The 114,181-nt window shown below is 42.2% G+C and overlaps 3 protein-coding genes across 4 annotated transcripts; all 3 read left to right on the plus strand.

Annotated features, from left to right (window-relative positions):
- The first annotated feature begins 19,964 nt into the window (after positions 1-19,964).
- GTPBP10 (GTP binding protein 10) lies at positions 19,965-41,647 on the plus strand. 2 transcript variants are annotated; one of them, XR_009555883.1, is made up of 11 exons: positions 20,043-20,164; positions 25,370-25,563; positions 25,658-25,749; positions 26,857-27,001; positions 29,559-29,632; positions 30,849-30,901; positions 35,531-35,638; positions 37,578-37,655; positions 39,097-39,220; positions 41,035-41,443; positions 41,492-41,647. XR_009555883.1 is itself a non-coding variant. In XM_060248472.1 (10 exons), exons 1-10 carry the CDS (start codon positions 20,132-20,134, stop codon positions 41,220-41,222), a joined length of 1,089 nt encoding a protein of 362 aa, XP_060104455.1. In that variant the 5' UTR covers positions 19,965-20,131; the 3' UTR covers positions 41,223-41,647. The 2 variants fall into 2 exon arrangements, 1 of the variants encoding a protein (XP_060104455.1); XM_060248472.1 differs by having other exon boundaries at positions 19,965-20,164; positions 41,035-41,647.
- Positions 41,648-43,521: 1,874 nt separating this feature from the next.
- CLDN12 (claudin 12) lies at positions 43,522-50,649 on the plus strand. Its single transcript, XM_060248473.1, has 3 exons — positions 43,522-43,685; positions 46,999-47,057; positions 48,427-50,649. Exon 3 carries the CDS (start codon positions 48,449-48,451, stop codon positions 49,184-49,186), a length of 738 nt encoding a protein of 245 aa, XP_060104456.1. The 5' UTR covers positions 43,522-43,685; positions 46,999-47,057; positions 48,427-48,448; the 3' UTR covers positions 49,187-50,649.
- Positions 50,650-56,275: 5,626 nt separating this feature from the next.
- On the plus strand, positions 56,276-100,667 carry LOC132578453 (pituitary tumor-transforming gene 1 protein-interacting protein-like). Its single transcript, XM_060248479.1, has 7 exons — positions 56,276-56,595; positions 58,136-58,188; positions 62,347-62,455; positions 72,087-72,201; positions 82,162-82,230; positions 84,715-84,761; positions 99,333-100,667. The coding sequence occupies exons 1-7, from the start codon at positions 56,454-56,456 to the stop codon at positions 99,380-99,382; spliced, it is 585 nt and encodes a 194-aa protein (XP_060104462.1). The 5' UTR covers positions 56,276-56,453; the 3' UTR covers positions 99,383-100,667.
- The last annotated feature ends 13,514 nt before the right edge of the window (positions 100,668-114,181 follow it).

Below are 114,181 nucleotides of genomic sequence, written 5' to 3' on the forward strand. Positions count from 1 at the left end.
AATGTGTGAGCTGGCAGGGTATAAGATCAGTGTTACAATAGATTTGATACATTGCATAGATTTCCAATAACTATACTTATTGAACTACTATTTCAGTTACCACATTAAGAAGCAGGCAAAGGAAAAACATTTTTATTCACATTATTTATAGTCTGCCTTTTTCATTGGGACTTAAGGTGGATTACACATAATGAGCCAGTACAATCAACAAAATGGTATAATCAGTAACCAATGCATTAGGATAAAGGGGAGAAGAAAAAAATTAAGACACGTGAAGAAGCAAGTCATGACAATGCAGTTGAATTTGTTTGGCAGGTTAAAGTTTGTCTCAATTCTTATACAAAGACTTCTATGAAAGCTTTGTCTTGAAAGAAATCCAGATGCTATAATCTGCAATAGTATACTCACTTCTAATTAGCTAAGGCAGTAAGGTTGTGGACCAGAACTAGCAAAACAAAGGGAAGGCCATCCAATGATCCATGGCTGGTGGATCATTGAGGAAAGGTGTTGTGCATCCACCTCCAAGAAGATGAGGTCACCAGAGGACATGCCAAGTTCAAAGTCAACCCATGTAGAGGCCTCAGAGTGGGAAGGCAGGAGGTTGAATCTTCACCCTGGTCCACTTCCTCCCATAAAGAGACTCATCTCTGAGCTAGCTCCATGGAAACAGGAGTATCACTAACCATGTTCTCTTTGGCTCTGCCCTGGAGTAGTTTAAATAGCTCTTCACAGTCCCTGCAAGTCCTTCCCCCTTCCTCTGGTTTGTGGAGAGCCAGCCAATCTTGGGCATTGCCTCTCATCCCTCAGATAGGCTCGATAATGATCTCCCCATTGTGGCCAATTTCGTTCTGGCCTCTTCCATGCTTGATCCCATCAGGCCATGATTCGGATGCAGAGGCATGGCTTTTGTTTCAAACCAACAGAAGAGCTTGAAGCCACACTGTTGCCAGCTTGCCATCAGTGTTGACCACCCTAAGGAAGCCTGGTTCTACAGTTGCACCAACCACCAGCCTTGCCTCTGGAGCCATAGGTAAGTTCCACATCCCTTTCTGGTGCCTGTTGAGGGGCTGCAGCCCCATCCTTCTGCTCCACCCTTTTAGTGGTTGCACAACCAGCATTAGAGACTCCAAGAGGCTCTGGCCAGATTGGTTGTCCACTGGTGGATAGGTAGGGTATAGCATTCCATGCTTGTAGTGTGCTTTGATAGTTGGCATTGTATTGGGACCTGGGATACCCAGGTTCAAATCTCTGCCGTGGAAGCTCACTGGTTCACCATAGGTCATTCACTCTCTTTCAGCCTAACCTACTTCACAGGGTTGTTATGAAGATAAAATGGAGGAGGGCAGAATGTTGTAAGCTTCTTTCGGTCTCCCTAGGGAGAAAAGTGGATTGTAAGTAGCTAACAGATTGTAATATTAATTTTGGGGCTATCAAAAAAGCTCAAGGAAACTTTTTTTTTTACCAATATGTAGATTTCAGTTTTAACAATTCTCACAGTGCTTTGGTATATAAAACTTCATGTGAGTTACGAAGACCAAGGACTGCTCTACACTGTATCACTTCAGAAAGCAGGTGAAGGAGGCAATTTTTTAATGTTCAGCCATGTGAAAGACTCCCTGCAAGAGTGAATCTAATACAAGAAGAAACTAATAGTGCAGCCCATTTCTGATTATGCTAATGTTCCATTTATGTGAAGCTTTTGGTGTAAATAAGCATTAAAAATACATTCCCTCCACCTGCAGTCTGAAGTGATACTTCTGTGGACCACCAACTTGCATATTTCTATCTTGGGTACATACGAATGATTCGAGTAAGTGACGTGAGCCTCCTCAAAGTTCTGTGAATCCACTCAGATGTCCAGCTATTTCTACCAACAAGTAATATCCACTCAATTCTCACCTAACAGTTAAGTGAACGTGCACTATATTATATTAAATGTACTGGAACATTTTGTTATTTAATGAAATAACACTTACCTGTAAACCATTACATTACCATCAGACCTCTTTACATCCTTGGCCCCCGTTAACGTCATGAATAAGAATGCTGTTACGTCTATAGCCATGTATATTAGTTCTATATTCCCTAGGAGTCCCGTGGCACAGAGTGGTAAAGCTGCAGTATTGCAGTCCTAAGCTCTGCTCACAACTTGAGTTCGATCCCGGTGGAAACTGGGTTCAGGAAGCCGGCTCAAGGCTGACTCAGCCTTCCATCCTTCCGAGGTTGGTAAAATGAGTACCTAGCTTGCTGGGGGGAAAGTGTAGATGACTGGGGAAGGGAATGGCAAACCACCCCGTAAAAAGTCTGCCGTGAAAACATCGTGATGCAACGTCACCCCAGAGTCGAAAATGACTGGTGCTTGCACCTTTACCTTTATGTATTCTCTTGGAGCAAGTCTCGCAGTTTATGCTATTGTAAGTGGTTGGGATCTAGGTTCCCCTTGCAGCAGCATGGGAGGGGGAGCAAAACAGTACAGTGACAGATACTCCCTTAAGCTGTCTAACGAAGGGAACTGACTCTCAAAAGCTTACACCCCAAAACTCTTGTCGGTCTCTAAGATGCTGCTCAAATTTCACTGTTCTACTGCAGACGAGCACAGGTACCCTCTGAAACGACTCCCTCAGTGTCTGTCCTCTCTGCTCAGTCACAGCACCACCTACAAAGACACCCACTGTGAAAAAAGGCCTGTCTTCACTAGAGTTTTGGTGATTTAAATTGGTCAGATCCTGTTTTTCTAATATTTTTATTTTGACATGGTTTTCTTTGAAAATCACCTTAAACAGATGATGGAGACTACAGTACATAGATATAGCCAATAAAGCCACAAAGCTTTCCACCCCACATTCCGGTTTCAGTCCCTGCTCACAAATTATAGTGAACACACTTACATCTTTCAAGTACATGTATACATCTGTAAGAAAGATGTAAAATGAAAGATGGTGGAAAGATGAAAGGTTCAAAAGGAACAGGTTTTCTTTGCAGCTTCCTGAGACTGGTCAAATCCCCTATGACTGTACTGTTGGGTTTCTTGCTTCTACTCTGGCTGGAACAGCACATGACTGTCTTCATCTTGGAAAGGACTGAGCAAATGACTTCTTTGAAACCAAGTAAGCTATGCCTTTCATGGTTTAAAATCTGGCATGAAGTAGCTTAAAGCTCTTGCATTTTTTATCATTTTTGTTACAGATAGAAGTTGTTCTGCTCTTTGTTTTGTAATGGCATATAAATTCTGATTCCTTTTATAATCCAATTTAACTCTTTAATTATAATAATGTGCCTGGGATTTTTCACACATTACCTCTCCAAATATACTACTTTGTCATGTTACCAGCATAGTACCCAGATAATCCAATTGGGTGGGATACGTTCTTTTTTAGAGGAAAATTCAAGAGATTCTCCAAAGACCGTTGAATGAATAATCTGGAGTGATGGCAATTTCTATAAATTTTAGACCCTTTGGGAGGTCTGCAAGAAAACTGAGAGAGTGACCCAAGGGCAGGAGTAGCTTTTAATGAATCCTGTCTTCCACATCCCCATATTAGTCATGCAGTGAAAGCACTAATGTAAACAAGATGATGGTGGGAATTTCACAATAGCATCGTAAAAAGTGATTCATGTTCCGCTGTATTACCAAATATTCTACACAGCAGTGTGCATGTCACACATTTGTATTGGTTTCTGTGTGCGGAGAATAAGTATTTTCAAGTGAGTGGGATGGAGGCCACAGACAGGAAAGAATAGATGTGACAAGAACAAGCACACAACAGGCACCTCCATGGAGAGGCCGAGTGCACAGGAAGGAAGAGTGATGCAACAGACACCAAAACTGGAACCCCTTTCCTGGAAGATGCAGAGTCTATATCAAGAAGTCTACCCTTTCAAGCATCTTGCTGGCGATAATTGTAAATGAAAAAGAGGAGAGGCAGCTGGACCAGAACCCAGATCTCCCACTCTAGTGAGCAGCACAATATTTTGGAAAAGGAGATCATCAATTTGGCTTCCACCCTGTGGTGTTTCCTCCTCCCTCCTTCACCCCCCCACAGCCTCGCGCCCCCCCCCCGTGCAGTCCCGCTGCCTCCTCCTGTTTTCCTCTCTGTTTCCTCCTCCTCCTTCAAACCCCCATGCCAACCTCACAGCCTCCTCCTCCCCCACATTGCCTCCTCTCTCCTTTGCCACCCCCCCACGCAGCCTCAGTGCCTCCTCCTGCCCCTGTTTTCACCATTTTAAGGCTGGAGAAGGGGCCGTGAAGCGCCTCCCAGGTCGACACCCCCCCCCGTCGATCAGCTGGAAAACCTCAGCAGCAGCCAGCAGTGCTGCCCTTGCCTCTTTCCCCAGCCTTAACATGGTGAAAACGGTGAAGAGAGGTGCTGTGGGGGGGGGGGAGGCTGCAGGGGGGCAGTGAGGCTGCATGGCCGATTTCAAACAGGCCACGGCCCGGTACCAGTCCCTGGCCCCCTGGTTGGGGACCCCTGATTTAGACTAATATAGAATAATTTCTATATGGAGCCATAGCTTGGTGGAACAGCACAAGAGGATTCCCAGTCAGGCAATGGGTACAGTCTCCCAGCAGAACAGGTCTAAAAGAGCCAGACATGCCTGTGCATGTGCACATGAACACGTTCACACATAAACCACTGCAGCGCATTAGTTGGAGTTATTGGCCCATGGACCAATGGCTGGCTCCTACATGACTCAGGATGCCTGATGCTGTCTTATACTGAATCAGACCGTTGATCCACTGAGGTTAGTGTTGTCTACTCAGACTGGCAGCAGCATTCCATTGTCTCAGGTGGAGGTCATTCACATCACATGCCAGCCACCTGATCATTTTAACTAGAGATTCCAGAGTTTGAATCTAGGAGTTTCTGCATGCCAAGCAGAAGCTCTACCACTGACCCAGAACCTCCCCTAGCCTTGCCCCCCATAAACTACCCTAACCTTCACTTTTATTTTGCCAGCATACCCTCTGAGTGCACACCATGGTGGCAATGTTGTTTGGTTCAAGATAACAGACTTAACTGGGGAGGGAGGACTGAAGAAGACACTGTTGCAATTTCTTTGTGGCCCCTAGCTAGTACCCCAGTGTCAAAAATATAAGCACTCACCTCTACTGGGATTGTGGTAGAAAATGTTTGCTCCCCTTGTAATATTTTTTGTATTTTTATGTGCATGTGTGTATGCACCTTGAAGTCATGGTGACCTCTGGTGACTGAACGTTACTGGGGGCATGGAGGGTATTCAGAGAGGTGGCTGAATAAAGCCTGCCTCTGCCTCCAGCTCTAGTACTTAAAGAAGGTCTCCCCTCCATGTGTTTGCCAGAGCTGACCCTGCTTAGCTTCCAAGATCTGATGAGATCAGGATTGTGTGGGCCAGGCTTTTTTTGAGCAGGAACGCAGTCCTGGCTGACTTGGTGTAAAGGGGTGTGGCCTAATATGCAAATGATTCCTGCTGGGCTTTTCATACAAAAAACCCTGCGTGAAACAATGGTGACACCAGGGGGTGTGGCTTAATATGCAAATGAGTTCCTGCTGGGCATTTTCTACAAAAAAAGTCCTGGTGTGGGCTATCCAGGTCACGGTGCTCCCCTTCCAATACTGAAGACATAAGAGGCAAGTAACACAGGACTAGTCCAATCACCATAAGAAGACAGAGACACAGCCAAAACAATCACAACTTCTGTTGAATTGTATCTATTTTGGAAAGAGTTCCAAAACCATCACAGTAGAATGGGGGTTTGTTCATGCAAGGGTTCTGTGCCACTAAAAGCTGCATGATAAACAAAACTAAAATATTCAGCTTTCCCTATCACTCTACCCTTCTGCTATTGATAGTTGTTTATGTAAGGTTTTTGCCTGTCAAGCAGTTTTCAAAGGCACAGTAAACCTTCATGAGCTTGGCAACTTCATACTGGAACAGCTGGATCACACTGGTCACTGCTGCTGCAGGCTTCATTTGTGGTCTGCATGGTACTGGGTGGAAGCTTCATCTATGAGTGCTGAAGGGATGACAAAATGCCTGTGTGGAGACAAGAGAGACAGAGTTAAAGCAATGCATTATGGGAAGCAGCTGTAGCAGAGAGTTACTGAGAATGAATGACTGAGAGAGGCTGCCTTCACCTGGATGCCTTTCCATTCTTGGTGCTTCAGCCAGGCTCCCTTCTCCCATCTTCCTTAGAGAATTGCACCAGAACTTCGTCTCTGCTGTTTCTTTCTTCCATGCATCATGGCTGTGTGGATCCTGCAAAATTTGACCAGTATTACAATGAATTGAGTAGCTGCTCGGTGTTCACAACAACAACAACAAAAGATGGCTGTTCCCATTATTGACTTCCCCAATGCCTGCCATGAGCTCATGATGCTGAAGCCAACAAGTCCCCTCCCCCAGTTCTTCCCTACACATTGCCTAACTGTCCTATGATATCTTCATGGGATTCTCTGCTACTGCATTTTGAGTAGTGGAGGATTGTTAAGCTAGTACATAATTTTCCCAAATGGGGGTGGGGGATTCTGGGGCAATATACAGCTGAGTCCCTTGCATCCCCTGACATGCTCTGGGGGAGGGATGAAGGATGCTCAGGAAGAGTCTCCTTTGAAGACTGCAGAGTCACTGCCTCATTTGCTTACCTGTTCCAAAGATCTTGTCCTTGTCAGTCCATTTGCAAGAATGGGGTCAAGATTTGTAGTTTTTGTGGCTGGAGTCTTGAGAAGGGATCTGTAATGGTTCTAAGAACACAAGCATTATTTGTCTTCCCTTTCTCCTGTGTGGTTCAGCTTTGATTAATGATGGGGATGCACAGAGACATGGTAGAATGGCTCCTGTTCTGCTTGTTGAGTTGGGAGTAGTAAAAGGTAAAGGTAAGGCAGCTGATTTTCTGTCAAACAAGATGGGCCATTAGGCAGGTTACTTTAACCATATTTAAGTACTGCAGAATTGGCAGCATTTCACACAAACACAATCTCACACAACCCCAATGGGAATTCTAGTTTGTGCATATAGAGAGAGATAAGACCTGTTGCCCCCCAAGTTGGAATGAAGAGGCTGACAATGTATGTTTGGTAAAATGGGCCACTTTATTGAATATAACCATCATGTAACTAGCACGGCAAGGGTTACCAGAAGCCGGACAAGCCCCGGGGTCATCCCATGACCCTTCCTTGTCCAGGTGTGAGCGAGCCACCCTGCCCCTGACATGAGCTACAGATTTGCTCATGGCAGGCCAGCCAGGCCAGATCATCCTACCCCACACTGGCATAATCACCCAGGAAGAGCCAGTCTTGTGGGGAAGGATCACACGATTGGCATTATGCAATATTGAGCCATGCAGCCCATCTGCTTCTCCTGCCAATCGCTTGCACTCAACTGGTGCGGTGCCCTGGATGCTCACCTGGGCTTCCGTAACCCCTTGCTCATTCTGCCAACACTTAACAAACTACTACCATCTGTCCCTCTCTAACAAGCAGTACAAGGTAGGCAAAAAACACCTCACCACAAGCCAATCAGATGGGAGTGAAAAAATTCCTACCTGGCCCCTAATAAGGCAACCGGTTAAACCTGTACTGCTGCAGGGTGGGTGGATGGGCCAAGAGCCACAAAACAACTGCGTGGCTCGGGGCGGGGGCAGGACTCTTATAGTCCCGACACTCCGCCCCCTGAGGAAGTCCTGGATGCCCGGGAAGACATCGCAGCCTCCTCCTCCAAGGAGGCAACTGCGGCCCCCCACAGCCTACGGCCGCTGTTGCAGCACGGCTGGATATGGGCCGAATTGCTGCTGGTTGTTGATCAGTGCAGAATAATTTAAAGAATGAGAAAATCAGTCCATCAATGATTATAAATCATCAGGGTTGGAGGAGTATATAATGCCTACTAAGCAGCCCACACTTTTCATTCTTTCTCACGATGCTCCCTATTTCCATTCATTCTTCCTCTAATGCCACTGTAGTGACAATGTTGTAGTACTTACAATGAGTGATTGTTATGTTGTGATAATCACATAACTATACTGTAGTAACTCCACTGCACTGATACAACTTCCAGTTGTACAGAAACAGAATTTTGTACCAATCTGATTTTTTTTACTTCTGTCTCTTAACCCACTTCCCACCACCACCACCACCACCACCACACACAAACAACTGTCTCTTCCTGCATTTCCTGTCTGCACCTTCCTTTCCTTGTGACACTCCACTTATGGAATGGTTCAGTTCCTGGCTCCTTCTGTTGATATATCCAGGGCTTTTTTTGTAGGAAAAAGCCTAGCAGGAACTCATTTGCGTATTAGGCCACACACCCCTGATGTCACCATTATTTCACACAGGGCTTTTTTGTAGAAAATGCCCAGTAGGGATTCATTTGCATATTAGGCTACACACGCCTGATGCCACCATTGTTTCACACAGGGCTTTTTTGTAGAAAAAGCCCAATAGGGACTAATTTGAATATTAGGCCACACCCCCAATGCCAAGCTAGTCAGAACTACATTCCTGTGTGTTCCTGCTAAAAAAAAATTGCCTGGGTGTATCTCAAGGGAAAGAAGCAATTCCTCAGTGATAGAACACACACTTTGCCTGAAGAAGGTTAATTCTCTGGTATCTTCTGGTAAGAGAGACCTCAGGTGGCAGATAACCTTTCTTTGGCCAAGATCCCAGAGTGCAGCCATTGTTAGAGCAGACAACACTGCGACAGTATAGCTCCCTGCACCATGGCTTCCACATAGCAGACTCACAAATTCTGCATAAGGCACTTCATATCATGTTCATATTCTTGATAAAGTCACCTGCTATCACACGGTTAACAGTTTCTTCTCCTCACTTTCCCTTGCATATCTACTCCTTGTAGAGGATTGCCAGTTCTGGATGGGTAAATGCCTGGAAATTTGGAGCATGGGAGGGCAGGGTTTGGGGAGGGAGTTCACTGGGGTATAATACCATAGATTCCATCCTTCATAGTTGCCATTTTTCCTGTGGAACAGATCTCTGTAGTCTGGAGATCAGCTGTAATTCTGGAAGAGCTCCAGAGCCCACCTGGAGGTTTGCAACCCTACTTCTATTTATTTATGGTAATACTATAGAAATAGCAGTAATAGAGGTGTAACATGCTCTGGGAGAGGAATGCAATTCTCAGTTGTTTCTCTTGACTTTAACTGGCTTTTTAAAAAACTGTCCAGGATAAATGCTTCACTGGTACTTATGAAGCCATCTTAGATCAACAGTTCTATGATCTGCTGTGACTGCCAGCATCTCTCCAGAGGTTCTTTTCAGCCATCTTTTTAAATGGAGAGGCTGGCAACCAAAACTGGAACTTGCTATGTGTAAAATACCATTGAACTATGGCCCTGCCTTCGTGTATGTTTTTCAGGTAAAATAAAGTGGAGAAGTCAAGCAGTTACCCCCTTTTCCCATAGTCAGGGTTCCAAAAGCAACTGTAGGTACCCAATCAAAGATTCCCTGTGGGACCTACTCACACCACCCATGCCAAATACAGCATGATATCTTAAAAGTCTCATTACTTTTCTGACCCCCTTGGCTCCCAAGGAAATCAGGCCTCTGTAGTTTTGTCTCCCCCACTTCCCCGCCACCCCGCCTAGCATTAATATCCAGTTTATCACTCCACCCCACCCCCCAGTATAACAAAAGTTTAACTAATCATGGAACTCAGGTCAGTGTCCTAAGTACAGTTTTGTAGAAGTACACTTCATTTAAGTATGTGAACTTACTATCATGTGTAACTGTAATATAGTCAGAACTGGTAGGTCAGTGTTTCAGTATCCTTGTCTGTGGGCATGGACCTTGTCTGTGGGCATTACTTATTTAATATGATCATGCTCCATAGTGGAAAACAAATTGCACTCGTGATTTTTTTTTTTTAAAGAGCTAATATCCATAAAATAGTATGAAGGACCTCAGCCTTTTCATTTAACCACAATAGGGAATGAAGTTAAAGCGCCCAGCAGACATTCTGTTGTAATTTCTTCTCTGTTTTTCAAACGCCAGTTTAAAAAAAATGGTTTGGCCCAGCTTATTATTTTGATGATACACCCTTTACTGTTGTAGGTAATGGTATGGTGCCTCTGAAGATGGAAGTTTCAGTTCTTCACTGTAACAATATTAGTTAAATCAAAAGTAGTACTTACTGAATATTCAGGATTAGCTAGCTTTTTTATTTAATCATGCCCAATCCCTCTCTTTAGTACAACCTCAGTCAAAGATTGCTTTTATCCATGCAGCTCCCATTATGCCCAGTGCAGTCCATTTGGTCACCAAAGAGGATCCCTTCCTTCCCTTTTCACCAGAGGAAAATCTGATTGGATGCCACCCTCAGAATACATTGTCACAGTAATCCTCACAACAGCGCCATCAGGTTGGGCCAGTACTGCTATCCTCCAATTACAGATGGGAAAAGGTAGGTGCTGAAAATGTAGTTCATTGCTTAAGACCATCTTTTGAGTTCTTGGCTGATGATGGGTGGGGGGAGGATGGATATGAAACTTGTTACATGCTTACAGTCACTATGCTGTGTAAAGGACCTGGTATAGGGGTCCTTTGGAAAATCTCAGAAGACATCATTTTAAAAAACTTTTGGAACTTAATAATTTTGGTATTTAGATGGCAGTTATTCAGTACACACATGATGTGGGGAAACCGTGAATACTGAATCCCTTTGACCCAAAGCAACATTTACTTAACATGAGCACTGTAGATTTCACTTCTACCAAGTTACTGTATTCCTAAATTCTTTGTTATTTGTTGTTAACAGTGGCAGCAGAAAGTACAGCTTATACCTGTGCAATATTACTTGGAAATTTACATCTTACATCTGCCATAGAACACAGTTGCCACAGGGAGAAGTGCTTTCCACAAAAAGTACAGATGTGAGTGTGCAAATCCTTGTTTACAAGCAAGCAATATGATCAAACATCAAAAGTGATGGAATGAAATGGAAGCATGAAAGACTCCTTTTTAAAAAATACTGTTATAGAAAATCAGCTGCATTAAAAATACTTACTGAGATATGGCTGGAGGCTATAGACTTTGTCCCAGGAATCTATGTTGATTCACTCACCACGTGGAGAAAGACAGAAAGTCTTGAGCTGTCTCCTAAGGACCAAAAGTCTGAAGCTGTTGGTGGCTGCTGCTGCTGCTTTAAAGGCAGAGAAAGACACTGATAACAGCATTATCTCTTCCAAGTGGAGAGCAGAGGGGCTATAAATCTCATAACTCCGCCTCTGTCCACATCACTTTCTGAGTCAATCTGCTAAGCTGCCTGCATCCCTGTTCCATTGCCCTATTGATACTGCAGCCCTAGGAAGCTATTCTATGCACATTTACATGGGAGTAAGTCCCCCTTGAATTCAGTAGGTCTGATTTCTGACTCACTATGCTTAGATCGATGCTGCATGCATGTTGTTGAGTTCCACAGGAGCCTGACAAATTATAACCTGATTGATGCTGATGAGTCTTTGTATTAAATTAAATACCATTATCATGAATAGAGGGAACAATATTTATTTGGCCCTGATGAAGAGCCGGTTACTGGCTTGAAAAGCATATGGCCCTTAATTCTCTAATAAGGAGTTGCCAAGTGCTTGTATGGGTTTGTTTCTGCAGTTCTACAAATACACCATCCCAAGGGAGCCTCTAGAACAAAAGAGATTTAAAAAACCCAACACATTGAAATATTTGCAACAAACCAGCAACAATTAACAGGGGTGTCAAACATGCAACCCAGGCATTGAATCAGGCCCCCGAGCAACTGGCTGTCATCTGCTTCCTTCTCCCGCTCTCTTGCTTCCTTCTGTGTAACAGCTTGCTTTGCAAGGATTGTTCAATTGCACAGGAGCTAAAGAGCAAAGCCTCTATTTTTTCCATTGGCTGATGCTCTTCCCTTGGGGAGGAAAGGGGGGAGGCAGAGCTTGCTTTGCCAGGCTCTCTTAATCTCACAGCAGAGCTACTGAGCCAAGCCTATCTTCCTCCTATTGGCTGAGGCTCCTCCCCCTCCTGGTCCCCTAGGGAAGGAAGAAAAGAGCCAGAGCTTCCTTTGCCCAGTTCCCTGGATCTCATAGGAGAAATACAAAGAAAACACCTTTAAGACCAATGAGTGCTAATGTATTAAGCATGTATAAGTTTTTTTTTAAATTGTGTCTGTCTGTCCTTTATAAAGATTATATCTCTGCTACCTAATCTCAAATAGGAACACACACATGGCCCAGCCTGACAAGGTCTCATCTATGTTAGATCCAGACCTCATAACAAATAAGTTTGACACCCCTGGTTTATAATGTTTATAAACAGGGCTTTTTTTGTAGCAGGATCTCATTTGCATATTAGGCCACACACCCCTGATGTAGCCAATCCTCCTGGAGCTTACAGTAGGTCCTGTACTAAGAGCCCTGTAAGCTCTTGGAGGATTGGCTACATCAGGAGGTGTAGCCTAATATGCAAAGGAGTTCCTGCTACAAAAAAAGGAAACCAAAGGTTTATAAAGGAAACCAAAGAATTCAGGATTAACAGCTAGATCCTTTCCATACGGATCTTTCAGTGCTGATGTTGCTTTGTATTAGTAGAAAGTGGAATGGTGATGGTTCCATGTGCCACTTAATTTAGCACAACATTTCCATCATGAATCTGCAATATTCGCACAGTAAAGTCAAAAGTAGGTGGCACCATAGTGTACTAGCCCTCTATACTCTCAGCAGCAAATTAGCAGAGGAGGGTGTTACCCAAGACACCGTATTGGGGGAAAGTTGCTGAGCCCCCAATCCACCACTACTTCTTGAAATATGAAAATGGCACCATTCTGGTTAATGTCAGGCAGATTCATCCTGCCCTGCTTGTTTCTGTGACATTCTGGTCAATTTTATTTATCTTAGCTGAGCTCTTCGTCTCCCCCTACCCACCCAGTGATCTATCAGAGATGCTACTTCAGGGTTGCCTGCCAATTGAATGTATGAGAGAGAGAAAAATTAAGAACACATCCTCACATCCCCTGAGTGTAACAAACTGTTTTGAAGGTTTGGGATCCCACAAGTTGCTCTTTTTAAAAAAAAAATCTGCAAGTCACACTATTTTACTCTTGTGCTATGTCAACATTGAAAATGTTTTGTTTTTAATTCCACACTTCAAAGCAAAATAAATGCATGGGCTTCTCCTCCTTTATTGCTGAGCTTGTTTCCTTTTTACAGATTGCAGCTCTTTAAAAAAAATGGTGAAAGGACAGGATTGCAGATTGTTTTAAAGGAGCACTGTACCCAAGAGATGGTGGGAGATTACCAACCACCTCGGTCAGTCTTCTCCCCATAAGGCATAAATTGCACTATGACAAGCCGTACTGGGCAATTTAGCCCTGCAATACTATTTGAAATCAGAGTCAAAACTATTGTCACAAATTGCTCACAAAAGATAGAGAGACAGCACAGAAGACACAGGGTGCTATCACCCAACAACTGTTTGCAAGTTTATTTTCCTGTTCTTACACAGTAAAAAGCCAGTTGCCATGCGTGTTATTTAGTGCATGTGAATGCACCCAGAGATTATAATGGTTTGGCAGCAACATCAATTGGATTCTCTGTAGTAAGGATGAGAACAAATTCCAGACAAGATAGCTGGTGTAGAAACAATCTGACTTGGACAATGCCCTCCCACCCCCCGCCACTTCTTCTCACTCTCCATAATAGTTAGGTCTTCAGCCAAAGCAAAATAACAAGGAAGATCCAGAATTCAGAGAGCAATTTGTTTATTTAGATTTTTTATTCTGCCTTTCCAGAGTTGCATGCTTCACACTTACAGGATACCTGGTTTAGTCCACAATATCTCCAGTTTAAAAAAAAATCTCAGATGCCAAGACTGGGAGAAACATCTGTCCAAGAATATAGCATTAACTGGCTTGGTAGGCGATGGTACCATATGTTCTTCACACAGTTTACACATTCATCCCATGCAATATTTCTTGATGTTGTGGCTCATCTTTGATGTTTCCTGATAAAGGAAAACTGAAAATCTTAAGAGGGGAAATATCTTCATAGGTTATTCTATTGTTTACAGTCCTAACCAAGCATTGTCAATGCACATGGGGTGGGGCAGAAATTTCTTGTAGCCCTGGCAAACACCCTCCTTCCTTGGTAGCTAAGTGCTGCTCTTGCATGATGCATCTTTGGCCCCAGCTATTTTTTAAATCAACTACCTTATTATTTTAAATTATACTTATAACCAGGGCTTTTTTTGTAGAAAAAGCCCAGTATTTGCGTATTAGGCCACATCCCCTGATATCACCATTACTTCACAAAAGGCTTTTTTGTAGAAAAAGCCCAGCAGGAGCTTATTTGCATTTTAGGCCACACCTCCTCACAGCAAGTCAGATGGAACTGTGCTCCTACTCAAGAAAAGCATGCAAGTAACAACTCAGCTTGCTGAGGGTAAAGTGTAGATGAGTGGGGAAGGCAATGGCAACTCACCCAGTAAAAGTCTGCCAAGAAAATGTCCTGATGTGACATCACCCATGGGATGGTAACGACCTGTGCTTGCATGGGGGACTACCTGTACTTTTAACAATCTGGTTAATGTAGCTAATTCCACCTAATTCATTTGAATGTCAATAGTATTTATAGGCATTTTCAAAGACTGTTTGATTTTATACCTACAATGTTTGGTAATTACTTACTAAATGTTTAGTAGACAATAATTTAACTTCTGCTTAAGGGAAAACATTTGTAAATGCAGGCACTGTATCTTTTGTTTTCAAAGTGTATATTTAAGTTGTTATGGACACTGCAGCAAAACAGAGATTTGCCTCCTGCATTTTATAGTGCTGTTTCCTTAGCAGGTGGAGAGAGGCTTTGAAAAACAAACTTTGTCCTGGCTTTTTGTTTGTGAGTCAAGGTTTTGTGCTTAAGTGACTATCTTAGTGTGTCTAACAAGGAAGCATGCATAGTGTGTTTAGATGTTAATTATAATGGTGTCATTGTAGAAGTGGAGGGGGCTCAGACAGGAAATTGGCATCTTTATGGTGAAAAACCTAGTCACTGAGCAGCTGTGAAAGGGGGGGACTCCATAAACAGTCATCTTGGTGTGGGAGGCTAAAGAGTCTCTAGCATATGCCAAGCCAATAAGCACTTCCTCTATCTCAGTTCCACTTGGTCAGGTTAAGATATTTATAATCCTTATGTATATGTGCTATCTAATTCGATATATAAAAGCACACTAATGGCTTTACATCAATTTCCAATTATTTTACATATTTCCTGCCATATTTTTTAAAAAATATATATTTCAAGGCCATGCCTGTTCTGGATCTTACCAGAGCTTGCCTTTAACTGGTGTGGTATTGATTCACATTTATACATGTGAGGTTTTCTGCCTCAGGACATATTTCAGCTTCAGCATGCATGGCCCTCATTGTTAAGAGACAGAGGTCATTTAATCAGATGAGGTTTGCTAACCTCCAGGTGGGACCTGCAGTTCTCCTGGAACTATAACTGATCTCTAGACTATAGCGATCAGTTTCCCTGAAGGAAATGGAAGCTTTGGAGGGTAGTCTTTTCGGGCATCATATATCCCTGTTTACTTCCTTTCACTATCCACAAATCTCCAGAAATTTCCTAAACTTTAGTTAGCGACATTACATAGGATGCAGAGGAATATAAATCCATCAGGCTCAACTGAACTTCTCAAAGGGTTAAAAAGGAGCTTAAACATCTACATTATATGCAATCATCACTCACAAACCTGAAAGTCAGACAGAGTTCGACATTAGGTTTATTGTCCAGCAAACAACTACCCTCAGTCATAAACCTCATTACACATAATCCTTTAAGTAAAAGGAATGGTAAAGGTTATGTATCATGTAAAAGTCATTATGGATTCAGTTGTTCATTTTAGATTTAGGGTTTAAATACTTCTTTTTCATATATAGATGTAGTCCATGGAAAATACCAGTTAATTTATTTTCTCTTTTTAAATCAGTATATTTTATCAGATTCTGCCAGTGTGGAGTTCCATTACAGCATACAGATCAACAGGATGTTATACCTGAAAAAATTACCCTCCAAAGCTGCCATTTCCTCCAGGGAAGCTGATTGCTGTAGTCTAGAGATCAGTTATAGTTCCAGAAGAATTTCAGATTCTCTTTGAAGGTTAGCAACCATCCTCTGATGAAGTTATTTAAGTTTAACTCACCAAGAGAAATATATGAAACCTACATGCAGACTTTCCTTCCTTCCTGTTCTTCTACAACAGAGAAACTGCACAGAAAATCTAAAAACAGGACTGTCTTTCTCTGCGTGTTCCTGTGTGGTGGGTTTGGCTTTCTCAGCACAGCCTACTGACTTGTCCCTTCTTAACATCCTGGGCTTGAGCTTTCTTTCTCTGGCTGTTCCATGATTGCAGAAAAGCCTCCTATTAGAGTGCGGGGGATTTCTTATTCTCCTGACTTTGCAGTAAAACTGAAAACAGATCTATTCCACAGAGCACTAAGGCAATCGAAGTTTTGGTCAAATGGAAAAAGTGTACAGGATGTAGTAGTTTTTAATTTTTTTAGTTTTTAATTTTCTTTTAATTCACTTTATTGTTGTAATGTTTTTAATTATAGTATCTAAATGCCACAAAATCAAGCTATTTACAGTCAAAATAGGGCTCCTCAAGTATGTAAAAACACACAAAAATCAACAAAAAGAAAATGAGGGGAAACCTCATGGAATGCTGAGAGCAGCTGAATATCAGTTAGAGGAGGCAAAGGACTGAGAAATAATTCTTTCCTTAAGCCTCTGAGAGCTCAAAGGAGCCTGGACAGGAGATCTGAAGGGGTGGTTGGGAGGGGTTTCCCTATTCTCTCTCCTCCCATCTTGTTGTTCCTCATGGGTCTTTCTGGTGTATTGAGATTATAGGCATAGGGTGGTCAAACCATACACTGAAGGATAAATGGATACAAATCTGACATCAAGAACTGCAAGACTCAGAAACCTGTAGAACACTTCAACTTTCCAGGACATTCAGTGGGCGACCTCAGAGTACTTGTTTTATTGCAAAGGAACTTCAAGAAGAATAGAAAGGAAAATTGCTGAGTTACAAGTTATTCTAACACTCAGAACAATGGAACCCCCAGGACTTAAAAGAGATATTTTTCTTATCTCACTACATATGCTAATGTCATTCAGTCCTTACATCTCACCAGCCCAGAAGGGCTATGCATCCTCTTTATTTTATGTCTTATTTGGAATAGTAGATTGGAATTTAATAAATAGTAGAATGTAATGTAAATTGGATTGTTAGATTGGAATGCATTTCTCTGGTTTGGGAATAGAGGAGTCACACTGCACAGCTAATCACACCACCTCAAAGAAGAGGATGCTGTACTGTTGCCTCCACGCCTGAGAGGAGATGGTCACAGCAGTCTTTGTTAGTTAATCTTCAGCATTCCACAATTAAGAAGAGTACATCTGTCCATCAATCTCTGGTTTTGATATATTTATTTCCTTCACTAAGTTTTCCTGCTGAATTAAACCCAAATACTGACCATATAAACAAAGCTTGTTATTCCTGTTTGGTTCTTGCATCTGTTAAACACCTTCATTGTGCTGTATGCTAATTTGTTGCTTTCCCTCTGCATATGTGTATGGACTGGTAATTTCCATTTCAATGTATTGAGCGCTTTCATCAGCGCTGCCTTCGCACCATCCTCAACATCCACTGGAGTGACTTTGTGACCAACACTGAAGTCCTCAAGCGGGCAGAGGTTACCAGCATCGAGGCACTGCTGTTGAAGACGCAGCTGCGCTGGGCAGGGCATATTTCTAGGATGGAAAACCACCGCCTTCCCAAGATTGCCCTGTATGGCGAACTCTCCACCGGCCATCGAAATAGAGGGGCACCAAAGAAGAGGTACAAGGACTCCTTGAAGAAATCCCTTAGCACCTGTCACATCAACCATCACCAGTGGTCTGACCTAGCCTCAGATCGCAAAGCATGGAGGCACACCATCCACCAGGCTGTCTCTTCCTTTGAGAACGCACGCATAGCTGGTCTTGAGGACAAAAGGAGATTGAGGAAGAATCGCACTGCTACAGCACCAACCCCAAATCAGACTTTTCCCTGCAGCTACTGTGGCCGGACCTGCCTGTCCCGCATTGGTCTTGTCAGCCACCAGCGAGCCTGCAGCAAACGTGGACTATTGCACCCTTCTTAAATCTTCGTTCGCGAAGCCAAGCCGAGAGAGAGAGTATCTGAAGTGTGCATGCACAGCAAAACTTATACTTCGAATAAAAATGTGTTGGTCATAAAGGTGCTATTGGAGCTGAACTTTGTTCTGCTGTTTCAGATCAACACAGCTACCCACCTGAATCTGGTTTTGAACATGATCTTCCCAGAAAGATCATGGCAAAGGAGACCTTTGATTGAGGCCCTGGAGAGCTGCTGCAAGTCTGTGTAGACAATATGGACCTTGATGGTCCAAATGGCTGATTTGGTTTGGTATAAGGCAGCTTCCTCTTTTTTCTGTGTCCTGAGTATTGTAAGGGCTATACTTACTAACACCCACAAAAATTAAATAAATTAAATTATTTAATTGCATATTTTCCAAGAAACTCAGGGCAACAGACATGGTTATCCCTTCATCCTCTGCCCAACAACACTGTGAGGTAGGTTAGGTTGAGGGTGAATGGCTTGACCAAAGTCACTAAAGGAGCTTTAAGGAATGTATTTGTATAGGCTGATGGTCCCCCGTTCGTAACCCAACCCTGTAACCACAACAAATTGGCTCATTTAATACTTTGCATGCAGTGCCTACTGAGAATTCAATGCACTTCTATAGCCAGTTGGAAGGAATCAACAGCCACAACTTTTTAGTATATCCCGTAATTACATTCTCCAACATTTAAGATCTGGGCTGCAGCAGATATTGAGCTGGATTAGGGAGACCTGAGTTCAAGACCTTGCTCAGCAATGATGACACTCAGTGGATGAGTTTGAGCTAGTCGCTCTAAGCGAACCTGACCTATTCCCCAATGAAGAAAACGCGAGAGGGATACGGTTGCCAACAAGACTGGAAAAACTTCTCCTGTTCCTTTAATAAGAGGCTTGGGACTTTTCTGTATCCCCCCCCCCCCCCATCCGATTCTGGTCCCATACTGTTTCGGTTTAACCCATTTCCGAATGCATTTTATATCATTTTTCGGCTTGTCTGAAAATGGGCTGCTGAAGCTTTTCACGGCATTAAATTAAACTCCATCCAAACCACTGTCCCTGACTCTCCCTTGCCGACACGATGAGAAAAACGGCGAGGAAAGGACCACAAGAGCGAGACGCTCCAGGGCCGAAATGACTGAACCGCCGCTGGTTCAATTGTAGTTGAGCCTTGTGTATAAAGGGTGAGGGCGTCTCCTATAAATACGGAGTACCAGAGAGGCGCCAAAGCGGGCAGCCGGTTGGGAACTACATTTCCTCCAGGCAAGTTGCACACTCTACGTTTTAGACTGTAGTGCAATAGCCGTGTTGTCGCGAAAACAAAGAAGTGAGCTTTAGAAACAGGCAGGTTTACTCTGGCGCAGGTTAGAGCGGGAAACAGCAGGCATAAAGCGACCCCCTCCCAAGGGTGACCAAACTTGCTTAACGGAAGAGCCACACAGAATAAACATCAGACGTTTGCGAGCCATGAGGGGGGGGAGGGAGGGAGGAAAATGGAGGAGAGATTGGTGGAAAGAAAGCAACTTCAACTTTAAATGCATTCTTCAGGCTGCTGGCTGGCTTGGAGAAGTGATTTAAAGAAACATCCCTTCTCCAAACTGGCTGGCAGGGCGGTGGGGGCTTTGAGAGTCACACAATCTGTGTGAAAGAGCCACAAGTGGCTCCCGAGCTGCAGTTCGGCCACCCCCTGCTCTAGTCCTAAGCTAGAGCTCGCTTTCTCTTGGCGGCGTCCCCATACCCCAGCTGCTGCCGCCTCGCTCCGAACCTCACATTCAAGCCACAACAACCCACAACTCCACCGCCCTCCTCTCCAGCCTCCCGCCTCCGAATGGGCGGCCTCATGGCGTCATTAGTCTGCGCGTCTTCCTTCTGCGCTTTTCTTGCACGTGGTTGAACTTGCGCCTTTTAGCGTCTTGAAGACCGTGACCGGCTCTTCGCTCCCGTCTCCCCCTTTGTTCCTCTACATGGTGTGGGTTACCCGAGTCCTTCTCCGGAAGGTTAGTGTGTCTTCAGCCTCCTCGTGCGGCATCGGAATGGGGAGTTTGTGCACTCAGTGCAAAGAGTATGTTGTGTCAGGGAGCCATACTAAGCAAATCTGCTGAGAAGTACTGCTCCCATTTATTCAGTGGGGCTTACTCCCAGGAGAATGTTTTTAAGATTGCAACGTCAGTGAAACGGGTGTTATATTGGTTTAGGGGCGTTTTCGTCGGCTCAGTAGAAGAATTGCTGGTTTTGTGAATGTTTACCCAGAAACAGGCTGTGCTGATTCCAGTGATACTGAGCGTCATGTAAGTGTGCATAAGATCCTAGTTCGAAAGTACAGTCTTCAAAACACATTTCTGCGAGTAAGCCCCAATTGGTAGAACTGCTTAGGTTGGCATTTTCACTGGCTATTTTGGCCTTGTCTTATATGTTCAGTACTTTTATGTTTAAGCAAGGAGTCTATGTTGTCTGTTAAATCATTTATTATTGACTTTATTTATATCCCCCTTTCTTCCCAATAGAGACCCAAAGCTGCTTACATCATTCTGCTCTCCTCCATTTTATCCTCACAGCAACGGCCACTCAGCAAGTTTCCATGGCAGAGTGTGGATTTGACCCTGGATTTCCCAGATCCTAGTATGACACTTAAATCACTGTACTGCTTTGGCTCTCTAAATACATACTATTCTCTCTCACACAGAGTAAACACAGGATGGTAAATGCAACTAACTTTGAACATATGAAGCTGTCTTATACTGAATCAAATCAAAGTCAGTATTGTCTTCTCAGACTGGCAGCGGCTCTCCAGGGTCTCAAGCTGAGGTTTTTCCACACCTATTTGCCTGGATCCTTTTTTGGAGATGCCAGGGATTGAACCTGGGACCTTCTGCTTCCCAAGCAGATGCTCTACCACTGAGCCACCGTCCCTCCCCTGACTTTAAAACTTCAGCAGCAGAAAAACAATACAGTAATTGATTACTGTAAGTTTAAAACTTTTAGAGAGAGACGGCCCACAGTACACAACCTATGAGAGACAGAAATGGTACACAACAATGAGGGACAGACTCCTCTAGTGGCAGCCAGTTCCATAGCTGGGAGCATATACAGCCAGGGCTGCGTGAACTGCACTGGCTGCCAGTTACATACCGGGTCCGATACAAAGTGCTGGTTATCACCTTTAAAGCCCTATATGGCCGAGGACCTGCCTACCTGAGGGACCGTCTCTTCCCATATGAGCCCCAAAGAGCACTGAGGTCAGCAGGGAAGAACACGCTGACTATCCCTGGGCCAAAGGAGGCAAAATTACAGAGTACACGGGCACGGGCCTTCTCTGTTATAGCCCCGTGCCTTTGGAATCAACTTCCGGAGGAGGTACGGGCCCTGCGGAATTTGGACCAATTCCGCAGGGCCTGTAAGACCATCCTTTTCAAGCAGGCTTTTGTAGACGTTGATAGGATGGCTGTTTAATCCACCAATGATTTATCTAGTGACCCCTGCCATAATATAAGTGTACAGAATAACATCAGGAAGATCACCGCCGTTTAAATTATGGAATGACCCAGACATTCGAACTGGTTTTAGATTGTTGTTTTAAATTAATGTATAATTTCAATGTTGTTTTAAATCACCTTATATTGTATATTCTATATTGTATAATTTTATTGAACTGTTGTTAGCCGCCCTGAGCCTGCCTAGGCGGGGAGGGCGGGATATAAATAAAATTTATTATTATTATTATTATAGCTTCAGAGTTATTTCTGAAAAATCCCCATTATAATAATCTCTTAAACAGAGGGACAGAAAGTGTTGGGAGGAAGGTTATACAGGGAGAGGTGTTCCTTAAAGAATATGGACTGTGTAAGGCTTTAACAGCTAAAACCAGCATCTTAAATTGGGTCTAGAAATGTGCAGCAAGTACAGCAGCTTTAGGACCGATGTAATATCCTGGAGGTGCTTTCAGCCTGTCTGAAGTTTCAGGTGGGCAAATACCCTTGCTCGGAAGCTCAGTAACCCTTTATTACATTTCAGCTGTGAGCCAGTGTGGTATGAAGTTGGATTTGGTTTGAACATGTCTGGGTTTAAATCCTTGCCTAAAGAATGGCCTTGTACCTGTTGCTCCCACTCAGCCAATCTACTTTACAGGTTCAGAGATAATCTGGATCGACTCCATGTATGCCACTGTTTGTTTCTTGGAGGAAAAGTGGAATGTAATATAAACCGTTGTATTTTTTTTCTGGAATGCCCCTGAGCTTTTAAGAGCTTCATGAGAAGCAGATATTAGAAATATTTAGGTTTACTGTACGTTCCCACTGGAAAAGGCTGAACATGTTGCAATTCCTTCTTGTTAAGTTGTTAAAAAGTTTCATAGTTTTCATACACACACACCGAAGAATCTGAAGAAGTGTGAATGAATACAAAAGCTTATACACAGAATTAAACTTTGTTGGTCTTAAAGGTGCCACTGGATTCAAGCTTTGTTTTAGAGCCAGTTTGGTGTAGTGGTTAAGTGTGCGGACTCTTATCTGGGAGAAACGGGTTTGATTCCCCACTTGCAGCTGCTGGAATGGCCTTGGGTCAGCCATAGTTCTCATAGGAGTTGTCCTTGAAAGGGCAACTGCTGTAAGAACCCCCTCAGCCACACCCACCTCACAGGGTGTCTGTTATAGGGGGAGAAGATATAGGAGATTGTAAGCTGCTCTGAGTCTCTGATTCAGAGAGAAGGGCGGGGTATAAATCTGCAATTCTTCTACTTCTTTTACGTTATTGAAATCAATGGTTATTTTTTTAGAGATATTGAAAACAAATATAAGTTGAATTACAAATAATGAGCTTATCCTGAACTACCAGTGAGAACAGTAATGTCTTTGGTTTACATATTCTGAATGATCCTAAAAACACTTGGTGGATGCCAGAAGAGGTGTCAGTGGTGCCATGGCACAGACCCCTGCTCTAACCACTACACTAGCTTCATATAATTTGAATAAAACATAAGTCCAGAGACACTTTAAAGACTTCAGACAAAAGAAGGCAAGGCCAAATTCTGATGCTGCAGTGAGAATGTGAAAATTTACCCTATGTTTTTGGCATAGTTTCATCTGGAAATCTGAAATGTGATATAGAAGGAACATTAATAATATAAAGTGTTAATATTAAAGCAGTCAGCATACAAAATATTAACACATTTAGAAGAAACAAAAAGAAATGAACACAAATGAAAATTTTACATATATTAAAAAATTCCAGTGACTACAAATATTGAATTGCTGCCAATAAAACATGTACACCCTAGCAAAGCAATATAGAACTTTGTCTATTTAAACATGTGATTGAGATTAAAAGTCCCTAGTATAAAATATCACATGATGGTTCTAATTGTGTGTATGCACACACACACACACACACAATAGAAGTGACCTCTAAATATGTTTCTCTCCAGTGCTTTCCCCGTAGCTGCTGAACGCTCAGAGGAAAGAAAGCAGAATGCAGCAGGTCTTTTTAGAATTCCTTTCCAAGATGACAATAGAACATTGAGCAATGGCATTGGTACCTAGAGTGCTTAAATGGAGCTTATACTGTTAGTTTGTTAAATTTTTAATAATGATAAAGTAGCTTGGACTACTTGCAAAACTTGCCGTGTTTGATCTAGGAATTCAGTTTATTGTAATCAACTTGAGCTTACTTCAGTTTTATTATTTGAGCATTTGTGAATGGTTTGCATTTTTGAAGCTATATAGATAAACTTGAGCAGCAGTCAGGGAATGCGTGTAAGTGTTAATATTGGTGGTCTGGAGGCCCTTTCAGGCAATTTTTGTATTGTTTTTCTCAATATCCCCACTCCTGTTTATTAACCACATACAATTTGGACAGATTGGGTTGGATCCAGACTAAATTTCCCACTAACAAAAGGAGAGGACTAATTTCCGCCATTTCCTCCTTCCTTCGGTAGTTCCTCAATCTCCATCTCATGCCGTTCCTGAAAGATCCCTGTTGAACATATGAACATATGAAGCTGCCTTATACTGAATCAGACCCTTGGTCCATCAAAGTCAGTATTGTCTTCTCAGACTGGCAGCGGCTCTCCAGGGTCTCAAGCTGAGGTTTTTCACACCTATTTGCCTGGACCCTTTTTTTTTTTGGAGATGCCGGGGATTGAACCTGGGACCTTCTGCTTCCCAAGCAGATGCTCTACCACTGAGCCACCGTCCCTCCCTCCTGTTCCCTAGGAGAAACATTTCAGAGGGCTGTGAGGAGACAGGAAAGTTCTGTTCCACTGACAGAAATGCCTTCTGTTAGCAGAAGGTTCAGTGTGGATCCAACCCCCTTAAGTGTTACATTGCAATGAACCATTGTATTTACTCCTATATAAATGAATGGTTGTATTTATTAATGTGAAGAAAAGTGAAGGACTGTACTTGACAAGAATATTGAAGCAAGGGCAATACTTGCACTCCATCCTGACTGACAGCTGGTGCTCTGGCCTGACTGACAGGCTCCCTGTGGGCTTTACATCCGTGGTGTGGTCCTTGCAGTTAACAAGCCCACCTTCTACAGCAACCAAACTTGTTTAATGTAAGAGCCACATAGAATAAACATCAGATATTTGAGAGCCACAGGACATGAACGTCAGATATTTGAAAGTCAGAAGGAAGGAAGGAATGATTGAAAGAAGGGTGGAAAGAAAGCAATAGATGGGGGAGGGAGGAGGAGTTTGAAAGAAAGCAACTTTAAATATATTCTCCAAGTTGCCAGCTGACTTGGCTTGGCGAAGTGGTTTAAAGAGAGAAATTACTTTTCCAAGTTGGCTGACAGGGCAGTGGGGACCTCGAGGGTCATACAGTATGCGTGAAAGAGCCACAAGTGGCTCCTGAGCCACAGTTTGGCCACCTCTCCTCTACAGATTCCCCATCCATCAGATAATTTTCTAATAAATTTTTATTTATTTATCTGGGATTTATATCCCGCCCTTCCCATCGAGTGGCTCAGGGCGGCTTACAACATATATAAAACTAACATAAAAGTATAAAATTACACTTTAAATTAACAATTCACAATATATAATTAAAATAAAACATTTGTTATAACTATACATAATTAAAACAGCCAGCAGTCGTAAAGCTACACTCCATTCAGCTTCAGGTAAAAATTCAGTATACAATATACAGCATTCGGTAGTCGGTAAATGTGAAACAGCAGTATTAAATACGGTGTTCTTTTGACAGTATGGCAGATTTATGGATGACCTAAGGATCTATGTAAAAGGAGGAACTGGTGGAATGGGCCATCCTCGATTAGGTGGAGAAGGAGGACATGGTGGTGATGTCTGGTTGGTAGCCCAAGAAAAACTTACATTGAGAAGACTGAAAAGTCAGTTTCCTAAGAAACGGTTTGTGGCAGGAGTAGGGACCAACAGCAGGTGAGTACTTTCTGTTGTCTGGGGACAAAGAGTGGGGTACCTCTTCCTATTCCATAAAACATTTGTACTTTTTTCTCTTTTTCACTCCCCAAAGAATTTTTGCTCTGAAAGGTGCAAAAGGAAAAGATTGTGAAGTAAACGTGCCATCAGGAATATCTGTTGTTGCAGATGATGGGAAATTGTTAGGTATGGATCTTTGATTTTTTAAAAAAGTTTATATTATTATAATAAACTAGTGTGATGCCTAAATGCCTTTTGGTATATCTTTTCTTGTTATACGCTGCCATTGGCTTTTAGGATGAGGTTGTTAACTGATAGTTAAGATCCGAGGAACAACTCTGAATTAGAACATCATGCCCTGCATCCTGTTTTTTACAGTGGACAACCAGATGCTTCTAGAAAGCTCAAATGTCTTTTCCTACTATTATCTCCCTCCAGCAACTGATATTCAGAACACAGAAGTTTAATCAGTTATCATGTTGATAAATAATCCTCCATGAATGTGTCTAGATCTGTTTTAAAGCCATCCAAGCAAGTAGCCAGACGGTGAGTTCCATAGGCTAATATAGAGTTCCATGAAGGAAGTATTTCCAGTTGAACGCCCAGAGAATAATATCTGTTGATTAACAGATGATGACTTTGCCTTGACTGATTCGTGTTCTTCTGTAATCTCTGTAGCCTGTCCTGTGCATTTACTTTGAGTAAGTCTTATTGTATATAATAAGGCTTACTCATGAGTAGCTTGCACACATCATTGCAGCCGTATCAGTAATGAACTATTTATTTTAATCATTTTTATCCCACTAATTCCACCAAAGGTGCTCAAGATGGCTTATGGCCAATTCATATCAACAATTAAAAATATTAAAATAGCCATACAATAGATCTTGCTCTACAGCAACATAAATAATAGCAACTGGTTTAGCAGAATAATAACTGCAGCAAAATAAAATTTAAAATAAATTTGGTCGCACTACAAAAATTAGTAGCAATGATTTGAAATAAACGAATATCAGATGGAAAGTTAAAGATATAAGGATGCTAAAAAGGTGAAGAAGTATGAAAAATGAAACAGCATGAATTAACAAACTACCATTTTGTTATTCAAATCGTTCCACAACTTTGAAGAAAACAGTTTGTAACATTAGTGAATTTCTTGTCAGAGATGGCTGCTGAGCAGTATGAAAATTCAGGATGTAGAAGAAATATCTGTTAACTTTAAAAAAAAATCTTTGCTGAAGACGTTTGTGCAAAGCCAATATTGTTTGCAAATTGTTGTGCAATGTTTTTTAGGTGAACTTAACAAACCAGGAGACAGATTATTGGTGGCACGTGGGGGTATCGGTGGCTCTTTGGTAACAAATTTCTTGCCCACCAAAGGTCAATCATTCAGCATTCATCTTGATTTGAAACTTATAGCTGATGTTGGCCTAGTTGGGTAAGTTTTTGATCTCAGTTCTGTTAAAGCCATTGTTATTTTAGATTTATAACCTTCCCTTCCTGCAGACGGGCTCAAGGTGGGTAACAACCATTACACTATTCCATTCTACTTCAAGCACAGACTTAAGTTTGTTTGTTTATTTAGGATATTTCTGTGCCACCTCTTCAGAGCCCTGATCGAGGGGCTGATGATTAAAACTACCATGATATAAAACACAAACTATTAAAAACAAAGCATTGGACAAAAGCAGTATAAAATCTTTACATAAAACAGAGGCAGACCATAAAAAGGTAGATAAGATTTTAAAAAAAACCTAATTAAATACTCAGGTAAGATATATACTTTGGCCCAGTGCCTAAATGAAAATAAAGTAGATGGCAAGCAAGCCTCAAGGAGCAAGTTGTTCCAAAAGCAAGGTGCCATCACAGGAAATACATTTTCCCAAGTTGCCACCTGCCTCCCTTCTGAAGGTGAAGGCACAGAGAATAGGGCTTCAGAGGCAGATCTTACCTGGTTTGCTGGATAGTATGGGTTGAGATGGTCCTTCCGGTACCTTTGTCCCAAGCTGCTTGAGGGTAAGAACCAGCACTCTGAATTGTGCCTGTAACCAAGCCCCTGACAGTAGCCTAGCTGACACATTTTGGATCAACTGACGTTTCTGAATCACTTTCGAAGGCAGCCTCTCATGGAGTGCATTGCAGTAATCTAACTTGTATGTGATCAGAACGTGGACCACTGTGGCTAGATCATGCTTTTCATGCTGATAAAAGGTGCAGCATGATGGTGTTCCAAGCCTCCGGGCTTCGGCCAAGATCCAGTAGAACCCTGAAGCTACAAACCTGCTCCTTCAGAACACAACCCCTTACAGTATAGGCGAGCATCACAGTCCACAAGCAGCTTCTTCATTGATCAACAGCACTTCAGGCTTGTTTGGATTGGGCTTCAGTTTTTTGGCCCCCATCTGTGTTTCATTGCCCTCCTCCAGGCATTTATTGTTTAGGTAACATTTTTCCCACAGCCAGTTCTGCTGACATTAGTGAGGCCTAGTTTTATTCCACAGCTGCTGTGGTCAGAATGTCAGGCAATAACTTGAGAGACCTGGGTTCAAATATCTGCACAATAAAACTTGCTGGGCAACCCTGGGCCAACTGCATGCAACTCAGCCTAACCTACTCAACATGGTAGTGTGAGGATAAAATTAGGAAGGGAGAACCATGTACACTTCTGTGAGCTGAATAAACACATACTAGATAGATTTAGAATTAATTCAGTTCTTTCCTAATTTTCTCTTTCTGACTAAACTTGTGAATTTGAACCCTTGTTCAGGCTTTTTGGTACAACGAATCATTTGTACTGAAATTAAAAGACAGATGTTCAAAACAGGGTAATGGAAGTATTTTAGTTTTGTAAATGACTTCCCTCGCTTAATTGTAGGTTAAATTTTAGCTTTTCCTTTGGGAAGGAAGGAGTAATTTCAAGTGAGTCATGGAACATTTAATTTCTTTTACTAGATTGTTTAGTTGTGCTCTGAAAGCTTATGCTTTGATCTCAATATAAGTTTGCTTTTGTACTTCAGTACAAAAAATCATATTGTTTATAGAAGGGTGGGGAGAATAGAGAGAACATCAGATTGAGATGCATATAGATGGATGCAGTTTGATCTTCAAAGAAAGCACACTTAGCATTGAGGTAAATAAAATTCTTCCTGAAAAAGAAAAGTAACAGTTTTGAAATGCTGCTTGTAGGTTTTCCCTACTGCAGTATTTCTGGTCCCCCTCCCAAAAGCTTCTAGTTTATTATCAAGTATTAATCTCTTCATTACATCATAAAGAAATATGCTTCCTGTGATGTCACAAAAAAGATGAGGAAGAGATTAAGAAAATTTCGGGTTGTGACATAACAACCCCCCCCCCCCAAATATGCTTCCCTTTCACCGAAGGTTTTTTTTGCTGTTCCTGTGACTTCTGTTCAGCAAGAGTTTGATTAAAATGGGGTAGTTGCTCTTTTCTACACAATATTTGGCTACTTTATCCATGACCCATGGTTCAAGAGGAGAAAGAAAATATATAATCTGATCTACCTGGTATTCTTTGGAGAACAGGCATAATGGAGTTTCATCACTCTCCCATATTGGAGCACATTTCTCCTGAGTTAAGGAGAGAATAAAGAGGAGCAAATCTATTTTTCTTGACTGCCCCCCTCCCCCCACCGCTGAACACATTGGTTGGTTTGTACTAAAGAAGTTTCTCTACATTGTAAATAGGGAATAGATAGGGAATTGCAGGACAACATACTTGGGATATTTTGCTTTATGCTGTGCAGAAAAAAAGTCTCATGTAGAAATAATGCTTATGTTTGATGTTGCACTGTGAGATAGCTGATTACCTTCTTTCTTTCACTTCCCACATTCTCTGAGAACTAACAGAACTATCGTCTTCCTTTTATTTGGATATTAATTTGAGTAGCCTAATTTTGCTAGATAATCAGTTTATTGTTCTACATACAAAATACTGTCAAGGCATTACATTGACAATTCCTACTTTTCTTCTTTCAGATTTCCAAATGCAGGAAAGTCATCTTTGCTAGCAAGTATTTCCCATGCTACCCCTCAGATTGCAGATTATGCCTGTAAGCAAGAAATTGAAAGCCTCATAGATCAATGCTTGCATTATATAACTGAAGCACAAGGAATTTTGTCGTCTTCCTCCCTACCCCACAGTTTTTTGTAATGTGGTGGGAATGAGCACTGAGATACTTGAGGCCATAGGAGGTTGACTGTTATGCTCAGCCATCCCTTTTACTGAGTAGCTTGGAATGGGGAGGGGCTGTGGCTCTATGAGAGAGTATTTGCTTTGCATGCAGAAGGTCCCAGGTTCAGTCCCTGGCATCTCCAGTTAAAAGGATCAGGTAGAAAGTGATGTGAAAGTCTTCAGCCTGAGACCCTGGAGATCCACTGCCAACTACAGCAGGTAGTACTAACTTCGATAGAAGTTTGAAAGTATTGAGGGTTGTCCATCTATCATTCCTAGGTGGTTTGTTCTCCTTCGCTGTTTGTGCCCCCTTTCAACAAACTTTGCACTTCTAGGGGACACAGATCACATATCAAAGATGCCTAGTTGGAGCTACATCATTCTGTCTCCTTGCCTGGGGAACCAGCAGTGCAAAATTTGGTTGTTAGTGGTTTGTTAAGGTGGCAACTGATGTTTCTGGCAGGGTGGATTTGATTTAAATCACTAGTCAGTAAGACTTCATTTAAATCATGGGTGATTTTTGCTGTCCTTAATATTTACAATCCACATTAAGTTTTCATTTGAGTATAATAACTTTAAAAGTTAGTTTTAGTTATATGGGTAGTTATGAAATCACTGCAAGGTGAACTATCTCCAGTTTAATAGGTTAATCATTCATATTTGGGCAACTTTTCTGCTGTACTTTATTGGAAGGATAAAAATAATCAAAAGTAATAAGCAAGAGAGCTGTGACTTGTGCTTTTCCTCAAAATCGGGTGAATCACAATTTGAAGTTGATTTGCAGATTTATAGGGCAAATAAAAAACAAAGTTTACAGTTCGGGATGTTTTAGTAAATTGTGGGTTGTGCTAAACAAGAAGCAAGTCATTGAATTGCATTGTGTGGAAAGACAAATGACTGCTTGAGTACAAAGCCTGTTCTCAAGCTTTGCGATCTGTGTGAACAGATCTTTATAGTGTCACTGCATGTCCAAAGCACAGGTGATTGCTTCTGTGTTGCTGTGCCCTAGCTCTCTTTGCAGCATAAATAGGGGTGTGGGGCATATAAAAAGAAATTTTTATAAGACACCTTTTAACTTTTTCTTCTTCCTACAGTCACAACTATAAGTCCTGAACTGGGGACAGTTATGTATGCTGATCACAAACAGGTTGGTTCCAAAAAGTAAGGCTGTATGGTGTATAAATCTCCTTTACGTTGCATTTGGAGATCCAGGTATTTATAAAACTGGTGCCAGTGTTTTGCATAAGAACTGTCAGCTCAGTCACTTCCAGGAAGCAGCTGTAACTTGTCTCATATCCTTTCCATCCCAATCTCCTTACTGTCCTTGGGCCGAAAGAAGCCCGCTTGAAATCCACCAGAGAAAGGGCTTTCTCTGTTATGGCCCCTACATGGTGGAATCAGCTGCCGGAAGAGGTGAGGGCCCTGCGGGACCTTGTCCAGTTCCGCAGGGCCTGTAAGACGACCCTCTTCCGACTAGCCTATACCTAGCTTGAGAATTTAATGCACTTGCCAGATCTCTTTTATATATATTTGGAATATTTATTAATCTTTAAGGTTTTATCTGTTTTAAATGTTTAATCCTTTACATGTTTAAATATTGTTTAATTTTTATGTCGGATCTATTATTGGAAGCCGCCCTGAGCCACTCGTGGGAAGGGCGGGATATAAATTGTAAATAAATAAATAATAAAAAAAATATACTTTCTTCAAAGTAAATAAATGCCCAAAAGTGGCTGGTTAAAGAAGCATATATATTCTGATACATAGTATTTTCCTGTTCCTTACTGGTTAGATTTTAAGTTAGCCCTTCCTAACTGGTCCCAAATTTGCAAATGACACTAAGTTCTGATCCCAGGAGGCCTGAAGGAGAATTCCACTACCAAATAGAGGGTTTTTTTTCCCTTGAGGAGGGAGTCAGAAATTGCCCAAGCTAGGGATAATTATGTCTGACTTCAATATTGAGATGTGAGTGTTGATTTTCTAACCTAGTAACTTTCTACATCAATGCACAGTTGAAAGAATGAATTTTGGTTTTTTTTTCTTTATTTGCCTTTGACAGTTATTTTTATAATTGTGATTAATAATAAAAACATCCATTCTAAACAAGTATAGTTCCATATGCTGAATACATACCTCAGTGTTGAGTAATATGAGTGATTTACAGAGGAGTAGGTAGGTGGTGAAGTTATAAGGGCCTCCCACTCTAAGAGAGTGGGGCTCACAGCCCCTGTACCTAGGATGGAACTCCTAAGCAATTACTCCAGTAGTGACTGCTATTTTAAGAGAAACAGTCACCTAGAAATCTGGTAGCAGTGGACTCACTCTGTGGCAAACCTCCAAAACCAAATTATTAGAAAGTGTACAGCCTTATGTTAAATTTCATAAGGCCTTCTTTGGTTAGCAGGACCAAGACAGATGTACCTGGGTTTTACTGATTTTTGTTTTTTTACCCAAAGAAATGACGATGTTTTTGCCTTGTATATGTGTTTTTTAAGGGCATTCATTTGGGCAATGTATCATTACAGTGCAAATTCTCTGCAGACTTATACCAGTCTAAGTCCACTGGAGTCAATGGACTTAGGCAGGAGTAACTCTAAATAGTATGGTAAAACTCTGAGGATGTTTTAATGGCTCCTGTAGTGGACAGGGTCTGCATCAGTTAACAGGCCCTGGCTCTGCCTACCCCTTCCTGATATTCTGAACTGAAGGGGCCATTCCACTCCACTGTCTCAGGGTATTGCTGTCACACTGTGCCTGTCCTGGGCTCTGGTTAGGCAGAACAACCTCCTAACCTCCCTCCCGTGTCACTAGGAACCCACCTTGGGGCTTCCTGGATACCCTTGGGGATCCCCTGGAGAGTTGACAACTGGCCATTTTGCCACTTTTTCTCCCCTCTAGGGATTCCTTGCCCCACTTCTAGTGTTTCCAAGCGGTTGGGGGAACTGTGGTACAGAGGGACTCAAGCCCTAAAAATAGCGTTTCTCCACAGTTCCCCTTCAGATTTTGTTCACTTTCAGACCTTTCTATAAATGACTAAACATAGTCTTCCAGAAAATTGTCATAAAATAGTTAATGTTTCATCCAGAAGATTATGTTTTCTAATGTGAGATCCGTACTACTAGGTTTTGATGAAGGGATCAAGGACCATGTTCATTCAGGAGTATTTCAAATATCTAATTCTATACCACCTGATCTTTACTTTGATGTGTAAAAAAAATCTATAGCTGATGCATGGGGTAATGCTAGAAATGTCAGCCTGGAGATGAAAGACTTGCGTCAAGAGGTGTCCGATGACAGCAGTGCAACAGCTGAGTTCACAGATGTGAAATGCGTAAAAAGGGCTTGGGAGATGATGCTTTAATCTTTGCCCAAATAGTAAGAAATGGGTAAAAATATAACCTTTTATCTCAGGTCAAGTTTTCCCTGGTGATGTCTCTACAGGATCAGCGTAAAATACTCTTTTAAAAAGACCATTAAGTATCCTTCCGTTAATAAAAGTATTGTAGCTAATAGTAGCCTGGTTTTTTACAGTAACATGAATAAAAATAGAATTAATGAAGACAATTTTTCATCCTCTCTTTCCCCTAAAAGTGCAGCCTTGTCAGTAGCTTTCTGCATATCAGGATTTGAGCCTTGCAGATTAATCTACAATTATTCTTCAAAGAATTAAAGAGTCTTGTGACATATGCAGTTTTAGATTCCACTGGCTTTATGTGGGAAGTTTAAAAGATCAGACCTTTAGTGTTGTTGTCACTATCATGAACAAGCAGCAAAATGAGTGTGCCTTGATACAAAATTGCACAATCCAGAGTATCCTTCAAGTCATTGGCTCATATGCACCATTGTTTCTTTTTCTTTCAATTTCACATTTGCTATGATGTGAATTGGCAAACTATGGCTGACACTTGCTGTCCAAACTTTGGTTCTGGTGGTAGGGGAGAGGCTGCTAACCATTTAATTGCCACTTTTAGCATCTTGTCAATCTGAGGTTAACACTTACTACAAAATTCAGAGAGAAGCTGTAGAAGGTGGGGTTGGAGAGATGGAAGAGAAGTACCCTGCTTTGGGAGAATGCCTGACCAGAATATGTTTAGCTTTGAATATATGCTATGCAAATTGTTTTGTAAAACATTTTGCTGTTTTATAAAACATTTTTTCCCTGTTAGAAGATCAAAGAGACTTATTTTTTCCTATCTAATAATATATTTGAAAATTAGCAATAATGTTGTTTGTGAAAATGTTCTTTAAGCAAATGTTTCATTTGTTCCCCTGTTGCTTTTTTTCCCTGAAAGGGGAACTCCTTGATTCTCAGCCATGTGTACAAATGCTTTGGTTGTGTCTACATTACCCCATAATTTGTCTGTATTGGCACAATAACCTTCTCTGTTGGTTTGCTGATATGCAGTCTACATATACAAAGAATGGCATAGGAATTATGTATAATGGAATGAGGCCTGGATTTGGTCATTCAGGAAATAAGGGGATATTCCATAGCTGGGATGAGTCTGGTGTGTATGTGGCTTGTCACTTTGAGTTGTTTAAATACAAGGCTTGTTTAAGCAAGTTACTTACCTTTCACTTTTGGAATGGGTCAGGATTAATCAATTGCATTTTTAAAGGAAAGCGGGCTGAAGTTGAATCCAACGAAGACAGAGGTCCTTTGCTTGGGTCGCGGTGCCCTGGGAAGGGAAATCCCCTTGCCGGTTCTTGACGGTGTGCAGCTTAAAGCGGCACATAAGGTCAGGAGCCTGGGGGTTCTTCTGGAGCCTTCATTATCAATGGAGGCACAGATAGCGGCCGCTGCCAAGTCCGCGTTCTTTCATCTTCGACGGGCGAAGCAGTTGGCCCCCTTCCTGGAGCGCCGTGACCTAGCAATGGTGATCCATGCTACGGTCACCTCGAGACTGGACTACTGCAACGCCCTCTACATGGGGCTGCCCTTGTGCCGAACTCGGCGGCTGCAGCTGGTGCAGAACGCGGCGGCTAGGCTGTTGCTGGGGCTCCCAAGATGGGAGCACATACAGCCGGGGCTGCGCGGGTTGCACTGGCTGCCAGTGGTATACCGAGTTCGCTACAAAGTGCTGGTTATTACCTTTAAAGCCCTATATGGCCGAGGACCTACCTACCTGAGGGACCGTCTCTCCCCACACGAGCCCCAGAGGGCACTGAGGTCATCTGGGAAAAACCAGTTGAATATCCCTGGGCCAAGGGAGGCCAGACTGAAGGCCACCCGGGATCGGGCCTTCTCTGTCACTGCTCCACTACTATGGAACCAACTTCCTGAGGAAGTGAGGGCCCTAAGATGTTTAGATCAATTTCGTAGGGCCTGTAAGACCCACCTTTTCAGGATGGCCTTCAACTAGTGACAGAATCAATGACAAAGCTAGGCATGCTGCTGGAAATGTTTTAATGTCCTATTCTTAGAAGTCTACCAAATCTAATGTTATAACGCCATGTTGTTATGTTATGTTAATTTTAATAATTTATAACTGTTTTAACCATGTTTTATAATGTAAAACCGATGTAGTGTTTATTTTATGTTGTGAGCCGCCCTGAGCCCGCTCCGGCGGGGAGGGCGGGATAGAAATAAAAAATTATTATTATTATTATTATTATTATTATTATTATTATTATTATTATTATTATTATTATTATTATTATTATTATTATTATTATTATTATTATAATTTTGATATGTTCTTGAGTGAATCAGTAAAACACAAACACATCTATTCCTGAATAAAATTTATAGTGTGGGCATTTCCCCCTCTCTTAGATCACAGTTGCTGATCTCCCAGGTTTGATTGAAGGCGCACATATGAATAAAGGAAGAGGACACAAGTTCCTGAAGCATGTGGAAAGAACAAAGCAGCTTCTCTTTGTTGTAAGAACACACGGTTGCCAGGTGTCTTTGGGGTTAGCTTGGAGATGCTCCATTTAATTTAGTTTGTCCAAAGCGGTAATGTCAGATAGCCATCATGGGGTACTACATGATAGTATAATTACAGCATGCCATGAGCTTATTGTTACTTTAAAAAAAATTCTCCCATGTGGTAATTACCAATTTAGCTTGCTGTCTCACATTCAATTATGTCTGTTTTCCTCCTACACTTTTCATATACATTGACAGTGTTTCTGTCCATCCTTCAGAACAGGCATGTAGTCTTAACTATTGTCATTTTGCTCATCTTTTACTTTGAATACTGCAGCTTCCTTTCTGATTTGCTGGTTCTGCAGTCCCTTCATCTTTGTCCAGCAGACTGTTACCAAAATGATTCATGTTTCATTGTTCTGACCATGTGACACTCCTTTGTAAGTGACTACATTAGCTATCTCTTACGTGCACACTCTGTACATCTTTGCTCTTGACCTTTACTCCTCTAGCTTCACCATTCAAAGACTTTTTGAAAGTCTTTTCCACCCTCAACATTTCTGCCCTTTCTACCTTGCTTTCAGTTTTGGCTGGAACTGCATCCGCGTACACCTACCAAATGCCACCTGTCTCCAGTCCTCTTTCAAAACCCATATTTTCCATCAGATCTTTGGCACAATTCCTGTACCCTTTGGAAACAAACCATAAGTACATGTAATTGGTATTACATTGAACAGGCTTCCTCTGTAGGTGGTTGGGTCTCCTTTGGAGGTTTTTGGAGGCTAGATGGCCATCTGATAGCAATGCTGATTCTTTGAACTTAGGCAGATCATGAGAGGGAGGGCAGGAAGAGTTACATCAGTGCTTAGTTCTTGTGGCCCTTTCTTACACACCCAAGGAAAAGCTGATCAATTTTTTCCAGGCCAGTTTGGCCAGGGATCCTTGAGGTTTTTTTTAAAAAAAAAATCATCATCTTTTGGGCATGGAGGAGGGGTCACTGAGTGACAGTACTGGGAGGAAGTATTTTTGAATTTCCTGCATTGTGCAGGGGTTGGGGCTAGATGACCCTGGAGCAATGCTCCCTCTACGCTGTGGAGTTTTGTGAACAAAAATTCTACTTCGTGAACTATTGGCATTAAAGTTGTGAGCTACTACATAAATTAGCTTGCTCTGGGGCCATCCTTCCTGAGCTAAGACAAATATGTGAACTGAAGGCCAAGAAACTGTGAGCTAGCTTACACTAACTCAGCTTAGAGGGAACACTGCCCTAGAGGTCCCAAAACTATGACTCTATTCTATATGAATTCCTATTTGTAGTCTAATTCTCTTCCCTTCTTTTGTTGTCTTCCTTATTTCCATTTCTTGGTACTGAATTCTTTAAAGCAAAGCCCTGTCATAGAACACAGGATGAGTGATCAAATTTTTACTTTGAATTATGAAGCTTTATATGGCAACTAACTTTGCACATGAAGTTGTTATCCCGGGTTTACCAGTTGAACTTACAGGGTTACCACTTTTCATCAGAAATGCTGTTCAACATCCTGTTTCAGTCAGGTCATAAGATGATTTGGAAAAAGTAGGGAATAATTTTGGGTTAAACAGGTTGTGTATCTAATAAGAGGAAATAGCACTGCTTGTGACATGATTCCAGTAAGAGCTTTTGTGAGCAAAAAAATCAAACAACATGAAGTATGCCATAGAATGGTACTATATGGATAACAGTAAAACACAGGGAGTTAAATGGTTTAATGGTTTCCATTGTTCAGGTACATTGATCAAAATTAATAGAATTGATGTTCTTTTATAAAATTACTTTCGTGCTTTAGAACGTATGTTCTTGACTGTTTTGCTAGATTTCTTTCAGCTCTGTTCATTGTCTCGATAGATTTTTTATTAGTAAAGCATAAAATATATGTAAGGACTTAACTTTAAAAAAATGTATTTTTTTCAGGTTGATGTATTTGGCTTTCAGCTTTCCCCTAAGACACCATTCAGAACAGCCTTTGAAACTATACTGCTACTAACAAAAGTAAGGTTACTGATGGTAATTTATTTATTTAGAACATATCTTGTCCTGTTTTTTTCCCCTATGAAGACCCAAATAAGCTTACAAAAGGATTTAAATAAACTGTAATGTGAACAAAAGAAAATGGTCCTCTCTATATGCAGGTCTGGGTTCTGTTGGGGTGGTTTATCAAGACTGCAGACTACAAACCAAAGGGCTGATATCTCTGGCCACGCTGAAGCCTTAAGTAATTGCAACAGTAGGGAAGAAAAGGCTCAGTTGACATCTGAAACAGTTGGGAACCATCTTCCCACAATTCTCCTCCCTTGCTGACATACAAGGAAATTTAAAGTATGAAGCATCCTAATAGTTCCATAGGAAACCTATTAAACTGCAGATTCAATGATTGCTAGCAAATGGAAGTTGTCTGGGATGTTTCAGAGTTTTAGAAGAGTCCAGGTATCTTGGGAGAGCTGATGGTGATATCTATTTAAGATCGATTCCCCCCCCTACTTCGTTTTATATCTATAGTGCAGAATCCTCAGTTTTTCATTGAAGTGAAATATCAAATCATTTTAATTCCCTACATGGAAATTTAATTCCCCCAATGGCTCCATTTTTCCAGATTGTTAGCAAAATATGCTGTGCTTAGAAAAAGTGTCTCCACAAATTCAGAACTGAGAGAATTATATTACTCAAAGTGTGCAGTATCACATTTGCAGTGGCATCTTGCCTGTATGCATATCCACTATGATGCACATACCTTATTGAAAACATTCTTTTTTAAGATAAAATCTTTGGTTTGGGGCCCTTTTTTTGTTCAGGAGGGCTTTTTAAAATTAGACAGTAGCGAAGTAATGTAACAAAATGGCTCAGAAAGATGCTTTCATATAGGGATTGTGTGTACCACTCTATAGTATATACTATCTGTTCTTGTAAGTATGATCTTACTTTGTAATTTCTGCATTGTTTTATGTGTCATGTATATGCTCATTCTTGGTTTCAGCTCTGTTTTCAGATTTCTTGCTCATTTTGAATTTCTGCAAAACCTATTGCATTGTCCCATTCCTGTTGATTTAAATTGCCTTGTGTTGAATCTTAGTGAGAAAAGCAGACTGTAGATAATGTAAATAATAAATAAATAAAAGTTTAATGTTGTTCAGTTCTTAGAGTACAGTAATGTTTGCCCTATATGCCATGTGCAATATGATTCTAAACTGCTATAACATCAAGAGTGATTAATGGACTGCTATGCACTCTAAAGAGGATGTGCAGCCCATTTATGTTGGTTATTGAGCTTCAGCAGAGTGTTGAATTAATTTGAAAATCAACGTGTGTGTTAACTTTGAACATATCCTAAGCATTACGTATTGAGTAGTAATTGTAAACTAAAAGTCTTGTAAAAGGATAAAATACTTTTTTGGAAAGCTAGTTACAATTGCAAATTGGATTTTTTTGTTGGAAGGAGTTGGAATTGTATAAAGAAGAACTTCGAGACAAATCTGCCCTTCTGGCTGTCAATAAAATGGATTTGCCGAATGCACAAAAAAACTTTAATGAGCTTATGGAACAATTACAGAGTCCTCAAGGTGAGAGAGCTTTTGTATGTTTTATTTATAATAAGATATTTACATGCCTGTGACATCATGCTGCTAAGGAGTTATCAGTATTTGTTGGAAAGATAACCATTACTCTTCGAAAGAAAAATGAACTGCGAATGTCTTATTGTAATTAATGTTGCATGTGACTAGTAGTCAATGATTAATAATGACCACTCATAGTATCCTCTGGTAATTAGCGAAGATATACATCTCCATCCCATGTACACAACTAATGCAGTTCACATAACTCAAGTAGTATACTTGTACATTCAGTACCCACTGATTGCACAATAGATGCTTTGTAGTGCTATTCTTAGCACAGTTATGTCTTTCTAAGTCCATTGAAGTCAGCAAGCACAACTCTGACTTTATGCTGTTCTACATGCAGATTCCAGTCCAGCAGGATAGGTGAATAGAAATCTCACCTTTATAATACTTCAGTTGGGTAGCCGATTTTCACTTATCCTGTGTGTATAGCTGTTTTCTCTAATGGCCTTCTTCTATAGAAAGGGAGCAGAAAAGGCTGGGGTTTTTTTTAGCACATCAACTGCAATGTGGGACTTGCAACCCTGATCTATGTCTTCTGTTAATTATCTCTAAACTTCATAAACCAGAGATGGTCAAAATGTAGTCTACAGAGTCCCCCCCTCCCCTACCAAAATTAAATACCAAACCAGTTCACGAACCAAAATTCAGCATGAACTAGGGCCAGTTCAGAGCCTCCAAACCAATGTTTGGGGAAGGTGCCTTCCCTAAACATTTACTGGACTTTTGTCCAGTTTGTCTGTTTGAGGCTATTTAAACCTAACAGCTGAGTGGCGCAGGTTCTGCAGCTGAGCTATTAAATTTAAATGTCTGCGAGCCATTTCAGCAGTTGGTTTCGCTTCCTCCTGCTTGTATGGAACATCCATATTAGGTGATCCACCTTTGCAGGCTGTAAGCCATTTCACTGGGCAGTTTTGTTCCTCTCTAGAAAATCTCAGGGAGTAAAGTCATGCATAATTCTAACATTTTAGGCAGAACCTATGTTTAACAGGATGCTTATCTTTATCAGGAGAGCCAGTTTGGTGTAGTGGTTAAGTGTGCGGACTCTTATCTGGGAGAACCGGGTTTGATTCCCCACTCCTCCACTTGCACCTGCTGGCATGGCCTTGGGTCAGCCATAGCTCTGGCAGAGGTTGTCCTTGAAAGGGCAGCTGCTGTGAGAGCCCTCTCAGCCCTACCCACCTCACAGGGTGTCTGTTGTGGGGGAGGAAGGTAAAGGAGATTGTGAGCTGCTCTGAGACTCTTTAGAGTGGAGGGCGGGATATAAATCCAATATCTTCTTCTTCTTCAGTCATACTATAAACATCTTAGTAACGTGGTGGCAACTACTGTCAAAGCAACTTTTTAAAAAATCTGCACAGCCAATCAGAATCCTTGCTCAGCAAAAGCCCAACCTGGCCCCACCTACTTTCTAAAACATGCAGCATAGTGCTTCAGGATCCATCTTCTAGTGTCCAAACAGTTCAAAACCCAATTGTTTCAACCCTCTTAGAATTAATATATTCATATAAGACTGCTATTGATGTTGCATAATTTTTTTGTCTTATATTTGAGGCATAATAAGCTTGAGCTAAGTACTACTAAATTATGGCATAACATACTGGAAAGCTCTGGTTTTAAGAGAAAGGCATGCAGTCTGTAGTTTGTGCAAATCTGTTATATTTACATCCTCTTTTTCTGTTGTGAAATTAAATTTCCAGGGAATTTTACAGCAACATTGTCCTGTGCATTTTATTTATTAACATGTATCATTTCAGATCATATGCATTCACTCCCCAAAGAGATGATTCCAGTAGACACTGTAAGGTTCAAGGAAATAATTCCTGTATCTGCACTTACTGGTGAAGGGACTGAAGACCTAATTACATGTTTACGAAAAGTACTGGATGAAGATGCTGAGAAGAACATTAAACAACTTGCTGCATTACATCTCTCAGAAATGTAGATGTTCCTTACAAGCAGAAGCTGTTGTGTGATGATTAGGTGATCCATCTTTGCAAGCCTCTCTGATTGAATACTGAATATTGTCTAGCCCTTATTTGTTCTCTGATGCCACTTTCGGCTGTACTGCTACCCAGGCATTTTAAAGGCAAAATTATGTGAATTAGCGTGTTCTTTTTTTTGTAAAATATAAAAATGCACAATATGCTAATTTGATCACTTTGAGTTAGCAAGTGTTATGCAGCTTTTCAAGCTACGCATCAGTTTTGTCAGGCAAATTACAGAATACTTTTGATAAGATGTAAATATATACATAATTGTATGTAAATATGCTGAAGATGGTTGTTAGCTGCCTGAGCCCGCTTGCGGGAAGGGCAGGGATATACGTAAATCCAATAAAATAAAGATCTCTCTCTTTATTTGTGCAAAGATTTCAGAAATGGTATTTTTGGTTTGAGAATATCAGTGAGAGTGAAGAATGTCCCTCTGAAATAATGTGGGGCAGGAATAATGACAGTTATTTAGCAATCGAATCTAAAAATTAAAATTAAATTAGGGAACACAGTGTGGAACATAAAAATGGCAAAACACCTACCCGAATGCTGCAAAATGAGCAGAGCAAAGGTGATGGGATCAAACTATACATGTGTGATACATGGGATCAAAACTATACATGTGTGATATTGCCATGCAGTGAAAACTTGACATAGCTACATTCAAATTTTCTTCAAGTCTTTTCTGCTGCTATGATTAATCTCTAAATGTCTTAAATGTGCATTCTGTGCTGAGGATAAATTGTGCTTTTTTGGAAATTGGATTGAGGCATTTCTTTGGCACTAAAATGAATGGCGAGGAATTGATATATAAAAGGAAGGTAAAGACCAAAGGGTAGAGCTAACTGCAGTTCCTCCATCTAATACTAGCCCCGTTGACCTTCTCCCACACTTAGTTTGGAGTTGATTTTATGAAAGTGGACTGAATTTGTTCTTGGGACCACTCAAGCTAATCCTTTGATCAGGATCACAACTCTCACTAGTCTACCTAGAACACATCTCAAATTGCTACTGCAATTACTAGTCATCTGTGTCACAATAAAAGAAAAATGTATAAGGTATATTGAAGCTTAACTACTATGGCAGCTATCAAAAAAACAGACAAAAGGGAAAAGATTCCACATTTTAGGGAGCAGCGCAAATGCACTCTGCTAATATGCAGGGAAAGGGAGAACTGCAGCTTAGGAACAGTCAGAAAGGATTGATATACAAAGGCAAGGAAATGATCTCTCACAAGCCATTAAGTGGTGGTGGTGGGGAGCAGTGGTTTGGATAGTATGGTTTCTAAAAGTTTTAATGGTGTAAAGTTTAAAAAGGTAAAGGTAGTCCCCTGTGCAGGCACCAGTCATTTCTGACTCTGGGGTGATGTCGCATCATGACGTTTTCACAGCAGACTTTTTATGGGGTGGTTTGCCATTCCCTTCCCCAGTCATCTACACTTCCCCACCCAACAAGCTGGGTACTCATTTTACTGACCTCGGAAAGATGGAAGGCTGAGTCAACCTTGGGCCTTCTACCTGAACCCAGCTTCTGCCGGGATCAAATGCCAGTCATGAGCAGAGAGCTTGGACTGCAGCTTTACCACTCTGTGCCACGGAGCTGCTTTGTGTAAAGTCAGTTCAATCTAAATCTGTTGAAACTGTTAGTATTAAATTGGAATGACTGCATAGGATTGCTTGGTAAATCATGCTATAAATCTGTAATATTGATGTTCTGAAGATGAACTACAACTAATGGGTCTGGTTCTTGTACATTTTCTCCTTGGTTTTAATGAACTAAAAGTGGAGTGGTGCTTTATTAAGATGTAGTCGTGTCTTCAAGAAATTACCTATCAAGTGAGAGCAGGCATCCATTTTTAAAGCATCTATCATTTATCTGTAGAAAGAGCCCAGCAGGAACTCATTTGCATATTAGGCAATGCCCCCTGACCCCAAGCCAGCGGAACTGCGTCCCTGCTCAAAAAAAAGCCGTGTGTGGGTGTAGAAATATTTGCATGCGTCTGAGTTATCAAATCCTCATATCGCATCTTTTGCATTGCACATTATGTGTAAAGTAAAATATGGGAGATGGGCAGGATTTGGTAATTTAGGTGCATACGCATGAATTATCTCTCTTCAATATACTATGCAGCAACGGCAGAAAAAAATTAAGAGATCAAGTAGGACCAGGATTAGGAGGACGTTGCGTCCTAAATTTCAGGTACTGATAGAGGATCCTGGGAGTTGTAGTCGTTAAAGCGAGAGGAAAGGCGCTCGTTGCAAGGCGGAGACTACAATCCCAGGAGCCCGTGTGGGTAAATGTGGGGAAAATAATAACTTCCTGAAAAACGCAGGACTAGAAGGCGCTGCGGTGAAGGGAAAGTGGAAAACCATAGTCGGTGTTTGTAAAGCAGGCGCCCCGCGCGTGGGCTGTGGGTGAGTATGGAAAAATGGATGTTCCTGCTTTGTGGCCCATTATTCTTCGTTCTATGGTTTCGGCGGCTTTGATTGTAATCATGGCTTGCTTAAGACTTCTCCGATCGGAGTAGGTTTCTCTAGAGGTAAATTGCATTGGAAGCTTAGGGATTTTATTAACCAGTGCGGTGATGGATACTTCGTCAGGGTAGGGTTGCCAATCCCTAGGTGGCGGCAGGGGATCCCCCGGTTTGGAGCCCCCCCCCCTGCTTCAGGGTCGTCAGAAAGCGGGGGGAGGGAGGGGAGGGAAATGTCTGCTGGGAACTCTGTTATTCCCTATGGGGATTTATTCCCATAGAAAATGACAGAGAATTGATCCGATCTGGGGCTCTGGTGCGAAGGGGGCTGTTTTTTAAGGTAGAGGCACCAAATTTTCAGCACAGCATCTAGTGCCTCTCCCCAAAATACCCCCGAGCTTCAAAACGATTGGACCAGGGGGTGCAATTCTATGAGCCCCAAAAGAAGGTGCCCCTATCCTTCATTATTTCCTATGGAAGGAAGGCATTGAAAAGGTGTGCTGTCCCTTTAAATGTGATGGCCAGAACTCCCTTTGGAGTTCAATTATGCTTGTCACAGCCTTGATCTTGGCTCCACCCCTAATGTCTCCTGGCTCCACCCCCAAAGTCTCCAGATATTTCTTAAATTGGACTTGGCAACCCTACGTCAGGGTCAGCAACTAGATATCGAAGATATTTGGAACATTCTAATGTCCTGGCATTAAAAACCTGTTGGGGGCTGTTTCTTCCCTTCTCTTTAGTGCCTTTTATGTTTCAATGGTATGGTGGAGGTTCTGCGGTGATTCATAATCTCACCCACACAGTACAGACCTTGTTCCTTGATTGCTCCGGCTACTTACTCGTCGTTAGTAACGCCAGCAAACTGGCTGTGAGCTTCTTTCCAACTCACCTTTAAGATGTGTTAAGAAGTACCTGATCTAATTTTTACCGTTGTTGCCTGGGCCTTTTTGAGTGCTGCTATATTTGAAAAGGAGGGTCCGAGGAGACTAGGTAATGAATAAAGAAGGTGCTTATTCTGCATAAGCATTCTGTGTGGGTTTTTTTTTCTTTCCAAGTTTCAGCCTATTTACTTTTTTAAAAATTGCCTTGGTTTGGTGAAAGGTGATTTCCAGTGGAAACACATGTTAATAAAATCATCCTTATTTCTCACTAATATATAGCAGTGACCTGTAAAAACAACTGTTTTGGGGAACCGCTCAAAAGGCTGCTAAAGGAGGAGTTCTCTTTGCTTTTACAGTCAGTCTGTCCTAAACTTGTGATTCCACCATAGGAAAGACCCAAGACTGTGTTTACATTGCCCATGTTCCCTGCACAGAGAATGGAACCAAAAGAGTATATGGGTTCATCAAGTAAGAGTTGTATTGCCCTATTTGTTCGATTTACAGTTAGCTGAACTGGAATTGAGGGGAAAGTGAGGTTCTACCTCACAAGTCCTTGAGAGTTTCATACCATGCGAGTGGGCCTTGTCCAGTGACCAGCACTACACACCTAGGCCACAGTTTTCCCAGGTAGAGGCTGTCAGCAGCGGAGAGAGGGAAATCTTAAGACTAAGGAGCAGTTAAAGGTAGATTTGTTGTTGGATGGGAAGGAGATAGGGCTACCAACTCCAAGTTAGGAAATTCCTAGACATTTGGGGGGCTGGAGACTGGGAAGGATGTGGTTTGAGGAGAGGAGGGACCTCAGAGGGATATAATGCTATAGAGTCCACCCTCCAAAGCAGTAATTTTCTCCACGGGAACTAGCATTATCAACCTCCAGGTGGGGGTTGGAGATCTCCTGCTTTTACAGATGCTATTCAGATGACAGAAACCAGTTGCCCTGGAGAATATGGCTGCATTGGACGGTAGATTCTATGGCATTATACCCTGTTGAGGTTGCTTTTCTCCCAAGACTTCACCTCCAAATCTCCATGAATTTTCCAACCTGGGCTCCAACTGTAAGGGGAAACTGATCTCTATACTGGGGAGAACTGCTGTGATGCCAGGAGAGCCCCAAGCTTCACCTGAAGGTTGGTAACCGTAGAAGAAGAAAAGGCAGCAGGGAAAAGGGGAGAGGCTATGGGGGTTTTCAGGAATGGGAAATAGGGGAGAGGAGATACCTCCCACAAGTCCTTGTAGGTCCCCGCTTGTTAATCTCTATGTTAAACTTTATAAAACAGTGGCTAGTTATATTTGAAAGATATGACTTTTCTAGATATTTTCCATATGTTTCATGACTTGATTATATATGCATGCTTAACAATGGTGAAATTCAGCAGGGAAAGGGATTGCAGCTTTGTCTCAGTTGTAGAGTGCATGTTTTATATACACATGGTCTCAGGCAAAATCTTTAGCATCTCCAGATAAAGGGTGGCAGGCCTTGCCTGCAACAGAAACAGATGGTAGAATTCTGAGCTGACTGAATGAGCTGTACCACTGCAGATGGGCTGGTCATATTATTAGTGCTTCCCCATGTAACCTCTCCAAATAAAAATATCACAGCAGAGAGAGATGCTCTAGTCTAGGTCCTAGGTGCTAGTTTTCCACTTTAAATGAAACATTAAAGTACAGGATTTTTTTAAAAAACAGTAATCTCTCATTTATATTCTGAGGTGTTTAATCTGAATCTGTTTAACATCTCAATGCTGTTGTATTCTTTTGCATGTGTAACATGTCTCAGGTAACTGGTGCCAGGAAAGACCCTTTGGAAAGCCACTGTTAGATGGTATAAAGTAGCTTCATATGTCCCTGTATTAATCACAATACATATGAAGAGCTAGGCATTGGTATGAAAAATTGTGAAATGGATTTCTTTTTTGAAACTCTGCAGTTTGGTGTAGAGCCAGTTTGGTGTAGTGGTTAAGTGTGTGGACTTTTATCTGGGAGAACCAGGTTTGATTCCCCACTCCTCCACTTGCACCTGCTGGAATGGCCTTGGGTCAGCCATAGCTCTGGCAGAGGTTGTCCTTGAAAGGTCAGCTGCTGTGAGAGTCCTCTCAGCCCCATCCACCTCACAGGGTGTCTGTTGTGGGGGAGGAAGATAAAGGAGATTGTGAGCCGCTCTGAGACTCTTGAGTGGAGGGCGGAATATAAATCCAATGTCTTCTTCAGTCACTGAAAAAGCCTACCTGTTGGAGACTGTGACAACAAAAGTAAGTTTTGGCTACTTCATTAAAATGTTGAATGTTAACAGCGTAGAATAAAATGTTTAGAATTAAATATGAATGAATGACTCAAAACATGGCACAACTCCAAATGTTATTATTTTTTTCTCCTTAGATCTATTAGAATTTTTCTCTTACAAGTAGTAGTTGTTCGTGACTTGATTACCCTGTTTGGTAAGTTTGCATTCTCATTTTTTGGGGGAAAAGTAGGTTATTGCACAAAGTAACAAACAGTAGAAAATGCATCTAATGTGACTGTCAAAAGTTGGAAATGTATTATGAACTTTAGATGAAAAGCAGATGCTCTAGTGCTTACAGATACATTGTAAAGTTTAATGCAATCTTTACTTTAGGAAATATGAAAAACATTTGTCAGGAGAGTGAGCTTTTGATGGTCTAAAATAATAATTTACCTGAGTTGAAGTATCTGACTGGAATATAAGTATGCCATACTGGAGGAGCTGTTTTGCTGTTGTGGTGAAGTTTTAGATTGTTTTTTTAGATCTATAAATTGGTTTGAGTCTTGCTTTGCAGATGAAAAATAATATATATATTTTAAAAATACATTCAATATTGCTTTAACATGTACAGTAAAACCCATTTCCACATCACCATGCAAGTTCCGGTTGTTGACATCCAAAACTCTTAAGTTTATAAGAACAACAACAACAAAATAATCTCTTTGCTAATAAGATTGGTGTGGGAAGTGGCAGATAGACTCTCACAGTGTAATAGTTTAAGAAGGTTTTTATTATTGTAACCTTTTTGCTACAAGTAGTGACATTCTGGCCTAAAAAACATGTTCCAAGCCTCTGTCCATCACATTCTCATGGCTAAATGTCTACTAAATTATAAGAACTTAAACTCACTGTTCCTAATTCAGTTGGAGTAAAACTATTTAAAACTATTTTGGACATAATGGAGAGGATTTTTTTTACCACTGGCATTCTTGGAAATGTTTAGGAATTTCTAGCATCACTTATGCCCTGACCTGTATAGCTCATGCTAGCCTGATATAATATTTCAGCAGCTAAACAGGATAGCTTCTGGCTAATATTTGGATGGGACACCTCTAAGGAATATCAGGGTCATGACACAAAGGTAGGCAATGGCAAACTACCTTTGAAGGTCTCTTGCCTTGAAAACCTTGTGAGGTTGCCATAAATCAGCTGTGACTTCAAGGCAATTTCCTCCACCAGCATCACTTACAAACGAGTCCTAACTTCAGTGACTAAAGTCTTAGTAAGAGATTACAATAAGGTATGCCAGATTATATTGCTATACCAAGAAATGCTGGCTATTTTATATTTAAGAAATGATATGGACCTGCAAAAAAACTATTTTTTAAAGTGACCATTGGGTCAGAATCCAGTGCACTGTTACTTTAGAGGATCTGAGCCATACATGGCAACCAGTTATTTAAAGGCTGCTTTCATGTATTCTTCTGGGTTAATTTGTAGAACTGTATTATAAATGATTTCCTCTTATTGAGAAACAGGAGTTGGTCTAAATATTATTCACTTGGTAACATTTTCTTCCCCAGGAAGCATTTTCATTGGCTAGACATGGGTTGCCGTGACGTCCATGCTGCAACGGTCCTGGCTTTCCTTTCTGGAACAGCTGCCTTATCAGGACTTATTGCTGCTGCCCTGCTTCCAAACTGGAGACAAATGCGACTGTGCACCTTTAACAAAAACGAAAAGAATGTGACAGTTTACACTGGACTCTGGATTAAGTGTGTTCGTTTTGATGGAAGCAAAGACTGTGTGATTTATGACACCGAATGGTATACAGCCATAGATCAGTTGGATTTGCGTATCCTCCAGTTCACTCTTCCCATAAGCATGCTAACTACGGTGTTGGCTCTGTTTCTCTGTTTGATTGGCATGTGTAACACGGCCTTCATCTCATCTGTGCCAAACATCAAGCAAGCCAGATGTCTCATAAACAGCGCAGGTTGCCATCTTGTGGCTGGCCTCTTCTTTCTCCTTGCATGTGTCATTTGTTTGGCTCCATCTATCTGGGTCATTTTCCATAATCAAGAAATGAACAAAAAATATGAGCCTGTTTTCTCCTTTGACATTTCTGTCTTCATTGCTATTGCCAGTGCGGGAGGCTTGCTTTTCACAGCCATTCTCTTATTCCTGTGGTATTGTGCATGCAAAACACTGCCTTCCCCTTTCTGGCAGCCCCTGTATTCACATGCGCCCAGTGTACACAGTTATGCTTCCCAACCATATTCTGCACGATCACGCCATTCTGCCATTGAAATTGACATCCCTGTGGTTACACATACCTCTTAAAAAAAAAAAAGATGTTGGAACAGGCGAATACCCTTTGGCTGTTTCATAACAAAGCACTATGGATCAGGTAATTCCACTCTCACTGTGTGGGAGACTTCTAAAAATAATGTATAAGTGGCATGTGAACAAGATTGGCATTATAATTGGTAGTTTTTACAGCTGCTTTCTTTGGGTTTACTACAGGGAGGAATGGAGTAAGCCAAAATATTAGCAGTCCTGCTTGTGAGTTACTTGCAAGTCTTGTAAGTCTCATCAAAGGTGATGGTATTTAAGTTCATAGGTACCGTAACTTAAAAATAGAGATTTTTTTACTATTATGTATTTTTAGCCAGTTTCTTCCTTGAATTGTACTACTGAAAAAAACATCTGCTGATGTTTGTAAATCAGACTTGTGGATTTTTAAGCATTTCTGGTTTGTCCAACTTTCATGCTAAGCAGAACTTAAAGAATGGGACTTAGTTGCCTTCCGTTGCAGTTTACTGACCCTCCTTTTTCGCAGTTTTGCTTGTGGGATTTAGGGACTCTCACAGATATCATGGGATATGAAGGATGGGACAGCAGTGGGGAGAGAAAAATCTGCAAAACTTATCCTCTGTCTCTGCAGCCAGCAGAAGTGCTGTTACACTATAGAACCTTTGGACTTAAACCAGGGATTTTAGTAATAGTGATAGCTATTTTATGTTTGAGAATGATAAACTTTGTGCCTGTGTTACCTCTACTATTTATGCAGGGAACAGTAATAAAATCATTTTAGTCTCTTTTGTAATACTGGAACAGAAACTCTATGTTAAGCTCTTGCATTTTCCCATTCCTTCAGTCTTTATAGCAGTACTACTTCACTCTTATTCCAACTCTTGCTTTCCTTTGTGCAAATATAAAAAATATTTGTGAATGTTATGGAGTTGTGCTATCAAAATAGAGCCTTCTCTTGGTAGAAAAATTGGAGATTCAGAAAGAGGCATACCTTATAATTTAGTTTTGGTTTCATAGCAATAATGTAGTCTGAATTTCCTAAGAAAGTTTACATTCTTTATAAAACATTTCTGTAAAACTGTATTTTTCTTCAGATTTTCTTCAGACTTAGTAAGAGACCAAAATCCATTTACAGTTCTAAGAATTTATACAGTAAAACTGATAAAAATCCAGATGGCCTCGGTTATATAAAGTTGCTGTATCATTTCTAGACTGCTTCTAAAACTAATCTAAATTGAGTGAATAAGGATTATTTTTAAGGGATGTTAGTGAATAAGGATTATTCATCGTTACTGAATAAGGATTATTTTAAGGGATATTAAAAATGGATGTTAGCCTTTTCCAAATCAATTCTAACCTTATAGTAACCTTTTAGAGTATCTTTTGTATAAATATTATTGAAGAGACTATTATCAAATGCAGTGTTTTATTTGGAAATTTGTTTCACTAGTGGACTTCACATATTAAAGTTTGCATACAAAGTAGATTTTATAAATCTGTAACCTCACTCTCCTTAGTTAAAAATTGCCAAATTGATGGGTTTTGATGCCCTTTATATAAGGAAAAACATTCTTGTATGAGAATGTGAAAGGATTCCTTTAGTAATCACCTATGTGGAACAAGAGGTGTGATTTTTTTTGTCAAAGAGAATGGCTTTCACAAAAGATTCTGCACATGCTGTGGAACTTCCAGGTGTCTCCATCAAACAAGACTTGACTATCTGAATTTTGTTGGGCTGATCTATTCTTAAGTAGTGAAGAAACTGCCCTGATCTGGATGGCTGAGGCTTGCATGATCTAATTGGATCTCGGAAGCTAAACAGGTTGGTCCTGGTTGGTACTTGGTTGGGAGACCACCGAGGAAGTCCAAGGATGCTACTCAGAGGAAGATAATGGCCAACCACCTCTGAACATCTCTTTGCCTTGAAAACCCTATGGGGATGCCTTAAGTTGGTTGTGACCTGATGGCACTTTATATGCACACCCAATGAAGCAAGTGTTTTCAAAGGACCCATTTTGAGGGGAGAATTTTCTGTTACATATATAAACATCTTTCTTAACTGGCTTGCCCTTAAAGTTGTTCTTCTGTTTCAGAGGAGCAAGAGTAAGAAACAAAAACTATGGAAAGTGAAACTATGAAAAGATTTTCTAAACTGAACTTCTTTGAAAAATCTTTGAAAAATCTTTGCCCCTGAGGAATTTTGTTGTGGTTCAATGCTTCTTTGGTGTTTTGGGCACTTTTGTATTTGCACTATGTCAGACTTATAATGCATGTGCATTCAGCTTGTTTTAAATGATCACTTGAAAATTTGAGGCAGGCCTTGCTGACAAAAAAATTAACACTGATGATACTGCTAGAATGTGGACTAATTGCTTGGCCCATTCCTACCTCAGTTCTTGGGATATTTATTTATTTACAGAATTTATATCCCATGAAGGAGCTGGCTGGATTGTGGCTGGTATATTAAAACACAAATACTGAAAAATGCTTTTAAAGGATGGGTATACTTGCGGCCCCAGAACCAAGGCGCCAAAGGAGAGGGGTTCCTCCTTCACCCCACTGCTAACTAATAGCAAATTACAGCCTTGGTAGCTACCAACCATTACAGACTAGTTTGGAGTAACACACAGTTTCTTTGAAAAATTTGGAATAAAAAATTGACCACAGCTTTATTGGTTACAGCTGGAGTCACAGCATGGAGTACTGGATCTTGTTCAACTGACCCACCTGTCAGTCAGTGGTCTGGTGGAAACCTTGGGATTGGCACAGCATGGGGGATGACAGGTCTCTGGATCTCACAAGGGTGATCACCCCAAGGTTGTCTCCCCTTCCACCTCAGTGTGAGAGGAATCCCTGGCCATGCCCCTGGTCTGGGCTTAAAACTCGACCGTCATGCCAAAATCCCTGAAGGGGAGCCCCAAACTGAGGAAAATGGGCACAGAGGCCAGCTTTCCTGAGAAAGGATCTGACCCCATGCTACTACCACCACAAGATGCATTTTTGAAATAATTATGTTTGGGGCTATTCAGGTTTCTTACTGATTCTGTAAAATGCAGGCCAAATATATTTGTTGCTGATTGTTTTCTAATTAAAAGTATATCTATCTCTTTTAAAGTTGTGCTCCTGCTTGTAGATGCAGAAGATGCTGGATTTGAATTTGGGTTTGATTTGAAACTCTTGAATTTTTTCTTGTTTAGCTTATACAAATGTTTTCTAGCACAGTTGTACATGTGAATATCATCATTTCTGTCAAAGCTTTCCTTTGCCTGTGTTTGCATGGGGGAAAATACTAGTTAAGCTTTGTAGAATTCTAGTTTTTTGCTTTTAGTAATGCAAACTTTGCTTTTAGTTATGATAAATATTTTTATGTAATAGGAAGTATGTATTTTAATAAAAAGAAGTCTTGTATACCTGTGGTTTATTTTTAGAAGTTTTTAAAAATATTAATAATTTAAAACTGGGCAGTTCCAGAATAGTTCAGTGCTACCTTTTATTGCATTTACTGAAATGTACTTGAAGCAAGCTTGAACAGATAGCATATTTAAGGATAAAAATAGGAATAGGTTAGGTTTGGATACAACAGCAAGTTGTGATTTGTTGCTTTGTGAGTGATCCTGGGGATCCTTGGACCCACATGCTCTATCCTCCTTATGTTCATGGAAAGATCATTGCTTATTTCCAGGTTTAGAATAAACCTGGAGTTTGCCATGACATCTGGACTGAAAAGCTTACTTTTTTATTTATTTATTTATTTATTTATTTATTCTATGACTTATATCCTGCCCTTCCCATAAAATGGCTCAGGGCGGCTCACAACAAACGATAAAACAATAAACAGAATGCAAAGTTATTACATTTTAAAAAGTCGAAGCGTTTAAAACCTAAAAACCTTAAAATCTTAACGTTAAAACTATACAGTATATTCCACTGAAGTCTGATAAGCTACATTTATCTAGTCAGGCGTAGGCTAACCAGAAGAGGCTTGTCTTACAGGCCCTGCGGAACTGAGTAAGATCCCGCAGGGCCCTCACCTCTTCCGGCAGCTGGTTCCACCATGTGGGGGCCATTGTAGAAAAGGCCCTGTCTCTGGTTGTCTTGAGACGGACTTCTTTGGGCCCGGGGATGGTGAGAAGGTTTTGCATCCCAGACCTCAGTACTCTCTGGGGAACGTGTGGGGAGAGACGGTCCTTCAGGTTGGCAGGTCCCAGGCCATATAGGGCTTTAAAGGTAATGACCAGCACCTTGTACCGGACTCGGTATATTATTGGAAGCCAGTGCAGAGCCCGAAGACCCGGCCGAATGTGCCCCCACCTTGGGAGGCCCAATAACAGCCGGGCCGCTGCATTCTGCACCAGCTGCAATTTCCGGGTCCGGCACAGGGGCAGCCCCATGTAGAGGGCATTGCAGTAATCCAACCTCGAGGTGACCGTAGCATGGATCACTGTTGCTAGGTCGTCGCGGTCCAGGAAGGGGGCCAACTGCCTTGCCCGTCTAAGATGAAAAAACGCGGACTTGGCAGTGGTTGCTATCTGAGCCTCCATCTTTAGGGACGGCTCCAGTAGCACCCCCAGGCTTTTGACCCTGTCCGCCGCCGTCAGCGGCGCACCATCAAAAACTGGCAGGGGGATTTCCCCCCCGGTCCACGATGGCCCAAACAAAGGACCTCTGTCTTCGCAGGATTCAGTCTCAGTCCACTCAGTCTGAGCCACTCAGCCACGGCCTGTAATGCCCGATCTAGGTTTTCTGGGGCACAGACCGGTTGACCGTCCATAAGTAGATAGAGCTGGGTGTCATCAGCATACTGGTGACACCCCAGCCCATACCTTCGGGCAATCTGGGCAAGAGGTCGCATATAGATGTTAAATAACATCGGGGAGAGAACCGCTCCCTGGGGCACTCCACAATTAAGTGTGTGCCTCCGGGATAGCTCCCCCCCAATTGTGACCCTTTGTCCCCGACCTTCGAGGAAAGAGGAAAGCCACTGCAGGGCCAGCCCCTGAATCCCCGCGCCGGCGAGGCGGCAAGTCAGTAACCGATGGTCGACCATATCGAACGCCGCCGATAGGTCCAACAGCATCAGCACTGCCGAGCCACCCCGATCCAGATGCCGTTGAAGGTCATCTACCAGGGCAACCAACACCGTCTCTGTCCCGTGACCTGGGCGAAAGCCGGACTGGAGTGGGTCAAGGACGGAAGCGTCCTCCAGGAAAGTCTGTAGCTGCCTCGCCACTGCCCTCTCAATAAGTTTGCCCAGGAAGGGCAAATTTGAGACTGGCCTATAGTGTGCCAATTGGGCCGGATCTAAAGATGGTTTTTTAAAGAGGGGACGGACCACAGCCTCTTTAAGCGGCGTTGGAAAGAGCCCTTCCGTTAGGGATCTGTTTATGATATCCCGTATAGGATATCTGAGATCCCCTTGGCAAGATTTAATAAGCCAGGAAGGGCATGGGTCCAATTTACAAGTTGTTGGGCGGGCAGCCAAGAGGATCCTGTCAACTTCCTCCAGGCTGAGGGGGCCGAAACCGTCCAGAATATAATCCGAAGACATGCTCGGGGCCTCAGTTGCGTTAACTGTCTCTAAGTTTTTGTACTTTTCCTATGAGTCCACAAACTGGAAAAATAGTGTCTTCTTAATCATTGGTATGAAACTGAGGAGGCCTGAAGGTTATTCTCATAACATTTAAACCAATACACAAGTGAAATCTGAAGGAGTTTGCTTCCAATTTGCTTCCCTGAGAACACACCCTGGACTGGCTCTTCAGCTTCCACAGCATTTAAAATGTGGCTTGCTTTTTTATCCCTTTGTGTACCTATTTGTATTTAAAAAAAAAAAAGCACAGAAACCTAGCCTCATCCCCCTGCTTTTCTACCTTCAAACAGCACTGAGCTCTCTCTCCTATGTAAGCCATAGGAGAGACAGTGGCTCAGTGGTAGAGCATCTGCTTGGTAAGCAGAAGGTCCCAGGTTCAATCCCTGCCATCTCCAAAAAAGGGTCCAGGCAAATAGGTGTGAAAAACCTCAGCTTGAGACCCTGGAGAGCCGCTGCCAGTCTGAGTAGACAATACTGACTTTGATGGACCTAGGGTCTGATTCAGTATAAGGCAGCTTCATATGTCCATATGCCAGTAATCCTGTGAAAGAAAGGCAAAAAAAAAAATTCCTCAAAGCCTATCCTATACAATTTCATTGTGAAAGGTTAAAAATAAACAATGCTAATAGGATTACAGTCATACCCTACTGAAGTAGTGGTCCCTGAACAATGCGGATAATTGGAGGGTAGTGAAGGGGATCTGGGTGGGGAATTAATTTTTTAGAGACAATTAATTGGGGGTGGGGGCTGGATGCTTTCCCCCAGAAGATGATAGGGAACATTATTTTGGAGAGCTGGGTGGCTTACAGCTCATGTTGCAATTGTTTTATTCATGACATTTCACTTTAGTCCACTATTATGAAGAGGGGTTTAGACCTCATTTTTCTCTACCTTAAAGAGTCTCCAAGCAGCTTACTGGTCCTTCCTGTTTTCTCTCTACAACAGGCACCTTGTGAGGCTGAGCGGGTTCTGAGGTTCCCCCAGCAGGCTTCAGGTGAAAGAGTGGGGAACCAAACCCAGGTCTCCACGCTGGAGTCTGTAGCGCTTAACCACTACACCACCGCTCGATTCCATCAAATGTCTATGGAGTATTTGAAAGCAAGGAGTGAAGGAAGCAGCATCCCAATATTTTTATCCAGTATCCTGAAGGATACTGCCACAGACCAGGATGGTTCCATTTAGCTATCGTCGTTAATATCTGGATTTGAGGCAAGGTTGTTGGAATTGCTTTAGCGGGAAGCTTGGATGTCAACTTTTAGCATCCGCACTTTCGTGCAGGGACCACCACGTCATTTAAAAACAGTCAAAAAGAAAGAAATAGCGTGATGTGAGTATGCCTAACAAAACGAAACAACTACACGTCAAGCACGAGTTAAACTCTTAATTGTCCCACCAGCTGCCGCCGTTTCCTTCGGCCGGATTCTGAATGACGGCGGGCAAAAATTTGATTATTTCGGTTTCCGATGGAAAAAGGGCAGCAAAGGGGGCGGGGCCTCTTACAGAAACGTCCCTCCGTTCCAGCTTTTAAAGGAAAGGGGCGGGGCCAGAAGGAAGAGGCCATGCCGTTGGTCGCTCTGAGGTGACTGACGAGTCGTTCTCTTCCGAGTGCGCATGTGCGCGTCGACCTGCGGTTCCCGGAGTCCAGTGAAGGGGGAAGCGAAGCTCGAAAGTTGACCGGGCGGCGCAGGTCAGCCGCGGGGGAAGATGGAGGCGAAGGAGGCTGCGAAGTGGCGGCCTTGGGTTCTGTGCCTACCAGCTTTTCTCTTACTGTGCAGCTGCTCGGCAACGGCGGAGGACCACACCGCGCTGCCAGCTTCCACCGCTGCCTCCCGTACGGTCGGGCAAGGTAAAGGGAGGGGCGTGGGTCTTGCTGGGAGAGGATCCGACTAGGAGTGGTGAGAGTCGGCCCGGGAGGACGATGACTTTCGGGCAGTCGTTCTCTCATTCAGCCTAGCCTACCTCGTGGGACTTGTGAGCACAACACGGCCGAAGGAAGAAGCGTGCTTGCAGGCAGCCTTGAGCTGCTGCTATTCGCATCTTTTTGGCGCAGGTGATGGTGTGTCCCTCGCGGGCCTCGCTTAGCACTTTTTGGCACAGCAGAGGGAAGCATCACCTTCATGAGTTAGCCCTAACGAGGCATCCTTCTGTCCGCCTATCCTCCCTTTGAACGATAGCAATCTTTTTGCCCAGTCTGGAAACCCAGAAGCCTAATTGGATGGAATTGAGCGGTTCCTGCTGTGTTTTGCCTTTTCCACTGGCTCCTGCAAAACTCCTCTACCTGTTCCTCCTATTTGTCCTTTGACTAGTAACAGAGTGCGTGTCAAAATTGTTTGTCTTATTACTGTTAGGCCTATTTTCTAACATGCAGGGTTGTTTTAGGCATCTCCAACATATATACTGATTTTAATTTAGGAAAACAACCCCCTTGTATGAGAAACTGTGGCCTGATGTCAGGTGTTGTATGTTCTGATTTGCTACAGGAAACAAGTACAGCTCAAACAACAGTTTCCTCAATTGATTAAAGTTTATAGTCTAAATCTTGTATAAATGGGTGTCTCTTGTTTTCTGGTAGCATATGGCCAAAGGGATTTTAACTGAAAAATCTCTTAGTTACTGTTTCATTGACAATTGACCAAAGATGTTTAGCAAATTTTTAGCAGCAGATGCCAAAGGTACAGTGTTCATGTTGTTCTAATAATTTATCATGTTTGCATACTGCTGAAGATATATATGAATTTTTTCTTGATGGTATTGCATACTATAATCCTTGTTAGCTGGCAATAGCTAAATATAGATCTCTGTGAGGCTATTGGGTTCCCTTTTCAGGTGAACGTAAGACAGAGAACCCATGAGATATAGCGGTTAGTTATCATCATCATCAGGTTCTGGGCTCAAATTCCCCACCTGTCGTAAAACTTGCTGGGAGATGATGGGCCAATCACCGTTTCAGACTAGTCTGCCTCGCATGCAAGAATAAAATGGGAAACAGAGATATATCTATGTACCACTCTTGAGATCCTTGAAGGAAGGGCAAGATAAAAATGTGGTAAATGGACAGAGCCCTGTTGCATCAGACCAAAGGTCTATTTAGTCCAGCACCCCAACAGGATGAGGGGTGGTTTTAGGAGATCTTGCTGCCACCTCTGAGCAGGGATTGGCAAGGGGAGGGACAGAATAGATAGCTATGAGTAAGCTTGTTTCATGTTTGTATTGTTTAGATGATCTGAGGGATTGCATACAGTTTTGTCAGGGGGGAAAACCCTAGAAGATAAATGAAGCTTTGGATATTTATTAAAACTTAGCTCCCCATCCCACACTTTTTGTGATTTCAGTACAGTTTACTATACAACCAATAATTTTTCACATGAAGTTTTATTCTCTTCTAGCATGTGATGCTTTCTCTGGGAAGACTTGTGACCAGTGTATTCAAAATGCTTCAGTAAGTTCTGGCATTTCTTATAATTAGTGTGGGGAAGAACTGTCTCGCAATTTCATGACTGGTGCCAATATCTGGGCTAGGTTTGGGGGCAGAAGAAAACTTGTGCTTAGATAGCATTTGCTACCAGAGCAAAAAGTAAAACTCCAGTACTGAAAAAGGAAGGTCATGGTGAATGAGATTTCTTTTGAGAGAGGCTGCTCCAGTAAAATGCTATGATCAGTGGGGTTTTTTTTAATGGTTCCATGGAAAACCTTTTTTCTTATGTATGTTAAGCCTTTCCTGTCCTTTTCTTTGACAGGCGCTACCCGATCTCAGATTCTTTTACTGAACAAACTTGAAAACATGACTTAGATGGGATTAAGTAGAACCTCCTGAGCAGAAAATTATAGCTGATTGCTTTGTACAGAATTTATATTTTTTAGAAATCTGTCTGAAATACTGCTGTTTAAATTATCATCTGGCTTGAAGGGAAGAGTAGGCATATATGACAACCCCCTTACCTTTCTTACCCTATGAAGCAAGATTTTCCCTCTGTTTTTCTTTGCCTTTTTAACTGAACAGCCCTACGGGTCTATTTTCTTCTTTCTGGAAGAACTCTGGCTGTCCCACCCTGCCTCAGTATGATATTTTACTGCTGGCTCATCCCGGAAACCTGAGGGAAGGTTGAGATCGCCCTTTAACTTAAGCAACTGAATATGGCACTTGAGACATTATTAAATTCAAAATTAACAAAATATTTTTTTCAGCCTAGAGGGGAAAGGTGAGTTGAAATCAGGGATTGAAATGTCTGAGATAACTAGATATAGGTAACTCTGAGGTAAAACCAGTACATGCTCAGACTTTAGTTCTTATGTTTCAGGCTAATCAGAGTTTCTTGCAATTCACAGTTACTTAAATCTTTGTGTTGAGAGGCTTTTGTTCCCCAGACACTCCAGCACACTTTCTTTGAGTATTCACTGGCTCATTTCTTTTCTCTTGAAACACTAGTGATCATCTTAAGTTTTTAACTGACTCTTAAGGCCTCTAAAGGCAGCTTCTTAACCAGACCAAGGATCTGTCCACTCTTCAGCTAACTCCCTGTTTGACTAGGTACAGGAGTTCTTCTCTCACTAGAAGATCTATCTCCTCTCTTTGACCTGAATGGGAGTTTTTGCCTGTTTCCCAAACTTTCCTGCTAGCAGTCCCCCAGTTTGTGTAAAACTGCTCTCAACTCAATCAAGGAAGAAATCTGACTGACTCTCCCCCCAGCATGCAGTTCTCAGGACTTTCTCTGCTCAGCTCATGCTCTCATGATAACCAGTCAGATTGCTTGGAGCAGCCTGTCACTCAAGCTCTCTATCTCTGGGAGGAATTCACCCGTCACCATCCTTCTGCTGTGTGTACAACACTTCAGCAATTTGTATAGTCATAGTGTATTTTATACCAATTTCACAATAGTGAATTCAAGTCAAATATAAAATAATGTCAGATTCAGACAGGTAGCCATGATAGTCTGAAGCAGCAAGAACAAACTTAAAGGTCCAGTGGTATCTTTAAGACCTATAAAGCTGTTGCCACAACACACCTCACTCTACAGTAGCCCGAATGTATTTGTGTTGCCAAGTAGGTGAGTTTTCCTTGATTCAGACTCACCCCTGGCTACTCTTTAAGTGTCAGTGTTTCTGCTGGTATAGTGGTGCATGAAATGTTGTTCTTGATTAAGATAGCATGAAGCTACAATTGGTGCTATTGTCATTCTTGGGTCTTGTATCATTTGATTATCTCTCACTTTGCATAAGCATTCAGCTCTGTCAAATGCCGTGATATTTTGGCAGAGAATGGTACCACAGATAGGAAGCAAGGATAGTTAGATAAAAAGACTATTATGTGGTAACAGTAGGTTAAGTTAATTGCACAGTGAGTTTTTTTTCCAGAAGCTTACTACAGAATTCCTGAAAGTCATGAGAAAGTATAGAGAAGATATGTTTGTATTTTGTTGCTTGAAATGCTACACAATCCTACTCTAGTTCATACAGTGAACCATTTTTATAGTCGGTGATTATAGCTTCCTAAGTTGATTGTGTATGAAGCTGTTAATCCTGGCCATGTATAACATGATTTTTATTTCTCAACCAAACACCATTATATTGTTTGATAACAGCTTTGGAATATGTGGATCTCTTTTCTTAATTTTGATTGTACCCTTTTTGAGTTACAGAATAATAAAAACCTAGTCTCAAAGATGGCATTCCTCTATGCTGAATAAGAGTGGTCTTATTGTGTCAGACCAGCATGCAGCTCAGTTCCCTGTTTTGAATAGTAACCATTTAGAGCAGGGGTGTCAAACATGTAGCCCAGGGGCCAAATCAGGTCCCCAGAGGGCTCCTATCAGCCCCTCCCCCCCCCAAGCAACTGGCTGTCATCTGCTTCCTTCTTCCTCTCTCTTCCTTCCTTCTGCATCACAGCTTGCTTTGCAAGGTTTGCTCAACTGAAAAGAAGCTAAGGAGCAAAACCTCTATTTTCTCTATTGGCTGAGGCTCCTCCCTTGGGGAGGAAGGGGGGAGGGAGAGCTTGCTTTGGTAGGTTCGCTCAATAGCACAGCAGAGCTACTGAGCCAAGCCTCTCTTCCTTCTATTGGCTGAGGCTCCTCCCCGTCCTGGTCCCCTGGGGTAGGAAGAAAAGAGCCAGAGCTTCCTTTGCCCAGTTCCCTGGATTTCATGGGAGAAATACAAAGAAAGCACCTTAAAGACCTATGAGTGCTAATATTTTAATTGTATTTCTGCTATGTAATCTTAAATAGGTACACGCATGGCTCAGACCAACATGGCCCAGCCCTACAAAGTCTCATTTACGGTATGTCTGATCCAGCCCTCATAACAAATGAGTTCGACACCCCTGATTTAGAGTAAGGGATTCTGAACACCTTTTTCTGCATTCCCCTTCAGAGTCTTAGGTTTGGCCTGAATGGCATGACAGAGTCATGATGCATCTCCATCCATATGTAAAAAGCAAATTACAATTGAGTGCAGGGAGGGAGCTTAAATCCTTCAACCTCATGCTCAGTTTTGTCAAGTCAGAACTGGGTTCCCAAAATAGTAGGATTTTAAAAGAGAAAAAACCCCAAACCCCTGTGTTATAAACACCTGTTTTCTATTTCTTTAAAATGCTAATAACTATAGGGAAGTTCAGTTTCAGTGAGTGACTGAATGGGCCACCCCTCCCCTTGCAATCGTCATCTGAAGTGAGGATTGTGATGATCAGAAAAGGAATAAAACTGGGGGATTCTTCTGGCACATTTACACCCAAAAGCTACTAAAAAGGGTTGGTGAGCAGTTCAAATGATGTGGGTTGAGGGTAATTTTTAGGTTATAATGGGTCATCAAAGCAGCAGTAAGACGAGATGTTGGAATAAGTCAAACTGCGGGCAGCGCCTAGACTTGCTTTGGTGACGGAATGATGGATGATGCAGTGAAACTGCTGCAGCGTTATCAGCAGGGTCACTGAAGAAAGACCAGTCAGACTTTATCAAGCCAATTTGAATGCATACAAAGATATAAAGTACTGTGAAGTGTTTCACAACGGTAACTCTATCAAGTGTTAAGCAGTATGACCGTACAAACCTTTTACATGTTCCATGCAAAGTCAATGAATTATTTTAAAAAACCACTATTGTAATTTCAGAGACAAAAAAAATACTTTGATCAGGCATTTCCTAGTCATTAAAACAATTCAATGGAAGTTTGAGTAATTTAAGAAAAAAATATGTTTGTTCAAGATGCAGGTAATGATACCCATGAGATTGTATGGTAATAGAAAGCTTATTGTCTTGGCTGATATAGTTTGACATATGATGGATTCTGATTTGTTGGTAGTCTTGATTTATACAGAGCTCTATCAAAGTTGACTGGCACTGACCATAGCTAGAATAAGGCAATAGGAGCCCAGCATGCAACGCTCAAAGAAGCGGTCTTAGGAGAAAAGGAAGAGAAAGGCTTTATGTTTTTGACAGCTGGATATTCATAACTGGTTTCTTAGCTCAAAATTGAAGAGGCAATATATTCTCTTGATGCTTAGGGTACATAAAGTTAGAGTCCTGCTGCACAGGATATTCCAAGTCTAAAGTTAATTATGGTGTTAACTTCTTGAAATTGAGTAAGGATATTTTTCACTTTTCTTTAGTGTCTTTGGTGCAATGAAAACTCCATTTGTATGGATTACCCTGTGAGGAGTATCATTCCATCATCTACACTGTGTCCATTGTCAGAAGCTCGTTGGGGAGTATGTTGGAGTAAGTACTGATTGCAACTCTGGTATGTGTGGTTAATTTCTAATTCATCCTATAGGAGCCACCATGATGGCCCCAATGAGGGCAGAGAGGCAGTAGGGTATACATTTATAAACAGGTAAAGAAAACTTGGGTTCTCATTTAATGCATGAATTGTTTAGCTCACCTTCCTTAATCTATGAAGTTAGTTTTGTGAACTAGTCATAAACTTTACAGTAATCTCACATCACAAGATGAAGCACTGGTTAATACTGTGATACTGTTTTTCCTGAGGAGTTTCCCCCCTAAATTAATTGCTGCTGTGCTGTGATTCCCAGTAGAGTGAAATCAATTTTCTTTTGAGTTTTAAGCCTGAGAATAAAGCCACACTTTCTATATATATAATGTCTACTGTTGATAAATGAAATTTGAGTTTTGGATCTGCTAATATGTTATTATATATCTTTTGGAGAAACAGAAACAAGTTACCATATTCCATGCTTCTCTCTATTGTTCTTTCAGGGCCAAACCAAACAAGACTCTGGGAGTTGTGTGAATGGAGCTCCCTAGAGTATGCATGTTTTTGCTTTCAGTGAGTTCTTACGCATCTTATTTGGATCGGGAACATGGCGTGAAAGGCAGTTTGACAGTTCCCTACCCTCTAATGCTTTTTTTTCCAACTTGGAACAGTCTTGCAGAGCTAGTGTTGCCCCAATGTGGTAGCATACAAGCACAAGCCGTTGTTTTTCGATTCTGATTTGTCATCATTTTTTTAAAAAACCATGCATACAGGGTTGATAGTCTATGGTTTGTTCATATTCTTCCATACATAGTTTGTGGATTGTCTAAATACATTCACGGGCTGCAATCTTATATGAACTTTCCTGGGAGTAAATCAGGAAGGCTTATAATATAAAACATACCTTTGTAAATCTGTTTTGTACTGAAAGCCTAACATTTTTTTTAAAAGATCAGTACTGGTGATTAACTTGCACAGGTATGGAGTGCTTAAAACCATGGATTTACTTCCTCAAAGAAATTGATCTGTGTGTGAATGTTTCTTATGTTTGTTGCCTTACGTCAAAAATATGTTGTCAAGACTGAAATGTGCTCTGTTGGCCAATATGATTCGAGGAGATCTTTGATCATGCTTGCTTAACTGATTTTGGCCTGCACTCAGAATGTATTGGACCTTTCAGATTACCTGTGCCAACTGGGAAACCCCTTCATGTATAGCTTTGAAATAATCTCATGTGACAAACTAAAGGACTGTCTGTCCCTGATTTAAGCTTAGGGGCAGAAAATTAGCAGGAAGAATCCAAAATTCCTATATAGCCTTGTGAGGTAATTCAGCAATCTCCTTGTAATTTCCCTTTGAGGACAAAGTCCATGGGTGGGTGGATACTGGAAATCTGACTAATTGTTCCCTTGATTTCAAAAGGTCAATTCATCCTAAAGATCTTGAAACTGATGCCATAAGTGCTCATTTAAACATATTCAGAAATGATGCCAATCACACAAACCTTAATGGATCAGCAATTGCCAATGCATATTGGTTAATTCTACCCACTACCATGTCTATGACTGGGATTTCCACAGAATTTCTACCCGTGGAATCCATGCAGTTACAGCACAAAATGTCCCCTGAAGCAGCAATCCATTCATAGAAATGCAGTGATGAATCAAAGCTTATACTTATTAGGGTTTGTAGAATCTTTCGGGCTCAAGTGCCGTGTTCTACTGGAGAAAGTTTTCCTTCCAGACGTTTCGTTCTCAGCTGCGGAGAACATCCTCAGTGGCGTTGCAGCCGGAGCAGGCGCTCTGACCTTCTTGGCTGCTGTGCATTGCACATTTCATTAAGCTGATTACAGTATGCCTTGTACCTTTGCGTTCCTTACATTACCACTCCCACCTTCTGCCTGAGATAAGAGGACATGAAGATTCCATTCCTGCTTGTGCCTGACAAAGGGAGGTTTGACTTTTGAAAGTTTATACCCTGAAACTTTTGTTGGTCTCTAAGGTGCTACTGGGCTTGTATCTAACTGTTCTACTGGAGACCAACATGGGTACCCTCTGAAATGCTCTTCAGCTTTGTTATATCTTTATTATCACTTTAATACCCAAGACATGCCACCTCTGCCTGCTCATTAGACAGGTGAATTGCCATCTTCACCCAGCCTTTACTACATCTCCAAGCTCCTGCAATGGTTAAGCTGCTTCCACCTAAAAAATGTATTTTATATATATCATACTTAGGCCTGTAACAGGCCTCAGGGTTATTCAGAATAATTAGACTGGACTTCTTTAGGATTCAGAGATCAGGCTTGGGGACTGGATTAACATACTTTAGCCCATATATCTAAGTAGGCAGGAAAAGGAGAGGCAAGAAAAAGTAAAAGAATAAAATAGAAAACAAAGAATTTGTAGTAAATAGAAGGAAATGTATTTATTCATATAAAACAGTGACAATAGCAGCAACAGTATATTTGGATATTGTGTTAAAATTAGACTGTATCTGCACATAATTGACTGTTGCATTGTCATTATGCTTTAGTGATCATTTTAACTGGATTTTCCTTTGTGCACTAAACAGTCTAATTGTGAATGATTGCTCTTGTGCAACAATAGTGCAATATTTAGCAATATGTGGGTGCATCCTTTATATCACTGAACCACTGAACTCAGTAATGATGTGTTATGGCAAATTAATTGTGATAAAACTTGGTTACATTTAAACCACAAGTCTTTGAAATTAAGTTGTGTACGTCTGCCATCTTCACAGGAATTAGTGCCTTACATTGTTTTACATCAGACCATAAAAAGAGTCCTGCTGGATGAGACCACTGGTTTATTTAGTCCAGCATCCTGTCTCACACAGTGGCCAACCAGTTCTCCCTCAGAGGTTGTTGGACATCTCTGTGGGTTATTCCTACTGTTCCTTCAGGGAGGCAGGAACACTTTTTTCACCTTCCTGTTGGCGCCTTCGGAATAACCCCGCCCTCAGTTTTGTTCCTGCCTCTACAGGGAGCAGCAGCACAAGGCTAGGCTCAGCCTTTTTTTCTCTGTTTCTTCTTCTCATTTTCCCTTCCATATCTTTTCTTCTCCATATCTAATTTATCCCTCCCTTCCTTCTGCCTTTTGCTGGCCAAAGACAACTGAGGGAACTTGTTTGGGTCGTTTAGAATGGCCTGTAGTAGGGACGGTTTCCTATCGGACGAGGAGGGAGAGTCGCGCGCCGCGCTTCTAGCAGCGCCGACTCACGTCGCAGGAGCCGACCTGCCTTCGCGGCTTGTTCGCGCCCTTCCCGACGTGGCCGCAGACGAGTCAGCTGCCAGCGCCAAGAAACGGCGCGTAATGGAGGCCCCGGCTACGTTCCTCGGGGTGGCAGCAAACAGCGGCGGCCATTTTGGAAGTGTGGAGCGTAGCTCTCAGACCTTCCAACCCCCAAGCGCAGGCACTCCGGAGGCTCGGAACTACCTGCAACCGCAAATCGAAGGCTTCCAGGATGGGGGTAATGTACAAATGGGCTACCCTCTGAACCCAGAGGCTATGCTTTTTATTAGAAGAGCTATGCAGGAGGAAATGGGCTCCTTTTGCGCCCGTATGGGGCTTCTCCCTCAAGGACCAACCTTTCCTTCAGATCCTGCCCGCTCTTTCTCCTGGCCCACCAAGGCAGCGCGAAAGGCCCCAGTGCAGTCTTCCCAGTCCTTATCCTTTGAGCCTGAGTCTATAGCATCTGGCTCTGACCAGGAAGACAGGGAAGAGGGGGAATGTTTCTCTGAGGAGGAACAGGAGGAGGTTAAAATTCCTGAGCAGGCTAGTCGTTTCTTCCGTCAGGAAGATTACCAGTTTCTCCTAGCCAAAACGCTTTCAGCATTAGAAATTGAGGAGGGGCCTATTGATGAGGAAGCCAAGGTAGCTAAATCAAAGAAGTTTAAGTCAAGAACCAGCGGAAATTCTGAGTTCTTGCCCAGGGGGGAAACTTCTGAACAAGTCTTCCCTTTTCCAGAATACTTTGAAAAGCAGGTTAGAGCAGAATGGGAAAAGCCAGCTTCCCTTAAGCAGTTTCCTCACTTAGTAAAGACGTTATATGCACTGCCTGCCTATACCAATGAGTTGTTACAAGCTCCAACTGTGGACGGCCCAGTAGCAGCTCTACAATCCTTGGGACTGGTATCAGAGGATGGCCAGGGTTCTCTTAGAGATCCCCTGGACAAAAAAGCTGAGGCGACCTTGAAAAGATTGTACGAATCTGTGGCCATGATAGTCAAGGCGTCCTCTGCGGCCTCCCTGGTCTCCAGGGCGTCCATTGTTTGGGTACGTAAGTTACTCCAGATGTTACCAGAGGACAACAGACGTATGTTAGAGGACGCCTCACGCATCCTTAAGGCAGCGTCATTCACAGCTGACGCAACCTTAGATATACTGACATTTGCCTCCAAGACAATGGCTTCCACTACTGTGGCTAGACGCCTTCTGTGGCTTAGGGCTTGGCAAGCTGACTTTCTCTCTAAGTCTACAGTGGCAGCTTACCCTTTTCAGGGGGATCGTCTCTTCGGGGACGCTTCGGACAAGATCCTAGTAGAGACTAGGGATAAAAAGAAGGCCATGCCCAAATCCATTCGGAGGAATGAAAAGAGGGGCCCCCAGTCCTTTCGGACCCAACATTCCTTGGCCAGATATCGCTCTGAATCAAAAAAGTTTAATTGGGAAACGCCAAAGAATTCCTTCAAAAGAGGTTCATTCGGCTCCAAATTCAATCGTAATAACTTCTCCAAAATGGACAAGCCTGACAGAGAGGCCAAGTCCAAGCAGGCATGACTACAATCACTTACCGGTGGGAGCTTGACTACTCCACTTTGCAGAAACCTGGGAGGCCTCTCAGGCAGACCAATGGTCTTTAGAAACTGTACAAGAGGAGTATTCAATAGAGTTCCACCGCATTCCACCAGACAGATTTGTCAGATCACCTACCCCCAAGCAGGAGCACAAGCTTCTCATCACCACAAAAGCAATACAGCATCTTATCGACATTTGAGCAGTCGAACCGGTCCCAGGGTTGGAGAGGGGGAAAGGCGTGTATTCCATCCTTTTCACCATACCCAAGAAGAATGGCGACTGGAGGGCCATCTTGGATCTCAAGTTTCTAAATCGCTAAGTCAAAGTACGTCACTTCAGAATGGAAACCTTGAGATTCATTATGGACTCTCTCTTGACAGGGGAGTACCTCACTTCCATAGACCTGACCGAAGCTTATCTTCACATACCTACCCACCCTTCTCATCGTCGATTTCTAAGGTTCGTGGTACTGAATCAACACTACCAATACAGGGCCTTACCTTTTGGCCTGTCAACAGCGCCCAGAGTTTTTTCCAAAATGTTAATACATCCGATAGCCCAGCTGAGAAAGCAGGGAATACACATTCACCCCTATCTGGACGACCCCTTGGTCAGATCCAACAGCAAAGAGAAATCTCTTCGGGGTACAACTCTGGCCATTCAGTGTCTTCAGTCACACGGATTCCTAGTGAACACAGAAAAGAGTTCACTTCAGCCGAGCCAGAGGTTGGAACATCTAGGTGCAATGATCGACTCCACCTGCAATTCGCTATTTCTACCTCTGTCCAAAGCCAGGGCCATCAAGGATTTGGCTACCAGGGTCATCTAGAGCAAATCATCACCACTGATGTTGCTTGCCAAACTAATGGGACTTTTGATTTCGACCATAGACATGGTTCAATGGGCCAGATTCCATTCCAGACCTCTTCAATTGTTCCTACGACCATTTCAACTTCAGATAATGGAGAGAAAGGTCATAAATCTGATAATTCCGTTAACAGTCAAGAGGAGTTTGCAATGGTGGATGGACTTGTCTCATCTTCGCCAGGGCAAATTGTTCCATCCTCCCTCATCCCTACAGCTGTTCACAGATGCCAGCCTGGGGGGCTGGGGGGCCTCTCTTCAGGAAAAACCAGTCCAAGGCAGGTGGTCACAACCCGAGAGTCTGCTTCCCATCAATCTTCTGGAAATCAGAGCCATACATCTAGCTCTGGTTGCCTTCAGGACCCAATTGCTCCAGAAGCATGTGCTCGTCAGAACGGACAACATCACAGCCAAGGCGTATCTGAACAACCAGGGGGGCTCCAGATCTTTGCAGTTGCACAGGGAAGCATCAAGGATTCTGACATGGGCAGAAAAGAATCTGGCCTCTCTAAGGGCGGAACACATCAGAGGCCAGGACAACATACAGGCAGACTGGTTAAGCAGACAGGAAATTTGCGAGGGCGAGTGGGCCCTCAGCTCAGGCATATTCGATCTCATATGCCAGCGTTGGGGTCAACCAGAGGTGGATCTGTTCGCTTCAGGTACAAACTCCCAGTTACCAAGGTACTTCACAAGGTTCTTCCATCCAGAAGCCGAACAGACAGATGCCTTGACAGCCATATGGCCTCCAGGTCTCTTGTATGCGTTTCCTCCGGTCCCTCTGGTTTCTCGAGTTCTGCGGAAGGTGAGAGTTCTACAGGCAGAAATCATCATGGTAGCTCCCTATTGACCACGGCGTCCGTGGTTCTCAATGTTGACAGAGCTATCAATAGACCTTCCGATGTCGCTACCAGTTTCTCCCGACATGCTCCATCAGGGTCCGGTGTGGCACCCCGACCCGGAGTGGTTTCATCTGACCGCGTGGAGATTGAGCGGGAGACATTCAGAAGTCTAGGTTACTCACCGGAGGTGACGGACACTATGCTAGCGTCAAGAAGACCCTCCACAGTTCATATATACAACACTACCTGGAAGGCTTTTGTCCGATGGTGTCGTAGGAAAAAGGTTTTTTTCGCTTAATCCCTCTGTTGCGGAGATACTAGCGTTCCTGCAGGAGGGCCTAGAGTCCAAGTTACAACCAGCTACGTTAAGAAGGCAGATAGCTGCCCTGTCCACTGTCTTACCGGTCGTGGGAGGGTTCAGGCTATCTCAACATCCACACATCCAGTTGTTTTTGCAGGAGGCAAACTTGAAGTCTCCTCCGACAGTCCATCGTTTTCCGTCTTGGCGGCTCCATACCGTTTTATCAGCGCTTACTAAGAAACCATTTGAGCCTCTTCGAGAGGTGGACTTAAAATGGGTGCGAATGAAAACTCTCTTTTTAGTAGCCATCACGTCTGCACGTCGAGTTTCGGAACTGGGGGCCTTATCAGTGAAGGCGGGTCTTTGCGTGTTCCACAAAGAAAAGGTGGTTCTGCGCACGGATCCCTCCTTCCTTCCTAAGGCTGCTTCTAGGTTCCACCGCACACAAGAAATCTACTTACCCACTTTTTGTCCAGAACCCAAACACCCAAAGGAGGTAGTCTGGCATACTTTAGATGTGCGCAGAGCCTTGAAGATTTTTATTCTAAGATCGGAGTCAATTAGAAAAACTGACTACATGTTCATCAACATCTCGGAGAGCCAGTTTGGTGTAGTGGTTAAGTGTGCGGACTCTTATCTGGGAGAACCGGGTTTGATTCCCCACTCCTCCACTTGCACCTGCTAGCATGGCCTTGGGTCAGCCATAGCTCGGGCAGAGGTTGTCCTTGATAGGGCAGCTGCTGTGAGAGCCCTCTCCAGCCCCACCCACCTCACAGGGTGTCTGTTGTGGGGGAGGAAGGTAAAGGAGATTGTGAGCCGCTCTGAGACTCTTTGGAGTGGAGGGCGGGATAGAAATCCAATATCATCTTCTTCTTCTTCTTCATCTCTCCTCCAAGAGCTGGAGACAAGATGTCTAATTCATCAATTAGTGCAGTTCTGAAGGCCTGTATCAGTGAAGCATATAGGGCATCAGGATTACAGGTACCTGGAGGAATTACTGCACATTCACTTAGGAGTGCCTCCACAAACACGGCACTGCTGAATAGGGCTTCAGTCGAGGAGGTGTGTAGAGCTGCTACTTGGTCCTCTCCATCTACATTCATAAGGCATTATAAGATCCATTCCATGGCATCAGCAGATGCAGCATTTGGGAGAAAGCATGTTCTGGGGGAGGTCAGCGATGAAGACCCACCCGATTAAAGGGGACTGCTCTGGTAGGTCCCACAGAGATGTCCGACAACCTCTGAGGGAGAACGGCCCATTGGACTTACCGTGAGGGGTCCTTCTCCTCAGAGGTTCGGAGGACATCTCGCCACTCCCAGATTCATTTTCATCGCTTAGGTTTCTTTCTACAGCCTATCTCCCTTGTACTGTGTTACTTTCAGTATTATCGGAGTTCAAGTTTACAGTTTACATTTTAGTATGAGTTGTTGTGTTTATAGTCCTTCTGGTTAGAGGGAAGACGATACTGCTTTCGGAGTCCCACAACTGAGGGCGGGGTTATTCCGAAGGCGCCAACAGGAAGGTGAAAAAAGTGTTCCTGCCTCCCTGAAGGAACAGTAGGAATAACCCACAGAGATGTCCTCCGAACCTCTGAGGAGAAGGACCCCTCACGGTAAGTCCAATGGGCCGTTTCTCTGGAGGCAGACCCATAGCTACAGTGGGTAGCTGTACATAGCTACAGACCCATAGCTACATAGCAAATCCTGCTGTGGGCCCCACCAAACATGAAATTCTGGCTACAGCCCTGTCTGGAGGGCTAACACCAGGGAATAGAGGCTGAGACCTTTCCCTGATGTTGCTTCTTGGCTTTAGGATTTGAAATTTTAGTGCCTCTGAATGTTGTGTAGGTTTTCCTCAGTCATCATTATGGCTAGTAGCCCCGATAGACCTGTCCTCCATGAATCTGTCTAATCCTCTTTTAAAGCTGTTTATTGCTGTGGCCATTAATACATCCTCTGGCAGTAAATTCCACATTTTAATCACTTTCCTTTTATCTGTCCTAAAGCTACTGCCCATCAGCATCATTTGATGCTATCAAATTGCTATGCTACATATTTTGAGTGAACAAACCATGTCTGAGAAAACATTTCAGTCATGACGGAGAAAATATTCCACAGTAAACAGCTTTATAAGAAGCATGTGATAGTGTGTTGGGTAGGATTTCATTTTGTAGAGTGCTGATACTAAACTGTCAGCCAAAGAATTTGGCTGCATGCTTTCGGAGTAGACGCTAATAATTTTTTTAAGGTGCCACACAGGTGGTATCATATGAACACCTGATTCTAAAGATAATACTTGGTTCTTGTTACTTTCAGAAATGCTACAGAATTGATTGATGTTAATTTCTCATGTTAAGTCATGGTGGTGTGCCCCCTTTTATTCTCTACAATACAGTTTGCAGCTCTTTAGACACTTGTCATATCTGCTGGTGTGCTAACAGAGGTTCCAGGAGAATGCCAGGCATGTGCTCACATCTGAAATGTGGGAAAGTGGCAAACATGTACTGGTCTTACCTTACATAATTTAGAATGGAATCTGTTTAAACTGTTTAAAGCAAATGTGTATCAGAGTGATCAGTTTGTTCTATCCAATAAGTAAGTTGTAACCATCCATTAAGGTGAATAGTTAAATGTGATGTCCCTAGTCTGAGGTCCTCTAGTGGCTGCGAGGAGAATTTCTAATGAAGGCCTGTACATGCTGATGCCACCCCTCTGTGGAAGTCACCTCTGCTAGTGTATTTCTTCATCTTTGTTAGCTTCCTTTTGCAACATCAAATGTAGTAAAGTTCTGCTTTTAATTTTTGCAGTCAACTTTCAGGCTTTGATCATCAGCATAGCTGTTGTAGCAGGCCTCCTTCTGATTGCGATCACAGCCTGTTGCTGTTACTGCTGCTGTCGCCGCCGCCGAGGTCGTCATCGGGAGTAAGCAGTTTTTCTTACTGTGTCTGCTCTACTTTTTTTTCAGTTGATGTCATCACTTCTAATGTGTACTAAGATTGTCCTTGAAATTGAAGTTGCAAGTAAAATAGAGGGCCCAAAACGAAATTTAACTATGGGAGTTTGTTATCTATATTAGAAGCAGGAAACCAGCCAGGGAGGCAGTGGGGCCCTTGGGTTACCAAGGGGTCAAAGGATTACTGAAGGAAGATAGGGAAATGGCTGAGAAGCTGAATGCATTTTTTGCCTCCATCTTCACTGTGGAAGATGAGAAGTGTTTGCCCGCTCCAGAATCACTAATTGTGGAAGGGGTGTTGAAAGATCTGAGTCAGATTGAGGTGACAAGAGAGGAGGTCCTACAACTGATAGATGAATTAAAAACTAATAAGTCACCAGGTCCGGATGGCATACCTCCAGGAGTTCTGAAAGAACTCAAAGGTGAACTTGTGGATCTCCTGACAAAAATATGTAATCTTTCATTGAAATCTGCCTCCGTTCCTGAGGACTGGAAGGTAGCAAATGTCACCCCCATCTTTAAAAAGGGTTCCAGAGGAGATTCGGGAAATTACAGACCAGTCAGTCTGACTTCAATACCGGGAAAGTTGGTAGAAACCATTATCAAGGACAGAACGAGTAGGCACATTGGTGAACACAAGTTATTGAGGAAGACTCAGCATGGGTTCTGTAAGGGAAGATCTTGGCTCACTAACCTGTTACAGTTCTTTGAGGGGGTGAACAAACATGTGGACAAAGGGGACCCAATAGATGTTGTTTACCTTGACTTCCAGAAAGCTTTTTGATAAAGTTCCTCATCAAAGGCTCCTTAGTAAGCTCGAGAGTCATGAAGTAAAAGGACAAGTCCTCTTGTGGATCAAAAACTGGCTAATTAATAGGAAACCGAGAGTGAGTATAAATGGGCAATCTTCACAGTGGAAGACGGTTAGCAGTGGGGTGCTGCAGGGCTCAGTACTGGGTCCCATGCTCTTTAACTTGTTCATAAATGATTTGGAGTTCGGAGTAAGCAGTGAAGTGGCTAATTTTGCAGATGACACTAAATTGTTCAGGGTGGTAAGAACCAGAGAGGATTGTGAGGCACTCCAAAGGGATCTGTTGAGGCTGGGTGAGTGGGCGTCAACGTGGCAAATGAGGTTCAGTGTGGCCAAGTGCAAAGTAATGCACATTGGGGCCAAAAGTCCCAGCTACAAATACAAGTTGATGAGGTGTGAACTGGCAGAGACTGACCAAGAGAGAGATCTTGGGGTCGTGGTAGATAACTCACTGAAAAGACAGTGTGCGATTGCAATAAAAAAGGCCAATGCCATGCTGGGAATTTTTAGGAAGGAAATTGAAAACAAATCAGCCAGTATCGTAATGGCTCTGTATAAATCAATGGTGCGGTCCCATTTGGAATACTGTGTACAATTCTGGTCACCGCATCTCAAAAAGGATATTATAGCATTGGAAAAAGTGCAGAAAAGGGCAACTAGAATGATTACAGGTTGGAACACTTTCCCTATGAAGAAAAGTTAAAACGCTTGGGGCTCTTTAGCTTGGACTGCGGGGTGACATGATAGAGGTTTACAAGATTATGCATGGGATGGAGAAAGTAGAGAAAGAACTACTTTTTTCCCTTTCTCACAATACAAGAACTCGTGGACATTCAATGAAATTGCTGAGCAGTCGGGTTGGAATGGATAAAAGGAAGTACTTCTTCACCCAAAGGGTGATTAACATGTGGAATTCACTGCCCACAGGAGCTGGCGGCGGCTACAAGCATAACCAGCTTCAAGAGGGGTTTGGATAAAAATATGGAGCAGAGATCCATCAGTGGCTATTAGCCACAGCATATTATTGGAACTGTCTGGGGCAGTGATACTCTGTATTCTTGGTGCTTGGGGGGGGGGTGCAAAGTGGAAGGGCTTCTAGCCCCATTTGTGAACCTCCTTTCTTTTTTGGCCACTGTGTGACACAGAGGGTTGGACTGAATGGGCCATTGGTCTGATCCAACATGGCTTCTCTTCTGTTCTTATGTTAACCCAACAGAAAGCATTTAGATGTTGTGTTGCCCGACTTCTCTGGGACAAAATGTTTATTGGATATATGTTTGTGTGATAGGATTACAGCTAGGATTACAAATGCACTTAATCAGACATGACAGTTTCAATTGGTTGGGACATAATCTGAGTTTGGGGGAGGGGGGCAACACTGATCCATTTTAATGCCCCCCGCCCCCAAATCTTTTTGTTTTAACTGGAGCTGCTGCTGCAGTTTTGCATTAAGTTATACTAATGTGAAATTGTCCAGAAGAATTGGCTTTTCACTGTAATTATTACTTGTGAATGAATTATGATAAGAGTTTTGGATAGTGCTTTTTTATTTGCCATCAAGTCACAGCTGATTTATGGCAACCCTAAAGAATTTCAAGGCAAGAGACATTCAGGAGTTGTTTGCCATGGCCTGCCTCCATCACACAACCCTGGTCTTAGCCACTTCTGTGCCCTGCTCAGAATCTAGCACAGGGCCAACCTTGCTTATCTTCTGAAATCTTAACAAGAGTGGGCTAGTCTGGGCTATCCAGGTCAAGGTAGATGCATTTTAAGGATATTAATTTAATGTCATTTGTGAAAAGTTTGTTAGAGTATGCAGTCTAGGGTTGTAAGCATGAACTTTGAACAGTATTTCTTTAACCTTCTAACTCTGTGTGTTTGTCTTTGATTTATCACATACATATCCTTCTGTTGTGCAGTGGCTTTTAAAAACCATTTGTAATGAAAAGGTACATGCTCTTGTAGGAGTATTCAAGGAAAGATGGAAAGTCTCCCTGGCTACATGATAATTTTAGAGTTGCTACTTCAACAGTATGGCTTGGGAGCACAAGTAATTTTCATGCAGAACTTGTCACAAGGTGGTAGTAAGATCCACAGTATAGCAGGATAAAATAAGTATTGGATTTCATCATTAAGAGTTTGCACACTAGTTGCAGATATTGCTTCTGACTTTAAGCCATAAAGTAGTAGTTGTTAATTATTTAAATTTTTAATGTAACAGTTTTATACGGTTTTTACGATTTTATCATGTTAAGCTTTATCTAATGTAGCCAAAAGCAGTTATTTATTTAGAACATATATATAATATATGCTACCTTTGCAGAGGCATACTTAAGGAAATTCACAGTTTCCTCTGAACTGGGAAACAAGCTAGTCTCCCAGTAGTCTGCCATGTGATAGCTGTAAATTGTAACTGTTGTTTAATATTTACAACACTAGCCCTGTGCTAGATTCTGAGCAGGGCATAGAAGTAGCTAAGTCTGTAGCAAGAAGGTACACAAACTGTGTGAATTCACTGTTAATTATCTCGCCCTGTTCTGTTGTTTACAGGAAACATGTAATATAAACAAAAATTAGTTTTTTGGATATTCCCTGTTTTGAATCTTTGTATCAAATGCACAGTTGTTTGACAATAGTCCTGATAGAACTGTCGCTTGCAAGGCAAAAGAGTTAAGATACAATGCCTTTAGCAAACCCTGAGTTAGGATGTTGAAAGAAATGAATATTATCAATCTCAGATATCTGTTTCCAGCCATGGAATTCCTGGAAGGTCAAGTAAATTGTTCTTTTTTTGAAGATGTGTACAAATTCACTTGGCCTTGCAATTCACATCTTTTTGCTATTTTTAAGTTTGTCCATTTCACTCCAGTTAAGAACCTTTAAGACCCAGTCCCATTTTTCAGGTATTCTGTCTTGCTTCCACATTTGCGCATACAATGTTCTCGCAGCTGAAAGCAAATACCACAACAATGTTCTGTCTTGCTTCGGAAAGCTTTCCATTTGTAATCCCACCAGAAAGACATCTGGTGCTCTCTTAATATTATAACCCAAGATTTTCGAGATCTCCTGTTGAATCATTGACCAAAATTGTTTCGCCTTTTCACAAGTCCACCACATGTGGTAAAAAGAACCTTCATGTTTTTTACATTTCCAACACCTATCTGAGGCTTGATTATTCATTTTTGTTAACTTTTTAGGTGTCATGTACCATCTGTACAGCATTTTGAAACAGTTCTCTTTTATGTTATAACACGTTGATATTTTCATTGAATTCTTCCATAGGTGTTCCCATGTCTCCATTTGTATTTCTTTATTAAAATTAATCGCCCATTTAATCATTTGAGGCTTCACCACCTCTTCTTCTGTAGACCATTTCAATAACAGTTTGTACATCCTTGAAATCAATTTTTCATTCTCGCCCAGCAGCATTTTCTCCATTTCTGTTTTCTCTCGTCTTATACCTGTACTTTTAATGTCTTTCTCTATCAAGCTTTTAATCTGTAACAGCTGAAACCAATCAAATTTGTCCTGCAATTCTTCAACCGATTTCATTTCAACTTTGCCCCCCTTGAACTTTAGCAGTTGTTCGTATGATGCCCATTTCCCTTCCTTTACACTTTGCGGCATACTTATTACTTCAGTTGGCACAATCCAAGGTGGTTTCCTCTCATCTCCATATTTACTATATTTTTTCCAAGTATTCAGCAAACTCCTCCTTATATAGTGATGTGAGAAAAAACCATCCATCTTCTCTTTCCCGTAGTACATATACGCATGCCAACCAAATATATTTCCATGTCCTTCTAGCGCCAATAATTTTTTGTTTATCAAAGTCATCCATTCCTTAATCCATACCAAACAGACTGCATCATGGTATAGCATTAAATCAGGTAGTTGGAAGCCGCCTCTTTCTTTCGCATCTGTTAAGATTTTCATTTTAATTCTTGGTTTCTTGCCCACCCAAATAAACTCTGAAATTTTTCTTTGCCACAGATTAAATTGTTTCTTGTCTTTCACTGTTGGGATAGTTTGAAATAAAAACATCATCCTTGGTAGAACATTCATTTTAATTGCAGATATCCTCCCCAGCATGGATATGTTTAATTTGTTCCATTTTAACATATCACCTTCTATTTTATGCCAGAGCTTTTCATAATTGTTCTTATATAAGTCAATGTTTTTCATCGTCATCTCCACACCTAAATATTTTACCTTGGAGGCAACTTCACATCCAGTGGCATTTTGTAATTCTTTCTGTTTGTTTAGTGTCAGATTCTTAGTAAGGATTTTCGATTTTTCTTTATTGATATAAAAGCCAGCTAGCTCACCATACTCTTTAATTTTCTTTAACAACAAAGGCATCACTTGTACTGGGTTCTCATTGACGAACATCACATCGTCTGCAAAGGCTCTGTATTTATAGGAAAAACCTTTCAACTTCAAACCCTCTATTTCACTATCTTCATCGATTTGAGTCAACAAGACCTCTAGGGTCATTATAAACAGCAATGGAGATAGAGGGCAACCTTGTCTAGTGCCTTTGCTAATCTTCAGTTGTTCAGTTAAGTCGGCATTCACACAAAGTTTTGCCTGTTGTTCTGTATATATTGCTTTAATCATCCTTATAAAATCATCTCCTAGATTCATTTTCTCCATAACTGCAAACATAAAGTCCCAATTAAGATTGTCAGAAGCTTTTTCCGCATCCGCAAAGAATAAGGCCACCTCCTTTTCTGGGTGTTTTTCATAATATTCAACAATGTCTATTACATTTCTGATGTTGTCCCTTATTTACCTCCTGGGGAAAAAACCTGCTTGTTCTTCCTGAATAGAAATGTTTAAATGCTGTTTGAGTCTTTCCGCTAAAATTCTAGCAAATATTTTGTAATCATTATTCAGTAGTGAAATCGGTCTATAATTTTTAACATTTGTGGAATCTCTTTCTTCTTTTGGTATTAATGAAATAACCGCTTCTTTCCAAGAATCTGGTACCTTCCCATCTTCTCTAATACAATTCATCAACTTTTGCATTTTGGGTACTAGTACATCCGCCAAGACTTGAATGATAATATCGAAAAAATCTTGAATAAGCCAATTGAGAAGGTTGAAATTGAAGCAGCGATTGGTTCAATGAAATTAGGCAAGGCTCCAGGTCCAGATGGCTTCTCAGCAAAATTTTACGATTTTATCATGTTAAGCTTTATCTAATGTAGCCAAAAGCAGTTATTTATTTAGAACACATATATAATATATGCTACCTTTGCAGAGGCATACTTAAGGAAATTCACAGTTTCCTCTGAACTGGGAAACAAGCTAGTCTCCCAGTAGTCTGCCATGTGATAGCTGTAAATTGTAACTGTTGTTTAATATTTACAACACTAGCCCTGTGCTAGATTCTGAGCAGGGCATAGAAGTAGCTAAGTCTGTAGCAAGAAGGTACACAAACTGTGTGAATTCACTGTTAATTATCTCGCCCTGTTCTGTTGTTTACAGGAAACATGTAATATAAACAAAAATTAGTTTTTTGGATATTCCCTGTTTTGAATCTTTGTATCAAATGCACAGTTGTTTGACAATAGTCCTGATAGAACTGTCGCTTGCAAGGCAAAAGAGTTAAGATACAATGCCTTTAGCAAACCCTGAGTTAGGATGTTGAAAGAAATGAATATTATCAATCTCAGATATCTGTTTCCAGCCATGGAATTCCTGGAAGGTCAAGTAAATTGTTCTTTTTTTGAAGATGTGTACAAATTCACTTGGCCTTGCAATTCACATCTTTTTGCTATTTGTAAGATGATAGTGAAATCTAGAACTTGGCCCCTCCTACCCACCCCCCAGACTGCACTTTCTATCAAAACACAGTTTGTGGGACTTTGATGGAGCAGCCTGATAGGGGATCGTGCTTTAGGATGTGTGTTTCCACCCCCTTCAGATGCTGGGGAGCAGCCCCATATGTGTGCATTTATGTGATCCTAGCATTTGGGGGAATATTGAGAAAAGAATAGCCTTCTTTGTTTCATGTTAATTTACAGCATTTATAGCCTACCATTATCATCAAGACTCAAAGCAGATTACACAATGTAGAAAACAATTCAGTCAGTCAGCATAAGATCCAGTAAACAATGATGCAAAAAAAAGGGCTTAGCAACCTCTTAAACTAGCCCCTCCCCCAGTTCCCAGGGTGTTTTTTAGCATACAAAAGACTGGTTTTGAGTGGTTTGTGAAAGTGGGCACCCCTTGGAATGTTTAAAAAAACCCCACCCTTTATATCTGTCATTTTTACATCATCAGTGAGATGGGGAGGAGCATACTCTTTACTCCTGGAGTTTAGTTCTCCAAATTCTGTGGGTTCAGTGGAATAAATCATCAGGGCGAAATCCAAAAAAATAAAGAGATCCCATTCCAGTCACATTCCAGTCATGAAAGAACTGGGGGAATCCTCTATTTCCTACTGTTTTATGTGAGATGATGATAGATGAAAATATTACTCTTGTTGGTTCCCGACACTTTAAAATCCCAAAGCACACCTAAACCAAGTATATTTAATGTCAAAACAGGCAATTGAACTCTTCAGCAGTTTATTGAAAATACACCCAGGAATGCATGACTGTGGAATTCTGGTTAAGGTGTAGTGGTTATTAAAGCGTTCAACTCACTTGTTTTTGCAGATATTAATTTCAATTTCTTTTTAAATCTGCATGGCAAATGTCAGTATTAAATACTTGAATCTTCAGGTGCAGGGAACAAAGGATTTATTTCAAGGGCACACTGATACACTACAAGCTGCCAGCCATCATTCATCTAGCTATAGCTGAGCAATGTCATCCCCCTGAGCTTACTGTCTGGTCACCTGAGTCAGTTCTGTAGCAAGTTGGCAGGCAACCTCTTGCAAGACTCCGCTGTCAAGGAGGTGGTATTTTCCTTTAACTTAGGTAAATGCCACAGGTACTTTAGAGTAAAACATTTGCAGAGGTTCTGCATATGTCACGTTTAACCCTCACTGAATGAAACACATTAGAGAATTTGCCTTGCTTTTGTCTGCGAGTGTGTGTAAAGTTCAGTTTTGCTAGTTTAATTCTCTAGCTCAGTTTATAAGAGATTTCATTAATGTTTGCTTTGCTTGCGCGCTTGGAGTCTGTTCTGACGTGGCCTTTGCTTACTTGCACTCTAGGTAGGATGCATAAGGGTAAATAACCATTTAAAATGTGTAGCATATTCTGGAGATGTTGAACGTACACTTTGTTTGCCATTAGCAATATCCTTGAGTTTCTTCATCAAGAGCCCCAGAGCTCTTTGTGTGGCTATTGCGTGCTTCCTTTGCTCAGAGTCTACAGGCTCACATGGCTGAAAATATTATGAAAGGTCACCATATCGTCCTTGGAGGTTTCATATAGTTGAAGTGCATAGCTGTATAACCAAGTCACATTCTCAGTGTCTGCTTTCTCAGAGGAATATCCTGCAAGTTTTGACTATTCACTTAATGTGTGGAAATCATAAATTTGGACTATCTTCTGGGATACAGCTTTAAGACAGATAAATGTCTTTCAGTGACCTTTCTAATAATGAAACTTTACAAAATATATTGGTGTTCGCCTGCTCCTGTGCTAACAGAATGTGCACGTGATAGATATCCAAATCCAGATCTGTACTCTTCAAAAATGAGGCAATGTATTTTTCCAGAGTGAATATGCCCAACTTATACATTTTAACCTATTTGTATTTATGTAGGGCATTTCTTATCCTCCTATAATATTTAGGGCATTTCTTATCCCCCTAAAATAGTGATACAGTTTAAACGAGCCAACTACAATAAACTGAAAAGTTGTGCTAAATAGCCTGCAGTGGTCTGGGGTTCACTGAAGAGGTCCATTATGCCACAATGCTACAAACCATGGGCCAGGAGCCATTTAGCTCTTTCCTTGTGAGTTGTGTTTGAAGGCTTGTGCCCTTGGCTGTATTCTGTAATAGAAGAGAAGCAAAATCTCAGGCTTAATCTTAAACAGCTGGCAGCTGTCTTCCCCTAACTCTCCCTTATTGCCCACCCAATAAGTGTTCATTATTTAAGGTGTAACAAGTAACCAAGGGTATTGTAACTAAGAAGAAATACTTAATTGAAGAGGAAAGGGCATTTATCCTTCTGAAGATGCAGAGACTTTCAAAATGACAGCTAACAACCACTTTACTGCTGTTTACCATTTACAAGCACACAAATTATACAGGGAAACATGACTAGTTGCAGCCCTGTATTGAGTGTACACTTTGGTGATGGTATGTTTTAAAGATAAATGTACAGATCTTTGAAAAAGAGCTATGTAGGCTTGAAACCCATCAGATGATTTCTAGATAATTCCATTGGACATTCTTATAGCATCTTCAGGCTAGTTCTTTTCTGGAACATCCATTACACACCATGTCCACTAGGTGTCGGTGTTCTTTCTTTCCTTGAAATGCTTATATTAGAGCATGTACCTATTACTTTGTCTGTTTCAGTTTGGGTTGGTTTGACATGTCAATTATGCTCTGGTTGGGTTAAAGGCCAAGAAGAAGAGGCCTTTTTCTCTGACCTCCTATGCTGTGCCCTCTCCTGTACCTTAATTCAAACAGGAAATCAATATCCTGCTATGTTAGGCAATAGAGAAATGGGTCCCAGACTCACTAATCCCATACTGTAGTACCCAAGGTCATTTTGAGCTTTATGCTGAATTATCAGACTAGGAGTGTCTTAATTGTCTGGACTGCTGGCAGCAGGGCCATGAGGCCACTCTTCCTGTCATAAGGGAACAGCTACACTGTTCAGATGCTCTGTTAACCACCAAGCAGGGAATAGAAGGGCCCTTTAAAAGATGTTCTGCTATAACTCTTTTACGTGGGATAGTTTCAGCATAAGTGTTGCTGCAGCCATGAGACTGGATTGACAATTGCTAGGATGTGATGACAGCTTTAAGGAAGCCTTGTATGTCTGTAAGGAGAAAGTATTACTTCTGAATAGCTTGTAGGTAGTTAAATGAGAAATGCTTATCATTTTTCAAGATTATGTCTGAAATTTACCTACTGGAGATGAAGATAATAATTGGAATGCAGCTGTCTCAACACAAAAACATTCTTTCCTCTTTCTTAGGAGACTAGCTGAAGAAGAAGAAAGATTTATCAGAGATCAGGAAGAAAAAAGGATGCAGTCCCTTCAGCGGTATGTTTTTGTAAGCTTAAATTTGTGGCAAGTGCTCTCAGCACTTACTAGGAAATGCAAATGATGGCTCCCTGAAGTGACACTGGATGCAAATCTTGTCACTTTTCCACCCTCGCCCCCCCCCCCCCCATTTTAGCAAGGCTGTGGATAGTGATGTAGGACTGGGAGAGGTAATCTCTCAGCTTTTGACACACTGCCCTGTTGTCCAGCCAGGGCAGCAGAGCGAAATGCTGTAGTGCTGGGGCAGAGCAGCCACTGGAAATGCTGTCTATGGCTCCAACATAGCAAGACATTTTGTTCTGTGGCTGCTGCAGCATTATGTGCTCCCAAGCTGGCTCACTTAAGCAGGCACATGAGTTTCCTGCACATCTGTATTCTTGCTAATTCTCCGTATCGCTCTGCCAGAAGGCAGGCAAGCTGTTGTGCAGTTTTCAGAAACAGAATAGATAGAACAACAAAATACATAGCCAATAAAAATCAGTGATCTGTCAGGAGAGTGGACTCCAGCAGTTTCCTTGCATGCTTGAGTTCCTCAGTGATTGGAGCAGGGATAGAATTGTGACCCCCTGCTAAACAATCCAAAGCAGTGTGGATGGCAGTGAATGTCAATAAGAATGGCCACATGCTTAGTTCCAAGGCAAGGGATAACTTTCGCAGCCAGGCTTAACTGTATTTTCCCCAGGATTACACTGTTGGGCCAGCATCAGTGGGGTTAAAGCTTTATATGAGAATGATCTTCCAAGCAGTGTGATGTGTGTGACAGGCCTTTTATCAGCAGATCCTCCCCTGAGACTTTTACATCAAAATCAAGTTTGGTTTGCTGATTCTTTCCTATTAGCAGTTTAGAAAAACACATTATAGCTGTGAAATTGCTAGTTTTGTCTGTAAAACATATACTAAGCTGGGCATTAAAATATAACAGCATAACAAACTTCATGGAAATTGAACTTTCTGCTTTTCCTGATTTAAGACTGTTTTTGAAAGGCACCCCTTATGACCATTCCTTACGCAAAGAATAAAGTACTGTCTGTACTTTGTTAACACTAGAGGACTGTTGTTGAACTTGAGCAGAACACAGTGTTAAGTCAGGCAAAGTACAATTTTCACAGTGAGAACATCAGAGTAGCCAAGCTGAATCAAACCAGAGGTCCACTCGATTCAGCATCCTGTTTTCAGCAGTGGCCAGACAAAGACCACAGGGAAACTCACAAGCGTGGCCACAGGGAAACTCACAAGCTGCTGCAGCTTCTGAATCCGGAGACCTGATTTCACTATAATAGACAGTGCTGTATCTGTCTTTCATAAATCTGTTGTCCTAGCTTTTAAATCAGTCACCACATCTGATGGCAGGAAGTTCTACAAATCAACTACCCATTGTGTGAAGCTGGGCTTTCTTTCCTATAGTGACCCCGAGTTCTAGTCTTATGAAAGCAGGTGAAAAGTTTGTCTCTTTATTGTTTGTAATTTTGTAGACAGGCACTCCAGACTCTGACCTCTTGCAGTTCTGATCTTTTGCCTGCCTGATCTGATGAGATTATTCAAAAGTATTCTGTGACTGCTCAGACAACATGGTGGGGAATGGCTTGTTCACCTCTCCAGGCTGGACCACCAATAACGCCTCTTAAGCAATGTCTCTCCCTTCCTGCCTCCCACTGATTGCTGCTCAGTATAATCTTTCTGAAATAGAGGGATGTGATGCAGTGGCAGTTCAACATTGCAACACTGTGCATTCTTGTCTTGGTCTTGCACAGCTGTTAGTGAAATAGAAAAACAGCTGGGTGAAACAGAATCCAGCAAGGAGTTTGTGCTAAATCAATCCAGGAAAACCTATGAGAATCATGCCCATGTCATTGCTATGTCCTGAGTTGCAGCATGAATCTCTTGTGGTTTAGTTCATGCCCTACATATAATGCTAAATTTATTGCTGTCTTTGGGCTATTGAGTCGCAGTAGATCTCCCAGAAGTCCTTTCAATTTCAGCTACTAAGATTATCAGTCCTGGAAGGGGTTTTTTTTTTAATAGGAAACCTGAGGCTAAAAGAAAAGCTGTCCAGTCTTCTCCTGTTGAAACTAACATTGCATCTGCCTACTTACTGAAACCTCTACAGTTTTCCTGGTTTTGTCTCTTACATACTTCAGTGATCAGAAGGAAATGTTGGTTATTTTATTATATGCTCTTTATTCACTGGAAATTCACACGTTATACAAGCATATTTGAAAGAAGGGCTGATTCAGAAGATAGATTCTAAGAAGTACAGATGTGAGAATAACTCAGACTGCTACTTAAAGTATAACCTGCGGCTTGTGGTGCATTAACATAATCTGTGGCCCTCCAGACTTCATTCTGGATATGGGTGTGATCGATGTGCTGGTAATGTGTCTATTATGTTTAGCAGGTATGCTGAGGCTTCTGGTTTTCTCAAACTATTCATAAATGCTTTCTCAACAATTGTTTCAGTATCCTGATGTTTGTAATGTTTTGCAGGAAACATGAAAGAAAAGCAAAGCATGATGAGATACGGAAGAAATATGGTATGTATAATAAAATGTAATTCAAACCTGAATCTTTTCAGCTCAGTTTTTAGCTCAAAGCAAACCATTAATTCAGGGGTGTCAAACATATAGCCTGCAGGATGGATCCAGCCCCTATAGGGCTCAAGTCCACTCCCCAAGCAACTTCCTTCTCCTGCTTCCTTTTCCTGGGCTGCAGCTGTAGCCACACCATAGCTTGCTTTTTCTCCAACTCCCTCAGCGGCTTTTTGTTTCCTGCCTCTTGCTTCCCTCCCCTACCTACCCCTCTCTCTCACACATACACCCACCCACACAGAGTTCTGTGGTTGCTTCATATGGGAGGGATACAAAGACAAGCCCTACCCCCCCCCCCCCAGCTTTTGCTTCTTTCTCTGAGGCTACTCAAGGAGCCAGTTTGGTGTAGTGGTTAGTAGCATGGAATCTTTATTTGGGAGAACTGGGTTTGATTCCCCACTCCTTCACATGCACCTGCTGATGTGACCTTGAGCAGTCACAAGTTCTTACAGAGCTTTTCCTATCAAGAGCAGTGTCTGGGAGAGTTCTCTCAGCTGCACCTACCTCACAGGGTGTCTGTTGTGGGAAAAGAAATTGTAAGCTGCTCTGAGACTCCTTCAGGTAGTAAAGGGCCAGGTATAAATCCAACCTCTTCTTCCTTCTCCTCCTCCTCCTCCTCTTTTGGGGAGTAAGGGAAGGAGAAGAAAGAGAGAGAGAAAACTAAGTTGGAGTCCCATGGCAGGCTTAAGACCAACAACATTTTATTCCAGGTATAAGCTTTTGTGTGCAAGCACACTTTTTCTTTGGAAGGAGGATGGGTGGATGGATGCTTCTGACAAGTACAATGTACACTGATGAAATTATTTTGGCTTATTCTGAAAAGTTGGGTGTAATGATTTGAATTTATATATGTGTATTCCTTATTTTTTTGTAAGTTGCAATAGAGAAGGGAGGGTGAAAGAGGGGGAATGAGTGAATGAGGTGATTGATTGATGACTGAGAGATTGTGGAAAGAGCTAAGAAGTATGTGTGGGGAGAGAGAGAGAAGTCAGTCAGCAGTTAACTCTCAGCAGAGTGACAGCAGTTAATAGTCAGTTGTGGTCAGTCAGCAGTCTTACAAAGTCCAAGATTAGAATCCCATACTTCTGATTAGAATCCCATACTAGTGCTTTGAAAGGCATTAAGATTCTAGGGAAGAAAAGTAGAATACTTTAGAGGACATATTAGGGGCTAGATAGAGAGCCAAAACCTAATATTTTCAGAGTATTATAGGAGTGTGAAAGACAGAAGCTGTCAGACAGTTGAGTTAGGAAGAGAAAGGGAGGATTTGAGAGCAAGGAGTGTGTGAAGTGTAACAGTGACACCTCAGTCAGAAGTTATTACTCACTGAAGAATTAAGCTATAAACATCTTGAAACCGATTATGCTTGTTGTACAAATAAAGTTTTATTTTGTTTCATATTAACCTGCAGTCCTATGATATTAAAGTATAAGTGTGTCATCCTCAGGGCCATATAATCCAACAAAGTAGCCTCAGAGCTTGGGCACAATTCAGCTGGGAACATTAAATAAAATGTTTGGAATTAAATTCCTGATGGCAGCCTTATATACATTAAGAGGGAAGTTTGTGTGTTTTTAAAGATTGGATTTCTCTGTTTCTGTCTGGATTTATTTTCTTTTTTAAAAAACCTGATTAGGAATTAGAACACTTGGATTGGTCCTTATATCTTGGAGAGTTGAGTGATTTCAGATTCCAAACAATTAGCACACATTGTTAATGTGACAGGCACACGAGCTCTCAGTTCAGTCCAGGAAGATGCATTGTCTTGAGTTCCATTATCAGTTGCAATTCAGTAGTCCTTCTAGTCTGCCTTTGAAATTCCTTTGTAAGAGCACTGCTGCTCTTGGGTCAGCAACTGAATGTTGTGGTTTCTAATGTTAGTCTTATGTCTGTTTATTCTATGCATCCTCCTGGACTGAATCCCCCTAGATGGAATTGAGAGCTAGGTTTCCTGTCTCATTACCAATGCTAGTATCTCCACTACCCCTTTGCATATCACACTTAATCCATTCAAGCCTGCTGTTGCATTCACCTGCTATTTCCATTTGACATCTGAAATCATCTTTATAAAGTTTATATTTCTAGTACCTTGGGTTTCATTTAATAGCACACATGGGCCAGCGCAACAAAGTGACACTTTGGTCAGATATGGCCCTCATAAGAAATAAGTCTGCTTTAATAGGTGATCATTAGAATATGCTGTTTTGAGCTAGAAATTGTTGCTTGTTGGAGCTGTTCCTGGAACCTCATTTCAGTTGGTTCCCAGGTACATGAAGCAAGGGTACTTTTTGGTGGTCTGGGATACAGTTTATAATAACTGCTCTTGTGGAAGTGCGAAGATGGCACCTGGTAGTTAAGGCCGTTTCCCCACATCTCCAGGTGACAGTGGAATCTCTGTTCTTCCTGATGTATTTTCCAGTGGCTGAACTTACAGTAGTAAACTAAACAAGATTTCATGTGCCTTGTGCACATATTAACCAAGGCAACAAACTAAACAAGATTTCATAGTACTAAACAAGATTTCATGTTCCTTGTGCACATTTTAATCAAGGCAACAAACCATGGTTAAAGATAATCATGCTTAAACAGTGTTCCTAGAATTTAGGGGTTAAGTTTAATGTAATCCTGTATGTACTACTTACCTGGAGTTTGTGCTATTCATCTCTGTGGGGCTAAACATGCCTAGGAGAGGATTACCAACCCTACTGCTGTATTGCCTCTGAGGGATAGCTGTATTCATTGCAAGAACAATAAGCAGAGGAATCTTATGGTACCCTAAAGATGCACATATTCTTATTCTAGCATAAAGTTTTATGGATTAGTCTAGCGTCATACATATGTCCATGTTTGCAGACATAAAGAGGATACACAACATGCTTATGAGACAATTCTAGTCTTTGGAAATGTATCTAGAATGAAAATGTATGCCTTTTATAGCTGCCACAAAACTCTTGTTTGCAGTGATAGAAACAACAGCATGCAGAATTAGAGCTATACATGTCGGTAAAGATTGGAATCAAACTTTTTGTCTTACTAGGCCCATATAGGAAAACTCAATATGATTTTGGCTATTTAAATGTAAAATGATTTATTTTAACCCAAAACACTCAAGCTCTGACTACTTGTGGAGATCTGTTATAAGCGGACTGATTATGTAAAAGTGTAAGTAATGTGTGAGCCTCCAATTCAATTGCTTTCTCCTCCCTTTTGTATGAATGGTTCCATTGTTGGTTGTGTGTGAAGCATACTTTTTCCATTTCCTCCAAAAATCTGGATTTGCACATCTGGTTCTCAGGCAAGTTATAGTCAGCCAGGTTCAAATATAATGGCAAGCTGTGATTTTTGTGACTAAAAGTGAGGAAGATTATTGAAAAGGACGAAGGGTGTGTGTGGGAGGAAAGCACCTGAGCCCCAGATATGAACCATCAAATCATCCTTTGGTTTAATGTGAAGCAAGACTAAACTATCATTGACCTTGAATAATGGTCTGTCCTTTGATCAGGCAAAGCAAACTTTTTGAGCTGGTGCATGCATTCATATTCATCCTGGTAGGGTTTTCTGTGCATCCTAGAGCTTAGATGCATGTTTTCATGCACATGGTTGGTACCAAGCTGGTGCTTAGTTCCTAAGTATGTCTAGACGTTTAAAATAATAGCTTACTTTTGGTGTTGCAAGTGCTGCAAAACCTATGCTACAGAGTTCTGCCCTGCCAACCATAGTCCCTGTACAGCCTTCACTATTTTTTTTTAAAGACATAGAAAGATATTCTGTGCTGTTTTGCTAAATGTTCTCTTCATAGTGGTTGGTTCTCTAGTCTGGTTTGCTGCTGCTTGTATTAGACAAAAACTTGATATATCCAAAAAATTATTTTAATAGGCAGGTCCCCTTGTGCACTGCGGGGGAAGGAAAGTATGTGCCAATGATTCATAACCTGTGCTGAGAAAAGTTAAATTATGTTATATTCATAAACTATATTTAATCTCAGTATGCAAAGAAATGCATATTTGCTTGCTCAGCACAGTTTTGTTTCATCTAGCTTGGCATCTCTAGAAGATTTGCTTAGTCCCCTTAGTTTCTGAAATTCCAACAGGTGACACCTCCTTATCTTTCCTCATGCGGTTTGGAGAGCTGCTTTTACTTTTCAGTAAAGGAAACAGAATTCCACATTCTGTACTTTTGGGCTTACATAATGGGACTTGCAGCATTTACATCCATATGAGTAGATGTGGAGGTCAGTCTTTCAAAACCTTGGACTGAAAGCATCTATTTGGGATCCTTTCTCAAAGCTCTTTTAAGTCATGTGCTCTTAATTAAATACAAAAACAAAAGAAGGATCTCTTGTGCTTTTTCTTGAAAAATCTGCCTCTGTTTAATATCAGCCTGGTAAAGACATAATCGCAAACCACATTTGATGATGGTCTAATATGGCTAAAAGCTATGGAGTTACTACACTGTATTGTTTCCAGTGCCCTGCAGAGAAAAGATTCTCTCTTAAATAGACAAGGATGAATGACAGAGTGACAAATGCTTTGTTAACCCATTGCTAAATTAAGATGATCTCGTCTGAAATGTCAGCCTTGTTTAGATGTAAGGAAATGCCTTTTCCCCCCACTTCACCCAACAGCTTTTCTGGCTCCATTTAAATGGTAATTACACATTTATAATGCATCGCAGGTGTCGCTCACTCTAGCCACAGTCCTTTGGGAACCCAGGAAGCAGTAGGGCTTTAATAAATGGGAATACTCTATTTGAATGGGTTCTTTGTTGCAGGGTTTGTCACTTTTTCATATGTTCTTGTATGAATACAGTTTGATTACTCAAATTACATGTTCACTGCTAAACAAGTTTAGAGAAGCACTTAGGTTATTTTTCATTGGAATTAAGTTTCGAAGGGAATAGATGTAATTGTTGAATATTTGCTGCCATATTTTGTTTAAAATCTGACTGCATTACAGGTTACATTTTTATTTAGACTCTGGAAAATCTTCTGTAGAGCAGGAATAGATATTCTATCAATCAATAGAAGATTGATAGATTTCTACTAGTCAACCACTGACCAATTTCTGGTTGGCTACCTTAGTGTCTGCTATGTGCTTGGTATGTTGTAAAGAAGGTTTAATTAGGTGAGCTTGAACAGCAAGGCTCTTCTTGCGTTCTTAAGCAGGAGGGTATACTCTCCTTCATTTAAGTCAGATGGGCTATATATGCAAAGTCCTAGTGACAATTAGCAGTATATTCCGTATGTTGGTCCATTTGCCCTTTGAAATAGTCAGTAGCACACATCACGTCTCATATCCTTTCCTCACTTTTCAAGTATTATCCAAGTAGTATCTTACATATTTGTAAAAACTCTTGTTAAGATTTGATGTAATGTGTTACAGCACTATGCTCTTCTATATATAAAAACAATTGTCCTGACTGACTCATCAGCATCCAGCCCAAACCCCTGGACCCAGAAACCCAAAATTTGGGGAGTGCATTTCTTCCATGATGTAAGCATCCACTCTGAAGGGATTTTTAGAAATTCTACCCCTAAAAGGGATAAAATGTGTTTTCACAAAGGGGTAACGCTTTGCTGTGTGGCTGGCAGGCTGCTGCCCGCTTGCACACCCCTCACTGATTGGACAGCTGTGGAGCTCTGTGTTCTGAGGTGAAAATCAGTTAATGGAAGCTGCAGACAGTTGAATAGGTGCCCTGAATGTAGTCAGTTTATTTTTCCCGACTGACCTCAGTGCTCTCTGGGGCTCATATGGGGAAAGACGGTCCCTCAGGTAGGCCGGTCCTCGGCCATATAGGGCTTTAAAGGTAATAACCAGCACTTTGTACTGGACCCGGTATGCAATCGGCAGCCAGTGCAGTTCACGTAGCCCCGGCTGTATATGCTCCCACCTCGGGAGTCCTAGCAACAGCCTGGCCACCGAGTTCTGCACTAGCTGCAGCCTCCGGGTCCGGCACAAAGGCAGCCCCAAGTAGAGGGCATTACAGTATTCCAATCTTGAGGTGACCGTCGCATGGATCACTGTTGCAAGGTCCCGACGCTCTAGGAAAGGGGCCAACTGCCTCGCCCGCCTCAGATGGAAGAATGCTGACTTGGCAGTGGCTGCTATCTGGGCCTCCATTGATAATGAAGGCTCCAGTAAAACACCCAAGCTCTACCTGGCGCGCTGCTTTCAATGGCGCGCCATCAAAGGCCGGGAGAGATATTTCCTTCCCCAGAGCGCCGCGACCCACACAAAGGACCTCTGTCTTCGTCGGGTTCAACTTCAGCCCACTCAGCCTAAGCCACGTTGCAACAGCCTGCAAAGCCTGATCCAGATTCCCTGGGGCGGAGTCGGGCCGTCCGTCCATTAGTAGATAGAGCTGGGTGTCATCTGCATATTGATTGCAACCCAGCCCAAACCTCCGGGCAATCTGGGCAAGGGGGCGCATATAGATGTTAAACAACATCAGGGAGAGAACTGCTCCCTGAGGCACCCCACAATCTAGTGTGCGCCTCTGGGACCGCTCGCCCCCAATCGCCACCCTTTGTCCCCAAACCTAGAGGAAGGAGGAAAGCCATTGTAAGGCCAACCCCCGAACCCCTATGTCAGCGAGTCAGTAACTGATGGTCGACTGTATCAAATGCCGCCAACAGGTCTACCGCGGCGGCTCCTCGATCCAGATGCCGCTGGAGGTCATCCACCAAGGCGACCTGCACCGTCTCCGTCCCATGGCCCGGCCGGAAACCAGACTGGCACGGGTCCAGGATGGAAGCGTCATCCAGAAACCTCTGTAGCTGCAACGCCACTGCCCTCTCAATGATTTTACCTAAAAACAGTAAATTAGACACCGGACGGTAGTTTGCCAATTCGGCCGGGTCTGCTGTACATTTTTTCAAGAGGGGGCGGACCAAGGCCTCTTTCAGAGGTGTTGGAAAACGCCCCTCTACGAGGGATCTATTTATGATATCCCGTAAAGGACATCTAAGCTCCCTCTGGCAAGATTTAATCAGCCAAGAGGGGCAAGGGTCCAAATCGCATGTTGTTGGGCGAGCAGCAGAGAGGATTCCGTCGACTTCCTCCAGGCTGAGTGGGTCGAAGTGATCCAGCACTAAGCCCGAAGACAGGCACGGAGCCTCAATTTCACTTACTGTATCCAGTGTGGTAGGCAGGTCTTGGCGGAGCGACGAGATTTTATCTGCAAAATGTTTCGCAAATGCCTCGCAGCCGATCTCTAATTCTCTAACATTTGGTTTGCCTTGTGGCAGTGTTATAAGGTCTCCAATTATTCTAAACAATTGTGCTGGGCGCGAATTTGCAGATGCAATCTTGGTTGCAAAGTAATCTTTCTTTACAGCCTTGACTGCCATCTCATAAGACTTCATAAACGTTCTATAGGATGTTCTTGTTGCTTCATCCCGAGTATGCCTCCATTACCTCTCTAGTCGTCTGAGCCCTTGTTTCAGCTGGCGCAGCTCCAAGGTATACCATGGGGCCAGCCTCACACGAGGGCGCAGAGGGTGCCGAGGTGCAATTTCATCGGTAGCCCTGGATAGTCAGCCTTGCCAGGCTTCCACCAGGTCATCGAGGGAATTGCCAGTGGGCCAGGGATCCCTCAGGGCCGTTTGGAACCGTTCCAGGTCCATCAGGCCCCGATGGCGAGCCAAAATAGGCTCTCCGCCCATACAGGGTTGGGGCGGTGTCTCCATATGGGCCTTAAGGGCTAGGTGATCCGACCATGGAACCGCTTCTACAGCGATATCGTTCACCAAAATCCCAGACGCAAAGATGAGGTCTAATGTGTGCCCGGCCTGATGCGTGGGAGTCGTAACAAATTGAGAGAGTCCCAGTGTCGCCATGGAAGACACTAGGTCCATCACCTGAGTGGAGGCCGTGTCGTCAGCATGGATGTTGAAGTCACCCAGGACGATAAGCCCTGGGTACTCCAACGCCCAGCCCGCCACTGCCTCCAATAGTGATGGTAAGGCGCTAGCTGGTGCGTTAGGTGGACGGTACACTAGCCAGACTGCCAACCCCTCTCCAACATCCCACGCCAGACCGGCACATTCAATACCATCAATCTTTGGGGCCGGGAGAGCCCGAAAGGAGTAACCCTCCCGTATGAACAACGCCACTCCTCCCCCCGCCCGCTAATCCGTGATTGGTGAATGACCGAGTACCCCGGGGGGGACATCTGAGAGAGAGCTACTGTCTCCCAGTCCCGCACCCAGGTCTCGATCACGCAAGCCAGGTCCACGTCCTGCCGAAGCAGGAACTCCCTAAGGGTCGAGGTCTTATTGTTTATGGACCTGGCGTTGCATAACACCAATGACGGAGGCGAGCATCTCCTCTTGGCCCCACTACCTGCCACCGTTGGGATAGGAAGTAGACTGGAAGGTGGCCGAGCACCATTCTGTCTCCTTCCCTTATATTTCTGTCTATTCCCACCGTCATATCTTCCCCTCCCCAGGAGCACTGGAATCCCTTGGCTGAGCATCTGCACCTGCCCGGAATATGACTCACCGGTATCTCCTCCCAATTTGTCTCCACCTGCCGTTCCGGTTTACCCCACACCAACCCCTCCGATTCCCAACTGCTAGATTCACTACTTGTATCTTAAGTTAATTAATTTAATCACCTATCTCAATCTACTTTCCAATTAATTAGTTAAAATCTAATAAGTTTAATCGTTCCTAGCGTTATTAATAAATAATCCCTCCCACCCCTTCCTAATTAATAATAATAATAATAATAATAATAATAATAATAATAATAAATTTTATTTGTACCCCGCCCTCCCCTGCCGAAGCAGGCTCAGGGCGGCTAACAATACGGTGACCAATGGTGCACCAACAATAAAACAGTTACATTAGAAACATTAAACATTAATTGACCTTAAAAACCTGATTAAAACAATTAACTAAAACATATTATAACGCTATCCTTGATGCTCTTCTAGTTGATGCTGATGGCGGATTTTCTTCGTTATCAGTATAATTCAGTTATTCATAAGCTAATTTAAAAAGGGTGGTCTTGCAGGCCCTGCGGAACTGATCAAGGTTCCGCAGGGCCCGCACCTCCTCTGGAAGTTGGTTCCAGAGATATGGGGCTGCGGCCGAAAAGGCCCGAGAGCGAGTGTTCTGTAGTTTGATTTGTCTTGGCCCAGGGGTAGTCAGTCTGTTCTTTCCTACTGACCTCAGTGCTCTCTGGGGTTCATACGGGGAGAGACGGTCCTTCAGGTAGGCTGGTCCTCGGCCATATAGGGCTTTAAAGGTGATAACCAGCACTTTGTACTGGACCCGGTATACAATCGGTAACCAGTGCAGTTCGCGTAGCCCCGGCCGTACATGTTCCCATCTTGGGAGACCAAGCAACAGCCTGGCCGCCGCGTTCTGCACTAGCTGTAACTTCCGGGTCCGGCACAGAGGCAGCCCCATGTAGAGGGCGTTACAGTAGTCCAATCGTGAGGTGACCGTCGCATGGATCACCGTTGCTAGGTCCCGACGCTCCAGGAAAGGGGCCAACTGCTTTGCCCGCCTCAGATGGAAAAATGCTGACTTGGCAGTGGCTGTTATCTGGGCCTCCATTGATAATGAAGGCTCCAGCAAAACACCCAGACTCTTCACCTGCTGCGCCGCCTTTAGCTGCACACCATCGAAGGTCGGGAGGGATATTTCCCCCCCTGGAGCGCCGCGACCCACACAGAGAACCTCTGTCTTTGCCGGATTCAGCTTCAGCCCACTCAGTCTAAGCCACGTTGCGATAGCCTGTAACGCCCGATCCAGGCCTTCCGGGGGGGAGGCGGGCCGGCCGTCCATCAGCAGATAGAGCTGGGTGTCATCTGCATATTGGTGGCAGCCCAGCCCAAACCTCCTGGCAATCTGGGCAAGGGGGCGCATATAGATGTTAAATAACATTGGGGAGAGGACTGCTCCCTGAGGCACCCCACAATCTAGTGTGCGCCTCTGGGATCGTTCACCCCCGATCGCCACCCTTTGTCCCCGACCCGTGAGGAAAGAGGAGAGCCATTGTAAAGCAGACCCCTTAACCCCAATGTCGGCGAGGCGGTGGATCAGTAGCCGATGGTCGACCGTATCAAATGCAGCCGACAGATCTAATAACATCAGCACTGCTACACCGCCTCGATCCAGTTGCCGTTGGAGGTCATCTGCTAAGGCGACCAAGACCGTCTCCGTCCCGTGGCCCGGTCGGAAGCCAGACTGGCACGGGTCTAGGACAGAAGCGTCATCTAGAAATCTCTGTAGCTGCAACGCCACTGCCCTCTCGATGATTTTACCTAAAAATGGTAAATTAGACACCGGTCGATAGTTCGCCAATTCGGCCGGGTCTGCTGTTGATTTTTTCAAGAGGGGGCGGACCAAGGCCTCTTTCAGAGGCGTTGGAAAACGCCCCTCTAGGAGGGATCTATTTATGATGTCCCGTAAAGGACATCTAAGCTCCTTCTGGCAAGATTTAATCAGCCAGGAGGGGCAAGGGTCCAGATCGCATGTTGTTGGGCGAGCAGCGGAGAGAATTCCATCAACTTCTTCCAGGCTGAGTGGGTCGAAGTGGTCCAGCAGTAGATCCGAAGACAGGCGCGGAGCCTCAGTCTGACTTACTGTATCTAATGTGATAGGCAGGTCTTGGCGGAGTGATGAGATTTTATCTGCAAAATATTTCGCAAATGCCTCACAGCCTATCTCCAATTCTCTAACGTTTGGTTTGCCTTGTGGCAGTGTTATAAGATCTCCAATTACCCTAAATAATTGTGCTGGGCGCGAATTTGCAGATGCAATCTTGGCTGCAAAGTATTGTTTCTTTGCAGTCTTGACTGCCATCTCATATGACTTCATAAACGTTCTATAGGATGTTCACGTCACTTCGTCCCGAGTATGCCTCCACCGCCTCTCTAGTCGTCTGAGCCCTTGCTTCAGCTGGCGTAACTCCAAGGTATACCATGGAGCCAGCTTCATACGAGGGCGCAGAGGGCGCCGGGGTGCGATTTCGTCGATGGCCCTGGATAGCTGATCTTGCCAGACTTCCACCAGGTCATTGAGGGAATCGCCAGTGGGCCAGGGGTCCCTCAGGGCCGTTTGGAACCGTTCCGGGTCCATCAGGCCCCGAGGGCGAGCCAAAATAGGCTCTCCGCCCATACAGGGTTGGGGCGGCATCTCCATACGGGCCTTAAGGGCTAGGTGATCCGACCATGGGACCGCTTCATCTGCGATATCGTTCACCAAAATCCCAGACGCAAAGATCAAGTCTAGTGTGTGTCCGGCCTGATGCGTGGGTGTTGTAACAAATTGAGAGAGTCCTAGTGTCGCCATGGAAGACACTAGGTCCATCGCCTGAGTGGAGGCCGTGTCGTCGACATGGACATTGAAGTCACCCAGGACCATAAGTCCTGGGCTCTCCAATGCCCAGCCCGCCACTGCCTCCAATAGTGATGGTAAGGCGCTGGCTGGTGCGTTAGGCGGACGGTACACCAGCCAGATCGCCAACCCCCCTCCAACATCCCACCACAGACCGACACACTCGATGCCATCGATCTTTGGGGCCGGGAGAGCCCTAAAGGAGTAAGCCTCCCGTATGAGTAATGCCACCCCTCCCCCCCGCCCGTTACTCCGTGACTGGTGAAAGACCGAGTAACCGAGTAATAAGCTAAAAAATTATAAATATAAATGTATATAATCTAATATATAAGTATATTATAATAAAACAGTCACTAATCAATTGGTTAAAAAGTCGAAATAATTAACTAATAATAATAGCAGAGTTAAGTTTCTAAACTAAAGATCAGATATCCAAGTTCAGCAGCTGTAATTTGTGCATAGTTGCAAACACCTGCCTCAAGTAGTTCAGATGGCAATCAAGGAATATACTGGTGGTATAGATAAAAATCTCTGTGGCTAGTTCTCTGCATTCCTTGAAATGTCTCTGGAATGTCACTTACCAGTACAGAATTCCCTCAAGCTAATTGCTTTATGTTAATAATATTAATAGTTTTTCATCTACTGTTAGATTCCCCAATAGGAATTTCTCTCCAATATCAGATCTCTTTTCATGACTGTTCACTAGAAATGTGAGTTGGATTCTAAGCCAAATCGGTGCTGGTGGAAAAAATTTTTGTTAGTGAAGCAAGATTACTGCAGCTGCCAATGCCCTTTAAAATGCTGCTCTTGCAAGACATGGAACCTCAGGAAGTCCATTAGGGATCGACTGAAGGTCTGCTGTGAGATTAGGGGAATGGGCAGAAATTGTTCATCAGTGCATATTTTCCACTGGATCTAGTACTATGTGTAGAATTACCTGGCTTTTGGGTTATATAGGCTATCCTTGTGATAGATCTGCTTCACCTAGTATAATTTATTGAAACAGATCAGCTGGTCCTACTGGAAAATGTAACTCCATATGGCGTCATGCGCAGCCAAACTTCCAATGTTGTATCAGTGCCAAATTTCACACAGCATAAGTACATAGGGTGCAAAAGTGTGCTTTGCAAAAGGAACAGTGCTCTTTCCTTAATTCCGGGTGAGGGGATGTCTGCTTCAGTTAATCCTTATTGCTAAGCAAAGGACATAGTGATAAATTCCTGGAAGATCTTTGTATAAATTCTAGTTTATTTGGCCAAACAATTCAAATCATGAACCACACATTCTTCAGAAAGGAGCATTTGGGCTCTGCTGGTCCCATTTATTTAGGAGAGCCAAGAGACACTTTGTAGTGACCAACCAAACATAGTACAGAAACCACCATCATGTACCAAGTTCCATGGTAGCATTTGTGATCTACCAGCTCTCAGAGCTGCATGAATTCCTTGAATCCTGGTCTGAAGAAAAAGATTAGCTTCTAGGTGAGTACTAGACAAACTGGGAACTAATCTTGAGTTCACAAATGAACACTGCTCTTTGTTGCAAGAGATGAAAATCTGCCCCACCCCATTTGACCACATTTTTGGCCTGATGGTATTTCATCAACAGAGAATTGGTTGGCCAGTGACCTAGATGTTTTGGAAATGCTGTCAATATCCTCTGCAATATCTGGGTTGGCTTGATTGCTCAAGTTATTAGGAATTATTTGGTTTGCTAAGATCTTTTCTTTTTAAATATCCTCTGCATTATGTAGTTTGAATTTGGGAGGTGAGGATGTGATAGAAGTAGATGTCGGCCTGGTCTCTTCCAACAAAACAGTTCTGAATTCTAAACAAGAGTATCTGCAAATGAACACAGATGCAGTTGCATTTTTTTTGTTTGGTCTGTATTGATAGACCTGGATTAGGAATACTGTGTGGTTCTCCATGTTTTGCTCTAGTGGTATGGCACTTGTTTTTAGGTGGCTTCTGTTTATGAAGTTGCTGCAGCAGTGTAATGTATTGGCAGATATACTTGGTGAGATTTTTGTTGCCTTGAGTACTGAAGCATAGCTCAGATGATTTTGCATGGTTATGTAATGTATGGCTAGAAGCAGCATGATCAGTCCTGTAGGAACTCTGGGGTTTGCACCTATAAACCTGTAGCTCAGGAAAGTTATAGAGGCATCTGTGCACTTTTACTTTCCAAGCACACCCATTTTTTGGACTTTGTCTAAGTGGTGTTTATTGGAAAACATCAGTAGATTGAATAACGAATGTTTATTGAGTGATGCTTACCATTGCCTAGCTGTTGTATGTACTGGTGTCATTTCTGATGTTTACAGTAACAACAAGAACTCTTTTCCCAGTTCAAGGTGTGTTTGAATGATGCTGCATTTGTCATAAATCGTACAGATTAGCATTCGATTATATACCATCACATTCTTTAGATGCATTATACACTGTTGTTGTGCTTATCTTGCAACACCACAAATTGTTTTATCACATGGTTACTACATGATAAGAGGTTGGATCCTATGGGCCATCAGCAGAAGGTGCTGACAATCCCCCAATAGCTGTTGCTGGCCGTGAGAAAGTTCATTCTCTGTGGAGTAATAGCCACACAGATTGGGAGGCTGCAGCAGGGAGGGGGGAAGGAGGTGAAATAGCTCACTTTTGCCTCTTGCATGAATGTAGCACTGCTGGCGGAAGACAAAGAAAGGAACAATTTCACCCCCTTTTCACTGCTGCTTCCTGACCCACATGGCTGTCACCTCTCATGGATCCCAGAATCTCAGGAATAAATTTGGCTGGAGTCAGAAGTAGCAGCTGGATCCAACCCATTCTTTTCTAAATTCATTTTTGAATATCTAGATTGGAATCCGCATGAAGTTCCATCTGTGTCCAGAGATGTGTTGTACTTCCTTGCCTTGATTTCTTGATGGATAGTGACTGATTTGTGTTTTAGGTTAAGAGGCAGCTGGAATGACTTGGTGTTGGGTATATAGAAGTTATGATTTGATACAGTCACAACACATGGGGTTTCGGATTATGCTAGTGCACTAACATTTGTTTAGGATGAGAGATACCTATTTGTTGGTTCTCTGGTTGTTAGTGGCTCAGATAATGTCACCGTGTTGGTGTTTTCTTGAATCTGTAATATTGTCCTGTGTTTATTTTCCCCCATAGGTCTTCTCCAGGATTCTGACCATCCATACAGCAGATATGAGAATGAATGAAAATGGACAGAGCCTTGCTTTCCTAAAGGAATTGGAAATTTCAAGAGAATTATTTGGTTCAGTTTTAGATCACCAGATGTGTACATAATTGTGTAGTGGAATATCATGTTCCTTTTCTTTGTTGAAAGCAACATGCTTATATACATTTCTAATCATTCTTACACAGGAAACTTTTTTTCCGCTTCTCTAAATCTGTAATGGAATGAGAATCAAGGGACGTAAATAACAATCATGTAATTTTCTTCTCATGCTGTAACAATTAAAACATTCAGATTATCTTAATTTTCATGTTGCTAAATAAAAACTGTTTCTGATAGATCTTTGTCAGGTAACTATGCTGGCAAGTGTTTGACAACATAGACAGCTATGGTACCAAGTGATGACAAATAATTACAGCCTACACCTTCATGACTGTTAAAGTAAAAGAAAATGACAGCATGCACTTGTCATCTTGGCTTCAGCAACACAGTTGTGGATGCAAGAACCAACAGATGTCTGTCCTGCTGTCCTAAGTGATACATTCCTGCTCCATCCTAGCCTCCTGAATGAGGTCCTTTAAGGGATGTCAACCTGTCTTCTTGCTGTTCTGTATTTATGTCCTTTCCTAGCACACAGTGCTTCCTGCTAATGTCTTGCTTGGTTCTATGAAGTCTGAGGTGATGTAACCTGTGCTTTCCAGGATGAGCGGAAGAAGGGTTATAGAGCCTGTAAACATCAGCAGGTCCAGATTGTGGTTATAGTGGCTTGGATCCTGTACTCATTGCTGTTGAAGGAAGTGGTGGGAGGGAGAAAAGCCAAAAATCACTGACCCCTTCTATTTGCCTAACATTTCCATGGGTACTAAATGGTGGGTGTGTTGCATTTGATCTGCAATATTTCTGTTCTAATAGGTTTGTAATCACTAAGAGAACCTTTAAAGTAGCCCTTAGATTCATAAAACAAGCTTTTAAAATGTTTGAAAATGGTAAATCGCTTCAGGCTTATTTTGACATGACCCCAGATTTCCAAGTGCATTGCAAAAAAAAAAAAATGTTTGCATTTGTCTGCAGCTGAGATTTCTATCTATGGGGAAAAACCAACAAGATTCTGGCTGGTAAAAAAATCAGCTTGTTAGTTCTGTAAGCATGCCTTGGAGGCAAGCAGCATGTTGGCTTCCTTGATTGTATGATAACTCTTATCAAGACTAAAAACTTCCTTCTTGGAGTCAAATGCCTGTTGCTGTTTGTTCCTTTGAACACATTGTAACTCCAGCTATTAAATGTTTTTATTAATAATGTATAAGGTACTTCTGTGTCTCTGGGTTGTTTTCAGTTTTCAGATCGTGACTTACCTAGGTGAATCCACTTATGAAACCTAGGTGGTCGTTTTTGTGAACCCTCAGCTACTTGCAATAGAATGAGATTTTGTTGTCTTTTTCTTGTTTAAACAGCTACTTACTATGCAGAAACTTGATGGCAGGGGACATATGTTGTACTTCAACACTTGATTTGGTACTGATTTTGTTTTAGATTTTCAGGGTGAGTTTTCATACAATTGAGAAATTGATTGAATTTGTTTAACAAACATTCAAATGTTCGAATGTTGTTTATTGTTAAAGCTTTAATAGTGCCTTTATATTCATTTCTGTGTTTCACAGACTTTAAATACATTTTCGTTATCCTCTTGTCTTTCATATTTGATTAATGTTGTGGATGGATTTGGTCTTGACCGTATGCTGGCAACACTCAACCACATCTGTTTTTCCACAAATCCCTAGATTTTCTGAATTGGTATCTAGTGACCTTTAGGAACTGGATGACCGTCAGTAAACGGAAGCTTATTGAGTTGTTTATGATGGTTAGTTGACTAAAACTGGCCAAGAAGCCTGTTGTGTGTGAAAGGATTGAGCTTGTGTTGCCCCTGGTTGCTGTTCTGCGTATTTGTGCCATTCTTTTGTGGTATTTGTAGTTGTGAATGCTTTTATACAACTACACGTGTGTCCTTCTGCAAAACAGAAACAATGTAATGAATTCCTTTATAACATCAGTAGACTGGTAATGCACTCTATATGGGACTGTCATTTGAAGAACGTTCAAAACTGCACTGAGTCCAAGAATGCTGCAAGGTGGCTGCGTCCTAACTGTAGCCAGAAAGAACATGCAAATCTCATACTTCTGGTTACCAGTGAGTTTCTGAACTTTATCTGTTGAAGGATTGATTGTTAAAGCTGTAAATGGTGGTTCAGGCCAATAGATATTAAAGGAATTTTACCTCCTCCATAATTCTTCTCCTTGTTGTGCTAAAGAAAACCCTCTTATGGTATCCCTTTGTTGTGAGTTACAGCAGATGGTTTACCCAATAAGGACTTTCTTTATGGGATCATCCTCATTCTGGAATTCCCAACCTAGTGACGTCTGGTCAACTTCCTTCCTGGTGTTAAGAAGACAGTGAAGACTTTCCCTTTTACTCTTTGGATGGCATTTTATCACACCCTGTTGCCATAAAGCTGACTGGCAAGCTTTAGTTTTATGTGTGTGCCTTTTATTTGTTTTGCCATTTTCTACTTTCACTGGTATGTTGGTACTATGTATGTGTATTGGAATGCAGTTTCTGAGGCCGTGAAGGAACTGGGACTATAAAATTAAAAAAGGGTTAGATACATCTAGTTTTTCCATTGGTGGTAGTGGTGGGGGAAGGAGAGACCGTGTCCATAAAACCCACCCTCCTGCCTGCTCATCACACTGGTTCATTGATTTTTATCTCCATTGACCCATTTACTTTCAAAATGGAATAATATGTGATTCTGTTTCATCTTCCTTATTGCACATGGATTTTTTCTTATTGGACATTGGGGAGAGGGAAAGAAATAAAGCCTCAGACTGTGATGCCAGAAAACAGTGATCTGAAGATTGCCTCATGCATTCTAAAAAATGTTGAGGACAAAGGATATATGTTTTCATGTGCCGGACAAACAGGAGGTCCAGATGAGGCAATAATTTGCAAGAGATAGAGGGAATGTAAGAGGAAAATGATTAAGTCTTCCTACCTCATTGCTACTCTAAACAGCCATGGAAGAATCTTCACAGATCTCTTGGATCTTATCTTGTTTGGCCATATTTTGGCATAGCAGTTAAGACATCTTAATTAAGGGCTACTCTTTCTATAAGAAACATGGGTCTGTTAGAAAGAATAATCCCAACGTTGGTTTAATTTGGGATATCAAAGCATAAAGCTCTTCTCCTGTAGCCTGTCTCTTGAAATTCACTGAGCAATCTTCAAAGAATGTGTTCCATTTCTGCACATTTCTCATTACCCATATTTCTCATGAACATTGCATATTGTATTAGCACATTTTCTATGACCACAACCTGAAGTACATGTTCGTAAAAATCAATAGGACTGACTTCTGAGTAAGCAGATCTAAGACTGAATTTAAAAATATTGCTGTGGAGTAAAACTTTTCCATTCGCTTATTTTGCCGCATGCAGAGAACAAAATTTTTCTGGGATCATTAATTTCTCTTTCTAATGTAAACCAAGTTACAAAATTTCTTCCAAATCAGCAATGTGTTTTATTTGTATGATAATAACTTCAAAAGTGTAGTTTAGAAGCATTTCAAATGCCTGTATTGCAACAGTATTGCAAATGTTTTTGGGTCAGAAATAGCATTTTTTTTGCTAGAAAATAGATTTGAATCAATATTAATATTGCTTAGAAGTAGATTGTTCAAAATTAGTTTCTTGCTGTGTGTGTGTTTGCGTGTGCACAGACTGACCCATACCGTGCCAAGCTGTGAGGAGATCATGTGTGTAAGTTGTGGTTGCATAAGCTGCTTTTGCCTGGGGAGAGGGAGATTTTGAGTTTTCCAAGTCAGATAAAAATAGCATGTGTAATTTGGTTATGGGCACAATTTTGCATTTTAATTTTTCAGCTGCTGAGCTGTAGCAGCTAGGATTAATACTTGACATAAATGAGTGAATACTGCAATATCATTATTTCATTTCATTTTTGTAATGTTTCAATATGCCATTCTCTCTCCCTTGCTAGCAGTTCACTGAAAGGTAACCACGTTCGGCTGTGTTAAAGTCCGGTGCTATAAGCCTGGAAAGATGGCTATTGCTTGCACTGGACCAACACAAAAACCATTATCTTGTTAGGGGGAGAACAAATGAGGTGGAAGGCCAGCATCAGCTCTTCTCAATGTTTTTGAAAAGCTAATAGGAATGGCTTTGCTGGGCCCCAGGTTTATTTCAGGAGGGGAAAGGAGAAAAAATTTCTCTTCATGCTGCAAAGGGGGGGAAGAAAGACTTCCACCATGGGGGTGATATTCTGTTGTGGTCAGCAAAAGTGCATAGGGAAAATTATTTCTGCCCTCCCCCTTCACAATCTGACTGGGGACACCCATGCACTTTCTATTAACCTTTTAAAATGCTGGCAGAACTTGACCATGGTTTGGCCAGCATTTTGTCTCGTTTGACCTTTCTCAACAGTAGCCCAACTACATACCAACAACATTCACAGACGAAGCAGAAGCAGCCATTCGTGCACAGACTTGTTGCAACCGTTCAGCTGTCCCCTAGTTGTCCATGAGGGAGCATGGGTTAAGTCCATCCCCCCTTGCCTGTTGTGACAACCAACAGAAGGTGATAAATAGAAGGCCAAGCCTGACGGTGCAAAAAAAGCAAAAATACCTTTTATTACTCAGTTAAAATTCCCTAAGTGGTTTGCCAACAGGAATCAGTGATATGCAAATATTCTCATATGTATTTTCTCATAAATAGCAGTGGTTATTTAAAATTATGTAAATAAAGCATTGTGTAAAAAATTACTGGAAGGAAACAGGCCGTGCTTTTACAGAACAGAGTGGTCAAAATAGCTTGAGCTGGTGTCAAAACATGTAGGTGCTTCCAGTGCAATACTTAATAAAATATACATTCTTCAGGTACTTAAAGCATTAGGAGCAAACATCTCCCTCTGTCTTGTTGGACATGCTCCTCATTGGCTGGTCCTCAGATAGATCCCTCTTAATAAAATTGCTTGTCCGTTTAGAATGCTAGGGATCTAATTCTGCATTTGTGACGTGAATCCTTATTTGTAGTTCTACCTTTCTAAGTTCATTAATCATCAGAGTTCGGTTGCATGTCTCGCACACGGTCCCTTGTCCAACCTCCTGCCTTAACCCCGAGCTTTGTTTTTGAGGAGGCAATCTGTCTTAATTAGCCTTTTCATTCTCTAGTTAGCTTTACCTTTAAATGAGGGCAAGCAGCTGGTGCTCTGTGACCATTGCTTATGATTCTGATGACAACAATTGCTGAGGCTTCATCTCTATCTGCTGTAGTACCTGATGTCTTCTCCCCCCTCCCCAGCATTTAGAGCATTAGATGTTCAACAGCTGCAGTGAACATCTTGCACCTCCTTTTGTGAAGATGAAGAAGATGAAGATATTGGATTTATATCCCGCCCTCCACTCCGAAGAGTCTCAGAGCGGCTCACAATCTCCTTTACCTTCCTCCCCCACAACAGACACCCTGTGAGGTGGGTGGGGCTGGAGAGGGCTCTCACAGCAGCTGCCCTTTCAAGGACAACCTCTGCCAGAGCTATGGCTGACCCAAGGCCATTCTAGCAGGTGCAAGTGGAGGAGTGGGGAATCAAACCCGGTTCTCCCAGATAAGAGTCCGCACACTTAACCACTACACCAAACTGGCTCTCCAGTTTTGTGTACCCAAAGCTTGGGACACAGTGAGACTATTTGGGCAGAGATGGTGCATGTATTTTCCTGCGATGTAGCATGCGTAGGCTCAGTTTTGAACATTTGAAGAAAAGTGGGGAAAGGAGATGCTACTTCTCACCTGTCTTTTAAAAAAATGAGCCATTCAGTGTGGTATTCTCCTTAGGACCCATCATCTTGGTGACGGACACATCTGTACTAGAAAGGCCCTTCTGAAAGCTGCTTCTGTAAGAATAACCCATTCAAAACCAAGTAACCCGAGTCTTTTCCTAGAACTACAGGTCAGTGGTGGAGATGATGTGGGCGTAGCTTGGAAGGGCAGATATTTGCAGACCTGTGAACTTGGGGGAATGGTTTGCAATTAGTGGAGGGGAGTACTGATAAACAGAGTTCTGTGTTAGTAGCATTTTATAATGGATTTAATCAGCATCTGTAAGACACTGATGAACTGCTGTGGTTTAACTTGCACAGTTTACAACTTTTGGGGCACACAACATGAATCCTGGCAGAGCAGTGATGTGCATCCCCCTTCCATGAAGTTGTGGAAATGAGGCCTATCAGCACTTTATGGTCTCCCCACCCCTAGCTTCTTACTGTGAGGAAACAGCTTGGGAAATGTGGTATTTTGAGATGCAGCAGCAGTTTCCCCAGGTGACAGGTGGATATTCAAAGCACAGCCCCCCGTGCTCTGAAAGCAGTAGCATTCTGAAGCCTACCCCCCCCCCCCAAAACTGGGAAATTTCTGTTGTATTTCATAGCCTTGCATTTGTAATAACAACCAATTCCTGGGAGCTTAGCGTGAGGAAACTTCTCCATAATATCAATGTGTTTGCAAGCCCCTGAGATGCAAGGAGAACTTTCCACTGAGGTCAAAATGCCACTGCTCAGGTCAGAGGACAGCTGGTGGGTGGGGTGTCTGCCCATTAAAAAGCAGTTTTTCAGGCCATGATGGAGCTGTATGATGTCACAAAAGCAGCCCACATAGTTGCAGTCAAGGTCCATTGTGTCCTGTGCATGAATTCAAGCTGTACATCACTTTGCTGGTTCACATGTGGTGGTGGTGGAATTTTCTTCAGGAGACTGGTAAGCTTATCTATCAATCTTATTTTTAACAGGCGTTTTGGTCTCTTTCTGAAGTCTTTGCACAATTGGTGGTATAAAGATTTACTTATGTCCTTGGTCAATATGACACATTAGTGCCTTCTGGTTTTCCAGTGCTATCCACAAACATCACTGTCACTGCTTGACATTTATAAGTGTGGGACTGTGTAACTGTAGAAAAAACTCGCCCATCATATTGGGCAAAGGGATTAGCTATATTACAATTTTTTCAAAGCCAACTGGTATCTTTTATATTGAAAATCCGTATCAGATTTTCTGTGATTTCTACTAATCTACCTAATGTTTTGCTCTTCTAGCTTAGTTTTTCTTGTTCTTGAGTGAAAGATGACCTTACTAGACTTTTTACCATCCCTTTTAGCCAAAACTTGGCTTCTAAAGTAGCCTACAACAATAAAAACAAATACAAAAATCAACAACATGCTTTGGGGAGCTCTTGTTGGAAGTGCTTCTAGTTATCTCTTCTCCCTTCTGATTTCATTGGTGACCGCAAGGTGCAGCCATGTATTTTGGAGCAATTAGACCCTTTCTTGAAAATTATTTCTGGGTATAAAGCAGAAGAAAAACAACAACAACATGGACAATGGTGTGTAAAATGAAAAGCCAGCCTCGATTGCCTCCTGTGCCTCGGCATTTGTTTTGCTGCCTCAGTGTTGGAAGTTGCAAACAGTACAAAAATCCCTCTTGAACTTTTCCCAGACAGCAGGCTAATCTTATAATTTGGTGATATATCTGAGAACTGAGTACCAGCTGCCTGAAGATGGTTATGATGGTCAGCATATCCCCCCTCAGTGGATCCAAACCTACTTGCAATGTTGTTCTCCCCTCCATTTTATCCTTAGAACGATGACCTTGTGAGGTAAGGTAAGGTTGAGAGAGTATGGCTGGCCCAAGGCCACCCCTACCACACTGCCAATTTGAATCTGGGTCAACCAAATCCTAGTCTTGACACTACACCATGCAGGTGCTCACACTGGGTCTTGTGACCCAAGGAAGCCTAACTGGGCTGTTTTGATCCATCACTGTACCAAAAATCCTGTAGCATTGGCCAATTGTGTCTTTCACCAACATTTCATTAAGCTGTGATTCCTGGCAGATTTAGGGCTAGACTAGTTCCATAATTGGAAGGCAAACTTGGCCTTTAAAAACAGCTGTTGGGAGAGAGGTACAAATAGGGGGAGAGGAGTTAGTTCTTCCAGCTGTTCTCCAAATTTAAATGACACCCTTGCACCAAGATCCTTTCAGTCCTGGTAAGGGGAAATATAAGTATGCTACCATTAGCAGTATGTTTTCCTTTATAGGACTTAAAGCAGTTCAAGGGAGACTTCTTGAATTGAGTAAATGGGTATTGAGGTGCATATATGTGGAGAGCAAACTTCTCCCTTCTAATGATGCATTCTTGGTTGATATTGGTGACCCTTTTTTGTGAGTGTTCCACCCCCACAGCTTTTGGGGGCCCAAGGCTAAGCAACTCAAATTAATGCTAGCGTAATCACATAGTTGTAATGTGTGTAACATTCTCTAACATGTCTTTGTTGCTTGAAAGCTTCAGGTGTTGATAGGGAGGCAAAGAGGGTTACTGGCTATTGGTTCTTATTGATCTTGCCTGTGGTACTGAGTCTGCCACTTAAGACCTCTAGGGGGAGCCACTTTTCTCATCTTCCATTGCAGCCTTTAATGATTACTGGCTGCCTTCTTGATTTTATACCACCTGTACATTAATCTCCATAGATGCTGTCATTATGGCTGCTCTTTAGTTGTTGCAACTTGATTTCTTGCAAGATTTTTATTTTATTTGTTATTTATTTATACTTATACTCCACTTGTCTTACTGAAACTCAAGACAGATAACAAGACAGTAAAAGGCATACTTAAACATTGCAGCAATTATATTAGAAGAAATTAGAAAGCAACGCAGTACAACTAAGCCAGTGGATGCAATAAACGACAACTTCTTTATAAAAGCACCCGCCTGAATAACTCTTGTTTTATACATTTGGTGAAATGGACGCAGCACCTTAGGTAGGCCATTCCACTGAGTGGGAGCTGCAGCAGAGGTATGGATAGCTCATACTCATTTGCAGCGTAGTGCTTTCAAAAGACTTTGCTCAGATGAGTGACCATGGAGCTTCAAGGGTGATCTCTAAGAACTTTCCGGTGTGGATGGAATGGCTAGCATTTAGCGGTTGATGCTAAATTGTAGGGAAGACATGTTTTATACAGTAATTAATTTGGTTTATTAGGTGTTTTAAAGTGCTATTACAGTCTCCACCCCTGAATGCAGTGCTTTAAAATCAAATAAATGTTCATGTTCTCTCTTTTTTAAAATGGCACACAGCTGGTTGTATGGAGTTTCTGCAAAAACATTGATTTTTACAGAATGGGACTTTTAACATATGCATCAAATCAACCTGAAATTACGCTTCTGAATTCTTGCTCGCATTTAGTGTGTTTCTTGGAAAGATACAGTGTGTGCAGTAAAACCAGAGGTGTGGAATAGGGTTGCCAATCCCCACTTGGGATATAAATATTGAACACTCCTTGAGGGTTTTTACTAATACATTTATTAAAGAAATTTTTATACTAAATTCTCTCAGAACTCTCTCAGCCCCACTTTCCTTACAAGGTGCCTGTTGTGGGGAGAGGAAGCCGCTTTGAGCCTACCTAGGGTAGAGAAATGTGGGGTGTAAAAACGAGGGTTCCCAGGTCCAACTCATGAAATATCTGGGGACTTTGGAGGTGGAGCCAGGAGACTTTGGGGATGGAGTCAGGAGCAAGGTTGCAACAAGCATGATTAAATTCTGAAGGGAGTTCTGGCTGTCACATTTAAAGGGACAGTTCTCCTTTCAAACGCCTTCCCTTCAATGGAAAAAATGGAGGATGGGGCACCTTCTTTTGGGGCTCATAGAATTGGACCTCCTGATCCAATCTTTTTTAAACTTGGGGAGTGGTTTCAGGAGAGGCACCAGATGCTGTGCTGAAAATTTGATGCCTCTACCTCAGAAAACAGCCCCTTCCCTGAGCCCCAGATACCCACAAATTGATTCTCCATTATACCCTATGGGGATTAATCTCCATAGATATAATGGAGTGCCCAGCGGACATTCAACGCTCCCTCCCCCAACTTTCTGAGAACCCTGAAGCATGGTAAGGGCCTTCAAATCAGGAGATCCCCTGCCCCCCAACTGGGGATTGGTAACCCTAAAACCCCACTGTTCTGCTTCAGCTTCCTAAGGGACTGTGTTCAAAGTGATATTTATATTTCTTTATTTTGAAGCATACAACATCATTCCTTTCTTTTTGTTTTAGGGTTTTGGATCTTCGTGCCATTTCTGACCAGAATGAGAAAATGGCGCATATATATGACAGAGTACCTGTGGCCCCACCACGAGACAGCAGACTATGAGGAAGTACAGTTAGAGAGTGAACAATAATAAAGCAGATCTAAACTGAACAAGTACCAACTCCATTGTTCCAAGGCTACTTGCCAGGGGGTGTGGCTGAGAGACCAGTGCCTGTGTGCCTTGTCTTCCATATCTCAGTGTGTGGTGCAGGAATTGAAAAAGCATGGCACCTGGTCCCTCAGCTGCAAATGAGGAAGCCTCGAGAGTAAGGATAAGAAAGAGTTCTGTATGGCACTGCAACCCTGTCTTCAAGTGTGTGGGCCAGGCAAGGAATGTCAAGGAAGGGCCGTGAGTGTAGATCCCAGCTGGCAGGCCAAGTGGTATGGAGGTGGCTTTCAAACCAAGGACTGGAATTTTTGATATGGACTAGTTTTAAAAGGAAGAGGGTATGAATGCCTGGGCTGAATGCATAGGGCATAACACATAGCTTTGATTTGTTCAAAAAGATAAGAAATCGGACAATCTGTATAACATCCTAACTCACTACTGTATAGGGTTGCTGGGTTCAACTCAAGAAATATCTGGGGATTTTGGGGGTGGAGCCAGGAGATTTTGGGGGCAGATCCAGAAGCAAGGGTGTGACAAGCACAACTGAACTCCAAATAGAGTTCTGGTAATCACATTTAAAGAGACCACATACTTTTAAAATGCCTTCCCTCCATTTGGAAAAAATGAAGGATAGGTCACCTTCTTTGGGGGCTCATAGAATTGGACCCCCTGGTCCAATATTTTTTAAACTGGGGGGGTGGTGTTTTGAGGAGAGACTCCAGATGCTGTACTGGAGTGCCTCTACCTCAACAAACAGGCCTCCCTGAGCCCCAGATACCCATGGATAAATTCACCATTATACCCTATGGAAATCTGTCTCCATAGTGTATAATAGAGTGCCCAACAGACATTCCCTCCCCCTGCTTTCTAATGACTCTGAAGTGGGGAGGGCCTCCAAACTGGGGGATCCCCTGCCCCCACCAGGGGATTGCAGTCACCATAGCCAGATTCCCAAGGTTCTGTATAGACAACATCTCTTTAAAGTCCTCCTGCTGCGAAGCTCCTTTAAAGTCAATTTTTATGTGCTTCACCCGAAGCTCATAACAATGAATAGCTATCTGGAGCCATCAGTTTAGGAAAATATAACAGAAGCCCAAACAGAAAGAGAACTCGTCCTTTCTGTAGTTTCAAGACAGTTTCAATGTTGTTCTTCTACTCAGCCTCTCATATATAAATTCATTTCTAATGGAGCCACAGAAGACAATTCTTGTATATGGATCAATTCACACCATGTTCCCTCTAAGCTGTGGATTCTTGTGAGCAAAAATTCTACTTTGTGAGCTGCTAGTGCTAAAGTTGTGAGCTACTGGCACTAAAGTTGTGAGCTACTGCATAAATTAGTTTGCTCTAGGGCAATTTTTCTTGAGCTGAGACAAAAATGTATGAGCTGGAGGCTTAAAAATTGTGAGCTAGCTCACACTAACTCAGCTTAGAGGGAACACTGATCTCAAACTATCTGCACACGGCGATATACAAGAAGAGCTTTGCAGCAGAAGGACTTTAAAGACGTCTATACAGAACCCTGGGAATCTGGCTATTGTGATTGTGATTCATATATTTACTAATTGTTTATTGTTAGTAGAGTTTAGAAGATATTCCACTTTATATAATATATTTCACATTTTTATTGCATTTTGGTGTTTCTGTTTGCATTATAATTTACACCAAAGCCTGACAGAGTTCCCACCAAGGGACTGACAACGCTACTACTGTTTTCAACGACTGTGTGTCAATTGCTAATTGGGATTGATAAACTGCAAAAATAAAAAATACAAATACATTTATACAACACATTGCATGCATTCATAGTGTTTTATGTACCTTATCAGAGAAACTCTTGTGGTGGATTTGAAAGACAGGTCAGTATTCTACACCTCCTGCCCACTATTGCAGATATGGAGCACTCAGTAAACAAAAGAGCTGTGACTTGCATAAGGTCTCCTCATTAGATTTGAACAGACAACCTCTTGACTTGCAGCTGATACTCTCATTAAAGGTGTGCCTTGTCTTCCATATCTCGGTGTGTGATGCAGGAATTGAAAAAGCATGGCACCTGATCCCTTAGCTGCAAATGAGAGAGACTCGAGAGGTGGGTAAGGATAAGAAAGAATTCTGTACAGCACTACAACCCTGTTTTCAAGGGTGGCATAAGTTCCCACCAACTAGAATTCGCTTTGTATAAGTAAGCAGTCACCTTAGATTAAGTTTTAGAAGGATCAGTAAGAATGTGGCTAATAGGGGCTAGTAACTTAATTTTATATAAATCTGTCATCAGAACTGAAGTGTTTTGCTCCCTCTCTAGTGACCCATCCTCAAACACCTTCTAATCCTCCCTGTCCGACAGTTTGATCTTTTCAAGGTGAGTGGACTGGCATAAACATGAATTTTCTTTGGCAGCGGAGAGATTTATGAAGCGTTTACACCAAACTGTCAGGTGGAGTCCTGACAAGATTATGCCTTCCTGGTCGGGCGCTATTGTTGGCAGCCTTTTCTTTCTGCAAACGATATTTCAGCTTATTCAGAAAGTCCTCTTGTTCGCATTGAGCAGTCAGTCAACCTGAGTGCAATTAAATTCCAAAGGCATAATGCAATCTTTCTGAGCATCAGACATAAAGCACTCAAACCTGATGAATAAATATTTAATTTTATTTATGCTATCAACTTATGCAGAAGCTGCACCATTTATATTCTAATAGAACCGGAATGTAGCATTAGCACAAGGCTCTGGAAAATCCCAGGGAGAAGGTGCCGCTTTCACAAAAGGAACACATCACGTTTCTTGCCCTGCAGTCTGTTCCATCGTGCAAAAGTCCAGTGTCATGCTCCTGATATCCCAATAGGCCAGCAATATTCCCTGGCTGCTTGTATTGCAAGAACTGTCCTGTTTCAGGGTTTAGGTTCTCCTTTGGTAGCTCCAGGAATCACAAAAGGGGGCATCTATATAGCTACAAGTACATTTGTGGTAATGTTCTGCACAGTGCTATTTCACACAGTACTGCTGCATGTTTTGAACTGTGATAACATATTGCATGAGTTACTATGTGCTCAATCCAAACGTCGTTTGAGCTAGAGGAAGAAAGGAGGTGATTTTTGCTGATTTTGTCCCCACCTTGACAGACTACTCCCCTCCAAGCCTGTGCTGCTGCTACTGAGGGTCTCCTGTCTCCAAGGAGTTGCATTTTGGGGGTATTATTAGGCTGCAATGGGAACAAGGTTGGGAAGTTCCATTCCACTGGCAAAAACATCTTTTATCAGAGAAAACTGAACTTTAGTTCAGCTATGTTTTTTCTCGTATAACATAAGCCCCAAACCCTTTTCTTTAAATCTGTGGGGAACGGGGCATTGATAAGTTCATGTATACAGCATCAACAGCCAGGTAGTGAAGAGTGTGGAATGTGTAACAGTGGAGAGTTGTGTGTATGAAAACAGAAACATGCTGATTACCAAAATTCTCATACCAAGGATCTGAGACTCTTAATGGAGGCAAGACTCTGGCTTGTCCTTCCTATAGGCTGGCATTCTCTTTTCCCACTGCCCTTTTTTGTGGGAAAGCATAAACTAAAGCTTGTGTTTTCCCCTTCAAGCCAAGAATTGCAAACCACAATCAAGGGCTTGCATCAAGAGTTGAAAATGATGAATTTGCACTTCTGTTTAACTTGCTCTCTAGTATTTGCTTTGTGAGATTTTTTGTGATCACATCATCATGATCATAAATAACTGTGGAGGTTTACTGCTCTCTAGTCTCAACAGCAAAGTGTTTGACATTCACCAGTAGTTCTGAATGTTGTAGTAGAGTGATGTGGGGTACAGCAAAACCCTTGGAAATTCTTCAGCTTTCCCTGAAAGTCCCAGAAATTACATTTGCCAACATGCATTTGTGAAATATTGTAACTTACCAAGGTAAGTGGTGGACATGAAGCTGAAACTTGGTCATATGCTAAAAATGCATAATTATTGAGATGGAGTGATAGATTGATTTCTCTCTCCTAAACAGCTGGATGTTGCTTGTGAAATCAATATTCAGCAACTTTCTTGGCCTCAACATATATTAATACATCTCCAAATTGTCCACCTGAAAGTGAAAATTAGCTCACTTTCTGTAGAAATTAGGAGTGATATTTCTGAGTGGGTATCACTCTGCCCACATTAGGCAGAGAGTTCTGCCTGTAATGTGATTTCATACTATTTGTGTCCTCATGAGGAGTGTCTTCCCACACATGCCTTTCTGTGAAGGTGTGAACTGTAATTCCCAGTTCAAGCCTGCATTAATGCCTGTGTCATACTGCCTCCTTGTCTGTATTATCATCAACAACTAAAGTGAATTCTTACACATGACATGCTACTGGAGAAATTTCAAAATAATTTTATCTACATCTGAGCTGATGCTGTTGTCAATCTGGCCCTCTAATAAAAATCCTGGTGCATTTGGCTTCACACCATACTTGAGCATCTCTTCACTTTCAGAATGACACAGCTTGACACAATGGCAGCACCTGACCTCAAGGTTGGTGCCAAGAGACT

Source organism: Heteronotia binoei, chromosome 10 (assembly GCF_032191835.1).
Source record: "Heteronotia binoei isolate CCM8104 ecotype False Entrance Well chromosome 10, APGP_CSIRO_Hbin_v1, whole genome shotgun sequence".
In the NCBI taxonomy this organism is placed as follows: domain Eukaryota; kingdom Metazoa; phylum Chordata; class Lepidosauria; order Squamata; family Gekkonidae; genus Heteronotia; species Heteronotia binoei.

Bases quoted from the DNA above. Each gene is read 5' to 3' on its own strand.
- GTPBP10 (XM_060248472.1), top strand. From the start codon at position 20,132: ATGGTGTGGGTTACCCGAGTCCTTCTCCGGAAG. The intron at 25,564-25,657 runs GTGAGTACTTTC...CACTCCCCAAAG, and splicing joins GGAGTAGGGACCAACAGCAG to AATTTTTGCTCTGAAAGGTG. The intron at 25,750-26,856 runs GTATGGATCTTT...AATGTTTTTTAG, and splicing joins AGATGATGGGAAATTGTTAG to GTGAACTTAACAAACCAGGA.
- CLDN12 (XM_060248473.1), top strand. From the start codon at position 48,449: ATGGGTTGCCGTGACGTCCATGCTGCAACGGTCCTGGCTTTCCTTTCT.
- LOC132578453 (XM_060248479.1), top strand. From the start codon at position 56,454: ATGGAGGCGAAGGAGGCTGCGAAGTGGCGGCCTTGGGTTCTGTGCCTA. The intron at 56,596-58,135 runs GTAAAGGGAGGG...ATTCTCTTCTAG, and splicing joins CTCCCGTACGGTCGGGCAAG to CATGTGATGCTTTCTCTGGG. The intron at 84,762-99,332 runs GTATGTATAATA...TTTCCCCCATAG, and splicing joins TGAGATACGGAAGAAATATG to GTCTTCTCCAGGATTCTGAC.